This window comes from Curcuma longa, chromosome 16 (assembly GCF_044706935.1).
Source record: "Curcuma longa cultivar G26 ecotype Majalengka, Jawa Barat chromosome 16, ITB_CL_G26_1.1, whole genome shotgun sequence".
Taxonomy (NCBI): Eukaryota; Viridiplantae; Streptophyta; class Magnoliopsida; order Zingiberales; family Zingiberaceae; genus Curcuma; species Curcuma longa.
Window position 1 is genome coordinate 2,515,472 of NC_133876.1, and position 139,047 is coordinate 2,654,518.

Below are 139,047 nucleotides of genomic sequence, written 5' to 3' on the forward strand. Positions count from 1 at the left end.
AAGTACCCGCACAGTGAGGTTCACCTTGCTGTGCCCAGGGTACGGATATCCTCTCCCTTATATAAGGCGACCCCTGTGAAGGGGCCAGGTATGTTCTGGTCACTGGCTTACTACTTCTACTCTCATTTTGCTCTCCTGCTGTCGCTGACTTAAGCATCGGAGTGGTCTCGCCGGTCCCGCCGGCCAGCCATCTCACGGTGTCTGTGATTGCAGGTCTCCGGCGATCAGAAGCTAGTTTCAACCATTTTCCCGCACAGCGCATCTGAGGAAGTGACGTGTGCGCCCAGCGGAGTTCTTGACGGGAACATATTCTTTTGTGGGTTTTTGATCTTGTGCTATAGTAATAAATCGGTTATCTTGGTATGATATTTAGATAGTGATGCCGGTGCCATCACGGACGTTGGAAGTCATACGGAGGTCGAGAAAGTCTGGACCTGTTAGAATATTAATATAGATTATTAATATATATATGTTACCCGGTCTATGTTACCCGATCTATGTGACTCGGTCTAAGAAATATTGCCTATATATATGACTATAACCTGTATTATTTTGTTTAATACAGTTAATAAAGTTATTTTTCTGACATGGTATCAGAGCTGGGAAAACCCTAACGTTGCTTCCCTTCTCTTCCCTGTGCCGCCGCCACCATCCGACTCGCGCCACATGATTTTGCTCATGTGGCATGTTAATCGATTAAAACAACGAGGCATGTTAACCAAAACAAGAATTGGAAGAAAAAGATGTTGAAACTCCCGTCGCTTTCCTGTGACCGAGGCCTCCGTGGTGATGCTGTGCATGCAATTGTGGTTAGCTTGAGAAGTTTAATCAGAAGAGTCCACACCTCTCAATACTTCAAGTAATGCAGATGCAAAATATCCACTTCTCAGAGAAGGACGAAGGTGACAATGGTTGGCTAGGAAGGTATTTCATAACTCTGGCTCAAGGTGCTTTGATAATTTTGAGAACTCCGATGGCCGAATTTTGATCGCCGACTCCTGCTTCGATCGTCGACGCATCTGTATGGTCAGATTTTGATTTCGCTACTTTTATTTTCGGATCTGAATTACTTTCTTGGATTCTTTCTTTATGTCTCTCAATATGGATCGTGTTAATGCTCGATCGGATAAGCCTGCTAGATGTCATCATTGTCCGAATGCTGATCATGCTTACACTCATTGCCCCAACATTGAGTGTCGTTATTGCCACAAAAAGGGTCATGTCCGTCAGAACTGCCCAAAACTGGGTCGCACATCTTCTACAGCGGGCTCTTCCTCCTCCATGGCCGCAGTCACAAATGTTTTGCAGCCGCCTCAGTCCACTACTCCCACCCTTATGGATATCTATAAATTACTCACTCAGGTTTTATCTACCAATCCTTCATTAGCCACCACATCAGGTAACCAACAATGGTTCTTAGATTCTGCTTGTTGCAACCATATGACCTCTAACATTAATCTGCTACATTCTATAAAACCTCTCACCACTTTGCCTCCCATTCACACTGCAAATGGTGCCCCCATGCACATTACACACACTGGTCATGCCAATTCATCATCTCTCCAAGATGTCTACTACATTCCTCATTTAACATTAAACCTTGTTTCTATTGGTCAGTTGGTTGAGCAGGGACTTACTGTTATTTTCACGTCTTCTGGTGTACAGGTTCAGGATTCGCAGACGAGTCAGATTCTTGGGACGGGGCGCAAGACGGGTCGCCTGTTTGAGCTTTGTTCCCTTCAACCCTTTCCTTCTATCTCTGCTGTTGTTTCTCCTTCTTCCATCTATCAGTGGCATCTCAGACTTGGGCATGCTTCATCACATAACCTCCGATCTCTTGCTGCTAAAGGTTTTTTTGGTTCTATTAAATTTGAATCCTTTGATTGTGTGCATTGCAAGCTTGGCAAACAGCCAGCACTTTCTTTCTCAAATAATCATTCTATTGCTGATAAACCTTTTTCCCTAGTTCACTCAGATATTTGGGGGCCCTCTCCTGTTGGTACGTTTAAAGGTTATCGATATTTTGTAATCTTTGTTGATGATTATTCCCGATTTACTTGGATTTATTTTTTGAAAAATCGTTCTGAACTTGCCTCTACTTACTCCACTTTTGCAAAAATGATTCAAACACAATTCTCATGTCCTATTAAAACACTCCGCACTGACAATGTTTTAGAATATAATGATTCTACCTTTCTCAATTTTCTTTCTGCCCAGGGCACTGTTGTTCAGCACTCATGTCCTTACACTTCACAACAAAATGGTAGGGCTGAACGTAAACATAGACACATTCTAGATACTGTTCGTGCCATGCTCCTTTCTGCTTCTTGTCCTGATCGATTTTGGGGAGAAGCTGCCCTTACTGCTGTCTATACAATCAATCGGATGCCTTCTTCTGTACTTCAGGATGCCATTCCTTATGAAAAGCTCTTTGGTCAGCCACCAGATTACTCCATTCTTCGTCCATTTGGCTGTGTCAGTTTCGTCCACCTTCCCCTACATGAACGAAACAAATTGGAGCCTCAGAATTGTCTGTATTGTTTGTTGGGATATGGGATAGAACATAAGGGCTATCGTTGTTGGGATCCTGTGTCAAACCGAGTTCGTATTTCTCGTCATGTCACCTTTTGGGAACATAAGATGTTCTCTTCTGAGTCCAAGTTTACCATTCCTTTTCAGATTGATTCCCCTTTCTTTGTTTTGGATCCATCTCCTTCTTTTGCAGGTCCCGAGCTCACACAGATTCCTGTTGACACTCCTTTCTTTGGTTTGGATCCATCTCCTTCTTCTGCAGGTCCCGAGCTCACACAGATTCCTGTTGACACTGTCGATGCTTCCCCATCACCTCAAGCTGACTCATCTGCGTCTCCTGAACAAGTATCTCAAGTCCCTGCTGCCACTAGTCGACGTTCAACCCGTGTAAGTCGTCCTCCTTCTCATCTCCTTGATTACCATTGTTTCTCTGCCATTTTATCTAACCATGAGCCTAGGACTTTTCGTGAGGCAAACTGTGATCCATTGTGGCGTGAGGCTATGTCTGAGGAACTGCAGGCTCTTGAGAAGACTGGAACTTGGGATATCGTTGATCTACCACCTGGCAAGAAACCTATTAACTGCAAATGGATTTACAAGATCAAAACACATTCTGATGGATCTGTTGAGCGTTACAAAGCTCGTCTCGTGGCCAGAGGTTTCTTACAGGAGTACGACATTGACTATGAAGAAACATTTGCTCCTGTTGCTCGTTTGACTTTTCTACGTTGTCTTTTGGCTATTGCTGCTGCTCGTCGATGGTCTCTTCACCAGTTGGATGTGAAGAATACTTTTCTTCATGGAGACCTTTCTGAAGAGGTTTATATGAGTCCACCGCCTGGTTCAGACATTTCGGGGAAGGTATGTAAGCTACGTCGTGCTCTTTATGGTCTGAAACAAGCACCACGAGCTTGGTTCGCCAAGTTCAGCTCAGCACTTATTCAGTATGGGTTTACTGCCTCTCCTTATGACTCTGCTTTATTCATTCGTCGCTCCTCATCCGGGATTATTATTCTATTATTATATGTTGATGATATGGTGATCACTGGAGACGATGCTTCTGGAATATCTGATTTGCAGACCTATCTTCATCAGCATTTTGATATGAAGAATCTTGGTAAGCTGCGTTACTTTCTAGGTCTTGAGATTTCCGACACGGCAGATGGTATCTATTTGTCCCAGGCAAAGTATGCTTCTGACCTCATCTCCCGTGCTGGCCTGACTGACAGCAAGACTGCCTCGACTCTACTTGAGGCAGACTGTCGTCTCACTCCTCTCGATGGTGCCCCTCTTAAGGACCCCACGCTCTATCGCCAGTTAGTGGGCTCCCTGATATATCTGACAGTCACTCGTCCTGACATAGCTCATGCAGTTCATATCGTTAGTCAGTTCATGACTAATCCCTGTACAGCTCATCACTCTGCTGTATTACGTATTCTCCGCTATGTTAAGGGCACTCTCCTACATGGTCTTCACTTCTCTGCTGATTCATCATTGGTACTCACTGGTTACTCTGATGCTGATTGGGCAGGCGATCCCACTGACCGACGCTCCATCACTGGTTATTGTTTCTTCTTGGGTGATTCTCTTGTTTCTTGGCGAAGCAAGAAACAGACTGTCGTTTCTCGTTCCAGCGCTGAGTCAGAGTATCGTGCGCTTGCTGATTCTACTTCTGAGCTTCTTTGGATTCGACGACTTCTTTCTGATCTTAGCATTCCTCAACCGCCAGCCACCGATCTTCATTGTGATAGTCAGAGTGCCATTCATATTTCTCAAAATGATGTGTTTCATGAGCGCACTAAGCACATCGAGATCGATTGCCATTTTGTACGGCAGCATGTTAGTGCTGGCACTGTGCAGTTGCGGTCCGTGTCTACCGAACATCAAATTGCAGATGTCTTCACCAAGTCTCTCTTGCCGGGTCGCTTCTATGTGTTATTGAGCAAACTCAAGCTGATCTCTACTCTACCACCTTGAGTTTGAGGGGGGTGTTAGAATATTGATATAGATTATTAATATATATATGTTACCCGGTCTATGTTACCCAGTCTATGTGACTCGGTCTAAGAAATATTGCCTATATATATGGCTATAACCTGTAACCAACCGATCCTAACAATGGTTACATCCAAGAACAAAATTATTGATATTAGCCATCATTTGCCTTAAACAGTGGACAAAGTATATTCATTCAGTACAAGTAGAAAAGAGAATAAAATTGTTAGTCTTCCTGCAATCTCCTTGTTATGTGCATCTGCCTCCATGACCCATCCTTAACACTCATATTAGTTAGCTTATAATGATACCACGATCTAATTAGCTAAGTATTTGGTGAAGATCACACCACCTACCTAAAAACTTTTCATACTCCAAGTAAACTCAGAGACTAATCTAACATCCTGTACCTCCATTGCTAATTAGTTATCTATCAGACTCAAACTCTCGATCATATATTTGCATTGGAAGTCTCTTGTGGTGTAAATATGAATCCTACAATGATACAGAAGTTGCATACGTTTTATTCCCTTTGATCAAATGACGAGAAATAACCATACACTTTGTACATAAAGTATATAGTGAATATAGATTTTGATATAAATCTGTATTATAGAGATTCACACTCTTATTGATATAGTAGTGATACGGGTGATGTAGATGACGTGGTTCTTGTAGGACAAAGGTCAAGAGTCAGATGATGGTCAAGGTTCGGGTCGAGGTGTCAAGACGAGTCAACACGAACCCGTCTCTGTCAAATTGGGTTAACTGGCTCCCCAGACTCAGGCCATATCGGGGGAGTCGCGTGGGCTTAGTCTTGGCCCACCCCATTGGGCTCTGGGCCCCCAAGGCCATTTTAGTCTCGTCTCGGTCAGTTTTGTTTCGGCCGCCTCAGACGTCTCATCTCGGCCGCCTCGGACATCTCGTCTCGGCTGCCTCGGACGTCTCATCTCGGCCAACCTCATCTCGGCCGCCTCGGACGTCTCGTCTCGGCCGCCTCGGACATCTCAACTCGGCAAGCCTCGTCTTAGCTGCCTCAGACGTCTTGTCATGGTCAGTCCCATCTCGGACTCGTCTCAACCACCTCAGGCATCTCGGCTCAGTCATCTCAGAAGTCTCTTCTCGACCACTCCACCTCACGTCACCTCATCCAGGGTTCCCATCTCAGGCCTTTGGTGTACTGACACACTACGTGGTCAACCAGAGGAGAAGGTGATTATTCTCACAGGCAGTCATTCTTGTGAGAATGTACCAATGGAACTTATAGATTCGGTCCTCTCTGATACTCTTTCTTCTGCGCATAAGGCCAAAAGGAGTACCAGGTTGTTAGACTCGGTCCCGATCTTCTTCTAGGCATGAAGCCATAGGGAATGGAAAGTTGTCAAGCCTGGCCCCCCCCCCCCCCCCCCCCCCCCCCCCCCCCCCCCCCCCAGTATCCCTTTTTCTGCACATAAGGCCAAAAGAGATTGATTATCGGAGGAAATTTCCCCTTCTGTAGGCGGCTGTAGCGGTTATAGGGGCATCACCCTACCCTATGTGGAGGGACCCAGTACAGGTTATAAAAGGACCAAGCCATCACCATGTTCGAGGTTCGATCCCTGAAATTATGCTAATACTACTTTCTCTCTTGTTTTACACAACTTTCATCGAAACCCTAATTTGAGCGTCAGAGTGGCCTATTGAGACCTCCCGACACCAATCTAACATCTTCTTTGGAGTGTGTTTCAGGTTCGGATCAACACCCGCCTATTCACTCAACCCGAAGGTAGTCTACGTCGGACGGTTCATTGACCGATGGCTTAACCATTCGCGGTATCTAGCCGGTAAGTGCATGTAAAACCTTATTTTGTGATGTACCAATTAAGTTAGTAACATTGAACCATATTTGTCATTCCAATACCTCTTACACAAACCATTTTAATCTTTTTGACATGAGACATCGAAGACATTATTCTCGAGGCTTGTTCTAGTAGTACTTTCTACTGACTTTTCTTCAATTAGTATCAGAATGCTCTGTAAATCTTCATTCACCAATAAATTTGTCATCCTTAATTATCAAAAAAATCTGACTTAGCTTCCAATCGAATTTAAAATATAGAACCTTTCTCGGTGCTCTGAAGTTCCTATCATGCTTAGAACATTCTTGTGTTTCTGTTATGCTTACTTTTCACCAAATTGAAGTCCAAGGTGTACTACTTTCAATATAGTAACTTGTGATGTTATAGACTTGTTCTTAGTAGGTGACTTCTACGCTATCTGCTCAAATTAGATATCGCCTAGCTATAGGATAAACCCTAGTAGGCAAGATGCATGTCCTGCACTACCTCAAGTTGACTTACAATAACACTAGTGCAAGTAGATGCCAAATTCTACTCAAGTGCAATGCAATCTTCCCTAGCCACACTATATGACATTATGCACGACACAAAATGCACATTCACATAAAACTTCCCAAAGCCTCAGCGGCCGACAAGGCTAGTTTGATCGGCCGGCCGACCGAATTAATCGACAGTAGGGAGAGGGGAGAGGAGAGGAGGGGAAAGAGGGAGGGGAGTGGAAAAAATGGCTGGGATCGGGATCAGGAGTGGTAAAATGACTCGGATCGAGAATGGAAATGAGGATTGGGTAAGAGTATAAATTAAGATTTTGGCGATGAATATAAATTTATTGTTAATTTCGTCGCTAATTTGACAATAAATCATGGGTTCGTCGTCGACGAATCACGGGTTCGCCACCAAGGAATCACGAGTGCGATGAAATTGATGATGAAAATAATTTTAGCGATGAATTTGACAACAAAATTTATTTATTGTTAATTTGGCGATTAAAAATTTTTATCGCAAATATCATCGTCAATTGATGACAAATCAAATATCGTCGCTAAGTTTGTTGCAGATTTACAATCAATTATTTTTGTCGTTAAAAATCATTGTTAATCAATCAATTTTTTTATGATGATGATGAGAACTTTTTAAATCTATAATATTTATGGAATAAAAAATTATATTTACTATGTAAACAATTAATATGCTACACATGATTCAAAAAAAAATTATCACAATATATTTAATGTTGTAATTGCTTCTTGCATGCATCTCAGTGCCAATCTTGAGAATTAAGCCATCAATATATTTAATTTCATGCTTTTCAAACACCCTAAAATTAAAAGAAAATTTATACGTTGGAAAGAAGCTGGATTGGAAATGTGATCTTATAAATATCGAGAGAAAGATAGTTGAAGACCACATCTCATAACAATAATGGAGAAGCAATCATTAACTTTTGTTGGTGATGAAGAAGCAAAAGTTCGTAAGTCATCAAAATTTCATCCAAGCGTTTGGGGTGATTATTTTATCCGAAACTCTTTGCTCTCTCATGCAGAGGTATGATCTATAACCTTCTCACATTTACTCAATGTTCCTCACGAAGTTTTTAAAATTTAAAATCTAATTAGTAGATATTGTTGGATGTGTATCTAATAATTTTGATTATGCAGGAGTCCACTCAATGGATGATAAAGAGAGTGGAAGAATTAAAGGTGCAAGTAAAAAGCATGTTCAAGGACACTGGTGACATATTGCAACTTATGAATTTGATTGACTCAATTCAAATGCTTGGATTGGACTACCATTTCGAAAATGAAATAGATAAAGCACTAAGATTGATCTACGAAGTTGATGATAAAAGTTATGGGCTTTATGAAACTTCTCTAAGATTTCGATTGCTTAGGCAATATGGATATCATGTAGCTTCAGGTAATGCTAAAAATGGGTTACAATTATTATGCCATATATACATATCTTAGAAAGTTAATAGGCTTTTATTATTGTAATATATTTGATTTTGATACAAAATTCTAATATGCTTGCTAGAAAATTTTAAATATTTATTATAATGAGAGAATGATGAACAAAGAGGTGCCAATGCATTCATATTGGTAAAAGGTAAATTGTTGCCAACGTCTAGGTTTAAGATTTATTTTAATTAAGATGAAAACCGTACATATTATTAGAAAGAGAAAGAGGGTAAAATTAGTTAAATAGTTTGCTATAGTATACTAAAACTAATAATTTTTATGAACACTTACTATTGATTTCTTATGCACTCTTGTAGATATTTTTAACAAGTTCAAAGATGACAATGGAAACTTTATATCTTCCTTGAATGGAGATGCCAAGGGATTATTAAGCTTATATAATGCGTCTTATCTTGGAACACATGGAGAGACAATACTTGATGAAGCCAAGGATTTTACAAAGCCTCAACTTGTATCCTTATTGAGTGAACTTGAACAATCTTTAGCCGCACAGGTCTCTCTTTTCCTTGAGTTACCACTATGTCGAAGAATCAAAATTCTCTTGGTGAGAAAATATATACTTATTTATCAAGAAGATGCAATGCGAAACAATGTCATATTAGAACTTGCAAAGTTGAATTTCAATTTACTACAGTCTCTTTATCAAGAGGAGCTGAAGAAAATTTCAATGTAAGTAAATTTGAATACTTCTTACCACTATTTTTCTAATGTTTTTGAACACACACCAACATTATAATAATAACATTTGCTCAAATATCTATTTGTAAATATAGTCAGACATTTAGAAGGAATTTAAAAATGGGCATTTTGCAGTTAATTGAAATTTTTTAGCACTTCTTATTTACAAGAATTTTAATTTTCATACATTATGTTAATTGGCTACTTCTATTTTCCTAATTATAAGTTTCTTTTGGATTTTATTTGTATTTGTCATTTAAACTAATTGTTTTACTTCTTTATATATACTTTTTGGTTTTCTATTATGCCATATTTCAAGATGGTGGAATGATTTAGCGCTTGCTAAATCTCTAAGTTTTACTCGTGATCGAGTTGTGGAAGGTTATTATTGGATTCTTACTATATATTTTGAGCCTCACCATTCTCGAGCACGAGTGATTTGCTCCAAAGTGATTTCTCTTCTATCAATTACGGATGATATATATGATAACTATGGCACTTTGGAAGAGTGTACACAATTAACTGAGGCAATCAAAAGGTTAGTTTCTCACATATCAAAATTCTAATAGTTTCTTTTTCCCTTTTATAGTGTTGTTGTATGGTATGTACACCTGAAGGACTAAAATATTGTAAAATGAATCCTACTTAAAAGGGAAGAAATAGTGTAAAATGACAAGTTACCATATTGATTCTTTTGTGAATATCATGATCACGTGTTTGCTCGTATTTTCTTACATTTAGGTGGAATCCTCAAGCTATTGATTGTTTACCAGAATACCTGAAAGATTATTATCTCAAGCTATTAAAAACTTTCGAAGAATTTGAAGAAGAGTTGGAACTCAATGAAAAGTATCGTATGCTATATCTTCAAGATGAAGTATGTTGATAAGGAAGCAATAATGACTTATGTAATCTTTAAACTTATAGACTAAGTTTGGTTTCTCTTGATTTACATAGATGAAGGCTCTAGTGATATCTTATCTTGAAGAAGCTAAGTGGGGAGTCGAGCGACATGTGCCATCACTTGACGAACATTTGCATAATTCGTTAATCTCCTCTGGGTGTTCTATAGTCTCTTGTGCTTCTTATATAGGTATGGGAGAAGTGGCAACAAAAGAGGTATTTGGCTGGCATTCAAGTTTTCCCAAGGCCGTAGAAGCTTGTTGTGTAATTGGTAGACTCTTGAATGATATAAGATCACATGAGGTAAGCATTTTAGACACTTCCTTTGATAGAATAGTTTAGCAACAATGTTTGACAATTTCACTTAAAACTTTTATAGTTGGAGAAAGGGAGAGACCATACTGCCTCTACAGTGGAAAGTTATATGAAGGAGCATGACACAAATGAAAAAGTTGCATGCGAGAAACTGCGAGAGATAGTAGAGAAAGCATGGAAGGATCTAAACAAAGAGTCTCTTAATCCAACAAAAGTACCTCAACTTATAATTGAAAGAATAGTCAACTTTTCAAGATCAATGGAAGAAATATACAAGTATAATGATATGTACACCAATTCTGACACTAAGATGAAAGATAATATCTCTTTGGTGTTAGTCGAATCTTTTCCTATATAAGAGTGTGACTACTTCAATAAGTAATAATGAGAAGAGCATGTTGAGGACTATTAGAGGCAACCATTACAGTGCGAGATGCTCAATACTCAGTCAATGTTTGAATAAAATAAACTCATATTTGGATGTTTTATGAAAAAGTTATTGATATGTATTGGTATCTTATGTATGTGATTTGCTTAATAAAATTTGCACTTTTGGTTAGGAGATATTAACAAAATTTCCAATTGACCCTAGTCACTAGTTTTTTTTCTTAATCAATAAGATTTGTAGAATAGTTACAAGAACTATTAGTATGGACCAAACTATGTTGTGTTGTTCTTATCCTATTGATTACAAAATTGACCTATGCTATGTCTTTCTTATCCTATTGATTTCTTTACCTTGAACATTTTAGCATAAAGGCATTTGGGATAGAATGTTGTAACGGATCAATCCATAAGATATTTGTAGTTTTGATCACTTTAGAAATATCATTTAATCAATCATTGTAAAGTCTTTTAAGTTAGAAATACCAAGGAAATGATCACCCATGCCAACTAAGTGAGACTTTGGCACAAGCCATTCATTCGACAACTTAAACAATCACATTGTTGACCCATTATTATTTGGTATGAGTAGGTGAAACTAAAGGCTCAAGCTCATCTATCTATCATGTTTTGTTAACAAAGGCCCTTAATATGATTCTTATAGTGAAAATACAACAACAAAGCATCATGTGCAGATAAATAAGTATTTCCTTAGCTTCTAATACACTTTGTTTTATCTTAAGAAAATCATATATTACAAAGTGAATAAATCTTGTTTGGATTTAAAATGAGCTTGAATCCAAATTAAATTGGATAAGTTGGAGTTGAACCAAATTAAATGATTTAGATACGTAAGGGTTGAATCAAATTAGATGATTTGAGTTTGGTTCAATTATATATTGTATATCATGGTTCACATGGTTTAGGAGGTTTACGGCTAAATTAGATAGGTTTGTTTCAATTAATTCTCAGTTCACATAGTTTAGGGTTTTCAAGGTGTTTATATATTTAAGGAGTTTAGGGTTAGGGTTTATTCCAAGTTGTTTTTTGTATCATCTTCCCTCCTATCCTTTCTCGCAATTTTGCCTAATAGATGCTGCTACTCTCTTTTTGGTGGAAGAAATTACTACACTATTCAGAAGTCATCGTCATGTTGGTTGAAGAAACACTTGCCATCTTCATTTATCCTAAATTGACTCCTTTTACTTCTGGAAGATAATATGGCATATGAGTATCAAGAATTGAAAAAAATTATTTGGTTTACCTCTTCTAAAGACAAAGTTATAAATTGTTAAGGGAGCATGAAGGTGCTTTGAGGTGAGTGATGAGGATGTGGATTTCTTCAATTGCTTGATTCTATTTGACATTTTCCTTGTGCTTACTTTAAATTAACAAATCATAATTATGAGACTAACTGAATATGTTGTTTTAAAGGGGAAAATTGCGAAAGAAGATATTGCATAATAAAAAATGAGGTTAATGATACATCTCTTGGGATGATTTAATTTATTTTAGAAGTCACTCTATACACTCTTGCCTTTGTTATCTATCTTTTGAAGTGCTTGTCATTTTATGATGTTCTTATTTCTTTATACTTATGTATCATTGTTGCTAAAAAAACATACTAGGCTTCATAAGAAATGAAAATCTTAAGAAAGTTCTTATTCTACTTCATAAGAGATGTTATCGCCTGAACTCTTTGTTTTGCTTGATTTGTGGCAAGATGAAGTTCTCTAACAGATTTTCCAAGCTAGGCTTTGGTGGTTGTAAAATTTCTCACTCCTATAGGATCAAACTCGACACTAGAGGGGGAGGGGGTGAATAGTATTATAAATTTTATGAGCTTTAAAGGATGAAAAATAGCTCTAAACCATATAGATATAGTAATACAGTGAAAATGGATAAGCAATTAAAGCAAGTATATGACTAACTTGATAATAATATTTTCTAAGTTAAGCATATAAGATTTCTATAATGATAAATCCCAGTCAGTCTCATGGACTCAATCCCTGGGGGTGACCGGTCCGGTCCCACGGAAGTTTCCTACCGACCACCAGGGTAAATCGGGGCGCATACGTCGGCCAATCCAGATGCCTAGCATCCTTTGATTTCATTCCCAAGATTTCTATAATATAAATTGTAAGGATGCGCGACATAAATAAATTGATTTTTATTATAATTAACTTCTTTCTAAAAAGGTTCTAGAGGTAGAGAAACTTTAAAAGGAATATAAAAATAAAGCACACAAGAATACAATAATTGTAACGCCTGAAAATTCTTAAAAATAATTTTAGAAATATTCTATGATTTTTCTAGAATTTTAGAATATTTTTCTAGAATTTTTGGATTAGAAAAAGTAGAAAAAAATATATCATGGCTAGGGTTCGAACCCAAAACCTGTAACAGTTAAAAGCCTTAAATGGATTGTGCCAGTCATGAGCCCCAGTAAGAGTTTCCTATTATAAAATGGGAAACAATTGTAATTATATGAGTTAAACGTCAAGTTAGACATGAAAAGATAATTTAGTATAAAAGGGGAAATTAGAGAGAGAAAACCTATTTTCTCTTCTTTTTTTCTTTGGTCGGCGGAAACAAGAAGAAAACTGAAGTTTTCTTATTCCCTCTCCGAGTTTTTCCCCTTCCCTCTTCTTCCTTGTGGTGGCCGGCCAAGAGAAGGCTTCCGGAGAGATTCTTCTACGAGGACGCTCCTCTCCGCGAGAAGAACGTGTAGGCGTAGGAAGATCGCCGAGAAGATCTTCTTCTCCGAAACCTTAACGGAAGAATCGTAAGGAAATTTAGTGCAGGATGTGTAACGACCCACCCTCCTTACTACTCTTTAAGGGCGGCGCTACTTAATTACTAACTTTACTTACTAATGTTAGTTATGTTAATATGACAGTACTTAAAGTTTTCAAGGTGTGAATAAAATCCAAACATGCAACTAAGTAGTAGCTAAAGCATATCAGTACAAAAGCATGCTATGGATCATCATGAATTTCTTCTATAAAAGAACTAACATACATGGCAACTGTTATAAAAAGAATTCCCAGAAGGATTAAATTCCAGCATTACCGAGAGCATTTCAGCAATATTAGAATAAAGCAAATAATCTATCTACTATATCCTAGTAACAAGAAATAACATGTACAACCTCTAGATTCTTCTAACAATTCAAAGCAGAAGAAAGAATAAATTAACATCCATTTAAATTCTTAGCAAGGTCCTCGAAGCTTCCATTCTCAACATCACACACCCATCATCTCCTTGTCGCCTTCCTTCATATAAGCTTTCCTTTTCCTTTATCTGCAGTAGGAGGAAATGCAACTATAAGCCAATGCTTAGTAAGCGCTATCTAACTCACAAAACACATAAATGCATATATATATGAGAATAAAACCGCATGCTCAAAGAATATAGCAATTAAACTAAATCTTGCATTTCTAAAAGGAACAAACAGTTCTAACTTGCTAAACTCGGAAATAAAGAAGCTAAACTTGCTGAATTGAACTTTAATGATACTTGCTTCGTTAGTCCAAATACGTATAGTTTAATACTTCAAAATAATAATAATCTTCTCTTGGGCCCAGGCTTAGTACCAAAGCGCGCTCCCTAATAGAAACTGAGGTAGCTAGCCACCAGTCCTACGAGGGTAAAGACCTTGGTCTTACCAGGGCCAAGACCTCGGAATTGGTCACCTGGATTTATTTAACGACAACCTCGGAAGTCGGGTACTAGCCTCTTAAAATAAAATACTTATTATCTTTTTAATACTTCTAATATAAAATACCTCGGCATTTCTTCGAGCACTTGGCGTGCTGCGGATCCAAATTCTAGAACTTGGGATCCTACAAAGACCTTGGTCTTGCTTTGTTTACAGCTACTCATAACCCCCTAACAGGATTTAATAAGACACTAACAACCTTCTACTCATGTGAGTTTAAAACAATTTAAGCCTATCCAGCTGAAAATTGAAAGCTACAGATTCATGATTTGGAGCAACTGAACTAGAATTAGCTACAATGCATGCTACAAAAAAATCCGGAACAAATACGAAACTATACATACTCCTTGATATTGTTTTCATGCTTCTACTAACCCTTAAAACTTTTAAGCATATGATTTTTTTTGTGTTTACACTACAACATTATGCAAGCATAAATATATAAATAGGCTGTAGTTGATCATGCTCAAGGAGATAGCAGAGAAAACAAATATGCACTGTAAGAAAAAGATTCGGCCATGCCAAACTCACATGCTAAGTTACTGGCTTCTCATGCTAGATAAGGTAGCAAGGAAAATCAAACCAAAATGCTAACTAACAGGGGCTGGTCTTGCTTAGAGAAGAGAAACCTTACAACATGCTTCCGAAAATTCAGAGAAGGAAAACGAAATCGCGGAACTACTCCTACTGCAGGTGAGTAGCAACTTACCTTGCGTTCTTGGACTTACAGCCGACGGAGACGACCTCTATGGTTTCAGAAAGGTTGCTGCTTCGGCGATCCCTTAACGTCTGGGTGTTCCCCTCGACGAGGAGATCACAAAACTGTGCCGATCCCTCAGAAACAGCCCTCAGTCGGCAGTCGGAGGAGAGCCCTAACGGCGGCTTCGTTTTCGTCCGAACAGGAAAAAACGCAGGCGCGCGGCGAGGAGAGGAGTTAGGGTTTGGGGAAAAATACAATCGATTCTCTAACTTAACCTCTTTTATACCCGTAATTATTTTCGGTTCCTAAAATCGCTTAATCAATATTTCGTTCCCTATTTGTTCATGAAACATTTGTTGGATTCTTGGCTAGCAGAAACAAGTTAAGGCGCCCCTTGGTTAGGGGTCTTGGGTTCGAGCCTTGGCTCGGCCTCTTTTTGTAGCGATTTTGTTTCTTTTTGTAAAAATACCAAACGACCTCCAAAAATTACATAAAAATACTCTAAAAATTTCTAAAAATCTTTAGAATATTTCTATGGCATTTCTAAATATTTTTAAGCACTTTAAGGACTCGAAATAAGGAAATTTGGGATGTTACAATCCCCCATACCTTATAAAAAGTTCGTCCTCGAACTTAGAACAATTCTGGATATTTCTGTCTCATACTGTCCTCACGCTCCCAAGTAACTTCCTCGTGTTTCTGGTTCTGCCAGATGACCTTCACTAGTGGCACTTCTTTGTTTCTCAGTCTCTTAACTGCTCTGTCCACTATCTGTGTAGGTCTGCTCTCGTAGCTAAGATCTTCCTGAATCTGTACTGTCTGAGGTTGAATCACTTGGCTAGGGTCGTGGAGGCACTTCTTTAGCATGGAGACATGAAATACATTGTGTATTGCTGACATGTCTTGTGGTAAGTCCAGCTTGTAAGCTACCTTCCCAATCCTCTCTGTAATCAGATAGGGTCCTACGTAGCGAGGACTTAGCTCCCTTTTTGCCAAATCTCATCACTCCCTTCATAGGAGCGGAGCGACTTTGAGGAAGACTGAATCCCCTACTTGGAATTCAAGTGGCCTACGGCGTGTGTCAGCATAACTTTTTTGTCTACTCTGGGCAGTCTCAATTCTCTGTCTGATCTTCTGGATAGCCTGAGTGGTCTCATCTATCATCTCAGTCTGAATGCCCAGCTCTACTTCCATTTCTTTCTTTTCACCCGCTTCTTGCCAGCAGATGGGTGATCTGCACTTCCTGCCGTATAGCGCTTCGTAAGGTGCCATCTTGATAGTGGCTTGATAGCTATTGTTGTAGGCGAATTCAGCTAAGCACAGAAACTTGCACCAACTTCCCTTGAAATCTAATGCACAAGCCCTGAGCATATCTTCTAAAATCTGATTTACTCGTTCCGTCTGTCCATCAGTCTGAGGATGGAAGGCTGTGCTGAACTTGAGTTTGGTGCCTAATGCATTTTGAACACACTCCCAGAAATGAGAGGTGAAGCGCCCATCTCTATCCGAAACAATAGACTTCGGAACTCCATGAAGTCTGATTATTTCCTTAACATATAGCTGTGCCAACTGCTCTATAGAGTGGGACACCTTGATAGCTAGAAAATGGGCAGACTTGGTCAATCTGTCCACTATCACCCATATTGCATCATATCCATTGGTGGTTCTTGGAAGGCCTGTAATAAAGTCCATGGATATTTCCTCCCATTTCCACTCTGGTATTGGGAGGGGCTGTAGGACTCCTCCTGGTCTCTGGTGCTCTGCTTTGACTCTCTGGCACGTCAGGCAGGTACTGACATACTTAACAACGTCTCTTTTGAGTCCAGACCACCAGAATCTCTGTTTCACGTCCTGATACATCTTGGTGGAACCAGGATGCATGGAGTAAGGCGTATTATGGGCTTCTTCTAAAATCTTCTTTCTCAGTTCCTCATCATTGGGGACACAAAGGCGGTTCCCCTGATAAAGGATTCCACTGTCTGATACTCGAAACTCTGACTTGTCTTCTTTTTGTATCCCTTGCTTGATCTTCTGGATATCTGGATCTTCACTTTGCTTTCTCTGTATATCCTCAAGCAGGGTTGACTCTAAGGTCAATGCAGAGAGTTGTCCATAAATAATTTCAACTCCAAAATCAGACAATTCCTTCTGCAGTGGCAGTGCTAATGATGACAAAGACATCAGGGTTGCTGTAACGACCCGACCTCTCATGCTTACTTACAAGGCCGGATTCGTTACTTATATACATACATAAACTACAGCGGAAGGCTTACTAGGGTGGCAAGAACTGTCTAGAATAAAATTTTCCTTTGAAACCTAACTTAATCCGTGTTTTGGGGTTGGAAGCTGGCACGGCCGTGCTGTTCAGCACGGCCTGGCCGTGTCAGACTCTGGACGTACGGCACGCCCACGCCGAGAGACCACTTGGCACGGCCGTGCTGTTCAGCACGGCCTGGCCGTGTCGGTCTCTGGACGCCGAAGGCCTGCCTGGCACGGCCGTGCCTGTTGACACGGGCAGGCCGTGTCAGACGCTGGACGCCGACGGTGTCCAACCAATTCGCAGCAATATATGTCCCCCTGTTCTAACATACATCACAAATATACTACTACGTCTAAACATAAATCTTGGCATAGCATGAAGGTTCTATAAGGCATTATCATAGTCTAAAACATGTTCGAAATTCATAAATGGTTAACTACCAAGTCAAATTAGATCTGATCTAAACATGTTCAGGAATTCTAAACTTTTAACCACAAGTCAAATTAGATCGTAGTTCCAGTTCCTTTAGCCCACACACATCTTTGCTTTTGCATTGATCTTCCAGCCTCCACCAGTTCATCAATCTCTTTTTCCCTTACCTTTATCTGCAGTATAGGGAAAAATAGAATCTGTAAGCTAAAAGCTTAGTAAGAAACATTCTACCTCACTAAAACATGTACGATGCAAATGTTTTGAAAACATGCTTCTTGAAAACATATGTGAACAGGAATTACATGGCATAGCATCGCATAAAGCATGAAGCTGAAAACTGAACATAAGCATGTATCAAAAACCAAACATAACATGGATCATACTGAGTACAAATAACAATATAGCATGAACTGAGGTCTGAGCTAAATTATCTAAACTTAGCCATTCTTGTACCTATATTGTGTTCACCTAGCTAGTCTGTAAACCTGAAACCATATACATACTAGGTGAAATTATTTATATCATGATCTTGCTTTGGGCCCGGCACTGTACCGTGATATAAGCATGCTATGGGCGACTGCGGGAGCCCCTCCCGGGATGACTGAGGGAATCCAACCCTTACTAGGTTATCTGAACCTAGCTTACTAGGTTATCTGAACCTAGGGACCGACTGCGGGAGTCCAGCCCGGGATGACTGCGGGAATCCAACCCGTTGGATCAAAGATCCTGTACAGTGCCAAAAATGTATTTCTTTACTTGTTCGAATTTCTTGTTTTCGTAAGGGTTATCTGAACCCGTGCTAGGTTGTCTGAACCTAGAGGCTACTATGGGAGCCTACCCAATGGACCGTAGTCCCCTATAACTGAAGTAGGACTACGTAGCATGTTCTAAGGTGCTTAAAAGTGTCTAAGACATTTTATCGAACACGTGGCGTGCACTAAGGCACATCCCAATACATGGATTCATACATATCATGTTATCTAACAATCGAAAAACATAAAACGGAGCCCTATACTGCAGGTGAGGAGTTTCTTACTTGTTTCGCTAAATTCCCTTACGATTTAACCGTGGGGTTTTCCGGAAACGAAGGCCGTTGGACGATTTGCTTGCGTCGATGAGTTCCTCTCGCGGAGACGGGTGCTCTCGTACTGGAATCTTCGTCGGAGGTTGTCCCGTTGGCCCTTGGTGTTCCCTTGGTGTTCGGCGTGAAGAGGAGGGAGAGAGAGAGCCGGCGGTTGCAAGGAGGAAGAGGAGAAATTCGTGACTCAAAAATAATCCCTAATTCCCACTTAAGTTGTCTATTTATATCAAGGGGTAAATAGGTCCCAACTCGTCTATAAATATATTCGGATCTCTTCCCTTTCAGCAGCCGCTGCTGGCACAACTGGTTCCCTCTATTCTGCTTAAATCATAGGTCTCGGGTTCAATTCCCCGCAGACCACTTAAGCGACTTATTTCTTTTTGCTACTTCCGATACTCTAAAAATTCCATAAAAATATGCATAAATTCCAGAAAATTCATATCATATTTCTAGAATTAAATTGAGAATTTTCGGGCGTTACAAGAAAAATCGGATCTATGAAAATAATATTTTTATCTATTTTTAAAATTTAAATTTGAATTTTGAATTAAAAAATTATGAAAATTTGAAACAATATTTAAAAAATTTTGTAAAATTCTCAGTGGATGAACAACATAATTATGCATCGAGTAAAAATAGAAACACAATTTTTTATCACTAAAAAATTAATCAAACTAAATTTTCTAAGATAATAAGAAAATAATGTTAATTAAGTAAAAAAGGAAAAAAATATTAATCAGTGCATTCATATGTAATAACACAAAAAAAGATCAGTTTAAAACAGATTTGGGAACCCAAAATAAGTTCCTATCTACTGGATTGATTAAAAATCTTGGAGGAATATAATTTTTGGATACTTTTCTAAGTTGACCCTTGTGATTTTTAATATACCAGTTCAAATTATCAGGATAACTATTTTTCTTTTGATGTAAGCATGAAATATCAAGTTCTAATTTTTTAATTAAGTTTTTCAAGTTATCATTTTCATTCTTCAAAATATTAGAGTTATCAGAAGAAGATGCAAGGGTTAGTTCATTTTTTAATTGTGAATTTTCTTTTTCTAATTTATAGTTAGCCTTGAGCATTGCTTTTATTCCAGCGTATAACTGATCGTGAGGGAGAAAACATACCTCACTTACCGGGTCGATTTCGAAAAGAGAGGCTCCCCCTTCATCGGGACTTTCTTCTGATGTTGCTCCCCCTTCATCAGTACTCTCTTCTTGATGACTTGCCATTAACACAAGTCCGGCGTACTCCTGAGTTTCTGATTCGTCAGATGAGGTCTCATCCCAAGTGGCTTTCAATGCCTTCTTCTTTTTGGGCTGGTTCTTGAGTTTGGGGCACTGGTCTTTTACATGTCCCTCTTCGTTGCAGTTATAGCATCGGACAGTACGTTTCTTTGGAGATCGCCTTGCTTTTCTGCATTCTCGAAAACTTGTTAGCTTTAAAAAAACTTTTAAAGTTTCTTACCATTTGTGTTGTCTCTTCGTCGTCCGTCGAGGATTCTGATCCTTTTTCTGTTCTCCTTGTGTTTAGGGCAATATTGCCTATTTTTCTAGATCCTGCACACCGATACTCATGTAATTCAAAAATAGAAAACATTTCATCTAGCATACTTACCTCTAAATCCTTGGAAATATAATAGGCGTCGACGATTGTACTCCACTCCTGGGTTCTCGGGAAGGCATTGAGGGCGTATCGAATAGAATCGCGATTACTTACCGATTCGCCGAGTTGGGTGAGTCCGGAGATTAGCTCCTTAATTTTGGCGTGAAGTTCTGCCACCGTTTCTCCTTCCATCATTCGTAGATTTGTCAGCTGATTCCGTAGAAGGTCCTTCCTCGCTGACTTGGCTTCTGAGGTACCCTCATGAAGTTCTAAGAACTTCTCCCACAGTTCTTTCGCGGAGTGGTAGGTGCCGATTCGATTTACTTCTTGAGTAAGTAAAACCATTAGTAGATGGAACTCAGCCTTACTATTGGCGACGGACTCAGATTGCTCCTTTTTATTCCATAAACATTCTTCTTTTTCATCCCCGTTCGTATCTTTTGGAACTGCAAAACCATATTTAATAGATAATAATATATCAAAATCGGTACGAAAAAATACCTCCATTTTCTTTTTCCAGACGATGAAATCCCCTTCGAATTTGGGTGGATGTGTAGGGATCTATATGCGCAAAAAACCGATTAAACCGCATATAACGCAGCGGAAAACAGGATCCCTCCAGAAGATCCATGCAAAAAATATACTCGTTTGACGATTCTACCTACTAGAATCGAGTTTACCTTCGATGCGTGCCCTTCGCAATCCCGACAGCAACTCTTTGCCTTCAAGGTCGACGGATCTCAGCACGATCAGTGTGTTCGCGCCTCCACGGTATCCACACGAACACTGAGATGGAGAAGAACCAAACTGTGGTGCTAGCCACAATAGGAGGTTCGACCAAAGGTGGAAGAGAAGAAGAAGAGGGAGAGCAAGAGCATCCAACAACCCTTCATCAAGAGCCTCTCACCCCTTTTTATATCCCACCATGAGATATGAAGGTTTTGTCTTTTAGTGATCTAAGGAATTAATATTTTATTAATTTAGGTCTTTCTGGGTGAAGAAGTACTTCAAGCTCTGATGGTCTGTGAAGATTCTGCACTGAACTCCATACAAATAATGTCGCCAGAGCTTTAGTGCAAAGACCACAGCTGCCAGCTCAAGATCATGAGTGGGGTAGTTCTTCTCATAGTCTTTGAGTTGTCTGGAAGCATAAGCTATAACTTTCCCTTCTTGCATGAGTACAGCTCCAAGGCCCATCTTGGAAGCGTCACTGTAGATGTCAAAACTTTTGTCACTCTCTGGAACAGTCAGAACGGGAGCACTAGTCAGTCTTTTCTTCAGCTCTAGAAAACTGTGCTCGCACTTATCTGACCACTCAAACTTCTTATTCTTTTTGGTCAGGGCTGTAAGTGGAGAGGCTATCCTGGAAAAGTCCTCCACGAATTTTCTGTAATATCCTGCTAAACCAAGGAAACTTCTGATCTCACTGGCGTTCTTGGGTCTACGCCAGTTGCTGACTGCCTCTATCTTGGCAGGATCCACTTTGATGCCTTCCTTTGAGATGACGTGACCTAAGAATGCTACTTGGTCTAACCAGAACTCACACTTTGAGAATTTTGCATAGAGCTGTTTCTGCTGAAGAATCTGTAGCACTATCCTCAAGTGTGTAGCATGGTCCTCTGGAGTTCGTGAATATATCAGAATATCATCGATAAACACAATCACGAATTTATCTAGATATTCTCTGAAGACATGATTCATCAGCTCCATGAAGACTGCTGGGGCATTGGTCACTCCAAATGGCATCACTACAAATTCATAGTGACCATACCTCGTTCTGAACGCTGTTTTGGGTATGTCACTTTCTTTGACTTTCAGCTGATGATACCCAGAGCGCAAATCTATCTTCGAGAAAACTGCGGCCCCTCTTAGCTGATCAAAGAGATCATCTATTCTGGGAAGAGGGTACTTGTTCTTGATTGTCACTTTGTTCAGCGCTCTATAATCTATGCACATCCGCATAGATCCGTCTTTCTTCTTGACGAACAACACTGGAGCTCCCCATGGTGAATGACTAGGGCGGATGAGACCTTTGTCAAGTAGCTCCTGTAGTTGTTCTTGTAACTCTTTCAACTCTGCTGGAGACATCCGGTATGGAGCTTTTGAAATTGGACCGGTACCAGGAACCAATTCAATTTCAAACTCCACTTCTCTGTTGGGAGGTAGTCCAGGTAGCTCTTCTGGGAATACCTCTGGGTACTCACAGACTACTCGAACATCCTCCTGCTTGAGTCCTTCTTGTTCTTCTGTGTTCACAATATATGCAAGAAAACCAGCGCACCCTTTTTCTAACATCTGGTGAGCTGTTAGAGAAGAGAGAAGTTTCTGGGTCTTCCTCTTTGGCACTCCTGTGAACTTAAAGGACGGTTCTCCTTCTGGGCTGAAAATCACTTTTCTTCTGCGGCAGTCCACTGAAGCACTATACTTGCTGAGGAAATCCATGCCCAGAATGACATCGAAATCCTGCATCGCAAGGACTACTAAATCCACATATAGCTCGCGGTCTGAAATTCTAACTGGTACAGCCCGAAGCCACTGGTTGGACTCCATGACTTCCCCAGAGGGTAGGGTCGTCAAGAACTTGGAGTTCATGCTTTCTGTAGGCACCTGCAATTCCTTGGAAAAGGGTACTGATACAAAAGAATGGGTCGCCCCAGTATCAAATAGTGCAGTAGCTAAATGCTGAAAAATAACTACTTGACCTGTTACGACCGTGGAGGCACTAGCAGCATCCTCTTTAGTGAGGGAGAATACTCTGGCACTGGCTGGATCTGGTGGGGCTTCCAACCTTCCTTGACTAAGCTGGGGTCCTCCCAGAGCTGCAGGCATGTAGTGTAACTGAGGCTTGCCTCCATATGGCACTGGCTGCGGCTGAGGTGCTTTAAGCTTGTTAGGACATTCTTTAGCCATGTGTCCTTCCTGCCCACACGAATAACATCCAGTCTTACCCAAAAGACAGGCTCCTGGATGTGTTCTCCCACATTTCGGACAAGGAAGGAACTTGGTCTGCTTGTTTGCTGGTCCTCCCTTTGGTTACTTCCTGAGTTCCACTGCTTTCTCTTGTGACCCTTGTCCTTCCAGTTCTGCTTACTTGATTGGGGTTTCTGACCCCCTGCTGCCTTGTCTTCTGTCTTAACTGGCTTGAGCTGTGTCTGTTGTGCCTTGATACTGTTCAGATAGTGCTCAGCGATTAATGCACTACTGACCAGTTCTTCGCCAGTCTGTGGTCGGTGAGTTCCACTACTCACATTAAGTGCTATCTCTGGTCTCAGCATTCTGAGCATCAGTCTGACTCGCTCCTTCTCTGTACTTACTAGCTCTGGGCAGAGACGAGCTAGCCTGTTGAACCTTCTGACTGCTTCTTCCACCGACAGGTCACCTTGTCTGAACTCCATAAATTCCTCATAGTGTTTGTTGGTGATCCGTTGACGGAAGAATTCTTCATAAAACTCTGTCTCAAAGTCAGCCCAGCTCATCTGGTTGGCTGCTCTCTTGCTCTTTATCCTCTCCCACCACATACGAGCATCTCCAGTCAGGCAGAAAGAGGCACACTTGACCTTCTCGACTTCTGGCCAGTCAAGAAGCTCCATCGTGCTCTCTAGTGTCTTGAACCAAGCCTGGGCATCCCAGGGCTCAGTCGTGCCTGAGAAGCTTTCTGGCTTCAACTTCAGCCACTGTATGAGATATGCTTCTTGTCTTTTAGGTGCTGTGGCGACTTCCTGAGCAGCTGGTGGGACCTCAGTTACCACTGGAGCCTCCACATTTCTGGTTGGGGGAGTAGGAGGAACTGGCTGCTGATTGGCCATCAGATTGGCAATCACTTGTTGTTGCTCTGCTACTTGTCTCTGGAGCTGAGCAACAACTTCAAAAAGATTGGGCCCAGCTGCTCTGGGCTCTTCGTTCTCCTGAGCTTGGTTCTCAGCACGAGCGGTACGGGGACGTCCTCTTCTAGCCATCTATTATACAGAGAAAAAGACTTGGAATCGGCTCTATACTTTCTAAGCATACATATCTATATAAAAAGATACTCTATACTGCAATTAATAAGGAAAAGCATAAAAGAAAAACTTAAGTACTTTCTTACTTGAAGACGGCAAGGTTGATGCTGATGTGTGTGATGCTGGAGAATGGGACCTGCTCTGATACCACCTGTAACGACCCACCCTCCTTACTACTCTTTAAGGGCGGCGCTACTTAATTACTAACTTTACTTACTAATGTTAGTTATGTTAAGTATGGCAGTACTTAAAGTTTTCAAGGTGTGAATAAAATCCAAACATGCAACTAAGTAGTAGCTAAAGCATATCAGTACAAAAGCATGCTATGGATCATCATGAATTTCTTCTATAAAAGAACTAACATATATGACAACTGTTATAAAAAGAATTCCCAGAAGGATTAAATTCCAGCATTACCGAGAGCATTTCAGCAATATTAGAATAAAGCAAATAATCTATCTACTATATCCTAGTAACAAGAAATAACATGTACAACCTCTAGATTCTTCTAACAATTCAAAGCAGCAGAAAGAATAAATTAACATCCATTTAAATTCTTAGCAAGGTCCTCGAAGCTTCCATTCTCAACATCACACACCCATCATCTCCTTGTCGCCTTCCTTCATATAAGCTTTCCTTTTCCTTTATCTGCAGTAGGAGGAAATGCAACTATAAGCCAATGCTTAGTAAGCGCTATCTAACTCACAAAACACATAAATGCATATATATATGAGAATAAAACCGCATGCTCAAAGAATATAGCAATTAAACTAAATCTTGCATTTCTCAAAGGAACAAACAGTTCTAACTTGCTAAACTCGGAAATAAAGAAGCTAAACTTGCTGAATTGAACTTTAATGATACTTGCTTCGTTAGTCCAAATACGTATAGTTTAATACTTCAAAATAATAATAATCTTCTCTTGGGCCCAGGCTTAGTACCAAAGCGCGCTCCCTAATAGAAACTGAGGTAGCTAGCCACCAGTCCTACGAGGGTAAAGACCTTGGTCTTACCAGGGCCAAGACCTCGGAATTGGTCACCTGGATTTATTTAACGACAACCTCGGAAGTCGGGTACTAGCCTCTTAAAATAAAATACTTATTATCTTTTTAATACTTCTAATATAAAATACCTCGGCATTTCTTCGAGCACTTGGCGTGCTGCGGATCCAAATTCTAGAACTTGGGATCCTACAAAGACCTTGGTCTTGCTTTGTTTACAGCTACTCATTGTTGAAGATCGGAGATGGCTAGAGAGGGGGGGGGGGAGTGAATAGCCTCCTTTCGATGATCAATTTTCTCCTACAAAAATGTTAGTGCGCAGCGAAAAATAGCTAACAAAATGAAATCAAGGGAGACACAAGATATACGAGGTTCGGGGATAACTTGCCCCTACTCCTCGGCGTGTCCGTAAGGTGGACGATCCCTTGATCTTCGGTAGATCGAACCCCGGATGAATCCGGCTATATGAATCTCCTTCTCGGTGGAGTTACCTCTCCACAGCCAATCTCAAGAATAGATGTTAAATACAGAGATTATAGAAGGAAATGAGGCAAACAAGTAAAACTTACAACACAGCCTCAATAAGTGGAACAAAACCAAGCAAAGCTTCCCGAGAGCAAGGCACCACTCCTTGCACCACCTCAGGCAGAAAGCTTCAAGGAAGAGCACTGATCGTGAGCAAGCAGAGAACACCACTAGCACAAGCACAAGCACACACAACTGTTCGTTAGAGTTGTTCTCTCTTCTCCTTCCTCTCTTCCTTTTAGCCTCCTTCTTGTTCAACGTTCTCTGAGTCCACTACACTGAGCCATGCTGAGCTATCTGAGCTTACTAGCTCCACGCTCCTCTCAGCACACTCACTGACCAACCTGATCATCCTCCTGTGCAGCTCAGAATCCCGCTGTTGTCTTTTACCTGAAAACCAAAACTCGACAAACTGTGAACATAGAAAGCCATCCTTTGACTCTTCCTGTTCTTCATCCAAATTCAAACTCCATCTATAAAAATCAGAGAGATTAGCACAGTAATATCAGAAGCAATAGAAATCAAAGCAGAAACCTGAACACGATCAGAAATGCCTTAATCGATCAGACAATCGATTAAACGTCATAATTCTCTCCTCTATAAACCGTGTAATCGATCAAGTAGTCGATTACCCTAGCCCTTAATCAATCACCTGATCGATTAAGGTATGGTAATCAATCAGGTCAGTCGCTAACCCGGTTTCTCATTAAACTTGTAATCGATCACCTGATCTATTACAGTTCACCATAATCGATTGCCCAATCGATTATGGTGTGTTCTGTGGGTTTTGTGAATTCTCACAGAATGCTCTGTAATCGATCATCAGATCGATTAACCACTAACCCTTGGTCTTACAGAATGCTCTGTAATCGATCACCAGATCGATTAACTATCTTACCTTTGGTTAATCGATTAACTAATCGATTAAACCAGAGTGAAATCAACACTCATACAATCTGATCACTTGGTTAACTTGGGTCTCACCCGAGCCAACCGTATTGGATCATATATTCAGAGAGCAGACTCCCAAGCCTCCTCTGACACTGATTCGGTCCGAAGACAGGCTACCATGCCTTCTCCGACCATAGTCCGATACAGAGAACGAGCTACCGAGCCCTCTCTGACCTAATCTGAAGAACGAGCTATCGAGCCCTCTCCCACTTCATCCGGTCCAGAGAACGAGCTACCGAGCCCTCTTTGACCTAGTCCAGAGAACGAGCTACCAAGCCCTCTCCCACTTCATCCGGTCCAGAGAATGAGCTACCGAACCCTCTCTGACCTAGTCCGGAGAACGAGCTACCAAGCCCTCTCCCACTTCATACGGTCCAGAGAACGAGCTACCGAGCCCTCTCCGACTCCATCCGGTCCAGAGAACGAGCTACCGAGCCCTCTCTGACCTAATTCGGAGAACGAGCTACCGAGCCCTCTCCGATCTGTCCGTCATCAGTCAATCTGAATATATTGAACTTAATTCTTATCCAATTAAAATGAACTTAAATCTGTGTCAACATCAAAACAACAATCGGGACAAACTGCATCAACACTCATAACCCCCTAACAGGATTTAATAAGACACTAACAACCTTCTACTCATGTGAGTTTAAAACAATTTAAGCCTATCCAGCTGAAAATTGAAAGCTACAGATTCATGATTTGGAGCAACTGAACTAGAATTAGCTACAATGCATGCTACAAAAAAATCCGGAACAAATACGAAACTATACATACTCCTTGATATTGTTTTCATGCTTCTACTAACCCTTAAAACTTTTAAGCATATGATTTTTTTGTATTTACACTACAACATTATGCAAGCATAAATATATAAATAGGCTGTAGTTGATCATGCTCAAGGAGATAGCAGAGAAAACAAATATGCACTGTAAGAAAAAGATTCGGCCATGCCAAACTCACATGCTAAGTTACTGGCTTCTCATGCTAGATAAGGTAGCAAGGAAAATCAAACCAAAATGCTAACTAACAGGGGCTGGTCTTGCTTAGAGAAGAGAAACCTTACAACATGCTTCCGAAAATTCAGAGAAGGAAAACGAAATCGCGGAACTACTCCTACTGCAGGTGAGTAGCAACTTACCTTGCGTTCTTGGACTTACAGCCGACGGAGACGACCTCTATGGTTTCAGAAAGGTTGCTGCTTCGGCGATCCCTTAACGTCTGGGTGTTCCCCTCGACGAGGAGATCACAAAACTGTGTCGATCCCTCAGAAACAACCCTCAGTCGGCAGTCGGAGGAGAGCCCTAACGGCGGCTTCGTTTTCGTCCGAACAGGAAAAAACGCAGGCGCGCGGCGAGGAGAGGAGTTAGGGTTTGGGGAAAAATACAATCGATTCTCTAACTTAACCTCTTTTATACCCGTAATTATTTTCGGTTCCTAAAATCGCTTAATCAATATTTCGTTCCCTATTTGTTCATGAAACATTTGTTGGATTCTTGGCTAGCAGAAACAAGTTAAGGCGCCCCTTGGTTAGGGGTCTTGGGTTTGAGCCTTGGCTTGGCCTCTTCTTGTAGCGATTTTGTTTCTTTTTGTAAAAATACCAAACGACCTCCAAAAATTACATAAAAATACTCTAAAAATTTCTAAAAATCTTTAGAATATTTCTATGGCATTTCTAAATATTTTTAAGCACTTTAAGGACTCGAAATAAGGAAATTTGGGATGTTACATCTAGAATTATTTAATACCTGTGGTAAAGCTTAACTATAAGTTTATTGTGGTTTTGGTACGAAGTAGAATGAACTTGGCACGTTTCTAAAATCTGAAAATTTGAATTTCAGAAACCCCAGTCGACTGAAATAGATTTCAGTCGACTGGGAGCTCGACCAGTCGACTGGTCAGTCGACTCGACCAGTCGACTGGGAGTCGACCAGTCGACTGGTCAGTCAACTGGGAGCGAACAGAAGGCGTGCAGTCGAGTTCCAATCGACTGGTCAGTCGACTGACCTCGAACAGAAGCCCTGGGTCGAAGGTGCAGTTGAGTTCAGTCGACCAGTCAGTCGACTGGCCTCAAACAGAAGCCATGGAATGAGTGTGCCAGTCGACTGGGACCAATATAATCAGAATTTTTACTCCCTTCTCCATGCTCTTCGATTGTAATGATTGTTTGGGCCATTGTTTGCCATTATGTTTAGACTTTATGTTACTTTTTTGAGAGCATGTGTTTACTCAACTATCACATAGCAAGAAATTTTAAATTAATAGTAGATTTTAGCAAGTATAAATAATGGATCGCCTTAGGGGTAAGAAGGGTGGTCGTTATAATAATGTACGACAACAAGGTAATGACAGTGTTATGCTCGAGTTATCATATTTGGAAAGTGAAGCGCGATGTTGCAACATGTGACTGAAGTAGCACCCGAAGAGCACTCAATGTGAGCACGAGCACATTGAAAATGATTGAGAATGATATATACTTAAAAGCTCTGCCTCATGGCTCCTTTTATAGGTCTTCTTCGAATGTTGACATGGCATGTTGGTGTAGGGAGCACCATTCTGCCTCTAGGGTTTCAATGTTTGATAATATACCTAGGTCTAGTCAGTTTGACCAATGGTTGATTCAAATAGGACCTAATATTTGGATATGAGTAAAGTCTAGTCAGGTCAAAATTGACTAGAAGACTAGCAAGAAGTCCTACTTAGTTGGCCTGAACAAGAAGTCTTAGTCAGTTGGACCAGACAAGAGATCTTAGTCGGTTGGACCAAGCAAGAATTCCTAGTTGGAGGATAGGCAGGAGAAGTCCTAGTTGGAGGCTAGGCAGGAAGTCCTGATGAGTGAAGATGGGTAGAAAATCTTGGTGAGTGAAGCTGGGCAAAAAGTCTTGATCTGTGAGATCGGAGCAGGTGGGAAGTCTACTAATTGACTAGTCTTAACTGGAGGTTAGACAAGGGAAAGTCTAAGAAGGATAAAGATGATTGGATAATTGGCAGGTTGGAAGTCTACCGAGTGGCTAGTCTTAACTGAAAGTTAGGCAAGGGTAAGCCTAGTAGGTTATATCTATAGGATAAGGCTTAGATAAGCTTAGTAGGTCAGACAAATTATAGTTAGGCTTAGATTTCTTATTTGTGTATATGCTAAGCTTGCAGGAACTAGGAGCTGGAAGCAAAACTAAGGAAGCATAAGAGAAGTAAACAGAAGCAGCCGAACCAAGTCCGGAGTCAACTCAAGTCAAACTTGATTAAGTCGCTCTGGGCACCCGGATTATATTCCAAGCGTCCGAATGGTCCAGGCACTCCTCGATGGTCCAGGCGTCGAATCAAGAAGACTCGACCTAGATAAAGATCGATGCAACCGAATCGGATCGGTTCGGGGCGCTCAGAAAGGGATCCGTGAGTCCGAAAGGGTCTTCATAAGGCTTATACATCCAACAACAAGACATAACTCTAATACTCCATATCTTTTATCCTGCGGTGCTATTGAAAGCAAACGACGTCCTACTCGTGTGATTGAGGAAGCTCCAGGAAGGGTGCACTACGCTCAGGACTTGTAGATCGGCCAACTCGAGAGTTTATTTATCTTAAATCTTACTATAGTGTAATTTACCTTTATTATTATTTGACTGTAAGATGGATTTCTCTGCTTCCGAAAAAATTTTAGAAAGGAGACTATTAGTGGATGTGCGTCTATTTTACATAGGCATTTAACGTACTAATCCTGGGGGTTAAGAATCAAGTAAAATCCACGTGTCTTTGTTTTATTGTATAATTCTGCTGCTAGTCTTTTTGATAGAATTAATGAACGAATGAACGAGTGCTATTCACCCCCTTTTAGCACATGCATCGGTCCTACAATTGGTATCAGAGCAGACCTGCTCTAGATAGGACTGACCGGCACGGGAGCAAGAAGGCCAACATAGAGGGGAGTGAGGTAATATTGTTAAAGTTTGTTTTAAATTTTAGATAATTTGTTTTAAGTGCAGGGAGAGAGGGTACTACAAAAACCAGTGCCCTACTCGTAAGACTCCGACGGCACCACCGACGGCAAAGGAGCGATTGATGCTAAGAGCTTGGAACAACAAAGAGCACATCATGTACTTCAAGTGCCAAAAATGCAAACACTATAAAAATCGGTGCCCGAGAAGAAAATGAAAAATGAGTCAAAATCAAAATTAAGGGTTACAATTCTGATAAGTGCATTAATTTACGAAGATACTCTAGAGTTTTACATGATATATTTACTTTTATTGAAAATTTAAATAATTTTAAAATTTTAAATAAATTAGAAAATACAAAATTAATTAATTTGACTAATTCAAATTCAAATAATTTAAAAAATTTAAAATTATCTAATTTGATCAATTTATATAATTTTAAAAAAATTAAAATTACCTAATTTAATCAATTGAAATAATTTAAAAAATTTAAAATTACCGAAGTTGACCAATTCAAATAATAGAAAATTCAAAATTAATAAATTAAAAAAGTCAAATAAATTTAAAAGTTTAATTAATAAAAATGAATTAATTAATTAAAAAAAATAAACCTAAATCTTTTCAACAATGAAAATTCATCTAACTTGAATAAATCAATTAATAAATTTAAATTAAATAATAATTTAATTAATTCAAATTTAACTAATTCTAAATTTTAAAAATTAAATTATTAAAAATTTAATTATAATTAATTCTAATAAACTTATTCAAGATATAATTTAAATAAATAAATAAATAGATAAATTTTTTAACCTAGTCAACCAAGATAATGATAAATTGAAAAGTTTAAATTTAATTAATCTAATAATAATTAATAATTCAACTAATCAAGAAAAAATAAAAATTATCAAGATAAATCTAATAATTTAAATTTAATTAATAATTTAAATTTAAATAATCAAGATAATTTTAATAATGAGATAAATTCAAAATCTAATAAAATAAATTTTAAAATTAATAATTTAATCACTAAAAACTTAAAATTAAATTCTAAAATTTCATATAATAAATTTTAAGATTTTAAAAATACTAATTAAATTCAAACACTAAAAATTTAAATTTAAACAATAAAATAAATTATAATCGTATATCTTTTAATTATAAAATAATGAATAATTTTAAAAATTTAAAATGAAATTTGAAAATTTTGAAATTAAATCTAAAAAAATTTGAAATTAAACATCAAAATTTAAAAAAAAAAAGTAAATCTATAAATTTTAATAAGTCAAACTTAAATTTTAAAAATTTAAATTTAAATAATAAAATTAATTGTAGGATCGAAAACACGCTAGAGGGGGGGGGGTGAATAGCGTGTTTGCACGCTTTTCGATTTTTCGTAAAACTCTCGAGTGCGAAAACGGAAGCGATTAAAACAAGGAAGCGAAAGCAGAAATTAATGCAAGTAAAGTAAATGACACGTTTGTTTTTACTTGGTTCACAGCGCAACGCTGCTACTCCAAGGCCCACGGTCCTTGACCGTTTACGTTGGGCAATCCACTAAGACCACTTGCCCCTTTCCGGCAGCAAGTGTATCGAAAAAATCCGATTACAAAACTCGATTACAAATATAAATTAAATTACAAAACAAAGACTTTGTTACCAAACTTTCGCTCCCCGGAAGTCGAATTCGGCGTCTCGGTGTGTGAAGAAAGTAGCTTGGAGCAGGCACAGCACCGACGTCGAAGTTGGAAGCTTCAGGGAGTCGCGGGAACGGAGTTTGTGAAGTTTGGAATTGAATTTCTCGGCTGCTGCTCGCGGAGGGCTTATATAGTCGACCTGGGTCGACTCAGATTGCAATCTGGGTCGACTCCAGCCGATGTGGCAGATAAAACTTAATCCCTTCGTCGTTTATCTTCTCTGAGTCGACTCTGATCTCGTTCTGGGTCGACTCCAGTTGCGGTGGCGGCAGCGGCGATAAGATTTTGACTCTGAGTCGACTCAAAAGCTCACCTGAGTCGACTCCAGGCTGATCTGGCAGAAAACTCGACGCGCTGACTTCCGGATTCGAGCTGATTCGGCTGGAGTCGACTCCAGAACCCATCTGGGTCGACTCCAGACCCGAAAAATCAGATTTTTCGTCCGGAGTTGGCTTTCGTCGGGCTTTTCCTTCCTGCACAACAAGTTAGCTCAAATATAACATGTAAAGTATTGAGTCGGTTCACCGAACCAACTCCGAGTCTTAACTTCGGATCTCCGGTGAGATCCTGGGTTAGACCGGCGCCTACTGTTCCTCGTAGGAACGCGTCCTCACCCACTCCCTCGGGAGAATTTACCTGATGCCAACCGAGTCCTCCTGACCCGTTGGACTTGTGCTCGGCTCTGTCGTTGCCCCCCAGGACTTGTAATGCAACTGATCCTCCTGATCAGTCCATTCTTCTGCTGCAACTTGGTCCTCCTGACCAAGTCCAGCCTTCTGCAACTTGGTCCTCCTGACCAAGTCCAGACTTCTGCCTGGTGCACTTTGACTCTGCCAAGACTTCATGCCTAGCAGCACTAGGACTTAACCTGTTTTCTGCAAGCTCAATTCAACCTGGTTAGCCAAACCACATACTTAACTTGATCCTAGTTCCATAATCAAAACTCAGGTTTGATCTGCTAGTGCTTCCTGCACTAACAATCTCCCCCTTTTTGATTATGGCAACTTAAGGTTTCAAGTTAAGTTATAAATCACAATTTTTAAAGCAAGATAATCACAATGCTGCAAAATAACACTAAGTATTAAACATGTATGAAAGTGCATGTGTGTTACTCCCCCTGAATCCTTCACTCCCCCTTTTTCAAGTAACTTATGCTTTCTCTTTTTTCAGAACAAACTTTTATCCAAAGATTTTAACTTGAAAATTTTGAAAAAATTTAACTTTAAAAAAAATTTTTAACTTTGAAAATTTTAACTTGGAAAATTCATTAACTTGAACCTCAATTCTCTCCCCCTTTGACATAATCAAAAAATATTGGGTTCTATTGGGTTGAGTCCAAGCTTAATAATAAATATAGTTAGACAAAAAAAATATTCCTTTGGGGCGAGTGTCCAACTTAGGTTTTAGCTATCTACTAGAAAGTAGTAGCTTGACCCAGTTAGCCAAGTATAAGTGTTTAATCCCAACTTAAAAGATTGTCTTTTTATTTTGGGACACTTAACTTGATCAATTGAAATTAGAGTCTAAGCTTTTTGGTTTGATGCACTGACTTAAAGCATCTGTTTTGCTTAGACTAGATTCCTATACATCTCACACCGTTCTAAGTTTAGCAATCACAAACAAGGTATCTAGTGTGCTTTGTGAGATGTCCACCTAGATCTATAGGTACATGCTTTCTAGGGGGTTTGCTTCTAGTCTAAGGCAAAATCTCCATTTACTTATTTTTGAAAATAAAACTTGTAAAAAAAATAATTTTTAAAATATACTTAAGTAATTTTGAAAACATTTTGAAATATACTAATAATAGATTTGAAAAGCATGAATTTTTGAAAACAAATTTCTTTTTCCTACTCTACTAAACATAAACCTAGTTTTCTTCTAAGTCATAAGATAGCTACAGGTTTAAATAAAACATCAAGCCATAAAGTAAAACTGCAGATCTAAACTACATATCTACATCACATCAGTCACAAGTCAAGCTAAGTCAAATCCAACACAAGTCAAGTCAAACCATAAGTCACAAGTATCATAAACAAGTCTGGTAATAAAATGTCTAATGCTGCGGTGGAGATGGTGGATGAGGAGGCTGCATCGCTCTCAGAAGCTGAAGAATCTCAGCTATGTCAGCTCCCTGTGAGTCAATCCTGGTAGACAGGGAATGTACTGACTCCTCCAACCTATCTAGTCTCTGATCTGTGGTCATCGGTGGAGGTGGAGCTGGTGCATCAGGAAGCTCTAGTAGCTCCTCTATCTCTGCCCCTATATCAACCTCTGCAGGGTCTGGCTGGGGCTGATCCTCAATCTGCTGATGTGGATGCTGAGGCTGCCTCCAGGATAACCTCCCCTCATCACTAATATCTATATGGGCCAAGGTAATCTGTCTACTGCCAATACTGTCATAATCTCCAGGGGGAATGATCTCTCCTACTGTGGTATCTACCCCAAGAGATGCAAAAATACCGGTCAAAATGTGACAGAAAGGCATATGCACCCTCCTACTGGTGACTACTGATGAGGCATAGATGATGGTATGGAAAATCAGAAGTCCTAGGTCTATGTCTAATCTATGAGTGAAGGCATAGAGTAGGAAAGAGTGAAAGGGCCTCATAGTAGTAAGATTTCTGGTGTTAATGGGGAGGATGCAGTTCACTATGACCCTATAAAGTACGTATTCCTGGACTCTGAGGTCAGTGGAGGGGAAGTTCATCAAACCTGGGGCTCTATCCTGCTGAAAGAAGTAGGTATGCATAACATCTAGAGTAATATCCTCGTGAGGCTCATCAAAAGGCATGCAAGAGTGGGGATAGACTATGAACTGAGAAGCTGATGGGCGAAATCCTATAAATGTATTAATCATGGCTGGGGTAATGGTGATGGTCCTACGTCCTACCCTAGAGATAATGGTGAAGTCATTCTGGAGATCAAGGTTGTTGAAAAATTCTGAACACAAGGTTGTGTTCATGGGGGTAGTGCAAAAGACTAGGCGATCCAGATGGTAATGAGTGATAGCCTGTACTATAATGGGCAGGACCTAGCAAAAAATCCCCTATCTAATGAGCGGCTGGGAAGTGGAAGGTAGGTGGTCTCCTCGAACCTAAGCCTATGTCCCTCAGTGGGGAACCTAGGGTCTATGGAGGGGGTGTTATCGAAGGCAGCCTCTCGTGCTCTCTTCGATCGTCTAAATAGAAATATTATACGTAAATAACAACTAAAAAATACTAGAAAATACAATAAAAATGTAAAAGATTAAGTTAGGAATGTTACTTGGGACCCATGTTGTGAAGTGAGGCTTTCCTACGAGTGAAATCGCGAAAAAACGGAGGAAAAAGGAGATTTTTGGAGGTTTTCGGCGGCGTGCAGAATCGGCTTCTGCCGATTCTGTTTTATACCGGGATCTGAGTCGACTCCAGGGTCTGAGTCGACTCCGGTGGCGGTGTGAGTCGACTCAGAAAGCGGTGTGAGTCGACTCCAGCAGGCGAAACGACATTTTCCGCGGGAAAATTCCCGCCGTCTCGCTGACTGGTCCTGAGTCGACTCAGATGGTGATCTGAGTCGACTCAGATCGGCTTTTCCGCCGATCCGAGAAAGGATTTTCGATGATTTAATTTTAATTTTGATTAAGGTTAATTAAATTTTAGATTAACGTTAATTAATTTTAAAAAAATTAATTTAAAAATTTATTTAAATTTAAGTTTTGAAAAGTTAATTTTTTAAAAATTTTTAAAAAAGTTAATTAAATTTTAAAAATTTTTAATTAATTTTGAAAATTTGTTTTAAATTTTGAAGTTAATTAATTAATTTGAAAAATTTGTTTAATTAAATTTTGAAGTTAATTAATTTTGAAAAATTTGTTTAATTAAATTTTGAAGTTAATTAATTTTGAAAAATTTGTTTAATTAAATTTTGAAGTTAATTAATTTTGAAAATTTGTTTAATTAAATTTTGAAGTTAATTAATTTTTGAATTTGTTTAATTAAATTTTGAAGTTAATTAATTTTGTTTAATTAAATTTTGAAGTTAATTAATTTTGAAAAATTTTAATTTTGAAAATTTGTTTAATTAAATTTTGAAGTTAATTAATTTTGAAAATTTGTTTAATTAAATTTTGAAGTTAATTAATTTTGAAAATTTGTTTAATTAAATTTTGAAGTTAATTAATTTTGAAAAATTTGTTTAATTAAATTTTGAAGTTAATTAATTTTGAAAATTTTAATTTTAATTAAATTTTGAAAAAATTTAATTTAATTAATTTTGAAAATTTGTTTAATTGAAGTTAAAACGGAAAATTTCCCCGAGGCTCAAGTTAATTTTGAAAATTTAATTAATTAAGTTAAATTAAGGACGGCTCCCCGAGGCTCAATCCTTATTAAAGTTAAATTGATTGCAAAGGACGGCTCCCCGAGGCTCAATCCTTGCAATAATTGAATTATGTTGAGTTTTATGATTTGATTAATTTTGAAAACTTGTTTGTTGGGTTATTTTGGTTTATTACCTATTCATCTCACCCAGTCTAAGTGGTCAATCAGTTAACCTATGGGTTGAATGTGAGATGATTTCAATTTTATCTTTGTTTATTGTGAAAGGTATCTATACTTGATCAATTTTGAGTTAGATTCAGGTTTAGCCTTCAACCAATTAAGTACACATTTCAAAAATTGATTCCCAGGTTGTGGCGAGGCAAGGGGCCTTCTTGGTTATCGGAGCAACGACCACTTCCTAGACAGAATCAATTCAAGAAATTATGGACTTAATCGATTTATTGAAAAACCTTGGTCTAACTAGTCTAGGATGTGGCGAGGTAGCTTCGGTCAGTTCAGTTCGACTCCGTGAACCAAGTCAGGTACTCCTTACCCTTCTTGACCACTTTGTCTAGCCTCCCTGACGTACTATCATCTCGCCCCACCCTGGTACTATGTTGGCAAGAATTGATCAAGTAGTTGGTCCTTAAACTAGCCTAATTTCTAATGCAGGAAAATAAATCTAAGTTATGCAAGAAATCAAACAAGTTGTTTTGGTTCCCCCGGGATCGTGTCCCTTGATTGGTCGAACCAAGTGGACCTGATCCTTAGGAACCAAGAATTGGTTCGGTCCGACTGGGTTAACCAGCCGGGACTTCGGAACCCACGCTTGGACTCGTGTTCGATTTCTACGTGTGAGTGCGATGAATGATCTTTGTTTAGCCGCGTATCCGATGCCCGATCGGTTGTATCCAGCCTTCTGCGATCCAAGCATCATATCCAGATACTTGGACCCGGAGGTGAATTTTTCCAGCGATCGTCTGAGTTCACCGACTTGAACTTTCAGTTGAGCATTTTCTTCCTCGAGTTGAACTCGAGTCGAATCCTCAACCGAATCGTTCGGAGTCGGTGACTCAGGGTTGACTTTCTCTTTGAGGAGTACTAACTCCTCTTGGAGCGATTCAACCACGGCCTCGGACTTGGCTAATTTTTTACTTAGACTAATTATAATTGAAAATAATCTATTCCGACTTACATTGGGTTTCGAACCTTCGGAAACGGATACGGATCCGTGGCTTTCGTCGTCCGAGTCGTAGTCGCTTTCGTTCGGGTTGTCTTGAGCCGGAAGCGCGAGGAAACTCTTCGTTGGTTCTTCGTCCGACTCCTCGGATGATGATTCGTCCCACGTTGCTTTGAGTACCTTTCCGTTTCTTCTTTTGGTCCTTCCGCGGGCAGTCGGCGATGAAGTGCCCCTTTCGACCGCAGCCGTAGCACTTCGAATCTTGTTTTCCGGTGGCTGGCTGCTTCGACGTGTTTACGACTTTCTTGATCTCCGATCGGCGAACTCCCGCGTTTGTTCCGGAACATTTTCCGAACTAGATTTACTAGTTCGGTGGTAACGTCCTCGTTCCCGTCGGTGTCTGATGATTCTGAGTCTTCCGGTACTTTTCGTCTTTTTGCTTCGGAACCTGCAATTAAAGCGATACCTTTCTCCTGCACTTCCGTATTAGACTGTTCATGAAGTTCAAATTCAGAAAATAATTCATCTAATTTAATTTTATTTAGATCCCTGGAAACTTTATAGGCATCTACCATTGATGCCCATAAGGTATTCCGGGGAAATGCCTTAAGTGCGTACCTTATAATGTCACGGTTGTCGACTTGTTCTCCTATCGAGTGTAGGCCGTTGAGGATGTCCTTTATTCTTGCGTGTAGGCCGCTTGCCGATTCTCCTTCTAGCATTTTTATGTTATATAATTTATTAATTAATAAATCGCGCTTGCTTACCTTGGTGTCGGAGGTGCCTTCGTGAAGTTCGATCAATTTGTTCCAAAGCTCCTTGGCACTGCTGATTGGTCCGACTCGGTTCAGTTCCTCCTTGGTAAGTCCACATTGGAGCGTCTGGGTGGCTTTTGCGTCTGCCTCAATCTTCTTCATAGTAGCGTTGTCCCAGAGCTCGCAAGAGAGTGGTTTTCCATCATTACCAGTTGGGATTGTGAATCCCGTCTGGATGATGATCCACATCTCTACTTGGGTTTTCAGGTGACATTCCATCCTGGTTTTCCAGTATGGAAAATCGTCACCCGAAAACAGAGGTGGTCGTGCGGTGCTTGAGCCTTCTTGTTGGGCCATTGATTTTTGCACACAAAAAAATAGAAAAAGAGAAATTCCAAGACTTGGTCTTGGATTAGTAGTGCGGGAGAAAAGAAAAAAAAAAATAAATAAACGAAAAACTTCGAAAAAAACGTCTTGAATCAGTGGTTGCACTGTTTTCAAGAGCCCCCGCTCTGATACCAATTGTAGGATCGAAAACACGCTAGAGGGGGGGTGAATAGCGTGTTTGCACGCTTTTCGATTTTTCGAAAAACTCGAGTGCGGAAACGGAAGCGATTAAAACAAGTGCGAAATACAGAAATTAAGTGCAAGTAAAGTAAATGACACGTTTGTTTTTACTTGGTTCACAGCGCAACGCTGCTACTCCAAGGCCCACGGTCCTTGACCGTTTACGTTGGGCAATCCACTAATTCACTTGCCCCTTTCCGGCAGCAAGTGTATCGAAAAAATCCGATTACAAAACTCGATTACAAAATGAATATGAATTGAATTACAAGGTTACCAAACTTTGTTACCAAATTTTTCGCTCCCCGGAAGTCGAATTCGGCGTCTCGGTGTGAAGAAAGATTGCTTGGAGCAGGCACAGCACCGACGTCGAAGTTGGAGCGCTTGGGAGTCGCGGGAACGGAGTTTTGAAGCGTTGGAAGTGAATTCTCGGCTGCTGCTCGCGGAGGTCCTTATATAGTCGACCTGGGTCGACTCAGATTGCAATCTGGGTCGACTCCAGCCGATGTGGCAGATAAAACTTAATCCCTTCGTCGTTTATCTTCTCTGAGTCGACTCTGATCTCGTTCTGGGTCGACTCCAGTCGCGGTGGCGGCAGCGGCGATAAGATTTTGACTCTGGGTCGACTCAAAAGCTCACCTGAGTCGACTCCAGGCTGATCTGGCAGAAAACTCGACGCGCTGACTTCCGGATTCGAGCTGATTCGGCTGGAGTCGACTCCAGAACCCATCTGGGTCGACTCCAGACCCGAAAAATCAGTTTTTCGTCCGGAGTTAAGCTTTCGTCGGGCTTTTCCTTCCTGCACAACAAGTTAGCTCAAATATAACATGTAAAGGATCAAGTCGGTTCACCGAACCAACTCCGAGTCTTAACTTCGGATCTCCGGTGAGATCCTGGGTTAGACCGGCGCCTACTGTTCCTCGTAGGAACGCGTCCTCACCCACTCCCTCGGGAGAATTTACCTGATGCCAACCGAGTCCTCCTGACCCGTTGGACTTGTGCTCGGCTCTGTCGTTGCCCCCCAGGACTTGGAATGCAACTGATCCTCCTGATCAGTCCATTCTTCTACTGCAACTTGGTCCTCCTGACCAAGTCCAGCCTTCTGCAACTTGGTCCTCCTGACCAAGTCCAGACTTCTGCCTGGTGCACTTTGACTCTGCCAAGACTTCATGCCTAGCAGCACTAGGACTTAACCTGTTTTCTGCAAGCTCAATTCAACCTGGTTAGCCAAACCACATACTTAACTTGATCCTAGTTCCATAATCAAAACTCAGGTTTGATCTGCTAGTGCTTCCTGCACTAACACCTTGCTTAGTCTGCTTAGCTAAGTGAAACTAATTGAAACTACCTCGCCACATCCTAGACTAGTTAGACTAAGGTTTTTTAAGAAGTAAGTTAAGGACATAATTTCTTAAAAAGACTTTGTCTAAGGAAATGGTTGTTGTTCCAATAATCAAGAAGACCCCTGTCTCACCACGACCTGTAAGCTGATTTTTAAAATGTGGACTTAACTAATTAACAGTTAAACCTGAATCTAACACAATGTCAATCATTCATTAGAATTTAACTTAAATTAATAAAGATAAAATTGATAAAACTTCTCACAAAACTCATAAGGCAACTCTTGTATGTCATGTACGAAGACATTTAGAAGGGGTAAAAGATAGGAGACTATTAAATTACTAAGTTTTGAAAATACTTTCAAAAACTATAAAACTAATTTTCTAAATTTTTTTTTGAAAATTTGATATTTACTTAAATTTCATGCTTGTTGGGTGTAATAATGCTCAAAACTCTATACATTTGAAAATTGGTTGACCAATACTTAGATACAAAACCTCTTGGTCAACACTGTGTCTAGAACCCTAAGACACATAGGCAGAAATTTCTTGTAGTTAACAAGGATATCCTAAGGGAGTGTCTAGTTAAGGGGGAGGTACTTCTTGAAAGATCTTACTTTTAAAAGACCTCTTAAAATTCAATTTCAAAAATTCTTTTAAAACATTACTTAAAATCTTTTTTTGTTAATCTTTGTGAAAACTCATGAGTTATGTTTTATAAATTGTTCATTTGACTTGGAATAACTCCTAAGACACATAGGGAGATTGTCTTATGGTCAACAAGGAGCGCTAAGGAAGTGTTAGATTAAGGGGAGGTCTCAAATCAAAAGAGCAAACTTATTTCAAAAATTATCTTTTATAAATCCTTAAAACTTTTTGAAAAATATATGGAATCTATTTTAAAATCTTGTTCAAAATTATTTTAAAATTATTCTTTTGATTTGGGTCAAACCCTAAAACTTATGGGGGGATTGCTTTATCATTAACAAAGAGCCCTAAGAACATTTCAGGTTAAGGGGGATTTCCTGATTGAAAGAATTTATATATAGTTTTTCAAAACGCATCTATTTTATATATGAAAAATACTTTTAAAACTCTTTTGAAAATCCTTTGAAACACTCATTTGAAAATCCTTTAAAATTTTTGAAAAACTATGTTGAAAATTATTTTAAAATCTACTATGGTCTTTTAAGAGATGTCTAGACTAAGTTGTGACCATAGAAAATACCTTAAATGATTGATATAATACTTTTTTATTTATGAAAAAGAGAAGAAGAAAACTTAAGTTAAATAATTTAGAATTCTCCCAGATTGATAAAACTGTAACATCATTTAACTTAAGAAATTGTCAAACCAAAAAAGGAAGAGATTGTTGATGGAGGGAGCACCAGTCTGCCTCCAGAGTATCGATGTTTGATAATATACATATATCTGGTCAGTTTGACCAAGGGTTGATCCAAACAAGATCTAATATGTGGATGTAAGTGAAGTCTAGTCAGGTTAAAGTTGACCATAAAACTAGCGAGAAGTCCTAGTCAGTTGCATCGGGAAAGAAGTTCTAGTCAATTAGACCGGGCAAGAAGTCCTAGTTGGAAGTTAGGAAGAAGAAGTTCTAGTTGGAGGCTAGGCAAGGAGAAGTCCTAGTTGGAGACTAGGCAGGAAGTCATGTTGAGTGAAGTTGGGCAGGAAGTCCTATTGAGTGAAGTTGGGCAGGAAGTCCTGATATGTGAGATCGGGCAGGTGGGAAGTTTGCTAAGTGACTAATCCTAAATGAAGGTTAGGCAAGGGAAAGTCCAAGTAAGTCAAGAATAATCAAATGTTTGGCAGGTGGTGTCATGTCCCGGGAGACGGCCGCCTGAAAAATTTTGACAGCATCTCCCCTATAATAATTCAACTATCCTGAATACATTTTAATATAAAGGCCCACACGACCGTAGAACAATATAATACATGAATTTTAACTACTAAACTATATAAAATGTGGCCCACACGGCCATAAACTAGTAATTTAAACACATGCATAACCACATAACAACACGTATAAATCGAAAAGCATCTCAACAAAACAACGATAAACTCTACAAGTCTATGAAACCAAAAACTACACAAGCGGAAGTATAATCACAACAAAATCCATATAAACGGATACAAATCCAAACCACAGTTACTAACAAAACCCATAACTAAAGTCATCACAAACAAGATCACCGATACGAGAATATAAACCTGAATCCACATGAAGTACCACAACCAAAACACAAAACCAACACATCCACACGAAGTAAACTAAAGATTCTCCTGCTGTGAGATGACATAACTGACAGATCTCCTCCGCATCAGCTGTAATCTCCTATCTACTACCTGGGGAGACAGAAAAATCCTAGGGTCTAGGTGGTGAGTACAAAATACTCAATGGATAATCAGAATAGATAGTGCATGGTCAAAAGTATACATTTTAGAGCAAAGGGTATACAAAGGAACATCAACAATCAACCAGTGATCAGTACTAACAGTGAATTACCAATAAAGTAATATTAGTAATAATCCTGCTGGTATATAATGGATCTCATAAATGCAGTAATCTGTATGAATGACAATGTCACAGATGTATCAACCAAGAATCAATCAAGTATACATCTCACATCCAAATGCAATATATATATGGTCTAGTACATATATATCAAGCACACACAATGCAAGCATATGCATGATGCAACTGCCTACACTCGCTCCAAGTACTCACATATATATGATACTGAGGGTATCCGACATCCAACTGCCATAAATCCATCCCTACAATAAAGTAGTCTGGCGGCCAAACAGTAGGTAGCCATGTATAGCTACGTACATCCTATGGTCAATGCTTGTCCTCCAATACTCGTCCCTGAGTATCACTCCTCATACTCTCCGAGTACCACCCCTCTGTGGTGACGAGGTCAACCCATTGACTCGGCTGCGTACAGGCCATACAACCACCATCACCTCGATGGAAATAGGAAATTCCTAACCACCTATTCTATAACATGCCACTACAGGCCAACTATCAATGATGATTGCCCCACAACATTGAGAGTTATAATCGTCACCATGCATGATGTGATGATCAAGCAACAATAACCAACATCTACTATGCTAAATCAACATACATAGATAATAGAATCTTTACTGATCACAAGTATCATAGCCAGAGATTATCAACAGCAATTCACATAGATAACAAGAGTCATACAAGCAATAGTATAGAGGTTCATAAGATCAATCGAATTTAGGACAAGCATGGAATAAACAAGAGTATAACTAAGGTATCCAATCAACAATAAATAGGAGTACGATTAAGGTATCTAACCAACAACAACATAAAGATAACATGCACTAGGAAAGAACTTAATCTGTATTGACCAAATACAGGAATTACCCACCTGATGTACCGCACGTCGAATAAAGAACCCCCAGAAAATATATCCTCGTATATAATAGGATCACAATCACGGTCCTGCAAATTTATAAAATGCAACACCACTAAATACAATATTATATTTAAATTTTATAATAAAGTAAATCTTAGCCAAATTTAAGGTTAATTTAACCCCATCCAAATTAACCCAACCCGAATCACCATTAACACAACTCAATTGAATCCATTCTCAAATGGGTTTCCAACAGAAGCCCAACAAGAATCAATCCAACAAAACAAAACCCTAATCCTCAAAGAATCAGTCCAACAGAGCATCACCCTAAACATAATCCTAACAGACCAATCCCAATTCCAATCTATCCAAGCCACCATAAGCAAACCCAATCGAGTCCCACAACAAATCAATAATCTGATCAATCCAAGCCATGAACAGAACTTCACAGAAATCCAATCTATTCAATATCGCCAATTGTACCTCACACCTACAGAACAAGTCCAACAGAAAGAACTCAAACCCACAAGAATCCCCTACTAGACAGTTCAACAAATGCTAAAAAGATTCATCAACAGATCAATCCAAGAAACCCAACCGAAATTGGCAAATCTGAACAGCAGCATGAACAAAACAGGGCCTATCAAAATTTCTTAACCAAAGTCAAGAAGAGAGATCTCACCTCAGATTTGAAGCCTTAGGAACCCTAGCTCAGCCCTGACGCTGCTCGATCAAGACCACCAGTTCCCTTTTCCCTCGGTTGTAGTCCAAGAAATCTCACCGATCTGTGAGTTTAATCCCGAATTAGAAATCTAAACAAAATCCTCACGAAAAAATTACACGAACTCAAGAATCCAATTAGGAATCAAACTCACCAAGCAGTCCTCCCTCATATCCAATCTCCTCCCTCAATCGTGTCGCGCCGATCGTCGCACCCTACTCAATTCCTCAGCTACCCCGACGAGGGACAAGTTCGACGGTCGAACTCCTGATCGCCAGTGATTTCCTTGGCGTCGGCACCGGCTACGGACGAGAGCACACTCATGCGGTCGGGGAGACGAAGAGAAGCATAGGAGATCGCGAGCAAATAGGGGAAAAATTCATGGCCACTGTTTAAATTGGATTCCCTTAATGGGTTAACGGGTTTAAATCATAACCCGAATCTTTTAACCTTAATAGCTAAGTTAAATAGGCTGAATTGGGCTTTATTGGGCTGAACTTAATGGGTTATTAATTGGGCTAGTGGGTTGGTTTAATTGGCTACTAATTGGGCTTCATTAATCCCCCTTAATCCTTAACAATTAGGATTAATTTATTTTCAAATAACCCCTTATAATTTCTCATATCTTACAAGTGGAAAGTCTACCGAATGATTAGTCCTAACTGGAAGGTAGGCAAGGGTAAGTCTATTAGATTAGACCTATAGGGTAAGACTTAGGTAAACCTAGTAGGTTAGATAGACTATAGTTAGGCTTAAGTTGCTTATTTGTATATATGCTAAGTTTGCAAGAACCAAGAGCTGGAAGTAAGACTGAGAAAACATAAGACAAGCAAACAAAAGCAACGGAACCAAGTCCGGAATCAACTCAGGTCAAACCTAGTTGACCTTGCTCTAGGAGCCCGGATTATACTCTAGGCACCAGACAGTCCAGTGCCCCATGACAATCCAATCACCCAGATCAGGAAGACTCGGCCTGGATAAAGACCGATAGAATTGGGTCGAATCAGATCGGTTTGAGTGCCCAAAAAGGGATCTAGGCACCAGGAAGAGTCATTATAAGGCCTATATGTCTAGCATGAAGACATAACTCTAATACTCCAAATCCTTCATCCTACGGTGCTGCTAAACGCAAACGACATCCTACTTGTGCGACCAGGGAAGCTCCAGGAAGAGTGTGCTGCACTGAGTACTTCCATATCAGCAGACTCTAGAGTTTGTTTATGTTAAGTCTTACTATTTTATAATTTATTTTTATTATTATTTGGTTGTAAGACGAGTTTCTCCGTCTCTGAAAAAATTTAGGAAAAAAGATCATTAGTGGACGGGTGCCTCCCATAAATAAGTCTTAGATGTACTAACCCTCGGGGGTTATGAACCAAGTAAAATTTACGTGTCTTTATTTTGTTTACTAATTTCACTGCTAGTCTTTTGATAGAATTAACAAATGAATGAGCACTATTCACTCCCCTTCTAGCGCACACACCAGTCCTAAAGACACCTCCTAGTCGACTAGACCATCCCCGATCGCCTGAAAGTCTGCTGATATAGCTGCAATATTTATTCAATAATAAATGTTATCTTCGATCTTGGTTAACTGGGACCCCCCCAGGTCGCCTAGAGCTAGGTCAACTTCCTTGTTTAACATGACTATCACCTATGAGACCTCGACTTTAATGGTTGAAGGTTATTTCTAGCTAGTCGACCAGGCTCCGTCTTAGCCTCCTACAACCGTTGAACTTTACTTCCCTGCACTTGATATGTGTAATTAGTATGATATTGATTTTAGCTTTACTTAAGTATACCTTGACTAGATGTTTAGTTTTTAGCTAACCCATCTAGTGTGATTTGCCAAGCCACAACTCCAAGCTGCCTTCACTTAGACTTGTCTGCTATTGTCACGTCTTGGGAGACTGCTGTACAAAAAATTTTGACAGCATCTCCCCCTGTAACAATGACAATTTCCTTGAATACACTTTACATAAAGGCCCACATGGCCTATCCATAATACTATACATGAATTTATAAACTACTAAACAATAAGAAATGTGACCCACATAGCCACTCACACATGCATAACAATATAAATCTAAACTTTACACAACAACCAATGATAAACTCGATAATCTACGAAAACAGAATTTATGCAAGCGGAAACATAGCCATACCAAAATCCAAAGTAATGAATACAACTCCACAATCACAGATAAAAACAACCATAGAGAAGTATACCACAGTCACTACAATCTAGAATACCGATACGAAATCATAAACTCGAAACTCTAGATACAGGAAGTAAAACAAACCACGCATAAATCCCATATCCTCACGAAGACAAAATAGAAAATGTCCTGCTGTGAGATGGCATGACTGGCAGGATCTCCTTGGCATCAGTATAATCTCCTACCTAATACTTGGGAAGACAGACCAGGGTCTGAACGGTGAGTACAACATACTCAGTGGATAAGCAGAATAAACAGTGCATGGTGAAGAGTATATAATTAAGAGCAAGGGTACACAAATAAATAGCAGAAATCAACCAGTGATCAGTAATAATTCAACTGATAGCGTATAATCTAAAATAGATCTCATAAATGCATCAATTCATATGAATGACAATGTCTAAATGTAGTATACATATGGTCCAATACATATATATCAAGCATACAATGCAAGCATATGCATGATGTAGCTGCTTACAATCGCTTCAGTACTCATGTGTGTATATGAGACTCAGGGTGTCCGACATCCAAATGGTCATACATCCAGTCCTACAATAAAGTAGCATGGTGACCTAACATTAAGTAGCTATCTATAGCTACGTACATCCTATGGTCAATGTTTGTCTTCTAATACTCGTCCCTGAGTATCACTCCCATACTCTCCGAGTACCACCCCTCACCGGTGTCAAGGTCAGCACATCGACTCGGTTGCGTACAGGTCATATAGCCACCATCACCATGATTGAAATAGGGGAATCATAACCACCTAATCTGAAAATGCCACTACAGACCAACTATCCATGATGATAGACTCACAACATTGCGACTTACAATCGTCATCATGCACCATGATATGATGATCAAACAATGATGATCAACATCTACTATGCTAAACAATATGCATAGATAATAGATCTCTATTGATCACATGTATCAACCAAGGATAAGAACAGTAAATCACATAGACAAGTAGAGGTTCATACAATAGCATGGATAATCATAAGATCAACTGAATTAAGGACAAGCACAGTATAAACAAGAGTATAATAAAGGTATCTAATCAACAAGGAACAGGAATGTGATCAATGTACTAATCAACAATAATAGAAAGGGAATATGCACTAGAAATAAAATAGCTCTGTATTGACCAAATACAGAAATTACCCACCTAATGTAACGCACATCTAAAATAAGAACTCCCAGAAACTATAATCTTCCGTATATACTCGAATCCACAACCAATCAAGGCCCTGCAAAAAGAATAAACAACATTTACTAATAATCTCATAAGCCTTAGCCCATTCAAAATCTAACACTTAACCCAAATCCAATTAGATTCATATTTCAATTCACTCATGTTAATTAAACACGAGTTTCATTAACTCTAATCGGATCTAAACCAACCTAACCCAATTAACCTAACTAACCTATCCACAACCTAACCTAATTAACCTAACTAAGCTATCCACAACCTAACCACAACCTAATCAAGAAATCCAACATCAACAGATTACTTCTAACAATCACAAACAGGACAATCCAACGGTAAACAACCTACTAAATCCCATAAAATCCAACCGATTCCATGGCAAAATAAGACCAGATCTAAAACTAATCAGGACTCAACAGCTAGAACAGAACAGGACCAATCCTCAACATCCTAAAATAATCAAAACAACTAGCTCCATAAATTCCCAAATCAACAGATCGATTCCTATCAATCCAAGCCACCACAATCAAACAACATTCTAACAAAAACCCTAAATCCTAACAGGTCAAAAATCCCAACAGAAAACTAATAGATCCAACCAAAAATTCTAATCAGAATTAGAAGTCTCACCTCTGATCGGTTGGAAGGCATCCTTGGCACGATCATCCTCGGCATATCTTGATTCAATCTTCCATTGCAAAGGTGGTCGCCCTATGCTAGGTAGCTGTGGAAAGCTCCAAGGTCCGGTTCTTGAAGGCGATCAAGAGCGACCTGGTCTTCGATCCTCCTTCGGATATCCCTGCTACGCCCGATCTAGACGAAGGTGGCAATAAGGCAGATCCCAGCGCCGAATCCTTAGATCGCCAACCCGTTAAGATCCTCCGCCGGAACGCATACCTCCGGTCACTCTAGGCTCTGGGGAACCATTGGAAGGAGATCGCGTGGGCACCGGAGAGACAGATTTTGATTTAGCATCCTTGGAGAAGAAAGAAACGGAGGAGACGCTTCGAGTTCAGCTTTGGCTCGCGACGAGGTCTAGGGAAGGCGATGCTCTGATCGGGGAAGGGAAGAAACGAAGAAATCACTAGTGTAGAGGGGACAAATCACGAATTCAGTGAAGAGCAAATAGGAATCGCGACACTGTTGAAAAATGGATTCCTTATCAGGTTTGGATTTGAAACTAGATCCAATAACTTTAATGGGCTGGTTTTAATTGGGCTTCAATTGGGTTGTATTTGAGCTCCATTATTAACCTGAAATTTAAACCCATTGGATTTGCTTAATGAGTTTAATCATTAAACCCAAATGAAACTCAATCAAAAAATACGTAACCCTTAATGATCAATTATTAGACCTCATAATTAACCCCCTTACTCTTTGTTAACTAATTAGGATTATTTATATTTTGTTGGGATCGGCCACCGTACGTTGCGCGTGTTTATGCGTTTCAAAAAATATACATAACGGAAGAAAAATAAAAATAATCTAAATTATTACAACACTCGCAACCACACATGCAAGATACAACACAGTCTGTAGAATAACTGAGACATTAAAATTTTTTAAAATAATAAATTTATTCTACGTATACCTGATGTATGACGCTCAGCGAAAATGGTATAAACTACAACTTCATTGAAGTCTAACTTAATTTAATACTCAACTATGTTTTATTCTGTCGAAGTGGGACTAATACGTTGATAAGATATTTATTTATTTTTATTATCCTTAATTTTTTTAAATATATTTATCATTTCTATCTCGATAATGGTTGGACGTTAAAATATAGTATATAATTTTTACCATAAATAAACAATAATAAACATCCAGGTGATTTAATAAAACAAATACTATATAAGGGTTCTGCATCAAATCGAGGACGGAGTATGTTGCAAAAAGAGGCGGCGGCGGGAGGGCCAAAGGTTTGGATCGACGAGATGGATTCGGCAAGTGAAGCTTGCAGTAAAAATTCGAACTTCCTATACCTGAAGGCTGCCTTCATCGCCATGGAGCCCGTGGATTGCTTGATCTCCTTAGCCAGGTCCGTTCCCTCTTTTCTTCTCCTCCTCTATTGCTCATCTATTACGTCGATTCTCAACCAATTTTGCTTGCATGATTTCGCAAAAGAAAAAAAAGGGGATTTTTTGACGTTTGTCAGCTTTCTGTTTGATTGCTTTCCGGGTAATCTAATGTGTAATACAATCGGTGAGAGCACACAATTAGCAATCAGCTATTTGATTAATGCTTATTTACCTGTTGGCTTTGCTTCTTACGGTCCTTTCGTTTTTTCCCCCTTCTTTTCTTTCCTGGTTTCTTCCTGCTGCACAGCAGCGACTCAAGTCTCTGGGAGGCCTTAAGCGATTTTTTTTTTAAATAATTGTTATTATTTTTTAAAATTTTCTCTTATCCTTTTTTATTCGAACTTAGACCGATAATGGTGAGTTTAAAATTTTTTTAAAATAAATTAAAATATTAATTTTAAAAATAAATTGTTTATATAAAATTAAATTTTCTAGCTTTTTGAGAAGCAAAATTATTAATTAAAATTTCATATTCAAGTTTTAATAATAATTTTTTTTTTCAATTGATAACATTGCTAAATTATTTAATTTTTTTTAAGACATAGTTGAATGTAAATAAGACTTTATTAATTTTAATTTTAAAAAACTTCTTTCTGCTGAAGCTACATTAACAGGTATGGTCAGTAATATTTTATAAGTTATCCATGCATTAAGAAAAGAATTTAATTTTTTTATAAGATTTAATACTTCAAGTGCTGTTTTTAATTTTGGATTTATTATTTCTTTTAAAACTTTTAATTTTAAAAATAAATCTAAACCATCAATATCTTATGACATATCATGTGTTAAAAAGTTTTCAAAATTCAAATATTTTTCTTTTAAAAAATCATTATCAAGAAATTTTAACTTCTCTACCTCATTAAAATATTAAAATTATCTTCGTATATTTTAAATTGTTCAAATCTACTTTGAAGTGAAGAAATAGCATGACCAATAATATAATTAAAGTAATTGATTTTAAAAGATTCTTTTGGTGATAGTTTTATTTCATTAGTTATATTCTCATCAAATCGTTTATTTTTTTCTAATTACATGTTTTTCACGAAATTTTGGTTCTATATTCATTTCATTTGCAATTTCTTTAGCAGAAATCATAGCAGATATGAATCCATTTTCTCTATACTCATTCAAAAAAGAAATAAGACCTTTTAATTGATCTAATGCAATAGCAATGTTCATATTTTTATATTGTAAAAAATTTACTAACAGTATTAACTGTGAATAATATATCATACCAAATAATCATACCTAATAAAAATTTAAAATTTTTAATCTCATATGTTGGTAAAGAAATTGCTTCACCTGTTGTTTTAGGATCATCACTAGTCTCTGCAAGTTTGTATAAAACTTCTCTTATTTATGGAGCTTGATATTTTATAGCTTTAACACTTTCAAGACGACTTTCCCAACGTGTTTGTGATAATGGTTTTAGAGTTAATTTAGAAACATGATCTTGTAAGATTTTTCATCTTTTGGTAGAAGAGAAAAATAATGAGTAAATACGTTGTATAACACCAAAAAATGTTATAGCACTAGGACAAGAATTAGTCATATCACATAGTACTAAATTAAGCCTATGACAACCAAATAATGTATAAAAAGCTCTAGAATTTATATCTAGTAGTCTTTTTTATACATCTTGTTGTTTACCCTTCATATTAGATCTATTATCATATCCTTGTCCTCTTATGTCATTTACATCAAATTCAATTTTTCTTAATATAGTGATAAGCGTATCAAAAAGTCTTTTTCCTGATGTATCATCTACTTTTAAAAATTCTATAAAATATTTTTTTATTTTGATTGAACTTGTTGAAATATCTACATATCTTTATATAAGAGACATTTGTTCTTGATCACTTATATCTGGAGTACAATCAAGTATAACAGAAAAATATTTTGCTTCATTTATTTTTTAATTATAATATTTTTTATTTCTATTCCTAATATATTTATTAACTCGTTTTGTATATTATGACCAAGATAATGATTATAAATTTCACCATTTTGAATACGTTTGAGGTGTTCTTGCATTACAGGATCAAATTCTGCAATAATTTCAATTAAACCTAAAAAATTTCCATTGTTATCTTAATAAATCTTATCATTTGCACTATGAAATGCTAAATTATTTTTTGCAAGTTTTTTAATTATAGTAATAATTCTTAGTAATACATTTTCCAATATTCTTTTTCTTTGTTTATCTTTTTTTTATAAATTTTGATCGATGGTTTTATTTTTAAGTAATCTCATTTCAATATCAAACCAAGTATTCATATTTATAATATGTTCACTGCTTGTTTCATGACTTTTAAGCTTGGCATAAAGATTTTTTCAATCTCGACATCCTTCATTTGCTAATTGAATTGTAATTATTTTTTCACTAAATAATTTACAACAAAAGCAAAATACTTTATCTAATTCTTTTGAATATATTAGCTATCTTCTGTTATGTTTTTCTCCATTTGGTAATTTTCGGATATAATGAATTGTAGAAAAATGTCTGCAATTTTCATCATTTGGTGATCTTCTATCATTTGGTGTCTATAAATATTTCCCAAATGTTGAAAATTATAGACATTTTTCTACAATTTATTATATCCAAAAATTACCAAATGGAGAAAAACATGACAGAAGATGGTTAATATATTCAAAAGAATTAGATAAAGTATTTTGCTTTTACGTAAATTATTTAGTCAAAAAATAATTACAATTCAATTAGCAAATGAAGGATAGTTAATAATGGAAAAATCTTAGTGCCAAGCTTAAAAGTCATGAAACAAGCACTTAACATATTATAAATATGAATACTTGGTTTGATATTGAAATGAGATTACTTAAAAATAAAATCATCGATCAAAATTTATAAGAAAAGATAAACAAAGAAAAAGAACATTGGAAAAATGTATTAATAAGAATTATTACTGTAATTAAAAATCTTGCAAAAAATAATTTAGCATTTCGTGGTGCAAATGAGAAGATTTATCAAGATAACAATGGAAATTTTTTAGGTTTAATTGAAATGTTTGTAGAATTTGATCCTGTAATGGAAGAACACCTCAAACGTATTCAAAATGGTGAAATTTATAATCATTATCTTGGTCATAATATACAAAACGAGTTAATAAATATATTAGGAATAGAAATAAAAAATATTATAATTAAAAAATAAATGAAGCAAAATATTTTTCTGTTATACTTGATTGTATTCCAGATATAAGTCATCAAGAACAAATGTTTCTTATATAAAGATATGTAGATATTTCAACAAGTTCAATCAAAATAAAAGAATATTTTATAGAATTTTTAAAAGTAGATGATATATCAGGAAAAAGACTTTTTGATACGCTTATCACTATATTAAAAAAAATTGAATTTGATGTAAATGACATAAGAGGACAAGGATATGATAATAGATCTAATATGAAGGGTAAACAACAAGGTGTATAAAAAAGACTGCTAGATATAAATTCTAGAGCTTTTTATACATTATTTGGTTGTCATAGGCTTAATTTAGTACTATGTGATATGACTAATTCTTGTCCTAGTGCTATAACATTTTTTGGTGTTATACAACGTATTTACTCATTATTTTTCTCTTCTACCAAAAGATGAAAAATCTTACAAGATCATGTTTCTAAATTAACTCTAAAACCATTATCACAAACACGTTGGGAAAGTCGTCTTGAAAGTGTTAAAGCTATAAAATATCAAGCTCCATAAATAAGAGAAGCTTTATGCAAACTTGCAGAGACTAGTGATGATCCTAAAACAAAAAGTGAAGCAATTTCTTTACCAACATATGAGATTGAAAATTTTAAATTTTTATTAGGTATGGTTATTTGGTATGATATATTATTCACAGTTAATACTGTTAGTAAATTTTTTACAATATAAAGATATGAACATTGCTATTGCATTATATCAATTAAAAGGTCTTATTTCTTTTTTGAATGAGTATAGAGAAAATGGATTCATATCTGCTATGATTTCTGCTAAAGAAATTGCAAATAAAATGAATATAAAATCAAAATTTTGTGAAAAATGTGTAATTAGAAAAAATAAATGATTTGATGAGAATACAACTAATGAAGTAAAACTATCACCAGAAAAATCTTTTAAAATCAATTACTTTAATTATATTATTGATCATGCTATTTCTTCACTTCAAAGTAGATTTGAACAATTTAAAATATACGAAGATAATTTTAATTTTTTTAATGAGGTAGAGAAGTTAAAATTTCTTGATAATGATTTTTTAAAAGAAAAATATTTGAATTTTGAAAACTTTTTAATACATGAGATGTCATAAGATATTGATGGTTTAGATTTATTTTTAGAATTGAAAGTTTTAAAAGAAATAATAAATCCAGAATTAAAAACAGCACTTGAAGTATTAAATCTTATAAAAATATTAAATTCTTTTCCTAATACATGGATAACTTATAGAATATTACTGACCATACCTGTTAGTATAGCTTCAGCGGAAAGAAATTTTTCAAAATTAAAATTAATAAAATCTTATTTACGTTCAACTATGTCTCAAGAAAGATTAAATAATTTAGCAATGTTATCAATTGAAAAAAAATTATTATTAAAACTTGAATATGAAAATTAAATTAATAATTTTGCAATCTCAAAAAGGAATAAAATTTAATTTTATATAAAAAATTTATTTTTAAATATTAATTTATTTTAAAATTTTTTTAAACCCACCATTGTCGGTCTCAAGTCCGAATAAAAAAGGGTGAGAGAAAATTTTTAAAAATAATAACAATCATTTTAAAAAAAATTTCGCTTAGGGCCTCTAGGAGGCTTGAGCCGCCCCTGTACCTTGCTAAACTGAAAGGCATGCTAGAGAGAGAGGAGAGGGATTGAGGTGAGGAGTTAGGGAAGGGCATAGCGATAGAAACTTGTTCGGCAACTATTATGGCTCAATTTACTTTTATAGAGTAGAGCATGCGTAGATAGGAGTTGGATAGTGCAGTTTACTTCTGTGGATAGACAAAAGATGACGCTCTTACGATAGTGATCTTACTCCTTTTGGCTTGCTTCAACACTACATACCTATCCATGTACTTGATTCCACCTTGAACTAGCCCGTGTTCAGAACAGGTTGTCTATCCTACTTGACCATGGAGATAGATCTCTTAGACCAATTCACCTACTAATGATGACAGATGCTTTCTTTTGCTCGTTTAGTATCCTTAGGTTACAAATATAAGTGATTCGGTCCGAGATCAAGTATGAGGGAACCTCCAAAGATGAGGTTGGTGTTGGGTCGGAGGTCTTCAAGGTGAGTCTCACTTGGCTGGAAAGACACAAGCTTGGGGAATCTCTGCAATAGTCAAAGGGGATTAGAAGGGAGGCCAAGGCGGACCTTGGCGCAATCACTCTGACGCTCAAGTCAGACCTCAATGATTAGAGAATCAAGAAGGAAAAAGATAGGGGAGAAGTAAAGAAGTGGCTGGGTTTGTATGCAAACTCCTGCGTCCGCAGGAGTGGACCTCTTTTTATACTCCGTCCTTGGTGAAATGGGCGACACCCATGATCCTCAGTTCTTCATGTTCAGGTTGAGGGGTTGCCACGTTATCACACGTTCTCCTCACTTCGTTACCCATGTTGTCCCACGTCTCCCTCGTTTTTTTGTTAATCGTGTCGCTCCATGTTTACCATGTTCCCGACTAGCCTCATCCTCCCTATTTAGGTGCCCAATGGTAGGGGTCTCGGCGTCGGGCATTAGGCATTGAGTAGCAGGGAACTCAGAATCGGGAGTCGAATGTTGAGTGATAGTGGTCCCGGAATCGATAGTCTGGCGTTGAGTGGTATGATCGTGTCGAATCTGTGTCAAATGCAAATCTAACCCGGCTTGAAGGGTCTCAACTCAGGTCCTATCTTGATCGGGCTTGGCTCTATATGACTTTTGACTTTTCTGTACTATGTGGGGGCAAACTATCTCCACCACATCACAAGTTTCCTCGTCAAGTCTAGTCAAAAGAGGTAGGAGTCCAACTGACTGAACTGTTATGTCGAGTCAGTTTTATTAACGAGAGGACAGTAGAATCCATGTGGCTAATGACTATCTGTTGGGTTGTCGTTTGATGCATTGGGAAAGGAGAAAGTACCTAGCCATGCTTTGCCATTAATGTTGGTGTGTTTATCCTGCGTCTGTTATCGAAGCCATTATGAAGATTGCCCCGATGCGACACCTAATTTGTCAGAATGGCATAATAGTACGCATCACTGGGTGCCACGTCCCATCGTTGATGTTAGCTTGTTATGACTGTGTACTTTACCGAAGCCATATAAGGAGTTGGCTGACTTGATTGCTAAGATCGTGCGGATCTTGACTCTAGATCTAAGGGTGATGCCGAATGGTCTGTGTAACTAGGGCGTTACATCTTTGTTAGTGTTAGCCCTAGAGCCAATTATGAGATGATTGACAAGGAAACTTTTGTATCATATTTCATTAATAAAAGTCAAGGTTTATGATTATTATATTTACTTCAAATCTGTATCAGATGAAGAAGTATAATAATATCCTAGGGTAGTAGGTTCTAGTCTACAACGTATCAATTAGTTGAATTGATAGTAGGAGGTTGTAGATATATATATAGAACACTACTCTTAACTATTCTTAGTCAAGCTTTAATATACAAGGGCAATATTAATGTGTTGAGACTAGCATGTAGCTCAACTGATGATTTAATCTTACAAGTCATGTATATAAGATATCAAGTTGATATATGAGTATATATTAGAGAATATGTATTAAATTGACTCATCATGAGAATGTTTCACGGATCATTATATGAGTGTCATAAACATTTTTATAGTGACTTAGTATAAATAGTCTTTAGACCTGAAGTTACTACAGTGTTTTATATAAGGACTTGTGTACTTTAGTATCGACAAACGTCACTTGTAACAAGGTGAACTATAAAGTCGATCACTGGGTATGTAATAAATTATGTGAAGGGATGTGAGTGATGTAGATGAGATCTATCCCTTTCATATGATGAAAGTGATATCTGTAGACCTCTTGATTAAGTAGGACTACTAAAATACATGATTATGCTTAAATAAGTTAATATGAGATATTGAGTTCATTTGATTAAGTGAGTCTACTTAGAGATCAAGAAACATAAAGATTGATAAGGGTATGATACGGTTTATGTTTCATGGATCAATCCAGATATTGAGGATAGAAGGACCAAGTTAATATAAGAAAATAGACACAGAAAGGTTAAGTCGGATTTCGACATTCTCATCACTTGGGTAGCAATGATGCATTGCTAGATGCTATTCATTGCTTATGTATGTAAAATGTGTTTTAGATACACAAAGAACATGTTGATTTGAAGATGAGTATTTTTTAGTTTGACTAAAATATAATGGACCCTAAGATTATAGGGTTAAGTCTAATCCGAGTTAGACTCAAATGAATCCAACTATTGGATTATTGGATTGAGTCTAATCTAAATTAGACTCATTGGATTAGACTTAATCATTAACTAGGATTAATGCCCATTAATAGAGATTAATGAAGTATTGATGAAAAGCAAAGCAAAAGGTAAAAACATTTTGAATTAATTGGATGATAAAAAAATCTTTTGTATTCATTGGATGACTTTTTGTATTTATTGGATGACTCTTTCTATTCATTGGTATTCATTGGATGACCCTTTGTATTAATTGGATTACCTTTTGTATTTATTGGATGAGTACAAAATGCCAATTTTATGCATTTGGTAGATGATCACGTTTAGTCTCCTCTTCTTTTACTCTTGGCAAAACTATCCACGTTGCTAGCACAACGAAGGTGGTTCTTCTTCGAAGGCTAAGTTCGTGCGACGAACGAAGGACGTGTTCGTGTGGATACCGAAGAGGCGCCATCATTTTGATTGTGCTGAGATCTACCGAATTAAGTTGCTGCCGAGATTGTTTCATTCACGCAACAAAGGTGACAATTTGATCAAACATGTATACTATATTCGTATGGATCTTTAGAGGGATCGGTTTTGTTATGCTGTATTTATTTATTATTTTTCGTAAAAGATCCCTACAACCTTACCATTAATGCCAGCTCGTTTAGACGGCTATAGTTGTCGAAGTTGTCGAGCGATCAAGTCGATGTGACAGCTGAGATCACTTAGATCCTGATGCTGAATCTGATGGCGATGCTGAGTAGCCCGCTTTTTTGCGTTCCTCATCTGATGGCTCGGGTTGTGGGAGCGAGGCTATATTAGGGCACCCAGAGGAGAGCGCCGACTCATCGACGTTTATCTCCTTTGGCCTTGTCCTCTCGCTCTTCTTTCCGTCTTCCCCGACTTCTGGCGATCTAAACCTATAAGTCCATCTCCTTTATCGGTTATATACGATTATCCATGATTTTTGAGTAGCCATCCTATGGTCGCCTTCTTCTCTTTGGTGTGAGTCCAACCCATCAACCTATACTAGAGATGATAGGGAGGTACTTAGGCAGTACTTCAAGATACCCGAATACCACCGGATTAGAGTGCCAAAATCTAACCAACGACCTCATTTGCCACTGGTTGGCTTAACCATCTTCTTTTACAGCCAGTTGATGGGTGGTTTGAGGTTTCCGATCCCAATTTACTTTTGCGAGGTTTCCGAATACTTCCATATTTCTCTGCAACAATTAGTGTGAATTCTTTTCGACTCCTTTGTGACACATTCATTATCTTCTGACTATACCAGATCCCTCTCCATCCCCACATTTTTCATTATTTCTTCTATCTAAAGAAAGGAGAGGTCGGAGTCTTTTACTTCACCACTAGGGCTTCGTGTCAGTTCTTAGAGAAGTATCCGACTTCTCATAAGGATTTGGAAGTTCCATTTCTTTTATATAAGCCCATCCTCTCCTACTTTTGGCCGATTGGCTAGCAGATGGAGCTGCCACCTCCTCCTTCTTTAGGTCAGTACAAGTTAGAGTTGGATTACTTGGAGGCAGCACACATCCTGATCGACCTCCACTTCAATGTCAACCTTCTACTCGAGGAGAGCTTGCTCTTCTACTTCAGGTTGACTTTTAATAGAGCCAAGCTCAAGCTTCACTTAGGTAAGGATATTAGTAGTCTGCTATTTTTGTGACGACTAACTGAAAACTTCTTTTGTTGTGCAACCAAGACTATGTTTAAGGCATCGTGCAACAAACTTTTGAAGTGGTCCAAGGCCTGTCTTGAGCCCCTTGTAATCACTCCTGAGGGTTCACAAGATGCCGAGCCGACTGATTTGGCTAATCAGGCGGCCACCTCGGTTGATATGTTGCCACCTCACCCATCGACGGTGCCCGAGTCCATCTCCTCAGGCGAATTGGGGGAGTCGCTTCGATCCCGAAAACAAAGTCCGCCACAAGAGCAACTTGTCGAGCAGAGTCCACTGTGGTAGACAAGTCCCGTCATTGAGAATCCATCACAAGGAGGGCTTCCTGAGTCCCAACTCGGTGCGATAATTCCAACACAAGGAGGGCCGATTGAGTCCCAATTTGGCACAGCGATTCCACCACAAGTAGGGCCATCCGAGCTCTGAGCTTGGTCCGATTGAGGCATCGTCGTCGACTCTACTAGAGTTGAGTGGGAGCTTGTCTTCCCTTCTAGACCTTACTAGCGGTCACAATGTGTTGCATTCGTTAAGATTGCCTCCCACTCTGAGTACCTATTTGACCCATATTCGGGTCATGAAGGGGGAAATTGCAAAGCGTATGTCTCTGACGGCTTTGGGTGATTCGATGAGCATGACCATGACAAAGGTACGTGTGTTTAAGGTTGTTTTTCAAGGGCAAGGGCTAACCTTGTCTACCTTTGCAGCTCTGGGCTGAGCGCTTGGAGCTAACACCTTGTCTGCCGTATTTGACTGGGTCTTATTGAGTTGTGCGGGAATGAGTGGTTGAGTTTGAAGCATGGGCGGCTGAGTTCAAAGCATGACCGACTCATAAGACCCAAGAGCTAAAAGCAACTCAAGTGGAGGTTGTGCACTACAAGGTGGAGGCAGTTGCTCACCGCGGAGGCAGGTTGCCTATAAGGCAGAGGCGGCTGCCAAGAACAACTCATCCGCCTCGGTCGTGAAATAGAAGAATTGGAACATCGCCGAGTGTAAGTTGAGTAGCAAGTGGTCGAAGAAATTAGCTGAAGGGAACTGTTGACTGTCCAAGTGGATACACTTCTAGGTCAAGTCGGAGAATTACAAGGTCGGTGAGGAAGGTTGGTGGGAGTAGACGAAGGCATCCTTCCTCAAATCGCTTGAGTTCTACCACTTGCTCGGTAGTCGGGTGATGTTCATGCTGATACACAACTTCGAAGGGGTGATGAAGCAGGTTCAGGATGCTTGTCATCTACCTGCTGGGACTTTGCTAGATTTTTTGAACTCGCAGAAGGTGCTTCTAGTTTTTGATGTAGTAGAACATTCGCAGTAGCACTTTTGTAATGAAACTTTTGATGACTTGGTGTTGTATGTTGAACGATTGAGTATCTCTCTGTTTGAGACAGAGTTGTATCGAAGGATGCTTGAGCCCGGGATCGAGTGAGCTAAAGTCGATGGATGCCTTGGTCTGAGACGTCTGTCCGAGACAGGAAATTAGTTGATGGACACCTTAATCCGAGACAAAGGGAATTAGAGTCGATGCCGATGGATGCTTATCCGAGACAAGGAGTTAGAGTTGATGGACGCCTGCCCGAGATAGGGAGTTGGAGTCGATGTCGTGGATGTTTGTCTCCTGTCAGGGAATTAGAGTTGATGAACTTTTGTTTGAGATAGGGAGTTAGAGTCGATGGACGTCTGTCTGAGATAGGGAGTTAGAGTTGATGGATGTTTGTCCGAGACAAGGAGTTAGAGTCGATGGACGCCTGTTCGAGACAGAGAGTTAGAGTCGATGGACGCTTATTCGAGACAAGGAGTTAGAGTTGATGCTGATGGATGCTTGTTCGAGATAGGATGTTAGAGTCGATGAATGCCTTGGTCCGAGACCAAGGGAGTTAGTTTTTGTGGAGACAAGAATTGAAAGAGTTGCATTTTTACTAGCAAAAGTAGTAAGTACAGAGACAGAAAAGACTAAAGCAATATAAAGGTACCCAGGAGTTTTAGATATGGTAAGACCGAAGGTGAACAACATTCCAAAGCCATCTGAGTTCTATCCCTTCCGGGTCCTGTAGATAATAAGCTTCTGAGCTTAAATTGTGAGTAACTTGATAAGGTTCGTCCCACTAAGGTTCTAGCTTCCTGACATCTCCTACTAACTTTACTTTCTTCTAGATAAAGTCATCAACTTGGAAGGAGTGAAGGATGACCTTCTTGTTATAGGTCTGACACATGCGTTGTCGATAAGCCATGAGCCGAGTGACCTTCTTCTCCCTTGTTTTGCTCTCTAAGTCTATCTTGAATAGTTGTCTGTTGGAGTTGTCTTGATTATAATTACTGACTCGAGCTGGCTCCAAGCCAATCTTGACAGACACTACTGCTTCACTACCATAGACCAGATGAAAGGGAGTTATTCCAGTGCTTTCTCGAGGAGTCTTTTGGTAGGACCATAGGATAGTTGATAATTCTTCAACCCAATTGCTGCTTACATGATCAAACTTGACCTTGAGTCCTCGGATGAGTTCTCGATTGACCATTTCAACTTGCCCATTGCTCTGGGGGTATGCAATCGAAGTGAAGGCTTGTTGAATACTGAAGCCTTGGCACCATTCTTTGAGTTTGCACCCTGAAATTGTCGATCGTTATCAAAAACGAGTCTGCGGGGAATGCCTTATCGACAGATGATGTTGCACCAGAGGAACTTGAGTATTGCGTCTTCTGTGATCCGAGCCAAGGGTTCAGCTTCCACCCATTTGGAAAAGTAGTCAACCACCACCAGCAGGAACTTTCTCTAATTGGGGCCAATAGGAAAATGATTGACTATGCCCATCCACTATTGATTGAAGGAGTAGGAGGTGGTGAAGACTTTCAAGAGTTCGATGGAATGCTGAGTAAGGCATTGATGTTTTTGATCGTTGACATAGGTACTGACAAGCTGAGTAACATCGGTTTGTAAGGTCAGTCAGAAATAATCGACTAGCAAGATCTTCCAAGCCAAGGTTCGATTTCCCACGTGATACCCGCAACAACCTTGGTGGATCTTCCGCATGACATAGTCAGCATCCTTGAGACTAAGACATTTGAGGAGAGGATGCGAGAAGGCATGCTTGTACAAGTTGCCCTCAATCAAAGTAAACTGGGTTGTGCATCTCTTGAGGAGTTAGGTTTGCTCGTGGTTGTCTGGTAGAACTCCCTGTTGTTAAAAGGAAATAAGAGGGGTATGCCAGGCAGTCGGGTTACCTTGATCGAGTGCTTGGTCGAGCTGAACAATTAGTTGGACTCGAGTGATCGGATTATCCAGAGTCCAAGCTGAGAGCGCACTGACTATTTTTGCGAGTTTGTCCGCCTTTCTTAGCTCAGGAGATATTTTGAAGCACGATCTCCTAGAATTCGGCCTTCAACTTTTCAAAGGCATTCGTGTACCAGACGAAGTCGATCATTCTTGATCTCGAAAGTCCCTTCTAATTGCCGAGTCCCTTCATGCAGTCGTGGCACCTTATGCGATGTAAGGCCTTGGTTGTTATTTTTTTCTTCTTCCTTTGTCTTTGTCTTTTTAGTTTTTTTTTTTCCTTTTTATTTTTCTTCCTTTCCCTAGAGATTTTTTTTCTCTTTCCTTTTCCTTTACCATTTTTTTCACTTTGAATTTCTTTCCTTTTCCATTCTATTTTTTGAAGTAAACAAGGGGTAAGTAATTGAGTGTGACCGTGACTTTTGATGTTTAAGCAAAGAATTTAAGCTACACATTGCATTTGTGCTCTGATATATGTGTCTAAGTATGCAGGAACTTAAGTATATACATATAGAGTAGTCGATGACTCAAGATACGAAGAGTTTGAAGAGTACATAAGTGGAGCGAGAATGATGACATGAGAAAAGAACTAGTGGAAGAAGGTGAAAAGTAGCTGTTGTGAGCTAAGGGTTGAGCGAACCTGTATTTCAACGAGGGTAGAATTCAATCTAGGTGGACTCAGTTCTTAGATGGGTTTGAGTTAAATTAATAGTTGACTAGAAGAGTTAACTAGAAAATTAATGTACATGTGATTTGGTCGACTAAACATGTTTTTGTCGACCAATTCAAGTAGGAGCCACGACAAAATCAGTTAAAGTTACTCGACCAATTTGGGACATTTGGTCGACCAATAGGTTAGTCAACCAATTGGTGCAAGGTGGTTGACCACAATAGTAGAATTAGTCAATAGATTAGATTTGCAGGATTTGGTTAGACTAGTTGATCAGATGGTCCAACTTGATCGACTAAACAAACACATGGAGAAACAGGAGAAGCACACTCGAAGATAAAGCTTAGCCAGAGTTGGTCGAACCAACTTCACAATGTGGAAAACCAAAAAGCAGCATTGAGTCTTTGCAGGAAGAGGTTGTTGGGATAAAGTTTTTGCTACATTTGGTTGACGGTCAACTAGATTGTGTCATGTTAATATTTTGATGTTAGCAAAGCACTTCGTGGAGGAGGTTATTTAAAGGTGTTGGAGGCTCGAACATAAGACTTCTCACCATTAATCAATCAACAATCTTTCGACATTTAAAGAGTCATTTTGTTTTTAGGTTAATTATTTCTACTTTTTTTTGTAAACCTCTTGTACTGCTACATTTCTGTAAGAGGTTTTTCCACCTCTAATATATTACCGAAGGAGAGAAAAATAATGAGTTCCGAATGTAATCTATCTTCAAGATCATAGGCTGGGGACTAGGAACTTGGGGGTTGCCGAATCATGATATATTACCATGTTCTTTTGGTATCTGCTTGCATTTTGATTTATGCTTCTGCTACTAATTCATTTTATGTGTTCTTGTTGAAATCACAGCAAGAGAATAATTATCTTTTATTTGCAGGCACAGTATGCATCTCCTCCCCTCTAGCAATCCAACTCACATAGGACCAATACTAATTGTGCTATAGTGAACTATTTATGATAATATAAAAGGGACAAAAAGAATTATGAACTTATGCATAAATTATGAATTAGGCAAAAGTTTCTTGAAGTCCATTAAACGCATTTGAGAGCTCCCACATGACTGAATACATCTTTAAGATTGTTGATGAATGCATAAAGGAGATTGTGGACAAAAGTAAGATACAATTAGGAACATATAACTACATTAAATTTAGCTTTTGGGAGGCTAATGAAATAGGGGCGCACACATTCGTGTGAAATTCACTCTCTTGACTTTATTCTTGAGAATTGGTAAGGAAGATACTCTTAAAAAGGCAAGAGCTGTCACTAATTTTATGTACAACCATTGTAAGATTTTGAGCATAATGTGCCACTTCACTCAGAAGAAGGGATGTTATATGACCTGGAATCAAAAGATTTGCAACTTCTCTTTCATTGCAGTGTCTTATGGATACAAACTGAAGTTAAGGATGATATCGATATTTTCATCGGATGAATGAGTTCAATGCAAATGACGTAGAAGTGTTAAAACAAGAGAGCAAATGCCATTATGATGATGACATAATTTCCTTCCAGGGTAAATTTCACAATTGTTTTTTTGCCTTTAGTGAAGTTGTTAAGGTTTGTTGATGGAGATAAAAAAAACCATGGAATTTGCGGCATAAAGGATGATAAAAAAGCCTAACTTCTTTTTAAAAATGTTGTCTTCTTTGTGAATCCTATTTGACAAATATGTGGAGTAACTAGATCGTGCTCTTCATGTGGTTGCTTATTACCTTAATCCTTTTTGTTACTATAGATAGTGCTATTATGGATGATATACTCACATGTATATAGTTTGATAGTGCTAGTATGGATATAGTGCTATTATGGATGATATAATCACATGTTGAGTCTAATAGTGCTATTATAGTACAAAGACTTTCTTTCTATTGATCCTACCATCCAAAATAATGGTTATGGAATTGAAGGCATATACACGCACATTTGAACTCTTTGGTGAAGACAATTAGCTGCGATACAAGAGTCAAAGAGCATTGATTTTAGATCACCTAATACTTGTTAACTTTGTTAGTCATTTTGAATAAATTACATAATTTACTAATTGTGCTTATTAATTTAAATTGATAGCACATTGGTGGCCATTGTTTGAATGGGGCCCTCCCCACTTGTAAAGAATGACAATCAAGATTCTTAACCTAACATATAGCTCTGTTGGATGTGAGAGGAATTAGAGTGCATTACCTGTTGAATTTTAGAATCATACAGTTAAGTGTATGTGTATATCAATAAATGGGTTATTGGATTTCTTGAAACTTAATTCAACACAGGGAAGGGAGAAAAAACTTATCCCTTTACTTTACTTCCTTTCCCTTCTACATGCCTTTTATGTTTACCAAAGAAATGGAATTTTAGTCTTGTCCTTTCTATCTGCTTCCTTTTTCCCCTCCTTTTTCCTCCTTAGGTATTATGGAAAGTTTTTAATTCTTATTGGGTGTTCTTTTCTATTGGTAGACAAGCTGGTGGGGGCTCTATAACAAGGGTTCAAACTTTCATTTTGGAGGAGTGTATAAATGATAATGTAAGTGTCTTTGTAGATTCTGTTCTTTTCATTTTCTACTCATTGTTCAAGTGCAAGATCTGTGCAAGATCCGTATGTTACATATATACATTGTAGTTGTATAATATCACAAATATCATCATTGATTTAAAATGAATAAATTGCACTAATTAGCCCTGGAAGCTCAATATCTTTCTCAACACCATTGTGCTTCACACCATTTGAGTATGCGAATAACTTAAAATGACATATTGTACAAAAATGTCCACCTCAACAAAACCTAGCTAGGGTCAACCTGAACTTGATATTAGTGAAATCGAACACTCTAATCCATTAATATGAATCAACACTCTAATCCAAACACCACTAGATGAAGCTTCCACTACTCTATTTTTAATCTTCTTGTTTGTATTTGTTCATATGGTTGTATTTATTTAGTTTATTATCCTATCATGATTTAAAATCTCGTGCGGTACTGAGTTGCACGGGCGACATATTTTGTTGTGCTTGCCAACTAGCACGATGGCGATGCCAGCATGCCTTGAGCTAGGCTCGCGGCCACAGCCCCACAGACGCCTTGGGCGAGATCACGGTGGTCGTGCGAGACTGCGATTTTATTTTAATTGATTTTATTTTTATTTTTTAATGATTAATTCTTTTCCCTCCTAATTCTTTCTCCTTCTTCCCCATATTTGAATTTCTTTTGTATTTGTTTTAGCCTTAAATATATGAAAAAATTCCTTTTTAAAATTTTAAATTCATTTCTTAAATTTCCTCCTTAAACTGATTAAAATAAATTAAATTTAATTTAATTTAAACCTATTTATCCTAATCATTATATCTATACTTTAGTTAATCCTAAATTAATTTTTACTCCATCCTAATTTTTAAAATATTAATTTAACATAATAATAAATATTTATAATAATTAAATATTATAATAATATTTTTTAATTAATATATTTATATTTAAAAATACGAAACTGTATCAGCACAACACGATATGATACGATACTAAAACCGTATTATTTCAATCATAAATCGACACTCTGATACGATTCAAAATTTTAAATCATGATCCTATCTTTTCCTTTTTTGAATCAATCCAGAAGACTTTGTTTTTCTTTGTTTGTGACTAACCATTTATTAGATGTGAAAACACTATGACACAAAATGAATGCCTTTAATTTTGATTGAGAAATCCCATCTGCTAATGAAAAATGACTAACTTTACCATCTTGGATTAGAAAATACCAAACATGATCATGGTTTGTGTTTGTGTAGGGAGCACCAGTATACTTTTAGACTTTCAATATTTGACAATATACTTAAGTCTGGTTAGTTTGACTAACGATTGATCTAAACAAGATTTAATATTTGGATGTGAGTGAAGTTTAGTTAGGTCAGTTTGACAAGAAGACTAGCGAGAAGTTCTAGTTAGTTGAACCGGACAAAATGTCCTAGTCAGTTAGATCGGGCAAGGAGAAGTCCTAATTGAGGCTAGGCAGGAAAAGTCCTAGTTGAGGCTAGGCAGGAGAAGTCCTAATTGGAGGTTAGACAAGGAAGACCTGGTGAGTGAAGCTGGGCAGGAAGTCCTGGTGAGTGAAGTTGTGCAAAGAAGTCTTAACTGGAGGTTATGTAAGGAAAAGTCCAAACAGGTCAAGGGTAACCGGATGTTTGGCAGGTGAAAAGTTTACCTATGGAAGTGACTAGTTCAAATTGGAGGTTAGGCAAGGGAAAATCTAAACAGGTCAAGGGTGACCATATATTTGGTAGGTGGGAAGTCTACCTATGAAAGTGATTAGTCCTAACTGGAAGTTAGACATGGGTAAGCCTAGTAGGTTAGACCTACAAGGTAAGGCTTAGGTAAGCCCAGTAGGTCAGACAGACTATAGGTAGGCTTAGGTTGCTTGTGTGTTTGTATGCTTATCTTGTAAGAATCAGGAGCTGTAAGCAAGACTGAAGAAGCATAAAAGGAGCAAACAAAAACAGCCGAATCAAGTTCAGGGTCAACTCAGATCAACTAGATTGGGGCGCTCGGCTGTTACTCCAGGCGCCCTTGGATGGTCTAGGCGTTGGGATCAAGAAGAATCGGCTCCGATAATAATCGAAGAGATTGGATCAGATTGGTTCGGGGCGCCCGGAAGAGTCTTTATAAGGCCATCAACGTGCACCATCAAGGATACAATTGCTTCTATAAATTTTGCATCCTATGGTGTTGTTCAACGCTAATGAAGCCAAGCTTGTGCGATCAGGGAAGCTCCAGGAAGGGTGCGTTGCGTTCAGGATTTCCGGATCGACCTACACGAGTATTCGATTAATTTTCTTTTAAGTCTTACTATTGTATTTAATTTTATATTTGATTGGACTGTAAGATGGGTTTCTCCGCCTTTGGAAAAGTTCTGGAAAGGAGATCATTAATGGACAGATGTCTTCCCGTGCATAGGCTTTGAACGTATTAACCCTGGGGAGTTAGGAACCAAGTAAAAAATCTGTGTCTCTGTATTATTTTTTTAATACCGCCGTAAGTTCTCTGTGTTAGTAAAAAGAACGAACGAACAACAATTGCGCTATTCACCCCCCTCTAGCGCTTACCTCGATCCTATAGTTTGAATGTTTTTTTGAAAGTGGTAAAATTTTTTATGTCTATCTTGTTGAAGTATGGAATCATGAAATACATGGTTGGAAGAGATTCATACTTCTTTTTAAAGAGAACTTGAAGAAACACAAAGGTCTTTTTCAAACTTACTGATGTGCTATCTAAATTAAAGAATTAGATCAGGTAATGTCTATGCCTATAGGAATTCAGACCTCCTAGATTTCATTATTTATATTCATTTAATAATATCTGCTTGAATCTAGATCTAGGAAAAGGAGGTCTCAAATCAATGACTTAAGTGTCTTGTCAAATCCAATTTGCTATTAGTCAGTTACAAGATAATTTAAGAGAGATGATGATGGGTTAATTTGATCTAAAGCTTAGAATGTTACTCGGGTTTCACATACTGTAAATGCTTTGGAAAGAGAGATAGAGATAGGGCATTCCAATAAGTTTAAATAGATACCAATTTGCTCTTTATGGTCAATGGGAGCATTGATTCTTGTAAGACCCTATAATTTTTTAAGATCCAAATTAAATAATGCTTATAAAATATCTAGTACTAGAATTGATTTCTTTTCATGTCCATAAATATACCTTGGCTAACTAACACAACTTGAGTTGGAACAAACACATGATTAACATATGGATTTTTCAAAGTTAGGTGTTACCCCTTCTCTTTCCTAGTGTTGGTTCTTTTATTGATTCTTCACCTCTTTTTCTTTTCTTTTTATGCTCTTTTCATCTGCTCCATGTGATGGGCATACAAAGTCAAAGGATAAGTCATGAGAAGCAATCTTTCACTATTGGTCTCTTTCAGATGGAATCGACAAGATAGGTTGAGATAGGCTTGTCTTGGTTGGTGCCACCTAACCACGGAAGAAAATGGCATTCATCCGCAATGACATAATATCAACATCAATATCAGTTAACGATAAACAATGTCTTATTCATGCTAATCAATAAGGATAGACAATTGAAACTATATTTATGTCAATTGAAATAAAAATGCATGCTATATAAGCAAATATAAGGGTGAAAAATGTCCAAAACATACTTAATTTGTCATTGTATTGGTTATTAAGAAAATAAAGTAAAACCAACTTGTTGATTATGAGAACATGTTATAGTTTGTTAAAATAAGATAACTTATCTTACTATAATGAGTGTTTTAACCAAGGTTTAAAATTTTGAGGCGTGCTGAAATTTCAATTTAACAATACGGTTTTAGAATTGTATTATGTCGTGCTAATATGATATTTGGTACTTTTTAAAATATAAAATACATTAATTAAAAATATATTTATTAATATTTGATTGTTATAGATGCTTTTCCTAATAATTCCTCTCCATTGTCATCCTTAAAATATTTTTTTCCTTAGTCTCTGTTACGAAGGGAAAGAAATCTTTCCTAACAATCTTTAGTCTCTATTTACTTTGTAGACGTATGAAGGTGGGAAAGAAATGGATGAAAGAGAGGGAAAGAAATTACTGGAGGAAAAGGAATTAGCTATCAAAAAAATGAAGAAAAAGATGAAAATAAGAGGAAAAGAAGAAAGGAAAGAGAAAAAGAAATTCGACGGCTTTCTAGGTCATTGTGAGGCCACTTAGGTGAGGCCACCGCAAAGTTGTTACTGCCTTGCGACTCCTCTCGGTGCTGGTGTTGAATGATTTCGATGTCGATTACCAGGCGGAACGGTAAATTTGGCCTGATCAACATAATTTGGTATCATGATCCTTGGCTTCAACTAGTGGTAGATAATTAATTTTCTCATAAAAAATATTGAAGATTCACATGTATAATTCATTATTCTTAAATTTGACTAAGTATATTAGTGTCACATATACATGATAGAGTCTCCAAAGATTATGGTGTGGTTTAGATAAGAAAGAAATGTGTAATAATTACAATGTAAAAGATATGTGTGATAATGGTATTGCTTGTGCTGGAGCTGTTATGCGTGTGACAAATGAGTTGACTGAAGGCGATAAATTCTTCTATTTATTTATGCCAACACTATGATATTATTTATTTCCTTTCGGTTTATTCCAAGTAAACAAGATGATTGTTAGAGTAGAAATTAGATTATATACTTATTTATTTCTTTTTCTTTAATTTAAACTATTTCATTTCTAAAGGGGAGACTTGATGTAATGGTAAAGTTGCTGCCGTGTGACTTAGAGGTCACGGGTTTGAGTCTCAGAAACAACACCTTGTAAAACAGGATAAGACTGCGTACAATTGATCCTTCCCCGGGATTCTACATTGGCTGGAGCTTCGTCCACTAGACTATCCTTTTTAAACTATTTCATTTTCCTCTAATTCCTCCCCTTCCAGTAAACACAATAAAGTTTTTTTTTTTCTGATAAATAGAACTAGACATATTATATATAATTTCAGTAATAAGAAAAGAATAGAGAAAAATAGCAAAGATGGATATACAATTCTTGTAAGTGAAAGTTTTGAATTTCTTGGATGTATTATTCAACAAGGAAATTGACAAGTTGTTTCTATAGTTTTGTGTGATCATCATGTGCCCTTAACTAAGAAAATTTTCATATGAGATGATCTTATTTTATATTGATCGGAGTAATGGGCAATTAAGAAGCAACATGTGTGAAAGGTTGATATAGTAGGGATGAAAATGCTAAAATGGATGCATGGAGTTTAGAAAGGATAAAATAAACAAACAAACAAAAACTAATATCTGAGAGAAAGGTTTAAAATATCATATTTTGTTTTAAAGTTTCGATTTGTGGCTAGCATGGTATTTATTATGTTGTGTCAATTCACTATTCGTCGGTAGACTTAAAGTGTTTTGAGATCAACTCAAATAAGTTTTAATCTTGTAATTTCTTCCTTCAACTTGTTTACTTCCAAATATAAGCCTCTAGCAAGTATATAGTCAATTGAAATAAAATATAGTAGCATAAAGTTTCAAAACACAACAAATATCTTGACTAATGATTGTACTTTCCTAATATCAAAATGAGTGTTGTGCATTGGATTAAAGTATTGGTTATTGTAGGTTGTAGAATTCTATTGAGGTTACTTGCATAATTTTCCAAGGCCTATATCTAATAATGCTCCTAGGATGGTTGTTGGTATTAATTTTCACATATCCATAAATATGTCTTTGTTAACCATTGAGAATTTGACTTGCACTAATATAATTGAAATGGGAAGAAGTATAAGAATAAGATATATAGAGACATCTAGATTCTTCGATATTGGCATCACTCTTCTTTGTTATTGTTGGTGCTTTAGTTTGGGCACCTTCTTCTCCTCCCCTCTCCCTTTAGTATTTTATCAGGAGATATAAACGAAGAATTAGTGAGATTTATTTATTTTGTATTTTGGTAGGTATTGGTTGTTGGTGCTCCCCCCTCTTCCCCCTTTTTAGTGTTTTATTTCCTACCTATGTCGGTAAAAATCGCATACTAAGAGAATCTTCCTCTTTCAGCTGGTTTGAAACAATATCATCAGATGAGATCAACCCTTTTGCAGTTTATATCTTCTAAATCGTGTCGACACCAGTGACAGTGAATTTACTCATGTTGACATAATAATAGTGAGCCATTGAAATGATAATATTTCAACCATCCTGACCCTTAATGATCAACATTTGAAACCATGTTTAACAGCAATTATGTTCTTCTAATATAATAAAATGGGAGAAAATGTGTTAAAATGCTATATACAGGTTCAAAAGCTCCTAATAGATTAAGTCAAAAAGTTGAATCACTTATAGAGACAGCTCTAAGGGATAGAAACATTACTCAATATAATAAACAAATTACTTGATGTGAATATTACTAATGATACAGTCAAAGAGGTCAATGGAGGGATAACCAAAAATAATTGAGGCAAAAATAACTAATGATGATATGATCATATCTTTTCTTTTATCTGTTGTACCTATAATTCAAACTTGTTAAATGATGTTCCTGAAATCAATTACTATACCAATTTCCTTGGCATACTGGTTTTTTATGCTGCATTTTGTTGGAGATAGAAAGTCTTAAATTCCTTGAGAAATGAAGGGAAACTTGCATTTAGTTGGATAACAGTATTTTGTCTACTCAGCTTTCATTTAGTTCTAACCCATGTAAGCAAATTCTATGATAGCAAAAATTTTGGTAATTATCATTCGTCTACTATTTGAAGTTTCATAACTGTAGTTATGCAGGCAATAAAAGGCACAAAGTTGAATGACAAATATATTAAGAACGTTCTCCAAAAACTCATTGTTGCTGTGGAATCAACTTCTGAAGTTGTGGAGGAGGGATTGTATGAAAAATTTGCTTATTATTTGGCAATCAATTTGGTAACTAGTGCCTCTTCTTTAAATTCTATTCCAAGATTAATTTGCCAAGCTAATAGTTTGTTTTAAATGTTATTAGTTTCTTTTCAATTTGCCACTTCTGACATTATATCATGCAACAACAATAATTTATTTATTTATTAGTCTAATTAGATATTTTTGTCATGTGATTAGCATTCTTGCTTAGTAGGTCATTGTCTTTATGAGATTCCTATATAATAAATCAAGTGATTTTATTTTGTTAATGATATGATTATTAATTAAAGTATTCCTTTCTATGACATGATATGAACATGACACATTTTTTTGTTCACTTTATAAGAAAAACACTAACAATTAACCCATGCTAAACTAGAGACTTGATTGACAAGAATTATTATTTTAATGACTTTAGGAATCTTTCTTTCTTAATTAATATTGGTATTGCAATAAAGAAGCAATGGTTGTATCAAGGTTTGAAATTTCATTCTACTCTGGATGAAGATATATTGAGAGTTGGATAAACCATATAAGACGAGGAGAAGGGGGAATAACCTAGAAGGTTCTCCCAAGAAGGAAAATGCTGGTGATTTCATGGAGGGATTGCTCACCTCATGATCGATTCAATATTGAAGAAGGAAACACTATGATACTTTAAATGGTAGGCTTGCATTGTGTTTGGTTTTGACGCTAGAGAAGGAAAATGCATGGCATTTCCAAGGGAAGACTTGCCTTATGTTTGATTCAATATCAAAGAAGGAAAACACAGGTTGGCTTCAATCGTACCATTGTATCGGGTCGCTCCACATGCCGATAGGTCGATGGAATGGGATGTTTTGTTTGTGTTGACCGACATGGAATGAGATTTTATCCAAAGGTCATATATGCCATCATTTAGAATCTTAAGCATGCCACTTGAGAGGGTGAAATCTTTTGTTCCGCTCACTAATAGACATGTGAGATCCTCAATACAGGCAATGGGCAATTGCAACTTCCTTCTTTGCTGTCTCTTGAGAGGCTTGACACACCTCTTTGTTATTTTGCTTCCTTCATGGCTTCCTCCTCTATACCAAAACCTATTTTTCTTCTTGTGTTGAAATTGAAACCTAGCTTCCTCCAGTGCTAGCTCATTTGTGGTGATTCTTATTCTAGTTCCATGTCATGTGAAGTTTCTACACTCTAGGTATGTTTTCTCGTCTCCTATTTCTCTTCCTCTTCCTCTTCCTTTGACGAAAACCCGGCTTGGCTTGAGATTTTAATCCTTGATATATATAAAATAAAATTCATCTAAGTTTAAAAAAATGGTTAGAGGTTAGTTGTGAAGTGATTTGTTGAATGAAAAATATCAAAAGAAATTTTTATTCCTCTCAATCCACCACCCTTTACATAAGAGGTCTATTTATATACAAATTAGGAATCTTTTTAAGGAAAGAATCCAACTAAGGAAACTATAATAGACAAATTGACAACTACTTAATTAAGAATATATTATAACTAATATAACCAGATAATATATTAACTAATATAACCAGATAATACTCCCTCTCAAGTTGGAGCATAAATATTAATAGTTGCTCTCCAGACTTCACGTATCTTGTAGTGATCAAGCCTTGTTGAATTTTTTCACGAACAAAATGACAATCAATTTCAATGTGCTTAGTTCGCTCATGAAAGATGGGATTTGATGCAATGTGTATAGCGGCTTGATTATCACACTATATTTTTGTTGGTACTGAAATTTTAAGTCCTACTTCAGTCAACAGCTGATATATCCACATTATTTCACATAAAGACTGTACTATAGCCCTATATTCTAATTCTGCACTGGATCGTGACACAATATTTTGCTTTTTACTTTTTCATGAAATTAAATTTCCTCCAATAAAAATACAATAACTTGAAGTTGATCTTCTATCCATTTTAGAATCTGCCCAATCTGCATTTGAAAAGCCTTCAATATGAGTGTGCCCATGATTTTTATATACGATACCCCGTCCGAGTGCTCCCTTCAAATAACACAAAATATACTCTAACACTACCCAATGATTAACTGTTGGAGATGTCATAAACTAACTAACAACACTAACCGAATATGCAATATTGGACGAGTCACAATAAGATAATTCAGCTTCCCAACCAACCTTCGATATCTATCAGGATATTCAAATAGTTCTCCATCTTCTGTGAGGTGCATGTTTCGAGTTATTGGAGTACTACAAGATTTTGCCCCTAATTTGCCCGTCTCATTCAATAGGTCGAGAATATATTTTCTCTGAGATAGAAATATATCTTTTTTGCTTCTTATAACTTCATCGCCTAAGAAATACTTTAGCACCCCTAAGTCTTTTATATGAAACTGAGTAAGAATGAAAGATTTAAGAGATGAAATTTTCGTAGTATCACTTCCAGTTATAACAATATTATCCGCATACACAACCAACAGAATGATACCAACTTTTGACCACATGTAGAATACAGAATGATCATATGTGCTTTTTACCATACCAAAATTTTCAACAACTTGACTAAACTTTCCAAACCTAGCACGAGGGCTCTGTTTCAAACCATACAAAGATTTTCTAAGACGACACACTCGCCCTATCTCCCCCTGAGTAACAAAACCAGGAGGTTGCTCTATGAACACCTCCTCCTGAAGATCACCATGAAGGAAAACATTCTTGATATCAAGTTGATGTAAAGGCCAATGATGAGTAGCAGTCAGTGAAATAAATAATCGAACTGATGTCAACTTTGCAACAGGAGAAAAAACATCAGAATAATCTACATCATATGTCTGAGCATAGCCCTTAGCAACAAGACAGGCTTTAACTGTGAATACCCATTTGCAACCAATAGCTCTTAGCAACAAGACTGGCTTTAACTGTGAATACCCATTTGCAACCAATAGCCCATTTGCCTAAAGGCAGATCAACCAAGTCCCAAGTGTCATTTTCATCTAAAGCTTTCTTTTCCTCTATTATTGCCTCTTTCCAACCAGGATGAGATATGGTCTTACAGATAGTTTTAGGAATAAAAATAGAATCAAGTGAAGCAATAAAAGAGCAAGAAGAAGATGTCAAGCCGTTATAGGAAACAAAAGAAGAAATAGGATAAGTGCACAGACGTTTACCTTTATGTAACGCAATAGGAAGATCATCACTCTGAGGTAGATCTGATGACGAATTAGTAGGTGCAGGATATAAATCAAGAGGTTGACACCTGGAGTATACTTGAATAATAGGAGGCTTATCAGGAGCTGGTTCCGAAACAGGTGCGGATGGTGTGATAGAATATACCAATAAATCATCTTCCTTTTGAAAAGTCGGGTTAAGTGAGGATGGGAAATAAGGTGTCTTCCATGAAAGTGACATCAATCGAGATAAAATATTTATTAATACTAGGGCAATAATACCTATAACCTTTTTGAAGATGAGAATAACCAAGGAAGATACACTTCAAAGACTTGGGATCTAATTTAGTGACATATGGACGAACATCCCGAACAAAACAAGTGCTACCAAATATCCTAGGATTAACAGGAAACAACTTATTTGGAAACAGAACTTTGTAAGAGATCTCACCATGAAGAACGGATGATGACATGCGGTTAATAAGAAAACATGCTGTAGAAATTGCATTTGCCCAAAAAGATTTGGAAACATTTATTTGAAATAAAAGGGCCCTTGCAGTCTCAAGAAGATGCCTGCTCTTACGCTCAACCACACCATTTTGGGATGGAGTATCAACACAAGAGGTTTCATGAAGCATACCATTCTGACTCATGTAAAAGTGAAAGACTTAATGTATATTCCCTAGCATTATCACTTCGTAAAGTACGGATGGACGTATTGAATTGAGTTTTAATTTCGGCACAAAATGCACAAAATAGAGAAAATAACTCAGAACAATTTTTCATTAAATATAACCATATTATACGAGAATAATCATCCACAAAAATGACAAAATACCTAAAACCAGGTTTAGACAAAATAGGACAAGGACCTCAAATATCAGAGTGAACTAACTCAAAAGGACTAAAAACACGTTTATTTATTCTTGGACTCGAACTAAGATGGTGATGCTTTGTAAACTGACATGACTCACAATTTAAAGAAGACACCCTACTATTTTGTAGACAAATTTCTTAAGCAAAGGAAGAGATGGATGACCTAACCTACAACGAGCCTCGAAAGGAGAAGGTACACTCGAGCAAGGGATCTTAGGACAGATGGGTCAAGAATGTAGAGGTCTCTAGACTTATGCCTTTTATCAATAATCTTCTTCGTCAAAAGATTCTGAAATAAATAATGATTGGGAAAAAAAATAAGATGCAACAGTTAAGATTACGAATTAATTGACTAACAGAGAGTAAATTAAAAGATAAATTAGGTAAATGTAAGACAGAGGATAAAAAAAGCAAAGGAGTAGAATTGATAGTGCCAGACCCACGAACATAAGGAGATCCATTAGCTAAAGTAACAATCGGAGTGTTAAATTGGAGTGAAAAAGTAGAAAAGAGACTAGAATTATCTGTCATATGATCCGTGAATCCAAAATCAATGACCCATTTAGAGAATGAGGAAGCAAGACATGTGTTGTGGTTACCTGAATCAACAATAGCAGTGACAGAGGAAGATGCAGATTTGAGTGATTCCTGATATTGAGAGAACTTGACAAATTCTTCTGTAGAGATAAGAACTGATTTCTCAAGGATATCATTAGTGGATGCAATATGAGCCAAGTGTTTTTGTTGATTTTTATACTGAAGCTTTCTGCACTTGAATTTTGTATGACCCGACTTACGATAATAGTTGATTTTCTGACCATTAGAATTTGACATTCGAGTTTCAATGTCTTGTGAGCCTCCTCATTTGTTTCCACTATAAATAGTTGATTTTTTAGGCACATAATTAGTAGTATTACAACTCACCAAAGCATCACTAAGTGGAATAGGAGTAGTATTTTTTGTACGGAGAATGCGACTGAATACATCTTGTAAGGAGGAGACCTCAGAACCAGAGAGAATTTGTGATTTGGTAGATTCAAAGTCAGGAGATAAGCCAGCAAGGAAGCTCATGAACACCATTTGCTTTCTTTGCCGTTGTTGAACCTTCACATCAGGGCTAAAGGGTAGTAACATATTAAGCTCCTCATATGTCTTCTTGAATGCCATAAAATAATTAGTCAGTAGTTGATCTTGCTTTTCCACACGGTAAAAAGCTTTGCAAACCTCATACATATGAGAGATATTCCCTTTTCTAAAATATAAAAATTCTAGATAATCTATCAATTCTTTAACAAATTCATAGTGATTAATCAAACTAATTACCTCACTATCAATACAATTTCAACTCTGAAGAAATAAGCGAGCATCCTCTCTCAGCCATGTCTGTCTCGAATCATCTTGAGGAGGGTCATTAGTAAAATGCCCATCTATGTCAATACTTTGTAGGTAAAGGCGAACAGTTTTACTCTAATCCAAATAGTTTGAACCATTTAATTTATAATCTGTGATTTTAGACATCACAGGCACAACTTCCGTCATAATAGAAGGTTTATTTTCAACCATACTTTTATCCTAAAGAAAATCAAATAAAGGAAGAATCTGAAGAACAGACAAATCCACATGCGAAAGAAATACCAAACTAATATAGCGCCGAGATTAATACCAGATTCGTCAAAGATCGGGAGGTTGGACAGCAGACCCGATCGATTCTCCACTGAACACCACTGTCGACTCCACCGATCGGGAGGTTGGACGCAATTCCTGTGTCGAGAGGACACAACGCGGGAAAGAGGAGTCATAGAGGAAGCGAGATGGGAGATCACCAAGCCACCAGAGAGGAGCTCATGCTAGGGTTCGGCGGAGTCTGTACTCGCGTTTTTGATCCGCGTTCGAGTCGCTTCGCCGATACAGGAAACAAGAGGGAAAGCGGAAGGAAAAGAAGAATCCGTAGCCTGCGGCGTTCGTGTGGCAATGGCAGTCGTGCAAACGAATTGGACAGCGACGACGGTGAACTGTGTTGATAACACCGATGAACGATCTTTGGCCTCCCAAATCGCGTGCGTCATTCGCCGAAGGAGAGGGTAAATCCTAAGCCGAGCGCCGCCCCTTCTTCTTTCCATGTGAAGCCGTCGGATTTCTCTTTTGGTCTATTGCCGGCTGCCGGAAGGGATAAACGCAACCTCCAGCTCCAGCAAAGCCTCGATCCGATCTCGAATTGCGTCAAAGCCAAAGGACACGATTCATTCACACGAACAAAGCATCGGAAGGAGAACAACAACCAAGCCAACAACAACCAAGCCTTATCCCAAAGTGGGGTCGGCTAAAAGCATCGGAAGGAGAAGAAAGGGAAAAAAACCTAATGCTCTGATACCATGTTGAATGAAAAATACTAAAAGAAATCTTATTCCTCTCAATCCACCACCTTTTACATAAGAGGTCTATTTATAAACAAACTAGAAATCTTTCTAAGGAAAGAATCCAACTAAGGAAACTATAATTAGACAAATTGACAACTACCTAATTAAAAATATATTATAACTAATATAACCAGATAATATATTAACTAATATAACCAGATAATATAGATAGATGTCTTTTATTTAAAATCCTAACTTTAGGTCTTCTAACCCTATACCATTCTTTACATAGGCATGCCAATCTTGTCTTAATGGGCTATGAATTTTATTTTTTGTGAATTTGAAGCTATTGCCACTTTTTTTCTAGCTACAAGTCATATTTACCATTCCAATTTTGTTCTTATTTGATAGACATTTCTCTTTTCTTAGTATGTATTAGGAAGTATCTTCCTAGATTTTTCTTTAGGTAGAAAGGATTTCTTATAAAGCTTGCATGGATTATAGTTGACTTATCAATTGTATAATTTCTTATATCACTTGATTGTTACGCTTCATTCTACTACTAAAGAAAGCTAAGTTTGTTTCAATAATTTCCATGTTGACACTTGGATCTGCAGTCGTATATTGGTGTCTAAGTAGCATAGTTCATAAGAAAGAAAGGTCTTGCATTTATAAATTGTACAAAGAAGCCTTTTCTTTGCCAAGATGTTCAAACCATGAAAGATGTTTTGCACACCTCAACAAGTGAGATGAATTGACTTCTTATCATCTTGTTAAATCTTTACTAACCTAATTGATGCAAGGAAACAATAAAATGAGGACTTTTGGTTGGCAAATTTTTGATGTCAAGTGATTCTATTGGAAGTGTTTGTAGCCAACTATTCGTTGATGATACTGTCCTCAATTTGGCTTGATCAAAGCTTCTTCATATTGCACACAATAATGCTAAGTGAGAACGGTTGAAACATATCATTTTGATAAATTACTGAAACTCGATATTGATAATTTCTCCTTCTTTTGCTTCATCTTCTTCCTCTTTCAACCTTCGATTTTGCCACTGACACCATGCATCAAAATTTCGATGCAATATCGAAACAGTATCATTTCAATTAAAGATGGAAACTTTGACACAGTTTGAAATTTTGAATCTTGCTCCTCCAACTCCTGTGGCAACCCATTAGTCTATATCATTTTTCAAAAGCAATTGCATAAGCCTTTCATGTAGCTATGCCAATTTATACATTGAGAGACCGAATTGCATCTACTCGTGGTAACATATGGATTATATTGGCTAAATCAATTCTTATCTTGTTGAGAATTTGATGAAACTAGATTTAGCCATATAGTCCCACCTTAATGATTTCTTAGGTGAACTTGTCAACTGTTCTTTTATATTGATTTCTATATCATAGATGGACCTTAGGTTCACATTCAAAATATTTAATATGGAGATATGGATTGTTGATGATAATTAATCTCAATTTGGTAAAGTAAAGATGTGATTTTTTATTAATTGCTTGGGTTGATGGGTTGATTAACTTGATGTTTTATGTAAGAGATGCAAATTTATGGAATTTGTGACACAAGATGGCATGGATTATTGTTAATATAATTTTTATAGTTCAAAATATAAACCATATGATAAGGCAGGAAAAAGTCAATAACAAAACTTGATTCTCCTCTTATATCTCTGATCCCATCATATGGTTAGAGTTATTATCAAGTTGAATTCACCTCGGTTCATTTAAACCACCTCTAATACACCCTAAACTCATTTTCCTAATTGAAAACCTAAATTAATTAATTGGACCCAACTAAGTGTAAGTTAGGTCTAACTCATTCAACCTATCTTGAACTAAAATGGTCCCTAATTTAATTAAATCCAACTACATTACAAAGTTAAATTTAATTTAAGCTATAGCGATATTTGGTTCTAAATGAGATCAAATCGAGCTAATCTCCATATATTAAAGATTAAAAATTAAATTGTGAATAACAGATAGAATTTGTCTACATTCAAACAGGAGAATTAATCTTCCAAAAAGATCTCTTGTTTATGAAAATTATTGGAGGTTAGTAATTCAACCATCTATTGGGAATCTGAACCTATCAAGTGCTGCTGAAATTCAAGCTATCAAATGCTTCTTCTAATGAGGAATCAGATCAGGTTAACATGGTGATTATTGAGCCTAACTCTGCTTAATTGAACCTAAATCAGTCCTAAACCACATTCAGGTAAAGATTAGATCATATCTATAATTTAATTAATCAATTAAATATTACAAATAAGTTTAGTTTAAAACTTAGTTATAACATGATCATATAAGAAATTGATTCCTGCTCAAAAGGGAGAGAATAGTATTCCCACTTGCATCTCAACTTGTTTTTCTAGATTATAAGATTGCACCTTTTATGATAATAATTATTTTCTTCTCACTTCAAGTTGCATAATTTGAGGCGATTGATGTAATAGAGACCAGAGTTAAGTTAGTATGTAGCAGGTGATACATTTCAAATTTGCAATTTTAACTTTGTTTCCCTCTATATAAAAAGAAAGGAGTTGTACAAAATTGTACAAATTATAGAGACATTAAGCAAATGAATGGTACCATAAAACTTTAGAAAAGAGTGATAGAAATGGACTAAGAAAGAAGACTACAGTGACCAAAAATTAATTTGGATTCATACTTAGGTCGACAATAGAAGTTATACTTATTTTCAAACAACTAATTGAACATACACATATATTCATCGATCTAGAAAAAATTTATGATAGAGTTTCGAGGAAATTATGTGAAGAATTTTAGAAAAAAGGTGTTAGCGTAGTGTATATTGAAATAATTAAGGATATTTATGAGGATGCAATGATATAAGTGAAGACTTCAAGAGGATTAACTAAAGTGTTTAGGGATACATCAAGGTTCAACTCTAAATTATCATTTTTTTTACATTAATCATGGATGAACTCATTGAACACATCCTAGTCACATTACCATGATGCATGTTGTTTGTAGATGAAATTGTTTTAGTAGATGAGACGTGAAGGAAAAAATGATAAACTCAAATCTTGGTGGGAAAGACTAGAAGTGAAAGATTTTAGACTTAGTAGAGTAAAGACAAAATAAATGGAATTTAAATTTAGCAATATTAGATGTAGTAAGATAATTGTTAAGATAGGAGATAACGAGTTATTGTACTAAGGGTTTTAAATAATTAGGATTATTTTTGCAAAAGGATGGAGGGGTTGAGAGATGTCTTACATAGAATACAACTAGGATGGTTGAAACGGTTAGCAACGATAAAATAATATAAATTTATTTAAATATAGATGATAATATAGTAGGGAATAGAGCTTAATAGCATATGAGGATCTATATAGCCTATCCCACCTAGTGGGATAAGACTTAGTTGTTATTCTCTTTAGAGAGTTACAACTAATTATCAATTTCTGTAATTATTTTCACACAAGCGAAGGATTGTGCTATTGTTGATTACTTTTCTTTGAGATTTATGAATATCAACATAATCAAATTGTAGTTTCTCTAAAATTATGTATAAGTTCACTAATTCTTTGCATATTTTAGGAGGATCAGTTGTTAAAGGAGAACAATAGAATCTACAAGCAACTTACATTTCTTTTATCTCCAGGTAAGAAATAATTCATTTTTAGTCATTACATCTTCAACCTACTTAGTCATATGGGCATTTGTCAATTATTTACAGGCAATTCAACTGCAGTGGATTTAGTAGTTTCTCTACAATGTTCTCTAAACATGCTTGAAGGAGACACAGGGTATCTAATACTTTTTTTCTGTCACTTAAAAAATAATTGTAAAAAGAGAAAAAGAATATTACCATCATAAAATTTATGATGTTTTTGTAAGACTGATATGGCAAGATGTTGCTAATGGTGTTTCTAATGGTTTTGCAACTTGTTTAATGCAGTTTTGTAAGACGATTAACTAGTATCCAACTCTTATGCAAGAAAGAGAGGTTTTATTTAGAACTTATAAATTTAGAATAATAGTCATACCATAATCCATGTTTATTGAGAATTCCTGGCAGCAATCACATGGCATAAGACAATGAAATCTGCAATTTAATTTCTCACTCTTTTGCTTTGTCAAATTAATAGGTATAGCAGCTTTTCACTGTGCAAAACAAACAATTCCTTCAGTTCAATAAGATTTTAAATTGGTTACCATCTTGAATAATATTCACCTTTGGCATTGCCAACTTTACTGCACACAAGTGGTACATATTATTCATAAATCTATAATATTATTTTTTGCTGTTTGCCACAGAGCCATTACAAAGCAGTTGGGACTAACACTTCTCGTTATCCTTGTATAAATTTTTTGTTTCTACTTGAGTTATGTGACCTAATTGCAGCTTGCTAAATTGGTGGCATGCTATTATGGATCATGAATATGTAAGGCATATTAAGAATGTTCAATGATGATCCCTATTCTTCTAAATACATACGTACCTTTTCCCCTTCTGTAAAATTCGTTTCTGGTCACCTTTAATGTTTGTAGGCTTTGTGATGAGAATATTGGTTCAATGCATGGATGTTACAGTGACAAGACATCCTTACACTGTCCTGTAGCTTTTCTCTGCATCTTTTTTTCTGCCTTAGTTATGGCCTGCAAAATTCCTTAATTTGGGATAGTTGGTATAAGCAGTGTACCTATTGTGCAAGTACAGTCCACTCAACTCGTCTTCTTGCTCCACATTCAAATCCTAATTCCTAACCATGCAAACTTTGTGAATGATGAGTGTTAAAAATGTCATCCATGTCTTATGAATCATTCACATGGGGAAAGAGGTTATGAGCTGCAGGGACACGATCCAGAGATGTACTTGGTTTATGTATGACTTTTTCATGTTTAGATCATCCAAATTGATAATCTGTCTGAGATCCTCAAGAGTTTATCATCTGATTCTTCTTTTCTTTAGTAATTACACTCTTTACTTATTCGAATAATCCATTGCCTATCTTTGATAATCATTCTTGAAGCTTTGTCTTGACAGTTGTGCTCTTTGGCCTTCAAGTCTATTCTTATCAGAGTTTATACTTTCTTTCCAAGAAATTTTCTCAAACCGATTTTGCTTTGAGGTAATATTTGTTGATATGTTTTTGTCCTTACATAAAGTCCCTGATTAATTATGTTGTGGTATTTTCAAGCTGTAGATTGGCTCTGGTGTTGGTTTGGTTGGGATTACTCTTCTGCATGCTGGAGCTTCGAAGGTATACTTTTACGATTTTCCATCTTGGTTCAATTTGTATATGTTTCTTGAGAATTACTTTTTGTTTGTGTTGATTCTATTGTGAAGTTGTGTTTTTTGGGGGGTAGGACACAATCTGTTGAACATATCTTAGATGAATTTTCAAGTGTTTATGTAACTTTCCATTTTAAAATTATTAGAGTATATTTGTTGGTGCATTCTTGATTTCTGTACAAGTGTAGTTTTAAGTATCATGGATATATTATCTTTTTGTTTACACGTTTACACTTGTCTCTTGTCCTCTTCGATCAAGCTCAAGCAATTATGTGTATAGAAATGCAATTAATTTGTTTTATTATTACAATTCGAGTAATTGAATGAGTTATCTTTAACAATTTATAATCTGTTGAAGGTAAAGGAAACTAACTCTTAAATATTTGTAACTCGTAGAAGCTGGAAGCGAACTATTCATAAGAAATTGATAATTCATGTAACACTTTCTATCGTATCTTAATAAATTCCATTGAAAGTTGAAACATAATAAAGGCTTTTAGATTATGGTTTCAGGAACTCATTGCTTGCTACTATGTGGTCATTTTTAAGGTATTAAAGCACAGTTCTAGGCAAGCAACAAATAGTCAACCCACTATCTAATGCCTAAGCAGTAAACAACTGCCCATTACCTAGTGCCTAAGTAGTAAGCGCAAGCCTAGGCGCCAATGACCTTTGTGATGGACATTAAAATAATATAAAAATAAGAGAGAGAAATATATTAAGAATAACTAATATTAATATATGTAAAAATATAATTACAATTATAAATAAACAACTCATCATTCATAATTAAACACTGAAAACATTTCATATTTTACATTCCAACCAAGAAAATAGCCTTGGAATAAAAAAAGAAAAAAAAAAAATCAAAGTGTGTTGATGTGTTGAGATTAAGTGATAAAATTTTTAACAATAGATGCAAAAAAGAGAAGGGGAAACCACACCTAGAGAAGAGAAGAAAAGGTTGGTTGGAAAATGGCTGAAAATAGGTGTAGGTCATTGAAGTCAAGTGAAAAAGAGGTGGCAATAAAGTGGGAGGTTTGTGCATACGATGGGTATTAGACGAGTTAATGGGAAGAAGTAGCTACTTTCTAAAATTAGATGAATCAACAACTTATAAAGTAACATTTTTCCCTTAGAGACATCTGAACTACCTAGGCCTCCTAATCGGCTTGTTGGGGCCACTTGTTAAAAGAGTTGTCTAACTTGGATCACCTAGCAACTAGATGAAGCGGTTATTTGCCGAAATCAGATAGATAGTTGCCTTTTAAAACAATGACCATTCAAGTAGATTTTACTCCTAGGGTGTGTGCTATCTCCATGCTGCATTTACTTGGTCTAACAAAATACATTTATGTAGTTGCAACATATTCTAGTATGTTTGATTGGTAACTTATTGAATCATGGTTCCAGTTGAATTTAGCAATGAAAATTGTGATTCTTCAAGATTAAATGAGTCAAACATAATAAGGTGAACTAATATCAAGTCATGCTATTTGGACTAAAGTTATGCAACTGAGTTAGGCATGCCATACCAGATAAATTGAGCAAAAATTATCTTATTAGGCCCAAAACAGTTCAACTGAACCAAATATGCAAATTGTTCTTAGCTACTACCTTAAAGAGATAGTTTTGCACGGTGAAGATGACAATTTCAATACCACCGTTGTCGTGGTTAAAGAAGCACTTATCATTTCCATCTACAGTAGCAATGTAATGCAAAATCAACTCCTTTTGCTTCCAAGGGTAAGGCATAGTGTTAAGGTAAGCTTCTTTATCATGTCTTGATGTGATATTGTAAAGTCATAGTCAATGATGTTTGATTTACATCTTGGAGATTTGAGTGGTGATTACGTATAAGAATATGTTGTGTTGTCATGCGAGCGTCACTTGAAAATGTTCTTTAAATAAGGTGGGTTTTCCTATTTGATTTTATTTGACATTTTCCTTGTGCATGATTTAAATTGATAAATTATAATCAAACATATTGCTTTTATAGGGGAAACTTTAAAAAGAAATATTGCATAATGAAATTGGGGTTAAAGATAAGTCTGTTGGGATGATTAAAAGAATGAAAATTTATTTTAATAGTTTATTGTACTTGTCGTCCGTTATATTTGCTTCTTTCTATATAGTTGACTATTTGCTCCCTGCATATATGGATGATACACATGGGATGGTTTGTTTTCTTTTAAAACCACTCTACATTCTTGCCTTTGATACTTATCTTTTAAATTGTTAATTCTTTTATGATCTTCTTACTTCTTTACACTTGTGTACTATTCTTAGTAAGATAACACATACTAGACTTGATAGGAAATAGAAGCTTAGGATAGTGCTTTAAAGGAAAATGAACCACCTTAAGACTAAAAAATTGAGATACAAATAAATTTCAATTGAAGTAGTACGACATTGAATGAATTATAGAGTTTCAGCTCCATCCTTTGACAGAGATGTGTAATTACTTGTAGTTTAGAGTTTTGGCTCCACCCTCTAAGAGATGTGTGACTACTTGTAGTATAAAGCTTTAGCTCTGCCCTTTAAAAGAGCTACGTGACTACTTGTGTAGTTTAGAGATTTGGCTTCGCTCTTTGAAAAAACTACTTGACTACATATAGTGTAGAACTTTTGCTTTTGCTTTTGAAAAAGCTATGTGACCACATGTAATATACAAATTCAGCTAACCCTCTAAAAGAGTTGCATGACTACTTATAGTAGAGTTTCAACTCCATCCTCTAAAAGACTTACATGACCATTATGCTAAATTAACAAAACAATGAATACTTTATATATATTAAAGCCTTAGCTCCACACTCAAAAAGGGCCCTGAAGCCTTTTCATGTGCTTGTAAATTTTGACTATTTTACATGAGATGTCTTTATTATTAGGTGGGTTGTATGTTGTTCACCCCTTTCTTTTGTGAAGTGCATCTTTGGGCGGATTGCAGATTGTTTACTCCTTGTATATGCAATATATCCTTACTAAGTGGATTGCGGGTTGTTCATCTCATGTATATACAATATATTTTTTATCGGGTAGATTGCAAGGTACCCATATTATATATTCATACATATTTATATGATGTACTTCGTATTAGGCGGATTGTAGATCATTCATCTAATGTATATATGATACATCTTTACTAGGTGTATTGTGGGTTGTTCATCCTATATATTTATATATGTTTATGATGCACTTGTGGCTCATTTGTACCTACGATTCATCTTTTCCTAGGTAGATTGCAGGTTGTTTGCTCCTTTACAATATCTATCTATCTATGTATATATATATATATATATAGGTTTTTTCGCTAAGAAATTAAAAGGGAATACTTGTAAGAGTATAAAAGAGGAAACATGTAAAAAATGAAAGAATGTAAAAGAATTTAAGAGGAATTTGTGATAAGAAATTAATGATGTTAAATGCAGAAAATGATGACCTTAACTATTTATTATTGATTGGATTATGTTATGAAATATACTATCGCACATCATGCACTTCTTTCTTATAGTCACTTTGCATTTTTATACTCATGTTTTAGAGTCTATGACCTCCTATTTATTTTCTAAGCTTTGTGCATAGTATTGGAGGAGTTTTTTTCAGAGATATGCATTTAGTTAGTTTAGTTAGCTTTTTGTCTATATTTTTGCTCTGATATTATTGCAGTTTACATGCGGTGAGTGAAGCTAGTGTCATGGTAGGCATAGCTCGTGTAGGGCATGATAACTAGTGTGTGCAAGCTAGGAGCAAAAAATATCACCAATATATTGGGATCAAGATTGAGCTCGATAATGCCATGTGTTGGAATCAAATATTTTTGTGCAGAGTTATGTTGCTCAAAACCATCATAATCTTCCATTTGAACTCACACTGATATTGAGACTTGTTGGCATGGGTTTAAATTACCTTTTCCCTCTTGATCACATGGGTATTCCTGCGATCTTGTGTGCTCACAACCTGTATGGGATGAGATAGAAGCAATCAAGTTTGATTGACTTTCCTTATGTTAATCATGAGCAAAGGAAATTGATGGCTATAAAACAAGGGATTAAGAGATCAACACTAGAGTGGTAGTGATTGTCAATCAACAAGTAGAGGGATATTAGCAGCAATGGCAAGTGGTAACAAGCAACAATCGAAGATGTCGTGACTCAAAGCAATAGTGTGCGGCTAAATTAGGTAGGAGATATTGGGGGTGGGTGGGTGCTATAGTCAGAAGCATAGTTTAAAATCTTGAGTCGTGTCAAGATTTTGGTCTTAGACTGGAACGATACAGTTTTGGTATTGTATTATACCGATATAGTTTCGATATTTTTTAAATATAAAATATATTAACTAAAAATAAAAAAATTAATCTAAATATTTAAAAATAAAAAATAAAAAAATAAAATAATGTTTTAAAATAAATATATATATTATATTAATAGGATAAGTTTATTAGGCTTTAATTAAACCTATTTAAATTATCCCAATCATAGCTAGGAGTTGATTAAAATTATTAACTAAGTTATTTAATTAAACATAAGTTAAAAACCTTACCTTGTTTCGCGTCTCCATGACCGCGGGCACATGCGATGTCTTCGAATGCGTTATTGGTCCTACATGACATCTCCGGACGCATCGCTGGTCCTTGCGACGCCTTCGGACCCGTCATCGGTCCCGCAAGACACCTCTGGACGTGTTGTAGTGTGCCAGCACCGTTTGTGCAGGTGTTGGTTCGTGGGCGGAACAAGATGTTTCGTCTGTATCAAATGAAACGATTTGAAATTTTAATCTATGGTTAGAAGAGGGAGTGCCACTCATTGGTGGAATAATGATTGAGAAATCAAGGTTTAAAAATTCAAATTGTCTTGGAGTTTTGGATTATGACAGGAATGATATGATTTTGATACTATGTTGTATTGTGCTGATAAAATTTTGATACTTTTTAAAATATAAAATATATTAATTAAAAAATATATTTTTATTAATATTGATTGTTATATATATTTTTTCTAATAATTTGTCTCCACCTTCATCTTTATAGAGGTATTTTTTTTCTTTTGTCTCTATTACCCTTGTAGATGGATGGAGGGAAAGAAATAGATGAAAGAGACAAGAAATTACTAAAGAAAAAGGTCAGGTAAGGTCATGGTGAGGTCGTGGCGATCTCATAGAGGAATTTGCGAGGTCGCTGTTAGTTAGTGTCGATTGATAGGCGGAACAGTAAATTTCATCCGTGCCAATCGAAATTCCAGCCATGCCAATTGGCATTGTTTGGGATCATGATCCTTGTGAGAAATTACTGTGAGAATAGTGGAATCATGACAAATAGAAGGGGAGTAGATTTTTTATACATAATGAATTAATTAAACTTATATATATCACATTGATGAGCATTATTAAAGTTGATGCAATGATGAAATTATAAACTTCAAGAGGGGTGAGAGAGCTATTGAAGCAAGGACATCAAATATTTTCTAGACATTGTGTAACACATTGCATTGATTTGACGATGACAAATATAAATAAACTTGATAGAGTGAAGAAAGTAGTGAAAAGACAATTGTTAATAGAGTTCTTTTATGATTATTTTTTAGTTTAAAGATTAATGAGAAAATTTATTGACTAGGAGATTTTACGATGAAAAGTAACTAGATTTGCAACTCACTTCTTCTCATTAAAAGTGTCCAAAAAAATTTAGATTATGGACTGAGAAGCCTCTCAATGTTCTAACACTACTGAAAGTAGGGAAGCATAAAAAATTATTATGTTTGCTTATGAAAGTAGAGCCTTTGTTGTTTAACGCAAAGTTGACATGGATAAGAAATTGCAAATGGACAACATCCACTACTTATTTCAAGAATTAAAAAAGAAACATCAAGAAGTGTTTACAGTCTCCGACTAAGTATCAACATTATAATGATATGGTCATTGTAAGATTGGATAATCAAATGGGAAAACATGTTTGTTTACCATGTACGTATTTTTAATAAGAAGAAAATTTAATATCAATTATTGATCTCTTAATGCCCTTATATATTCTTAATCATTGAAATCCTATGCGATAATAGTTTATAAAATCTTTGATACATCAATTTTATTTCCTACAGGATAAATGTCATAAAGTGCATGTTGAAAGACAGTACTCCTAGTCATACTAAGGTACATGAGACTCAAACCGCTCTAGAGGAGAGTGAATTGTGAATTTGGACTAATCTAAGTATATAATATTTGAATACATGAATGATTTATGTGAATTGAAGGCTAGGTGTAATTGTCAAGTATCTCATGCATTATTTGAAATAATAACATAACAATCTCCATACCTTCCAACCACCATTGTGCCTGCACTATAGACTAAACTCTTGTACTAACTATCTAATCTTTGATAACTCTATATAACTACCTGCATTGAAAACATTATTCAGTGGCTATTTGGTGCTGTGTTGGCTTCAAGTGGGCTTCAAATACTCTTCTCCTATTGAACCTTTCTGCTATCCTCTATTGTTAATATGCTCCCAGAGTACCTAATTAGTGCACAGTAGGAATACATGGTATAACAGTATAAGGAAAATATGTTGCTATAACAGATTCAGAAACAACAGAAATAACACTAACACCTATATAAACCAGAGCACCTACATCCACTGCCGCCACCTTTGCATCAACAACTTGCTGCCTATTTTTACTGCACTCTTCATTGGCTTCATCATCTAGCACCATACACATAGTGTTTACTACAATATTACTACCTTCTTCACCATCTCCTCTACCAAGGTCAACTCTTTGCGTTCCAAGTTTCAAACTCATCTAAAAAGCTTATCATGACCAACACCAAGCTACTCTCCTAGGATTTTCATACAAAGGTTGATGGGCACAGGGGATTAATTGGAATGTTGCTGGTAGGTACTTCTCATGTTAAATTGATGTGGAAATCAGGTAAGATGATGGCTAGACATTTGACAGCTTGCTGAAGTAGGTTGTCTATCAAGCATTGTGACTAGAGAAACGATCATAGTTAAATTCTCATGAGGCAACCATTGACTTCAAGGGGGGTATCTAAACCTCTAAAATGCCTGGATGACACTATTGTTGTGATGATTAACTATAGTGCCATTGCAAGAACCATGCTCTATGGTTGTTTTGTAGAGAAGAGATAATCGATTCATGGATTGTCATATGCAAATGCAATTCGACTAGAACTTGCCCCCTTAGGGCATCTTGGAGGTGGTGATGCAGGTTGACCCTCATAGTACGGGGAAGAGGGGAGAGGATGGACTGTCACAAGAAATAGGGAAAAGAATGGGGGAAGGCAACAAGTAATTCTAATGCTATCGTGGAGAATTTTGGTGACTTGGAGGGTCACATGAAAGAAAACAAATAAGACGACGCAGTGTCTTGAAAGTGAAGAAAAATAGGGTCTCTCAGAAAGACTAATTGTGATCTAATGGGATGCTAGGCGGTCGTGGGTTATTCTTTGTTGGTTCCTAGCAGGGGACCTAAGAGATGCAATTATTTATTATAATTTTTAAAGATTTAGTAGTCCAATGTTAAAATATTTCTAGTCAAGTATGAATTTTTAATAATGTGAAAAGTTCTATACTACAAATGTTTTTCTATAATATCTTCATTCAATTTGATAGAGACCTGTAATTTAGAAATTGCATTAAAACTTTGAAATTATGGATGGTTCTAATATTTTAAATTTCTTTTCAGTTCACACTATATGGGAGACATCATTTTGAGCTAGTCGCAAGACCCGGACAAATAGGCATAATGACACAATGTCTAAGCCAAGTTTAAAATATCGATCAGTTTCGAAGTTTCGGTTTATGATCGAAACGATATGGTTACGGTATCATATCGTGTTGTACCGATATGATTTTGATATTTTTTAAATATAAAATATATTAATTAAAATTAAAAATTTTAATCTAAATATTAAAAAAATTAAAAATACAAATATAAAATAAAATATTTAAAAAAAAAAAGATAAAAAATGCAGGATTGTGGGACCGCTGTGACCCCACGAAGGTTGTTAGGGGTCGTGACGACCTCTGTGAGGGCCGACGCAATCCCGTGGAAGTCTCCATAACATTGCGATCCCGCGGCGGTCTGTTGTGCCGATGCCGAACTATGAGTGGAGCGGCAAATTCCGTCTGTTTCGTCTAACATGGAATGAAATTTTAAATCATGGTCTAAGCTATTTCCCATTGTTGGCATTCTGCAAGGCGGTGAAACATCAAAGCCTATCAAAAAAGAAACTTTTTCATGTGGCAATAAGTAGAAACAATGGACAAGGACAAGTTGATTACTCAAGAAATCAGGAACAGATGCCTTCTTGTTGCCACAGTGCAGATGTCTTCCTGTTGTTTCTCTTCCACTTCCTCTTTTTATTCCTCTTCATCCTCCATTTCCTTTGTAGGACTCAACAGTAACAATTGATGCAGACTTGTATTGTGTGTTGGCACAGATCAGCACTGATATGGAACCATTCCGAGCAAGAACTAAAATCAATTCCAATACATTTATTTAAAACCTTGGTTGCAAAAGATTCTTCCATTCCATCATCTGTCTCTTTAACATGACATAAATAAATGTAGTTAGGTCTGATATCCATTTGACTGAGAGCTCTCAAGAAGTATGTTGCAATCAGTTGGATGTAATGTATGCTTCTAAAACTATGGAGGACGCATACTCTTCTGGAATGCCTCTTTCTGTTTTGTGGTGAAGTAATAGATTTGCACACTAAGCGTAGGGCATGTTTGCTATTATCAGTTGTAATTTTTCTTCTAGAAAAATAGTTGAGTGCATAAATTTGCATGTCCCATCTCAAATTGATGGAATTCAATGGATGGCTCATGATGGTTAGCATGTTTGACTCATTATGTGCTTGTTTTAGACGTGACATTGTCTTTAAGCAGCTTGTTGAAGTTGTCATTGATATGCTGCCTGATCTTAACCAAATCTATGCAGGTAATTCTTACTGATGGTGATTTGTCAACTTTAGCAAATATGAGATGTAATCTAAAGATGAATAACCTAATGGAAGCATCATCAGTGAGGTCAAGTGGAAAGCCTATGGTGAGTCACTGCTTCAGTCTTTTCACTAAAGTATGACTGTTAGAATTATTGCATGATTGTCACCTTGTATGGTGTGACTTTGTTGACTCATACCATCTTCAGAGTTGTCTTTTTTCCCAATGTGCTAAACCTAAACGTTAATTAGATCATATGCACGTAGCTCTCAGTAAGATGTTTTCAGTTCTTGCATTAGGTGGCATTATCATTCTCATGAAATAGCTTATTTTTCTGCAGATTTTAGTTTGGATCAAGGCAAAGTAGCATTATCATGTGAAAATGGGGCTATTAGAGTATAACTTAAAGGTCTTCTAAGATAGTTGCATTACAAATTTCCCACTAACAGTCTATCAGTTGATTATCAGTTACACTATGTGGCTTCTAATCCATCAAAATGTCACCTCAGAGCTACCAATTAATCTGGACTGATCTAGAAGAACTCAATGAGTTGTATGATTATCTAGCTGACTTCAAATGGTGGGGACACTGCTTGATGATCTGAAATTCCTATCGTTTGACTGTTATAAATGCAAATAAAACAATATCTGAGTATGCCATATTTCATCCATTTAAGCAAGCCTAGGTTTCATGCTGTTATAATTGCACCTGATTCATTGGAGAACTGAGTTAAAACCCCATCGAGTTGGAATTTGCTAGTTCCTAAGTAGTTGAGGTCTTGGGGACCACCCTTGTAGGGGATACATAGCTTAGGATGCAAAGATATTACTTCTAAATGTCGCACCCTGAGTAAGCTCTTCTCGGCAGTGCATAATTCCAATGGCATGCAAATTCTTTTGGATTCCAAACAATTTCATTGGCACACCCCTTGTTTCGGCAAGCCATGGAGATGCTAAACAACACTTAAAACTATCCTCATACATCATCAAGCAGAGATGATTGTCACAAAAATTCTGACAATAATAACACAATATGAATCTAAATAGATCTTATAATTAAAATTGTAACAATCATTAGTAACATCTCTCTCATAAATACAATGAAATAGTAAATACCTAGATAGTAATGCATGGCAAACTAAAAGAAAACCTAAAATGATGTGCAAAACTCCAACCTATTAGTAGTGATGTTCAAGCAACAGTGTAGCAGTGTGCCTAACAATTCATCGTAAGATGATCTGAAATGAGTACAAGATACTGATAACCAATGATTGGAGAGCTTCCAAAAAATAAGTAGTAACATGAATAAATAAAGGGAATCCAATGCACCATCTTTCAAGTCTAACCATCTTTGCACAAAGACTCATGTTCCACACTAAATTGGGTGGATCACCCAAATCAAATTTCTTGGATATGTAAATAGTATAGGGATCAAGATGTAAATTTTGCCAAGGACTTATTTGTAACATTATTTAATGAATTATACAAGAAAAAGGGAGAATGGTAATACACTGAAATACTTCTCCCATTAGGTATTAGAGCAAGGTTCCCTTTATCTCATATAAACTCATTATTTCACACATAACTCGTCGCCTATGTCACTCACGTTTCTTCCCTGAAATCCTTCATGCATCACTTTTTAATCTTTCTCTATCTTTTATGATAACATCGACACCCTCCTTGTCCACTTTCCTTCCGTGCAACACTATTCTTGTCAACCGACACCTCAACCATGACTTCCCTTTCCTACCCAACAATGCACTATGTGATGATGCACGATAAGCAAGCCACCAATGCCAAAGCTAGCATTGTCATTTACATTAACGTGCACTGTGATGTCGTCCTTTACTCTCTCATCTTTCACTCTCAACAATGGCTACCCTTTTGACCTTATGTGAATGCCTTTCTTCTCTTGAGCATCGTATCCATGGAGCCCAATCTAATCGAACTTCCTCAGATAGACATCTGACATTGCCCTTAGAAACATCTAATCCTACGGATGCCAAAAATGATATATTGATATGACAATATGGCATATCCAGAGTGCCTTGTCTTGAAATAGAAAAGTGAATGACGGAATTGAAGATCTGCAAAGCGATATCTAGATTAACTCTTTGGTGCAATGCATACGTCATAAAGAAGTGTGGCGACCGAATCTTGGTCTTCCAACGAGTGATAAGGGGTAGAATGACACCCATAACAACTTTGTACAAAACGTTAGGGGGTGCACTATGACGGACTGAACTAAAACTAGTGATAGTAGAGGGTCTATGACCATGATAGAAATATGAATACATAGTATCCATAGTCACATTAGTAAAGGGCTCAAGTTGGGGCTCAGTAAAGTAAGGAAAACAAATGACTGTGTTTATCGAGGGATCACAACCCAGGTGCTCACTAATCACGGCAGGAGTTAATATGATGTCAAAATAGATAAAACATAAAATCAAAAATAGATTTGTAAATATATTTTTGAATTTTTAAAGTCCATATTTTAGCTCTATTACATGTAAAAGTGAGTATTTGCTAAAAATCGGACCGAAACAACTTAGAGAAAAACTGGGAAATAATTTCAACATCCTTTTTCTTTCCCCCTGGTTTTCCACCCAAGGAAACTGAAGGCAAGTGCAGCTGGGAAAAATCTTCCATTACTTTATTTCCTTTCTGTTTTTGTTCCTCACAGGAATACACTCCCCTTGGTATTTTTTTGTTATAGTTGTTATGCGGTCAGTCGGGTATTTTTTAAGTCAGTGACTCATTCTATTTTTGCTAGCATGTAAATCTTTGAAGTATGATGAATTTTATATGGCTCTTCTGACTGACTCAATTATGATACAGGTCGAATGCAGACATTTGCCATGGGAGTCTGTATCTAAGAGTGAGCTCCTAAGTTATCAGCCAGAAATAGTGTAAGTGGCATTATGCATTTCCTATTATTCCCAGAATTACTAGAAACCCATGCCTGTAATTAGTCCAGAATATCCCATCGAACGTCTCTTCATGGCTGATCTTACCTCTGATATTGCTCCATCAAGGAAGCAGAGCTGTGATACTTATGACTAATTAATGGTTTTCTTCCAAATATATTTTACTTCATGCCCAACTAAACACAAATTTGATATATCCTACATCAGTTGTAACAAGTACACATTGATGATGATGAAATCTTACAGTGCTTTATCTTATTTTTGTCATCTGCAGATTGGGTGCAGATATAATCTACGATCCACTTTGCATTCCGCATCTCATTCGAGTTCTTTCTACTCTTCTGAATTCTGCTGCATCTGAACCTAAAGCAAATAAAGTTGGCTGCTGCAGTTTGTCTCAGGAAACTGAAGATGCACAACATGGACTCAGAACCAGTGGAGCAGCTCCTATTGCATATATAGCTACCGTCATCCGGAATCAAGAAACATTTGATTGTTTCCTCCGAGTGGCTACTGAAAGTTCCCTTTCTGTTGTTGACATTACTGAGATGGTGAAACCACTGAATCTCCTTCCTTACATGCAATCATATGACAGGTCAAGTGTGCATCTCTTGAGGGTGTCACCATTTTGCATGTAAAATTGTGTTGTTACTTTGTGTTTAGGCAAGGATCGAACTTAGTTTTGTATTTAGGCAAGGACTGAGTTTGTTTAGAGTTACTATTTATACCCAACAAGCTTCATAACTGGATTTTCAGGAATCCACTCAATTTTGTGAGACTTTACCGTGCATAATAAATTCATTAATTGGTGGTGCACACGTTGATATATATATATATATATATATATATATATATATATATTTTTTTTTTTTTTATTTTTTTATTTTTTTTTTTTTTGCTACCCTGCGGTCTTTATCCCGCGCTCCTCGTGTGCTTCCACCTGATCCATCGTCGTTGTTGGCACTGTCGCTCCGCCGTCCGACCACCTCCGGCCGTCGCATCACGCCCAATGGACACGCAGCTCACCGGCGCATATCCCGGCACTGGATTTCGGCCAGATAGAGAATCCGGCGAAGGGTAGTATTATTAGTTATAAATATTAGTTATTTTTTATAGACTTTTTTTAGAATAGGCCCCAACCTCTAACTATAAATAGGGTCTTATATCTTGTAATTGAGATATGATTTCTAGTTATTTTTGATAACATGGTATCAGAGCCCTAATTAATTAGGTTTCGGCGCCGCTCCACCTCGTGATCAAAACGCGAGATTCAGAGCTTCGTGCATCGCGGAAGACACCATCCTTTGCATCGCGATTTGGGTTCTCGGCTTCCCGATCGCAATTTGGCCCCGGTTCTTCTTCCTTCTTCGCCCGCCACGACGCTATCTCCTCCACCGTTGGGTCTTGACCTAAAAGTCTAATCGCGATTTCACGATTTTGTTCCTTCGCCGCCGCGCGCGCTTGTCTCCGCAGGATCTTCTGCATCTGTTCGCGTCTTCTCCCACGGCGACCAGTTGCTGGAAGCCGCGACCTTGCACGCTCCCGCCAGGCAGAAGGCTGCATCCTCGCGACATTTGCTCCCGCGCCGCGCCGACGCCTTCTTTCTCTTCTTGGCGGACGCATTGAACTAGGAGGAGTTTCTGGAGGGAGGAGACGCGGTTTCGACCCTCTTCCATCGCCCTCATCTCCCGACGCAACACCTTTGCCTTCTCTGTCGTCAGCCTCAACCTCCGTTCTGAGGCTTCCGGGTCCCGGGTTCTTCGTCCAAGACAAGCACTGCTTAGCGTCACCAGAGGAGCCGGAGAGGATTTCACCTCTTCTCCACCTACCCGCGCCCACATCCACGTCGACCAGCGTCCAAAATGGGACTACAATCACGTCTTCCTCCGGTCGATTGCCTATATTTCGTCTTCAAAATTGGATTTTTCGGAAACTCCAGTGAATCACATCCTTCGTGAGTTTGTTCCTTCCCTGTGCTTCAAGTAGTTTTTTCCTTTGGAATTCAGAATTCTTTTTCGTGGTCTCACAGCAACAATCTGATGACTGAAAATAAACCTTCTATCATAATGGATATGATGCCTGTGGTATCTAAAATTACAGATTATAAGTTAAATGGTGCAAACTATTTGGATTGGAGTAAAACTGTCCGTCTTTATCTACGAAGTATTGACAAAGATGGGCATTTGACCGATGACCCGCCACAAGATAATTCAAAACAGACATGGCTCAGAGAAGATGCTCGCTTATTCCTTCAAATTCGGAATTGTATTGATAATGAGGTAATTGGTTTAATTAATCACTGTGAATTCGTTAAAGAATTGATGGATTATCTAGATTTTCTGTACTCTGGAAAAGGAAATCTCACCCGTATATATGAAGTTTGCAAAGCTTTTTACCGTGTGGAAAAACAAGATCAACCTCTGATTAATTATTTTATGGCTTTCAAAAAGACATATGAGGAGCTCAATATGTTACTACCCTTTAGTCCTGATGTGAAGGTTCAACAACGCCAACGGGAGCAGATGGCTATCATGAGTTTCCTTGCTGGCTTATCACCTGATTTCGAATCTGCTAAATCACAAATTCTATCTAGTTCTGAGGTCTCCTCGCTACAAGTAGTGTTTAGCCGCATTCTCCGTACAGAAAATACCACACCTGTTCCACATAGTAGTGCTTTGATAAGTCGTAATAATAATTATGTATCAAGAAGATCAACTATTCACAATAGAAACAAAGGAGGAGACTCACAAGCTTCTGAAACTCAGACATCAAATTCTAGTGGTATTATATGTAACTATTGTCGCAAGCCGGGTCATACAAAGTTTGAGTGCAAAAAGCTTCAGTACAAAAATCAGCAAAAACATCAGGCTCATATTGCATCCACTCATGATACCTCTGATAAATCAGTGCTTGTCTCTGCAGAAGAATTTGCCAAGTTCTCTCAATATCATGAATCACTTAAGTCTTCATCTTCCTCTATCACTGCTATTGCTGATTCAGGTAACCACAATACATGCCTTGTTTCTTCATCCTCTAAGTGGGTCATTGATTCTGGTGCCACGGATCATATGACAGGTAATTCTAATCTCTTTTCTACTTTCACACACAAATCCAACACTCCTATTGTTACCTTAGCTGATGGGTCTTCATCTTGCGTTCGTGGGTCTGGCACTGTCAATCCCACTCCTTTGCTTTCCTTATCCTCTGTCTTACACTTACACAATTTATCCTTTAATTTGCTCTCTGTTAGTCAGTTAACTCGCAATCTTAACTGTTGCATCTCATTCTTTCCCGATCATTGTTTATTTCAGGATCTTTTGACGAAGAAGACTATTGGTAAAGGATATGAAAATGGAGGTCTCTACATTCTTGATACATCTGTTCCAAGATCTATTGCTTGCTCGAGTGTCGCTTCTCTTTTTGAGGCTCATTGTAGGTTAGGACATCCATCTCTTCCATTACTCAAGAAACTTTGTCCACAATATAGTAGTGTGTCTTCATTAAATTGTGAGTCATGTCAGTTTGCAAAACATCACCGTCTGAGTTCAAGTCCAAGGATAAATAAACGTGCTATTAGTCCTTTTGAGTTAGTTCATTCTGATATTTGGGGTCCTTGTCCTATTTTGTCTGAACCTGGATTTAGGTATTTTGTCACTTTTGTGGATGATTATTCTCGTGTAACTTGGTTATATTTAATGAAAAATCGTTCTGAGTTATTTTCTCTATTTTGTGCTTTTTGTACGGAAATTAAAACTCAGTTCAATATGACCATCCATACCTTACGAAGTGATAATGCCAAGGAATATACGTCCAGTCTATTTCAATCTTATATGAGTCAGAATGATATACTACATGAAACCTCTTGTGTTGATACTCCATCCCAGAATGGTGTGGCTGAACGTAAGAATAGACATCTTCTTGAAACAGCGCGAGCTCTTTTATTTCAAATGAATGTTCCCAAATCTTTTTGGGCAGACGCGGTTTCTACTGCATGTTTTCTCATTAACCGTATGCCATCTTCTGTTCTTCATGGTGAGATTCCTTACAAAATTCTGTTTCCTAACAAATCATTGTTTCCTGTCAATCCTAGGATATTTGGTAGCACTTGTTTTGTTTGGGATGTTCGTCCACATGTCACTAAATTAGATCTCAAATCTTTGAAATGTATTTTTCTTGGTTATTCTCGTCTTCAAAAAGGCTATAGGTGTTATTGTCCTAGTATTAAGAAATATCTTGTTTCAATTGATGTTACTTTCATGGAGGACACTCCTTATTTTTCATCCTCACATATCTCAACTTCCAAAAAGGAAGATGATGATTTATTGGTATATTCTGTTATATCCTCCACACCTATCTCAAAATCAGCTCTTGTCAAACCTCCTATTGTTGAAGTATACTCCAGGCGTCAACCTCTTGACTCATATCCTGCACCTACTACTTCGTCATCAGATCCAACTCCGAATGATGATTTTCCTATTGCATTACGAAAAGGTAAACGCCAGTGTACTTATCCTATCTCTTCGTTTGTTTCTCATAAAGGCTTGTCATCTTCTTCCTGCTCTTTTATTGCTTCACTTGACTCTATTTCTGTTCCTAAAACTGTCCGTGAGGCCTTATCTCATCACGGTTGGAGAAATGCAATGATAGAGGAAATGAAGGTCTTAAATGACAATGATACTTGGGACTTGGTTGATCTACCTCCATGAAAACAAGCTATTGGATGCAAATGGATATTCAATGTTAAAGTCAATCCAGATGGGTCAATTGTCAGATTAAAAGCTCGTCTTGTTGCTAAGGGTTATGCTCAAACATATGGTGTGGATTATTCTGATACATTTTCTCCTGTTGCAAAGTTGACATCTGTTCGATTATTTATTTCTCTTGCTGCTACTCATCATTGGCCTTTATATCAACTTGATATCAAGAATGCTTTTCTTCATGGTGATCTTCAAGAGGAGGTGTATATGGAGCAACCTCTCGGTTTCGTTGCTCAGGGGGAGATAGGGCGAGTTTGTCGTCTTCGAAAAACTTTGTATGGTTTGAAACAAAGTCCTCGTGCTTGGTTTGGAAAATTTAGTTAAGTTGTTGAAAAGTTTGGTATGAAGAAAAGCAAGTCTGATCATTCTGTGTTCTACAAGCAGTCAGGAGCTGGTGTTATTCTATTAGTTGTGTATGTGGATGATATTGTGATTACTGGTAGTGATACTACGGGAATTTCATCTCTCAAATCTTTCATTCTCACTCAGTTTCATACAAAAGATTTAGGGGTGCTAAAATATTTCTTAGGCGTTGAAGTTATGAGGAGTAAAAATGGTATATTTTTATCTCAGAGAAAATATGTTCTCGACTTATTAACTGAGACGGGAAAGTTAGGGGCTAAACCTTGTAGTGCTCCAATAACTCAGAACGTGGATCTTACAGCAGATGGAGAACTATTTGAACATCCAGAGAGATATCGAAGGTTGGTTGGGAAGTTGAATTATCTTACTTTGACTCGTCCAGATATTGCATATTCAGTTAGTATTGTTAGTCAATATATGTCATCTCCAACGGTTCATCATTGGGCAGCATTAGAGCAAATTTTGTGTTACTTGAAGGGCGCACCCAGACGAGGTATTGTATATAAAGATCATGGGCATACTCATATCGAATGCTTTTCAGATGTAGATTGGGCAGGTTCTAAAATGGATAGGAGGTCTACTTCAGGGTATTGCATCTTCGTTGGAGGAAATTTAGTATCATGGAAAAGTAAGAAGCAAAAGGTTGTATCACGATCCAGTGCAGAATCAGAATATAGAGCTGTGGCACAGTTTGTGTGTGAAATAATGTGGATATATCAACTGTTGACTGAAGTGGGACTCAAAAGTTCAATACCAGCAAAACTATGGTGTGATAATCAAGCTGCTATTCACATTGCATTGAATCATGTGTTCCATGAGCAGACGAAGCACATTGAAATTGATTGTCATTTTGTTCGTGAGAAAATTCAACAAGGCTTGATCACTACAAGATATGTAAAAACTGGAGAACAATTAGGGGATATCTTCACAAAAGCTTTAAATGGGATCCGAATTGATTATCTTTGTAACAAGTTGGACATGATTAATATATATGCTCCAACTTGAGGGGGAGTATTAGTTATAAATATTAGTTATTTTTTATAGACTTTTTTCTAGAATAGGCCCCAACCTCTAACTATAAATAGGGTCTTATATCTTGTAATTGAGATATGATTTCTAGTTATTTTTTATAACAAGTATGATTATGTGCAAAAGATGGGAAATTTACTCAATTTAGTATGATTATCTGTAGATCCACTCTGTGTAAACTAACTCTGTGATGAATAATCAATTAATAATCAAATTGTTTAAATTGAGATCGAATAAATTAGAAAAAAATTTTAGATCTAATCGAATCGATCGAATTTTCATATAAAAATTAAATAAATTGATAAAATATCAATTAAATCGATTGAAAATTGAAATAATTAAATTTTCTATTAAATTGAGATTAGGAAATTAGTATTTTAAATTCTCAATTACGATTCAAGCATAATCAAATTTAATTTAATTGATTTAATCAAATGTCAAAATTGAATCTCGAAATAATCAATATTTTAAGAAAAATTAAAAATTTTAATTAATTGAATCGAATTTTTAATTTCAAACAGTACAATTGATAACTGACCTTTTGTTCATCTCTATTGTGATACTAAATTAATATAGCATAAAGTTAATAAATTGATAAAATATAGAGATAATTATTTTATATAAAGAAAAAAACCTTATTAGATATTAAAAATTAAAAATATTTTAATAGTTAAAACTTAAAAAATGTAATATTAAGATGACAATATTTGTACAAACTTGACTAACCACGTCATAAAAATATCACTAGTTGAGTAATCAAATCACTTTATCAACTCATACTAAATTAAATGACGTAAATCAAATAATTACTAAATTAAAAGAACACTTAAAATTCAATTATAGTCGAAATCACTTGAAATCCAAATTTCATCCTTTTTTATTAATTCCTTTGTTGGATCATTTTCCATTGCTAAAGAGAATATTTGTATCTTCAATTAAGTTGCTCTTTCCAATGGGTATCTTCAATCACTTTGCGGCTAATTACCACTCCTAATGTTGCGCACACACAAGAAATTAAACACTGTTCAAAACTCTCATGAATCTGATAGAATAAAACTTTATTCTGAAGCAACATGCTTTCATACACAAAATTAACCTTCAGTTTGACCTTCGGCTACACGACTGGTAAAAGAAAACCTAAAACTGTTATAGGGTATAGACTCACTCGGGGACTTATGTTCATCCTTGCGACGGGTGCTTATGCAAACCTCAACAATGTAACCGCTACCAATGCCATGGCCCTAAAGAGAATCTCATTCATGCTTCTTTTAACCATGCCAGCTATTTCTTCCTCCTTGAGACTCATCTTGCCCGAATTTTTGCTAAGATAAACAAACGTATCTCTCAGTCCATTGATTGCCCACGAAAGCCAGAAGAGGCCGAGTCCAAATCCAGCACTGAAAACCTTGGTGGCACACAGAACTACCCTCCCACATGCCACTTTGCATGCGACTGCGAAAATCATGGCTAGGCCAGTACCAGCAATTGTGGCAGAAATCTTTGTGAGTAATTGGCTTATCTCAGGGCCTGATTTCTTTAGTGAAAGTATGGATGTGCTGTCACTTTCATTTAGGAGAACAGAAAGAAGTCTTTCAAGGGCATGAAAAGAGTTCCTCTGATAAAGGTCTCGTTCTGTCGATTTCTTCTTTTTCTTACTCATCGCTTTCCGCTTAGGGACTTCAGGGCTATATCAGAAAAAGGTCGACATAAATTGTTAACAATAATGTAAAAGAATCTCAACATAAACTTGAATTCATATAGAGAGAGGTGTACCCTTTCAGAGGGGCAACGGTTGCTGAGGTAACATGTTTCAGGGCTTGGGAACATCCTCGACCCCTCCTGCACATATGCAATCGCCCATTAGAGATAGTCAATTCCATACAACTTTCACATTCACGCTAGAGGAGGTTTATCCTGATTTGAAGTTTCTATTTTTTGGATACATGAGCAGTAGCAACTTCTCTCATGATATAACTGTCATTAGCAATAGCAACTGCCATGCAGCTTTGATATGAGAAATAGCAAACGTTGCCATGATATAATTATACAAAATGGGAAAACAATGGTCATCCTACTTGAAACGTACTGCCTCTTTAGCAATAACAATAAGCACAAAAGGACATGTAAACTCTAAAATATGAATACAAAAACAAAAGACTTTGCAGTGCCAAGAAGCATTACTCTTGAAGGAGAGTTGATGTGAGTATTGCATGGATGAAGATTTTATATGAGACAGAAGATTTGGAATGTATTTAAAACTTCATTAATACTCAATTTAAACAAAACATGACAGTTTAACGAGCATAGGTTAGCATTTATTAAATTATCCAACTAGCACAAACTTGACAAGTTTCTATGTGAGAGAATATTGCACTTTCGTGTTTTCCACACAAACATTTTTGTTCATTTCTTAGCTACTTGCAAAATCTCGATTTGTTCTTGCAACATTTTGTCAATGTAACAATCTATGGCAAGGTTAGCAGAAGTGGTTCATACCTTATAAACATGCATTGAGCTAAACCGTATCACAATCATTTGTTTTCTCACAAAACAATGGTGAGTGGTGACCATTCGATGCAAGTTTCCTGATGTGAAAATAAGTTTATGAATTGTCTATGAGCTATTGTGTGACAATAATTCCACCTAGTTTCTGAGGTTTGAATTTCACTCTCTAAAAGGGCTTAGGTAGGACAGGCAATAGGATGTTTAACCAATAAATAAATAAGCTTACACCAGTAAGGAAAAGTTTAGGGTTAATTGCTATTCTAGCAAGAAGTTTATATTCTAGCCAAGTTCTACAAACAACTAATCTACTCCAAACTTTTTAGTTAGGTAACAAATGATGAAACCATGTGCCAACTTTCCTATTAAATTAGATGGACAATGAGTAGGATTTGGGTAGGATTGTACTTAGGTTTCAGTATATTGAATCCAATAAACTCTGTAGGTATGATAATTAGATGACAATCGAGCACATGCAGGCTGGCAAAGAAGATTAGAACTTGAGTCACTTTACTATGTGGCATAATTGGCTATATGCTGCAAAATTGAAAAAAAAAAATTATACTTGAATTAGTTATTTTTTATGATTCAAACGAGGTCCATAAAAGAAACCTAAGATCAAGCTATATTTTACAATTCACATAAAAACATAAAGTTATATGGAAAATATTCTCCGTGTATAAATAGCTTGACATTTAGCTATCAATTATCAATTGGGCTCTTCCTAGAAATTTAAACCTTTTGGTATAAGGAGTCACCAAATCAAATTCATCATAATATTGAAAGGAGGTCTTGTATCTGGATCCACATATTGTTCTTGGATCAATTCAATCCAACTTGCCTGCCAACATGTAGGGAGAGCACTTGACAGTAAGAATATAAATATGTAGATTGTACCAACTTAAGCTTCTATTGAGAGATCAGCTGATTGTAACAGTCATTTAAAACAATATGTAAGGCTATTGATGATATCTAAACTCAGAAAAGGTTATCACATATGAACACAGCATCTGAATGTTAAACATATCAGAGGAAGTGAGAATACAGCTCCATGTAACATTCATGCAATATAAACAGTCATTCCGACCAAATATGTTGGAAATAGTTGAAAAACAATAACAAATGGTGTACATACCTTGTGAAATATGGAACCAGCAATGACTTTTTACAGCCAATTGGTGATATTTTTGGCAGATCAAACTCCGCAACAATTGATAGAAGATCTTCTATTTTAGCTACATTGTCAGGGAGCAGAAGCTGCCCATCTGGATGTTCTGTGAAGTATATATCAGGCAAGTTACTAACAAAGTCCAACTGAAGCTCTGGTGCATAAATTTGTTTCGGTATATGCAAAGGATGGTGAGGATCAGTCATCTCAGCATCCATAAGTACATGGTGAGGATGTAACATGCCAATAGCCGCATCATGAAGACCCATAACTTCTGAAATTGAAGACACATCCAGGTCTTTGGCCTTCAGCAAACTTCGATCTAGAGCTTAGAAATTCCATGATCTTTTCATTTCTTATGCACTTCTCTGCAATTCCAAAGCTGAACAGCACTGACCTAACATGTGAATCTGTTGTGGAATAGAGAAATCAAGTTGTTAACTTTAGAATTTTTCCAAGGGGGGAAATCATAATCTTAACTAGAGAATAAGAAAAAAGATGTTGACAATTTCAATTTGCCCAATTCTTTTATGCCAATAAAAAACCTTTTACTAGTATTCTGTCAAACCAATGGTAGAATTTGTAAAAGCTATTCTGTTATACTATTTGAGTAGCACAGCAGTGATACATGAGCATACATGCCAGCGCAAATACATGAGAACTAATAAAGACATCGAAAAGGAGGTTTTAGAGTATAACTGGTTGGATTTGCGTACACACTACTTTTGTACTGGAATTCAACATATAAACTATCTGTGCTGAATTTCACAATGCTTTAACCTGTGCCGAAGCCTACGGCATGAAAAATTACAGGTAACCTTATCAGTTTGTCTTTCCTTCTTGAGAAATTATTTCATTGACTAGAGAAATGATACCATTAAATAGACTTGTAGGAAATTAAGGCATATATTCCCCATAATAAGCATATGAGAAATTAACAAATAGTAATTCTTTACATTTATTGAATAAACTGAACCCACATCTAAACAACGGGCAAATATGGTATGACTTTAATTGCTAAACTTTAAATAAACTGCAGACCTTGGACATCCATAAGCACATTTTTTTCAATGAAAGGAGATATCCTTGAAGATTGATTGTTCTCCAATAACATATACATTGGGAGAAGCAGTTTCTTGAACTGGTGTGCATTGAACTGAACAGAACCAGATTTCGGTGCATCTTGTTTTATACCATGAAATGGTAAGGCAGAATGAAATTCCTGTAGTATCAAAAATAAAAGTGAACATGTTGTGTGTGTGTGTATGTATATATGTATTCAGGAAATCATAAGAAAAATGATGAGAATATGACAAAAATAGTAACCTTTTTTTTCATCAGGCATAAATCCAAATATATAATAAGGGATTGGCATTAAGCTTAAAGTTTCCAGACTAAAAAGAACTATTGTAAATGGTAATATGGCATGTCAGATTAACCATGACCATATTGATTTGGTAGTTTAATGGCAAGTGAAAAGATTATTTATTTTCTTTACCAATGAAAAATATGTTTCTTGAAGGAATATAGTATAAAAGTATCCATTATGTCTCATGATTCCCTTAAAAATGTAAACACATGATTGTCAAACCACACTCATAGAGTGCACCAAAAGTCCAACACATCAGTAGAAGCACGTTTATAAATTTGTAAGAAAGAAGGGATAGTAGAATAAACATGCATACAATTGTAGCATATTCATTGAATAATGAGGATCAGATGTACTGACGAAACAATGCAGGAATTCACTTCCTCCCACATTAAATAATGAATATGATGCCTAGATAAATTCACTTCTCTTGCTAATAAGCTTCTGTTGATTAGAAAGAATGTAACCTTGTTCCTCTTCTGTTATAGCTATAAAAACAAAAAAGAATGCAAGGGGTCAGCAGTCATCCCCTAATGGGTACTGCTTCTCCACGAGTGGATGGCCAAGGCGACACGACTCCCTCCCTCTCATGTGATCACAACCACTGGCAATCACCCCCATCCTTCAATCGCAACAATCCCCACTAACAACCCTTTTCTCTAATTTCCACTATAAAAGAAATCCATTTCCGCCTCTATAACCCATCAAGAACCATTTTTCTCCTCCTCTAAGAGCACTAAATACCCCATCCCTCTCCCCTAAGATTCCATTCGGTCGTGGTGAATCATGGTTAGTTGTCCCCTGCATGAGAGTGAGATGTGACATGATTGGTGAGATGAGCCACCACTATCACTTCACTTGTGCAAGCATAACCAGCCAAGAGAGGGCAATGTCAAACAATTTGTGCATGCAACCATGACCGCTTCCTCTCCTCCCAAGCGTTTGTGAGGGATACCATAGAATCAAGACAATGACCCTACTAGAGGAGGTGAATAGATGACACCCTCAAATTCATTCATTTCCTCACACAAACACAAACAATACAAGATTAGTAGCAAGGTGTTTGTGGATGAATGAATAATGTCAAGTTTATATGCAGCGGAAATGAAAAAATTAAAAACATGTAGATAATCCCCTTCACAGCAGAAAACAAGGTCCACCCCAACAAAGATTAAGCCTCCATCTAACCAATAAGATTTTTTTAACTTAAAAAAACTTGACCCTGTTCAGGGATTTCACTCATAAACGACCAAACCTGTCTCCCTGATAATACAATGAAAGCTTGAGAGAGAAAATTACTAAGAGCTTGAGATATGAAAGCATGCAATCTTTATTCAAGCTCTTGAATAAATAAAAATCTTCAATTGATAGATTATGGCTGCCTCCAATCAACTAGATTGTCCAGAATTTGATTGTTGGATGACAATGGGTACAAGGTTAGTTGATTGCTAATCTAGAGTAGTCGATTGCCAAACCTCTAGTTAATTGGAAAATTCTTATAAATTGATTGTTACACTCAAACAAAAATATTATATTTAACCAAAACCTTAATCCAATCGCCTGTCAACCCTCAACCCTGTCAACCCTGACTAGTCAATTTTAACAATCTAGGCAAATCTCCTTTCACTTACACCATAGTAAGCATGTCAAGTCCAAGACTTGAGCTGGTCAACTATTCAATTTGATATCACCCTAACATCGTGAGGCATCAACAAATAACCTTTAACTAACCTACCCACTAGCTACGAAATCACGACATTATTACAATATCATTCATGCCTCTCACATTGTCACTAGTGCCTCTCATGCCTAAGGTCTTTAGCTCCACTAAGCTCTTCACAAGCTCCAAATGCAACAACTAAATCTAAGCATCTTGCTCTTATGTCCACCAAGCTCCTCTTGAGCTTTAAGCATAGCAACTCAATCCAATCCTTCAACTCTCAAGTACACCGAGTTCCATCTCAATAACTTGATCTCATTGAGTTCACGAGCTCTCTAAGCTCAAGTCCACCGAGTTCCTCGAGCTCCATATGCAATCTCTAAGTTGAATCAACATGATTATTTACACACTTGATATACATATTAAATCCAAGAATACCTAACCTAAACCTTATTGCCAACGCATCAAAACAATATAGACAAACCCAACCACAAGGCAAGAATTTTTTCCCCAAGAGATGTCACTTCTTAAGGGGCACTTGAAGCTTAACATTGACGCGAGAAGAACATCTTTAGGTCATTACCAAATAGGTCTCTTACATAATGCATGTTGAGCAACAAACCAAGGAACATGTAAGTGAAAGCAGTCGAGCACCAATTTGGTTTCAACAAACAACATTCTCTTCAAGTAGGATCCATATCTCTATTGTACGAGTCCTCTTCCATCATACAATATGCATGAGTAAAGCACGACAATGGATCTTAGTTAGAACCTTACAAGGGACGGAGCCAAAAATTTCATATTGGGGGAAGGGGCGAATGGTGTGTTTACGTTGAGGGAGGGAGGGGGGGGGGGGGGGGGGGGGGGTGTCGTGTCGTTGCCCCCATTCACCCTTCATTTTATTCTTTTTACTCTTATCTAAGTGGATTGTTTCATTGACCTTAAATTAAACATTAATTTATTAATGCTACTATTAAGTATAAGCACATACCACATGCTTAGTTTACTCAAACTCATCATCAAACTAATGACACAACTTTGTTGTTACTGCTTTTTGATACTATCGATCAATCATGCATCTTACACTCTACACTTAATTGTTATTGATCTATCATTAGCTTATAAATTTAGTCATGAGTATTTGCTTTTACTAGCATGTCATACTCAATCTACACACTCAATCTGTGTAAGTTGTCCATTATAGATAGTTGTACGCATCATGAGCATACACCAAATACATCTCCTTCTACGAGGACAAAACCCAAAAGGTCACAAGTTCAATCTTGTTATATTAAAACCTGACATACAAATTCTTCATGTTGTTATAGATTAAACCACTATACCTCGTATATTTACTTTGTTGTGCTATATCATTTTGCATGTTTTGTTATTATTCACCTTCCTGCTATTGCACAAAACATCCTATTGTATTCCTATGGGTTATTTCTCCTAGCATCTATCATTATTTCCTTGGATCTAGATTTACTAGAGGCGACTATCGGAGGTGCCAAACATCATTAGATTAATCTGAGACATGCTCTACGACTAGACTTTTCTAGAGTTCGTGGTTAGATGATGTTATTGTTTTTTTATTTGTTCCTTTAGTTATCTACGAGTTTCTTTTAATAAAATTATGTCAGCTTTATTTCTCTTTAAACATGTTTGGCATTCTTGCTTCTATATGCTTAAATATTAGTATTCAGTTTCTAATAGTATCTTGTGAAGGTATTCCATAGTGCCCTATCACATGTATTGACATTCAACACAAATGATATTGATTGAATTATTGTAAAGACAAGAGGATTCATGAGCTAACACATCGGAGTCAAGAACGCACTAGGTCGTGACTTCTTCAAAATATGGTGGGGACTCAAGACTCCACGATGCTAGCAAACAAGCAACTTGGGAAATTAAACATCAAAACTACCATAAAACACTTTACTTTGAGTAAAGGGAGATGGACAAGATCTTTTACATATCACTTTAGTACCAACGGTTGTGCGACATCCTAAAGTCTTGTACTTTAGAACTTTAGATGGCTAATTTTGCCTTGTAAGGACTCAAGATGGAATTCTAGACTTGCATCTCTAACTAATATAAGGGGTTTGAGGAACTTCAAAGTGCAAGACCAATAGTTGAGTGGTAAAGCAATGAAATTTAGATGGATGACAATTTTTAACTTTTGCATAAAAATAGACCTTTTTCTTCTCTATTGGATATTATACTTTTAACTAAAACCTAAGTTTGTGAGTTGCTCCATGAACAATCTGACTTCCACAATCTCTATAAATAATTAAATCTCAAAAATAAAAAAAAGTAAGGATGAAGTACAAATGTTGAACTTGCCTTCTCATCTATACTATAAGAAACAAAGCTCTCCGCAAGCAGGGTCCTAAATAAGAGCTACTATGTCATATCATCAATGTAGAAGTGAGATATAAAATGAATACAATTTTGAGAAATAATGTTGTGTGAAAGATGACTTGTATTATAAGTGAGAAAAAGAATATTGTTATGTATGACTACTTTCTTGTATATGCTCCTTGAAATTTAATATAATCTAAAAAACAATTATGCTAACACAGAATCATGGTTACCAAAATCAAAATTACAAAAAAGCCTAAATATCAACACCGCATATGATACAAATACGAGTCCAACCAGAATCATTAGAAAAAGTAAGACACTAAAAAAAATATAATTGGATAAGAAGATGATAGATGATGTGTAATTATATATGTGTGTGTGTGTGTGTGTGTTAGGAAATAGCACAGTAACACAATATAAATGGTAAATAGTAGAATTAATTAACTAGATTATTCATATTATTATATTATCACTTTTCTTAATTTTTTTTTATTATTATTAGGTTAATACTATCATATTATTATTATTACTTTGTAAAAACATTCTACAAATATCAAATAATTTTTGTTTCATTAAAGTAAATTTTAATTAATTAGATTATTTATATCATGATTGATTCTATATTTTTATTCTTTTAGGTTAATACCATCATATTATTATTGTTATTATTTAATAAAATATTAATAAAGAAATATCAAATCATATTAAACTAAAATTATATCCTTTAGATTATCAATAGATAATAAATCATATTTTATTAATGCACAATAATTAAAATTCTAATTCTATTGTATGTATTAGTATTATTCTTCAACACCTTTCAATATAACACATTATGCAAAATGGTTTTGAAATGCCTAGAGACAATAGGAAATTTTGGATGGAAATTGATGGACGAAGAAACAAAAAGATGAATAAACGGCTAATGAAAAAGTCATCACTTATTGAATGTGTTCCTCATGCTCGAGGTTAACTGAATTGGAGCATATTGAATGTGCTCCCCATGCACTAGTAGAATTACGTGAAAAGACAGTAAGGCAAAGTTGGCAAAACGAGACCTTTTGAGAGCCCAAATTAATAGTTTCAAGATGCAAAAAGGGGAGACGACAACAATTCTTCATGCAAGATTAAAGGAGCTTGCCCATGGATTGACAAGCATCAAGGAAATCATGTCAATCCGAGATATGTTTCGAAGTGCTATAACTGCCTCTCGATAGCACCTTAATTGGTATCCATGGTATATTCCTTTTTATAAGTCTAGGAACCTTAAGTTAAGTGCATTAGAATATTTATTTTCTACTATAGAATTGATGAGGCATGAATTGCAAGAATAGAAGAAAAAGAAGCTCCTAGAACAAAAGGAGTACCTCTTGTAGCAAACAAGAAGGAAAATGGGAAAAGAAGTATCCTACCTCACTAGAGTTATCATTCGAATTTTCTTCCTCCATGGATAATAATGAGACGGGGTCTAGATGGTAAGACAAGTAGGTAAGGCTTTTAGAAAATTAAGTCTTGGCGGAGTGATGTAAAAAAAAATGCTAAGAGCAAGAGAAGAGTGGCATGCTTCAATTGCCAAGACGAAGCACATATTAGAGACCAATACCCAAAGTTGAAAGGAAAGGAAAAAAGAGAAAACCAAAGGCTAAGAAGAAGACAAAAAGGAACTTGAAGGCCACATGAAATGACTCTTCTTCATCAAAGGAAGGAGTAGCCAAGCAAAGGCCTTGTGTTACCTTCATGGTAATTGATGGAGTCATCTCAACTTCGTCTAAGGAAGAAGGAGAAGGGAGCTTGAGTGAAGGCAGAGCTCAATCATATGCATTGAATGATATGGTAAAAAAAGAATCTCTCTCTTGATGATTTACTAGATGCAATTTCAGGTTTAAATAAGTCTTTAGGTAAAACAAAAAGGAAAAGATGCATCTTAAGAAATTAGTAGGAATTCTAGAAGAAAAATTAGAAAATGCATCCCCTGGTGATAAGATTGCATAACTTAGAGGAAGAAAACAAGGGGCTAAGGGAAAATAATAGATACCCTAAGGATTGCCCTAGAGAAATTCACAATTGGCTCTAAATTATTGAGCATGATCATAGGGAGCCAAAAAGTGAATTTGAGAAAAAATGGGTTGGGATACAAGGAGTCCAAGAATGAGAAGGAATATCATTGTCTAATTATTAGGGGACAATTAAAGACAAAAAGGGTACATAAGAAATGGATTTCAGAGTATTTAGTAAATCCGTTTGGGTCTAACCTATTTTGGGTGCCCAAATCCAACATTACTCCTTAGATTATCTTAAGGTAGTCAACTACAATGAGTCAATCAATATCTATTATACATGGTTAATGGATAGAATTGCAAGTTCACATACATTGCAAGTTCAGAGTATTTGCATCTCACACAAATCATAGAAAGAACTTGATATTTGTATTAAAGAACTTAGGTATCAAGTGAGATGACAAGGTGATACAATTGGTTCACAATGTTTGAGGGACCTTGATGAACCATAAGAGTATCAATATAGTAACCATTGGCCAACTATGGGGAAGGTAAATATATTGATAGTGTACATTTGGCTGTAGGATCATGGTTGAAATTTTTATTTTGAAAATACAATTTAATATTTTGAAAACTTAGAGTTACTATTTTCAAAAGTAAGAATTCAAAACAAAGGCTTTGAAGTTGATACACAATTGAGACTTTTCGAAATATTTTGAGTTTGTGTCAATTTTGAAAATTAAGATGAATTTTCTTGAAAAATGATTTTTCAATGATAAATCGACTTTGAAACAAACGTGGTTGCAAAATTTCAAATTTCTTCAAAGTGTGTGTAATTTTTCATGCATTTATAAATTTGGCACAAAGTTGTAGTTATAGCGCAATCGTCCATCTCACGTGACCAATTGGTTGGCTCTATGATTAGACAATTGAAGCCTGATCATAGTCGACTATATCGGGGCAAAAATTTTCAAGATTGTAACTTTCATCTTGTTTTTGGTCAATTAAACTTAAGGATTCTTTAGATCCATGATGAGGTTTAGGAATACAAGTTTATCATAATTTTCATGATTTTAAATGAATTTCATGTCTCTAGATTGTAGTGTAATTTTTTTATATGTCAAAAAGGGACAAGGGAAGAGATTCAAGTTAAAAACTTAGTTTCTCCTCTTATTAACAAATTTATGAATTTGAATTTGTAATTCATGGCTCTAGGGGGAGCTTAGGTGTAGAAGGAGCCTAATTAAGATCTCAAATTTAATTTATCATTTGCCTAATTTACACATTGTCAAACATGCAATCAGGCCCTACAAGATTGGCTCGACAATAAGTTTTAATGTTTTAGCAAAAAGTTTAAGTTAGGTGGCATATGTATTTGATATATGTATTGGCTCATGTAGGATTTCGTGGATATACACATGAACACAACTTGGCATGGGTAAGGTCAGTGGTTACCAAATGGCTCAAGATCTTAAGAGATCAAAAAAGGATGGAATGAGACATCCAAGGGAAATTAGGAGCAGGATTCAAAATCTCGAGTTATATCGATGTTTCGGTCGTTGATCGGAATGATATTGTTTCAATATCGTACTGATGTTTCGATATATGGTGCAAGTGAAAAATTAAAGATGCAAAGAGGAAAAAGATGAAGAAAAAAATAAGACAACTATATGTCCATTGTTTGTTTTTCATCACATTATCTTATATAAAGACAAACTATAAAAAATAACAACATTATTTCAACTTTAGCATGTCAATCAATGTCGAATATTAACATGAAATGCAGTGTTGTAAATGACGGTAGATGGTGGCAAACAAGGTTTAAAATCTCGACCCGTGCTGAGGTTTCGGTCCCTGACCGAAACGATACGATTTCGGTATCATATCGTGTCGTGCCGACATAGTTTCGATACTTATTTATTTATAGATATATAATAATTATTAGATAAATATGTTTATTATGTATAATTTAAATTAAGTAGGAGATCTAGTCCAATAACGTAGGAAGATACATATAGTTATCCCACTTAGTGGGATTGTATATGCAATGGTCAATCTTTCTTCTAGTCAACTAGAGCATCAAAGTCGACTTGATGTAGATTTTGAGTGAACAAAATATTTTGATTCTAAATGAAGTCGATTGTTACAGTTGACTGTTGACTAGGTAGTTGCTTGATTAAAGAATCGTTGATTTTCTAGTTGATTTGTGATATATTTTTAATTTTTTAAATATTAAAATTTTTAGAATTATTTACAAATTTTTTTTTTTTTTATTTACAAAATTTTAAAATTATTTGTAAATTTTTAGAATTATTTCAAATATTTTAAATATTTTTTAGAAATTTTAATTATAAAAATAATTTAAAGTTTGATTTTAAATAAATTCTTATTACAAAATTAAAAATTTTAATTAGAATATTTTTATTTTTTATATTTTAATAAAAATATTTAAAAAAATAAAATTTTATAATATAGTTATATTAGTTGATTAACCGTTTACATAATTTTAATTTATATAGTAATTAATTAAAAATTATATATATAATTTAAATAATTTTTATAAAAAACTTATAATTTGTAAAATTTTATTTTATTTATTTTATATAATAATTTTAATCAAAATTATTATATTAAATTAATGGAATAATTTTATTAGGCTTTAATAAAGCTTATTTAAATTATCTCAACTATATTAGGAGTTGATTAAGATTATTAATTTAATTAAACCAAAGTTCATTGCCCCTATTCCTTGCCAACGCGACACTGCGCCAGTGTGACACCATGCAACGCCTTGGCGTTGCCGAGCAAGCCCACTCAGGAGGCACCCCGCGGGCTCAATGATGCCTTCGGAGGCGTCCCCGGGCCTAGCGACGCCTCCAGAGGTTTCCCACAAGCCTGATGACGCCTTCGGAGGACGTCAAACTCGCGATGCCTCCAGTGCAAACTCGCGATGCCTCCAAACGCGTTGCATGGCAGTTGAAACCCCTCCGGACAAGTTGTAAGGGCCTGACGACGCCTCCATGGGGCCTCGGGCACACCGATACATGAGGTGTGACTATGCTAGTTTCAGTCTGCAAGCAGAACGAGATATTTCGTCCGTATCAAATGAAACGGTTTGAGATTTCATTCCTTAGCGATGGGGCAGTCAATAACCACCGCCTCGGCCGCCTAGGCGGTTGATTATTTTAATTATTTTTTATATATAATATTATAAATAATTATCATTCTTTATGTAATATATATAATTAAATGATGTTTATGCAGAAGTAAACTTCATACAATACAATTTATATAAGGTACAAATAAATATATAAATACAACTACCAAGATAATTAATAAAAATTCATCACTATATTAATACTAAAAAAGTAATATCGGTACTTTTACCAAAAGCCTAAGTTTAAAATTTAAAGTTTCAATCCAACATGACAACAAGCCAATAAAGACTAGACTAAACATAACTAATCTTTTAAATCATCTACACTTGCACCATCAACTACATCCATAATTCTCTCATCATTGAACTCCAAATCAACATCTTCTTCGTTCTCCTCCTCTGATGTATCTAAATTCTCATCAAGTTCTCTAATAGAGATGTTCCTTGCACTCGTTGGTTGTAGGACTTCATCTGCTCCCGAGGCCTCCACTACCATTCTCCCGAACCCGACTTGACCTCATCTTCATCACCGCCATCAACAAGCCAACCTAGAGCGTCACTATAAAAGCAAATCTCCACCCATTTCTTGTGGGTGACTTAGTGGGCTGGTGAAGTTATTTGTATTTTGGAAGGGAGAGAAAGTGTATTAATATATCTAGGTTTTTAAAATCTTGTTGACTTTGATTGCCCCACCTATTGACTTGACCGTCTCACCCATTGCCTCGCTCACCTTGCGCACCGCCTCAGCTGTCTCACTAGCCTCGCCTCATCTTTGACCACCTAAAGCGCCGCCTAAGGCAAAGGCGGTGTGGTAATGCCCACTTCCCTCCTAGGCAACTGCCTCGACTGTCATTTAGACACTAATGAAATGATACTCGTTGACATGATTGGCACATCGACACAGGAGACATTATCTCAATATCGAGTAGTATCAGGTGTCGAATATATTGAGTTTCAGTAATTTATCAGAATGAAACATTTAGCCCGTTAAGCCCTATACAGTACAAGATTTCAAACCATGATTAGAATGAGAAACATCAAAGTGTAGCTATGCTAGTGGGTGCGACTACAAAGGGAGAGCATGAAGGATAACCTACGAAGCAACCCAAAAGCCTAGATGCATCTGATGGACGAGAAGCCTAACGAGAGATGGCCCCATAGTGAAGGAGCTATATAGTAAATTTTTATAAGTTGAATTGAGAGATTATACTTGGGAGAGAGGTTGTAGTCGACGATTCAATCGACGACTGAAGAGTGACTTCAATCAATTGGTGGTCGAGTCAACCAAGTAGTTAACTCAGTATTAGCTAGCAATCATAACATTTCTATTCAAAATTGAATTTGAAGTCACACCTAAATTTGGAGTTAGTCAACTATTGAAATGGTTTAGTAATTTGATAGTAGGTAAGTTGACTAGCTAATCAACTCAAGTTGATCGACCAACAAACAAAATATTTTTGTTTGTAGCTAAGTCAACTAGGGACTCGACTGACTAGGGATTAATTGACTCGATTGATGGTAAAATTTAATTCACTAAAGCTATAGAGAAAAGCCTATATAGCTATAGTCAAATGACTTAACTACTATTGTGTATTAGTCGATTGATGATGAAATCTAATCGACTGCTCAACATCAACATAGTAGAACGATCAACACCAACTAAAGGTGATAAGGACTTATGAAAAATGAGCAATGGGTGCGTTTTAGAGCTGATATTCATAGTAATTGTGCTCATTGTAACACTTCTCCCTCATTCTGAGCCAAATTGTATGATCTTGTAAAAACTTATAAGATATTTCTCCACCTCCAAAAGAAGTCCAAGAAGGAGAAAAGCTAGTGGGGCTTTTGGGAGTGATTCATTGAAGGATCATGGATGTGCTGAATCACACACATTAGTGTATCAACGTTTGCTTTCTTCTTTGTATTAATTTGTACAAATTGTATATATTGATGTCTAAGTCTTAATAGCAAGAAGAATCACCATTCACCCACCCTTCTAGCATACCAGTCATCCATCATTTCAGTCCCAACAGTTGGGTTATATTTAACAAAAGCAATGATGTTTATTCATATTTGAGATAGTTCACAAAACTCTTTTGAAGGATTAGTTTGGCCTACAGATTTATAGAAACCACTAGGATTCTCACCCAGAAAGAAATCTAGAGGCAAGTAGAAGGAAAGGCCTCTCCTTACCGGAGCAACAACTCATAGGCAGTTGATCTCATACGTCAAGGTTATCTGCAGAAATCAACCTACAAGACCGATGATTGTGGGTATTTCCGGCCTTCACGATGGCAAAATTTCAATTCAAAACCACCTAACATCCAATTGTTTCTTCAGGCCGACCTAAGAACTTTTTTCAAACACTCTCAACAAGGCCTTAACCATACAAAAAGAGGCAGAAGAAAAAAGAATCAACTCGATCATGAAAAACTGGATGTTCGGACCGGAATCTGTGTACCTTAGAAGGAGCCTTGTAGAATCCCTGATGGTCCTGTTGAAGGGTGATCGGCAGGAGACCAGTAGAAGCGAGGAGGGAGAACTCCGCCATTCTTTGGATCGGAGGCAGCAGCACCACAACCAACAAGAATATCGACGAGGTTTGCGAGATAGGTTTGATGAGCTCAAGCAATTTGAGGCTGATGGGGATTTCCGCGGATCCCCAACCTCAAAAAACAAAAAGCAGATCGAAGAGATAAAAAAAAAAGAAAAGAAAAGGGAGTTAGAGGAAGAGGCGAGGGTTAATTGGATTCGAAAACTTGGACGACGATAAATCGACTCCGTCTTTCTATTGGATGCCACCAGGAATTATCTTTGTTTTTCTCTCCGTTTTTATATATTTTTTATGATTCACTCTCTTTTTTATAACGTATTTTATTGTGGTTTGGTTTGAGCACGACGGCGTGGCTCCGTAATCTATTTGTGGCCAAGATATTGTTGTTATTCATTTAAGAAAAAATATTTTAAAACATTAAAAATATATAAAGAAATTCTTAAAATCATATTTATTGAGCAAAAAGCGTAAAAGCCCTTGATTATAGTAAATTATCAAATCGCTCCATCATCACGCTCTTCGCGCCTTGTATTTTTTACAAGTTTCTCCCTCTTTTAGTTTGCCTTTAATACTGGATTCTTCGGCCGAATCTAAAGAACAATGATATGTAATATAAAAAAGTTCAATATAAAATCAACATGACACACTGCAGAGGAGAGCAGGATGTAAAACCCCATTGCATGCATCGTGTCATGTTAATTTTTTGATTTACCTTCTCATAAATGATTTCTCGAATCGATCGTATGGGATGGATCAGTTGCTTGACAGCCACTTCTCATCCAGAAGAGAGGAGAGCAGGTCGTGGACCTCAAAATATACATAAATTATATTTCAAATTTACACGAAAAAAATATCTTCAAAATCAATCAAATAAAATTATTAAATGTCTAAATTATTAAAAACAAAAGTAGGACTAAAATCTGGTCGATCGGTGTCGGGGATTGCGTGAAGCCAAATTCTCTACCTTTATTAATCTCCATAGGATTTTTATATTTTTGTGTTTAGTTAACTAGAATAGTCGTGAGCCTGCTCGGAAGTTATTTTTTTGCTAAACAAGATTTGTGGCAATAGAATTTGAATCCAGTAGAATGATTAGAATGGATCGAAGTTGTTCCTGTTGAGATCTGCCCCTGGAAGCTTCGACCACCTCCTCCTACACCAAGACTGTAGAGGGGAAGATGAAGAGGCAAGCTTGAAGGCAGCACCTGCGCACAAGAAGGAAGTGAGAGGGAAGGCCAGGAGGATCCTGGCGCGACCACTCCGATGCTTAAGTCAGTGGGGGGAAAGAAGGAGGTGAAAACTGAGAGAAAAGAAATAGGAAATGTGTGATCGCATACCTCTCTTCAGTGACCCACTAACCTTTTATATGGCTGGGTATTGGGGAGTCACATCGAGGATATGACTAACGTCCCATCGCCGTTATGAATGTGTCAGAGAACAGGGCAAGGCCCATACTAATGTCCCATCATTAGTCAGCATTTAAGGGGATCCGCTACGCTACTTATCGAAGATTCACTATGATGACATATAGGGACGTCAGGGGAACATTCATAACCTAACGATAGGGGAGTGGTCTTTTCAGAAATTTAGGGTGTATTAATGACTTAGGATGCATGCCCGAGCCGAGCAGGACCAACCGAGTAATGAAGAAGGTCTGCGGACCTTATGGGATCGAGCCACCTGACAGGCACCGATAAGAGCACTATCCGAGCCGAGTGGATGGGCCATGCTGCGACACTTATGTCTCGATAAGACACCAGTTCTGGGGACCCTTACTGTTAACGGAGTAGGAGGGTTCGGCTCGACCCTTAGAGAGGGTTCGGCTCGGCCCTTAGAGAGGGTTCGGCTCGGTCCTTGGGGAGGGTTCAGCTCGGTCCTTGGAGAGAGTTTGGCTCGATCCTTGGAGAGAGCTCGGCTCGGCCATTGGGTCCATAGGACTTGGTTTGGTCCCTTGGTCTGACGTCGAAATATCGCACTTGACCCCTTTCCACCTGGTTCGTTTAACCAGATCGGACATATACATCCATAACAGAAGCCGTGTACAATAATGTAAAGGTCATGAGATTAACGAGGTACGTTAACTAATCGAAGATTAACATAGCCATTAAGAGAAAAGTTGAAAGGATTATGTAGATAAATTGATTAATAGAGGTCAGACTCGACTGTTGAATATTTAAGTTGATTGATAAAAATGAGAATCGATAAAAGATAATTATTAAACAAAAAGATCAATAATTATCCAACTGAGTCCACTAATAATATTTTGAATTGACTAATGAAGATTGAATTGATTAAATATATCTTAAATTAATTGGAGAAGAAAAAGTCATCGCGGGCTGATAAGATTTCAAAATCAACATTACAATTGATTGACATACAAATGTGAGTAAACTGAGGTGATTTCAAACCACATCAATTAACAACTCTCCATTAGCATTCTATTCTTAATTCTTATTATTCAAAAGTTCTCTTGATGATCTTGAAGATGTTTTTTAATTTGTTTATTGTTCATAAATGTTATCTCTTTGTGTTTCAATTTTCTATCATTTGTAAAAGACAAAAAGATTTTTATATAAGATTTCTGCGCCTCTAGATGAAAAAATTATTTTGTATAGAGAATTTTTTAGGGATGACCCTATAGCATCTCAAGCACGCTAGAAAAGGTGAATATCATGTTTAATTTTAAGATGATAGTAATTAAAAATAAATAGAGTAATTAATTACAATGGAAAATAGACTAAGTAAATTGTAGCGGAATAATACTGCACAAATAAGATAAGACATTTAAGGTTGTTTAGCTTGCCTCTAGGGTTCCTATGTTTATAGTGTATGATTTGTCATCAGGTGGATCACTCTCGAATTCTCTCTAAAAATTTTTCTTTTCAAAATTCTTCTGGAGATGAAGAAACCTCTTACAAGACAAGTAGATTAATAGCTTAAATAATGAACCAATAAAGATTAAGCAACAATAAAAGAATAATAGATAAGGAACAATGTTTCCAATAGAACTTGACAAGCACTTGCAAACAGCGTAACAACAGAATGACCTTGAACTTGTAATTGAATTTCTATGTTTGAAACACTAATCTTGACCTTCCTTTTAATTGAATTTCTATGTTTTATAGCGTCAAACATGAATTTCTATGTTTGACAGTTATTGACTACTGACATGGCATATTGTCGATCGCTGGAACCTCTTTTGGTCACTTAGACCCAATTGACCTGGCTACTAATCTAATCCACTTAAAGGTCGGATATGGTTGGCGCAACAACTTTTAAATGCCTGGACTTTTTCGAGCGCCAGGAGCAAGATCAACTCTTTCCTTTGATCACCTCCATCTAATTGTTGGATCTGAACTTCGGGTCACCAAACATAAGCAAGCAATAGAATTGCTCCTGCTGAACAATTGGCTTAATCTTGTTGAGTAGTCAACTAATGCTATAAATGTTGGTGTTTGAAGTCCCTAAGTGATCCAGAGTGACCACGAATATTAATGATTGGGAAAAGAGTTTCAAGTTATGTCTTTCTTTTGTATTTGATTTGTGTCTAAGTTTGAATTGACTTAGGTATATACATATAGAGTATCCGATAGTTCAAGGTCCATGAAGGAACGAAGAAGGGTGGTATGTGACATCCAAGTGATTGCAAGACAAGGAGTAGAGGAGGTGGATGCATGTGTTTAGGAAGTAGCATATGCAAGTGGAGTAAGAAGGATGACATAGGAAGAGAGTCAAAGAATTCGGTGCATTCAAAAAATGAGAAACTTAGTGAAAGAATGTTGGAGGTGCACTATATAAGTAGAGTATAAATATGGCACAGGGAGGGAACCAAAAGGTTGATGCATCTAAGGTGTGAGAAGCTTGATGGAAGAAGGTCTTATGGTGTAAGGCAACTACTAAGCTGTGAGTGAACTTGTACCTAGCCATGAGAAAAACTTAACTTAAGTGGACTTGACTATTAGATGAGTCGGAGTCAAATTACTAGTTAATTGATGTAGTTGATTGAGGTGGTCGATTGAGCAACCGACTAAGAAATTACTGTGTGTTGGTTTTGATGGTGAAATAGATTGAACGCCTATAAGGAGTCAATTGATGGCTCAATCAATTAATGTAGTCAACTAAGAAATATTATGTTTCATGTTTTTGTTGAGTTAGTCGATTGATTGTTTGGGATCAATCAACTAATGCAAGTGTTATCCAAGGAATCACAAGAATCAGTTGCAAGTCAAGGGATTCGATTAAGGCTAGTTGATTGATGATTGATGACCAGTTGATTGATGAATCCGGGATGAAGTAGTTATCATAAGAATCAATTGTGAGCTATGAGAAATGATCCTATTAGTCGACTACTAGTGATGTATCTGTCAATTGATGGATGTCATGTTGGTGCAAGGAGCACTAGGTCTGACCCTAGAGTTTTGATGTTTGACAATACACCTAGGTCTGGTCTGTTTGACCAAGGGTTGATCCAAATAGGACCTAATATTTGGATGTGAGTGAAGTCTAGTCAGGTCAGTTTGACCAGAAGACTAGCGAGAAGTCCTAGTCAATTAGACTAGGCAAGGAGAAGTCCTAGTTAGAGGCTAGGCAGGGAAAGTCCTAGTTGAGGCTATTGGGAGGAAAGTCCTAGTTGGAGGCTAGGCAAGATAAGTCCTAGGGAGGCTAAGGAAGTCCTGATTTGAGGATTGGGCAAGGAAGTCCTAGTTGGAGGCTAGGTAGTCCTAGTTGGAGGCTAGGAGAAGTCTTGATCTAGAGGATTAGGCAGGAAAAGTCCTAACTGGAGGTTAGGCAAGGGAAAGTCCAAACTGGATGTTTGGCAGGTGAAGAAGTCTACCGTATGGAAGTGACTAGTCCTAACTAGAGGTTAGGCAAGGGAAAGTCCAAACTGGATGTTTGGCAGGTGAGAAGTCTACCTAGGGAAGTGACTAGTCCTAACTGGAGGTTAGGCAAGGGAAAGTCCAAACTGGATGTTTGGCAGGTGGAAAGTCTACCTATGGAAGTGACTAGTCCTAACGGAGAGTTAGGCACGGGTAAGCCAGTAGGTTAGACCTACAGGGTAAGACTTAGGTAAGCCTAGTAGGTCAGACAGACTACAGGTAGGCTTAGGTTGCTTGCGTGTTTGTATGCTTATCTTGCAGGAACCAGGAGCTGGAAGCAAGATGAAGGAAGTATAAGAGGAACACACAGAAGCAGCCGAACCAAGCCCAGGGTCAACTCAGGTCAAACCCGAGTTGACTGGATCTGGGCACCCAAATGTTATTCCAGGCACCCCTATGTGTTCCAAGCGTCCCTATGTGTTCAAGAAGAATTAGCCTGGATAGAAGAATTAGCCCAGATAAGACCAAAGAGATTGGATCGGATCAGATCTCGGATAAGAATCCAGACGCCGGAAGGGGCTATATAAGGGGCCTTAACGTGAAGCACCAAGACACAATCTCTCTACGCCATATTCTTCATCCTACGGTGCTGCTGAACGCGAACAGGGCCAGGCTCGTGCAATCGGAGAAGTTCCAGGAGGAGTGCGCTAGCGCTTAGGACTTCCGGATCGGCTACTACACGTGTTTGGTTTATTCTTTTCTTAAGTCTTACATTGTATTTACATTTATATATTTTTGGACTGTAAGATGAGTTTCTCCACCTTCGAATGAAGGTTCAGAAAGAAGACCACTAGTGGATGGGTATCTCCCGTACATAGGCTTTGGATGTACTAACCCTGGGGGGTTAGGAACCAAGTAAAATCTGCGAGTCCCTGTGCTTATTTATTTAATCCGCTGCAAGTGTCTTTGATAGAAAAAAGATGAACAAACGACGAACACGCTATTCACCCCCCTCTAGCGCACCCCACCAATCCTACAATTAGTATCAGAGCAGGTCTGCTCTTGATCGAACTAACCGCCATGGGAGCAAGAAGGCAAAGATGGAGGGGGAGAAAGGTATAATTTTAAAAGTTCATTTTAAATTTCATATTATTTATTTTAAGTACAGGGAAAGAGGACACTACAAAAATTAGTGCCCTAATTATAAGAATCGGACGACACCACCGGTAGCAAAGGAGCAACCGATGCTAAGAGCCCGAAGGAGACAAAGAGCACATCAAGTGCTTTAAGTGCCAGAAACGTGGACATTACAAGAATCGATGCCTGGAGAGGAAGACGACGGAAAAGAAACCAGAATTAGGGGTTGCGATTTTGATAAGTTTGATTATTTATGAAAATACCCTAAAAAATTTACATGCTAGATTTAATTTTATCTGAAAATCTAGATAATTTTATTAAAACTTTAGATAATTAGAAAATGTTAAATTGACTAATTCAACATAATAAATTTGAAAATCCAAAAATAATTAATTTGATTAATTCAATTTTAATAAATTTAAAAATATAAAATTAATTAATTTGACTAATTTAGGAAATTCAAATCTAGAAAATTTAAATTTTTAACTTTAGATAATTTCAAATTTAGATAATTTAAAAATTTTCACATTAGATTATTTAAATTTAAATAATTTTATCCATTTAAATTTAAATAATTTAAATAATTTAATTAATACAAACTTGAATAATTCAAATTTATCTTAAAAACTCAAAATTAAATCTTAAAAATTTTACAATATATTTAAACTTTAAATAATAACCATTCAAATTTAAATATTAATAATTTAAAATTTAAAATTAACTATAATCGCATACCCTTTGATTATAAAAAAATAATAATTTTAAGAATTTAAATCTAAAAATTTAAAATTAAATCCTAAAATTCTAGAAAATAATTTTATGAATTTTAACAAGTCAAATCTAAATCTTAAAAACTCAAATTTGAATAATAAAATTAATTATCATCAAGTTCCATTTAATTATGAAAATAACTTAATTTAATTAAAAAAATTTTAAAATTTAAAATTTAAATTCAAATTTTAAAATTCACAATTCAAAATTTAAAATTTAAAATTCAAAATTAAAATTCACCTTAAAAATTAAAAATTCAAACATAAGCAAATTAATAATTCAACAATTAATTAATAATTTAAAAAAAAATGAAGCAAATAATCTATAAATAAATTAAAAACAAACTAAAAATAAACAAATAAATTCAAACATAACTTAATTTAAAAAAATTTAAGCCATTAACTTAATTATAAAATATTTATAATTATAAAATTAACTTAAAATATTACCAAATGAAATAAAAATTTAATAAAATTTAAAGTGTCTCAAAGAGCTAGGTTGACACATTCGCGGGTCCATACAAAATATATTAAATCGAGAACTTGATACATTATTAGAAATTAAAAAAAATTACTTGAATTGTTTAACTCATGCATAACTGCCATGTAGATACATATGTTTTAATTTTTTTTGTACAAACATGTCATGTCATCATGTTCACTTATGGCTTAAGCTATAAGAGTTAGTTAACGACACATGATTGTTTGATACTTGCCAACATAGTACCAGGATAGAGCGAGATGATAATACGTTAGGGAAGCTTGGTCTAAGTAGTCAAGTAGGATAAAGAGTACCTTGCTTAGTCTGCTTAGCTAAGTGGAACTAACTGAAGCTACCTCACCACATCCTAGATTAGTTAGACCAAGGTTTCTCAAGAAATTGATCTAGGTTATAATTTCTTAAAAATACTTTATCTAAGGAAGTGGTTGTTGTTTTGATAACCAAGAAATCTTCTACCTCGCCACGACCTAAAAACTAATTTTGAAATGTGAACTTAATTGACTAACAGTTAAACCTAAATCTAACACAAGGTCAAACACTCAATAGAACTTAACTTAAAATTAATAAAGATAAATTGACAAATCATCTCACAAAATTCATAAGGTAACCATTGTATGTCATGTATTGAGGCACTTAGAATGGGTGAGATGATAAAGACAATTAAAATACAAAGCTTTGAAAAATTCTTTCAAAAATTATTTAACTATTGTCTAAAAATTATATTTGAAATATTTGATATTTACTTAAAATTCATGCTTGAGGTGTGTATCTATAATATAGTTTTCAAAATATTATATTTTTAAAAATGGATTAACCAACACTTCGACACAAACCTCTAGGTCAATACTATATCTAAGAACCCTAAGACACATAGGCAAAAAAATCCTTGTGGGTAATAAGGATATCCTAAGAAGAGTGTCCAATTGAGGGAGAGGTTATTCTTTAAAGACCTAATTTTCAAAAGTTTTTAAAACTTATTTAAAAACTTATATTGAAAATATTTTTTGAAAACTCAATGTGTTAGAAAATATTTTAAAAATTGAGCTTTTGACTGGAAATAACCCTAAGACACATAAGGAGATTGTCTTGTGGTCAACAAGGAATCCTAAGGGAGTGCTAGATTTAGGAGGAGTCAAAACTTAAAAGTTTAATTAAAAATCATATTTTCAAATAAAATCATAAGTTATTTGCTCTATTAACTTAGATTAACCTCTAAGACACTTAGGGAGTTTGCCTTGTGGTTAACAAGGAGCCCTAAGGAAGTGTCAGATTTAGAGAAGGTCTGAATCAATCAAGCAAAACTATTTTAAAAATTATTATTTATAAATATTTTTTAAAAAAATTCAAAATCATAGTTCAGAACTATTTCAAGAATTATTTTAAATATTATTTATTATCCTTTTGATTTAGATCAAATCCTAAGACACATAGGAGTTTGCTTTGTAGTTAATAAAAAGCCCTAACAATGTGTCAGGTTAAGGGGGAGATTCTGATGTAAAAAGATAATAACTAATTTTTTAAAAACTATCTATTTTGAAAATACCTTAAATATTATTTCAAAATATATTTTGAAAACACTTTTAAACAATTATTTTGAAATATTTTAAAAAATCCTTTCAAAAATTATTCTGAAAAAAACTTTGAAAAATTAATTTAAAAATTATTTACAAACTTATTTTGAAAATAATTTCAAAATTTATGTCTGAAATACTGTTTCAAAAAAATTATTTTAGAATTTATTTTGAAAACTCTATTGCAAAATTATGTTCTCTTTCAAAAACTTGATTTGAAAATCTTTTTGAAAAGATTTTTGAAACTTATTACAAAATTAGTTGTGAAAATTACTATGGTTTATCAAGAACTGTCAAAACTAAGTTGTGACCATCTGATGTGTGAAAAGGGGGAGAAGAGCTTAACTTAAAAATCTAGAATTCTCCCAGATTGTTAAATCCTGACCTAAATTAGTTTAAGAAATTGTCAAACATCAAAATGGGGGAAATTGTTAGTGCAAGGAGCACTAGGTCTGACCCTAGAGTTTCAATGTTTGACAATACACCTAGATCTGGTTTGTTTGACTAAAGGTTGATCCAAACAAGACCTAATATTTAGATATGAGTGAAGTCTAGCCAGGTCAGTTTGACCAGAAGACTAGAGAGAAGTTCTAGTCGGTTAAACCAGGCAAGAGAGAAGTCCTAGTTGGAGGTTAGGTAAAGGAAGTCCTGATCTGGAGGATTGGGCAGGGAAGTCCTAGTTGGAGGCTAGGAGAAGTCCTGATCTGGAGGATTGGATAAAAAAATCCTACTTGGAGGCTAGGAGAAGTCCTGATCTAGAGGACTAGGCAAGAAAAGTTCTAACTGGAGGTTAAGCAGGGTTTTGGACAGGCCAGCGATCAGCATATCTAGTTCATCTGTAGCAGAGTGGATTTTGGATAGTAGTCAGAGTTTTCTCATGATACAGATGGGGTACTCCGATTCCGAGGACGACTCTGTGTTCAAGAGCAGCATCAAGTGAAGGAGGAGTTATTACAAGCGACGCATCACTCTAGGTTTGCGATACATCCGGGTGGCACTCGTATGTAGCAGGATCTGAAGCGTTCCTATTGGTGGAGCGGCATGAAGAGGAATGTTACAAATTTTATTGCGAGGTGTTTAGTCTGTCAGCAAGTGAAGGCTAAACACCAGAGACCAGCAGGATTACTTCAGGAGATCCCAATTCCTGAGTGGAAGTGGGATCACATTACGATGGATTTTGTTACTGGACTGTCGAGGACCCGGAAGGGTCATGATGCGATTTGGATAATCGTTGATTAGTTAACCAAATCTGTGCATTTTTTCCTGATGTGTCTGACTGATTCACTGGATCGTTTGGTGGATCTATACTATAGGGAGATTGTTAGATTACACGGAGTTCCTTCTAGCATTATTTCAGATAGAGATCCGTGTTTTACATCGCGATTTTGACAAAGTCTACAGCAGACATTAGGTACAGAATTTTATTTCAGCACAACATTTCATCCACAGACAAATGGTCAGTTAGAGTGCACCATTCAGACTCTTGAGGACTTGCCATGAGCTTGTGTTCTGGATTTCGACGGCAGTTGGGAGGATCATCTACATCTAGTGGAATTCTTGTACAATAATAGTTATCATTCTACTATTCAAATGGCTCCATTTGAGGCATTATATGGTAGACCTTGTCGATCTTTGGTTTTGTGGGAGGAGATCGGTGAGCGACAGATGTTGGGTCCGCAGAGTATTCAGCATGATACTGAGCTTGTGCGAGTTATCAGACGTCGTATGTTAGAGGCTCAGGATCGTCAGAAGAGTTATGCGAATCGGAGACGTCAGCCACTAGAGTTCTCAGTTGGAAATCATGTATTTCTACGTGTTTTACCCACGAAGAGGGTGAAAAGATTTGGATTGAGAGGGAAGTTGGCTCCGCGATATATTGAACCGTTTGAGATTTTGGAGCGGATTGGCGAGGTTGCATATATTACAGTATTTTCTGTATCGTAGTATGAATATAATAAATTTGGGGATCAAATTTTTGTTAGTGGGGGAGAATGTAAAATACCGAAAGATTAAGGGTTAAAAAGCTAAATGGCTAAAGGGTTATTGGTTTAGGGTTAATGGGTGTGGGCTTATTGGATCATGACCCGTTAGGAGAAGAGATAAGAACCGGTTGGGAAGCTACAGTAGCATCCCAAATCGCGTCAAATCCTGATCGCGATCTCCCTCTCTCTGTTTCCTCCGATCGCACGAAGACGCCGCCTCTTCTTTCTGTTGACGCCGACGCCGACGGAAGGAGCTGCCGACGCCGGTGCTGGATTTGAAGAGGATCGCCGGTGACCTAGGATCGGATTTGAGGCTTTGATTCTCGCCGGAAGAGCTTGGTTCGTTGGTGTGGTGGCGGTGCTTTCGGCGGGAGCAAAGCAGAAGAGGAGAATTGTCGATGAGTGTCGTTTGAGATGGATTTCGGTTTGGGGTTTGATTCCTGACTTAGATTTAGGGTTTCTTGAGATGGATTTCAGAGTTTGATGTTGAATCAGGTGATTTCCCTGTTTGATCGCGAGGTGGAGGCGGATCGGGCGACGGCAAACCGGAAGGGAAGAAGTCGTATAGGTAAGAGATTGAGTTAGGTTTTCGGATTATGCTTGATTTGAGCTTGGATCTTTAGTTTTAGGTTTTCAGATCTTGAATCGGAGGGGGCTGATTTGGTTGAGATTTCCCAGTGGAGTTTCTTGTTTCGGCCAAGAACGAAGAAGGGATCTGGAGCTCGATTTGGAATCGATTAGAGGTAGGCTTCTATTGAGTTGAAGTTATGTGGATCTCGTTGATTCTTCTTTAATCTGGATTTTGCTTGTTCTTCTTCCACAGCTCGTTGAAGTGAGCTAATCCGGCTCAGGGTTGGTTGGTGGTGGCAGCAAAGGGAGGTTGAACCTAAGCTTGGGTTAGGGCAAGATTCAGAATCGATTTAGAGGTGAGTTTCCCTTGTTAATCTAGTTGGATTATTAGTGATTAACAATGGTGTTTATATATTGAGCTGGATAGGTTGGTTAGGGATCTCGATACTGTTGATTGGTTGATCTGTTGTGATTGATTTCAGATCTGGGTTTCGTTGAATTGTATTGCGATTGTTGAATGTGGATGGATGATAGGCTGTTCATTGGTTTAGCATGAGCACTGTTAGATTAGATCTTGAAGGAATTGTTATGTTGAAACTAAGTTGAGTGGGGTTGTGAGTTGAGGTTTTACCACGGTTGGGTTATGTTAACCGATTTGTTGGGTTAGGATTTATTATGTTGTAATCTAATAGGATAATGTGTTTAGTGTGATAGTAAATGTTGTATTGACATTTTTGTAGGACCTTGACTTGATTGGTCCTATTACACGGAGGTTATTTTCTGGGGGTTCTAGTTGTCTATGATCATCTGATCAGGTGGGTACCCTGTACTTGGTCAATACAGGAATTCCTTTTCTGTGCATGTATTGTTGCTTTTCTATCTATCCTGTTGATATCCATGATAGTTGAGATAGTATCTAGTTGATACTCTTGATGATCACTGCTTGATACCTGTTGTTGACCTTATGATGATCCTTGATATCATGTTGATAATCTTGTTAGTTGTCTGATACATGTCTTGATTATGACCTCTGTTTTGACTTATGTCTATTCTTGTTGACTCATGTTGACTCTGTTGAACATGCTAATTAACCTTAGCTATTACATGTTGGGATGATCATCATACATCCATAATAGTTGTAGTTGTTTGTTGTTGATCTTACCCCGTGTTGTGGTGCCACATAGGTAAGAGGTTGCACTACAGTTGGGTGCGACCAGGACTGGCTACATGCCCTCCTGCCACACTGCCCCTCCCCACTTATCTATAGTGGTCAGTTGTTGGAGCTGGCAGTATGTCCTGTTTGGCCCTCCATTTCACTGAGCTCTGGGAGAGTGACTGGGGACGACGAGTGCGGACAGTGACGGATATTTTGATTGTGTTGGTTGATGCATATTACATGCATTTGTTGGTAGGATTATTACATAGCTTACTTTATTCATATGCTTGTGGATTGTTGCACTTGCTTGCTATGACTGTTGCACTTGTATGACATTACATACATGCTTACATGTACCTGATACCTATATCTGTTGCACAGTTGATCCTTTCTGTTTCGTCTCAGTTGATATACCATGTTGATTAGTTGATACTTATTACCCTGTTGATACTTGCTACCATGTATATGATATCTTGTTTCTTCTATACATGTTTACTCAGACTTGTATATCCTTGTTGTTCCTTCTGATTATCTTACATGCACTATTTCCTGTACCCACTGAGCATCTAATGCTCACTACCCAGACCCTGGGGTTACTTTATTTTCTCCCCAGGTAGCAGATAGTTTACTTGGAGCTTGGAGATCCGGCCGACTGCATCCATCTCACTTCAGGGGTCTATGTAGTGGTTGGTATGGTTTGAGACTTGTAGTATGGACATGGACTATATTGTGTTGGTTTGTATTCGTGGTATTCGTAGTTCGGATTTACGATGTTTTTCCGTTTCATCGATTTTGCTTATTGTGGACATTGTGCATGTGATGTTAGTGGTTACGGCCGTGTAGGCCTTATTTTGCATGGATATGTGTATGTGTGATGTGTTAATGACGTGTAGTCCTTATTCCAGCCGCCTGTGGCTGTGTATGCATGTCTGTATTAGGGGAATTGTCATAGTTACAGGGGAGATGCTGCCGAAATTTTTCAGACGGCCTTCCCGGGGCGTGACAATTTAATACAAGCAGCCTCGAGGGGGAACCCTAGAAGCATCTGAATACGCCTCAACGACGACCATCTACATGAAATTCTTCCATCCAAAACACTATCATCAGGCCGAGGAGCTACACCAGATTCTACACATTCATTACTACTCTATCGGTAACTTAATTTTCACTTTTGTACTTAAAATTTTTAGGTCGGTATACGTGTTATTAATCCTAATCGATTTGTAAAAGTGATTAACTCCCTTTCGTAAGAGGGAAGTTATTTAGTGGATTGTCCGTTGGAAACGATCACTGATCGTGGGCCTTAGAGTAGCAGCCTGTGACTATGAACCAAGTAAAATCAACTGCATACATTCTTATTATTTTCCGCTGCAAGTTCTTATTTACGCAAAGGTTTTTTGTAAAAGAGTGAAAATGCAAAGAAGTGATATTCACCCCTCTAGCACTCCTAATCGATCCTACATGTAATGCAGGAAAGTAAGCGCAAAGGAAATTCAGATTAAAGGAATTCGGGTGCCCCTATTGGATCCGAGTGGCTAGATAGTTCGAGCGCCCATATAAAATCCAGGCGCCCAGATCATCTGGGCACACCTATCAAATCCAGGCACTCAGAAAGTGTTTCTTCGGGCCAGCGAGGTGGATGAGGTGGCAAGTCTCAATTGACTGAGAGACCTCAACTTTCAGGCGCCTAGAATGGTCTAGGCGCTCGGAGAAGGATAACACGAAGCGTAGCCATGTTTGACCTAGCAATCGCCACATCAACCTCTAGGCACCCGAAAGGGATCCAAGTGCTTGGAGATGGCTAAGTCAGCAATTATAGAGGATCAGATAGACCACGATGAGGGCGCTTGAAAGGGGATCCAGGTGTCCGGATTGCTCCATAAAAGTACCTCCAAACAGAACCCTTTGCATAATGTTCATGATGATTCTACAACTGTTGTTCAAATGCTCTACGCTCTTGAGACACTGTTGTGATGCCAAAATACTACACCAACATCGTGCTCAAGTTCTCAAATATAGTCGGTAATTAGTAGCATCGTTTCTTATCGTCTTTGTGTATCTATTTTCTAGGAATGATAAACATGTTACCATTCCTCATTTTTGTAAAAGACAAGATTCTTTCTCATTATGATAAAGAGTCTATTAGTGAATTGCTCATCGGAAGTAGACAAGGACTGCGAGCCTTGGAATAGCAATCAGAGGCTGTGAACTAAGTAAAAAATAAATGTATCACTTATATTGCGCTCTAGTTTTTGTTTTCCATTATGTACTCAAAAGGTTTTTAAAATAAGTTTTCCAAAATGAGTGAAAAAGTGAAGCGTGTTATTCATCCCCCCTTTAGCACTCTAAATGATCCTACATAGGCTCCATCTCGATCTCAGATTTCATCTCAGTCTCGAACTCCATCTTAGTCTCAGAATCCATCTTAGCTCAGACTCATGCCCTGATTTCATTCACGTCTAAGTCCACCCCATACCATAAGTATGGGACCCTGCTCCCTACGGGTTTGCAGATAGTGGTTACGAATATTCCTGAACACATGACAACCTAAGAATAAAGGAGCAATTACAAAGTTGTCAGACTTGGTCTCCTGAATACTCTCATATCAACACGTGGCGCCAAAGAGAGATGAAAGAAATCAATGATTATTGGATCTGGTCTCCTCATACGCTCCCATGATGATGTCGTCCTGGTCGACGTGAAGATGCTCTTCTGGCAGTTATATAAATCCTAAAAAAGACACGTGAAAAGGGGTTGGAATATCACACATTTTCTATCTCCCTTCAAAAACTATTCCTAACTTAAATATTTCAGTGGCTTGTCGGGACTCCCCGATGCCAAGATAACCCTCCGTCGAAGTGTGTTTCAGATCCCCTGCGCTGTCTTCTTGGACTACTTCTACATAATGCAAACGTTGGATTGTTTATTGACTAGTGGTTTGACCATCCGCAGTGCTTAGCCGAAACACACTCACTTTGGGAACATCCTCATTTAAGAACATCTCTAAAAAATTCATGCAGGACTCTAACCGTGTACTCACTTTGAAAACATTTCTATTGGAAATATTTTTTAAAAAAAAAAGCACACAACCCTAATCAGACCCCTTGTAAGTACTTCCGATCAAGAATTCCTTACTCTCCTTCTCATGCAAAAATAGTCCCAAACGGGTGTATATTCATCAGGCCCTGCCTGAACAAACTCTCTCCACCAAACGCTCACACAGAGGTGCTTAGCCGGGCAGAAGTATTCTCGTTGAGCCACTTTCTTCGACCTCAACCTCTGACCACTCCTGACAACCACCACCGCCATACCCTACGATCCATAATCAACCTAGATGGAGTGGTTTGTACTAAAGGAGATGCCCAACTGATAGTCAGACCGCATCAGGTGTATGACTTCGTCATTCCCCCCTTGATCGCCAACTCTTCATTGTCGATTCAAACGGCTCCCAATTTGCATGGCAGACAATGAGGACTCTCCTCCCCCACAGTATAAAAGAATAAGTGAAGGCAAGTGGAGAGTTGATTTTTCTCTCACGCACAAAGGTCTTTCTTCTCTCTCACTCGAACTTTCATATTCTTTTGTTTTTTCCTCGTGCACCCACGAGCTTCACTTTCAGCTCAGCATTGATTTAACTATCAAAGGGATCACGTCGACCACACCAATGCCCACTGTCAAATATTAATACACAGGATCTTAAATTTGATCGAGAGACCATCTCGGAATAAATATCATAATCACTTTAATTAGCTTTTCAAAAAGAAATTGATAACGATAACTCGTAGGGCCAATCACTATAGGCTACAATTATGAATGCGGAGAAACAGCATATGAGTCAAAGGACAAGGATGGGACAGCTTTAAAAGCATGTATCTATCGGATTGAGGTATGCCAACAAAAGTTGAATCATCATGGAAATGGAATGAGGACATAGTTAAATAATTCAAATAGACTACGACTCCGAATTATTCGACTGCAAGTCTTGGTGGTGCACTGATGACCAACCAAATAATACATCTTATTCTCATACAACAGTGAATAAAGATATGAGGACCACCCTAAAAGCATCGCCTATAGTAGAGTGCTCAACAGGACCTTCGACAGCAAACACAGCCTTTTTCTATTAAGATCTCACCTACGAGGAACAACAATACAAATCCTAAATGGTAAGAAAAAACAGAGCCTTCTTCCAATCAGATCTCTCCTACGAGATATCTGAAGAGGTTGTTCGATTATCATGGTTTACTCATTTTAAATCACTGTAGAATCGACATTGAAAAGTATCCAAAGTGAATATCTTCATCTTTTATAGCAATAAGTTATATCAAAGGAGGAGATAGGCTTCTGCTAGCACTGCCATTGACAGGCAACACAGAACAGTTTTGTTAAACAATTATCAAGAAGATGAATAATGTTGGAATTTAAACTTACAGATCCTCGACGCTCTTCTCTGTAGGATTACATTTAGAAAGCAGGACAAAGAGATCAAACTTCTTTACGGATTTAATTTTTTTTCTTTTTCTTTTTAAATTGTAGTCAGTGATAAAATATAGAGATGCCAGAAACAAGATGGCATATGCCAATGCACAGAACAATAATCCAAGAAACCATGAGGTTATTTGTTGTACCAAGGAAGCTACATCCAGAATCCTGATTGCAACCATTCCTCTAATCCCAATGAGACCCACTTGAGTAATTCTTTTATTCACTTTATAATATTTTATTTTATTTTATTTATGCAAATATATGTATTGTATTTGTAGGTGACAGATATCTAAATTTTACTTATAATATGATGGTTGAAGATGATCTACAATAAGTTAATTGATTTTTTATTTTATGAGACTCTATTAGTTTTAAAAGTAAATGTTTTGAGTACATTTTGGTTCAATTTTATCAAGTTCAACATCTTTGGACTTTAAAAATTGCTCGACTTATCAAGTAAAATCATATCTAGTGCTGATTGTGAGAGAATCAACTGACTGTGTACATAATATGCAATCTGGTAAATGTTCTAAACAATGCTTATGAGATTACATGAGAGATGCACTAATGATAACTGTCTTTGAACAATCCCATGTCTTACCTGAAGGTGATATGTTCAAGACTTACAATTGGTGTTGCAACTAGGGACAAAACATATTTTACAAGTACTTGAAAATTCAAAGACTACACAGTTCAGATAATGAAAAGTACAGATACTATGGATATACAAGTAATTAGTCTAAGTATTTTTACATCAACCAAATGATCAAGAATTCTATAGATCCCAAAAAATAAAATATAGAATTCAAAACGCACAAAGACTACTTCACAGGATCAATATCATGGCTGCTATCACAAGCTAATTGAGATACGATGAGTTTCTTATAAGTCTATAGTATTTCATTCAGTGAAAACTACCTCCAATTCAAGAAGAACTTGAAAACACTAGGAGAAAAGTTATGGTATACATGAACAAGTAAAACAAGAAATGAATTAGATGTTGTTGTACATAGTTCGCTAAAAACTGAAGTAGTAGGAGTAATTAGAAAGGAAATAAGATTATAACTCTCAAAATAATAGTGGCAAAAGAAACTATTAATGTAATTAGTATATATACAATTCAAGTAAGATTAGATGAAGTTATTAAATCTAGATTTTGAGGCGACTTAGATGAGGTATTATAAAATATCTTAGCAAATGAAATTATTTTAATAGGAGAAAATCTAAATGAGCATGTATAAGTGAAAAATGAAGAATATGATAGACTACATGAGGGCTATGGATTTGGAATAAGAAATGAAGAATGTAAAACTAAAGTTGTAAATAAATCAAATATTTGTGAACAAACTTGATGTTCGACTTGGTAAGAGCTTGTTTATGTTCATTCAATATACACAAGATCAATTAAATGAACAAGATTGAATAATTCGTTAAACTAAACAAACAAGCTTGAATATATATGTGTAAAGTTCATTAATGTTCATGAATAGTATTCATGAATAACGTAACAATATTTATAAATAATCACTACTAGAAAAATGTTAATAGACAACGCGGAAAACGCGTTGTCTTTGTGGGTTAAAAAGCGTTGTTAAGAGGCCCTGTTGTAAAAGGGGTCCCTCAACGACAACGCTTTTTAAGCGTTGTCTTTGTTAACATCGACAACACCTTCGCAACGCAGAAAAAGCGTTGTAAATATTACAACGTTTTTTGCGACGCTTTAAAAACGTTGTTTTTAATAGGTATGACAACACATTTTGCAACGGTTAAAAAGCGTTGTAATTGTTTTACAAATTGCTTGGGTTTTTGCAACGTTTTTAAAAGCGTTGTCTTTTGATTTTTTTTAGCAGTAAATAAGAATTAATATATTTTGTAAATACAAAACTATTGGCTACAAAATTTACTCAATCAGAGGTACAAAACATACAACTTATATTCACACAAAAACCATTCTTACAGCAGGTTCATAACATACAGCAGGTCGATAACATACAACTTATACAAGTTCATAACACAAATTCAATTTACAACTTCCAACATAGAAGCTCCATAATTAACAGCAGCAGATCCATAACAAAGGTTTCAACGCAACAGAATATCCTCCAACAGCAGCAGAAATAGAACAGGTGCATCACAACATTAGCAGCACCAAGTAACAGCAAGTGCATCACCAAGTATGGGCACAACATTAGCATCACCAAGTAACAGCAGCAGAAATAGAACAGGTCCATCTGCCAAATACCAGTCTGCCAAAAGATAATACTAATTTATCCAAAATATGGGCACAACAGCAGCAGATTTATACACAATGAATTATGGAGATCAGCATTCCATACCTACTCATCAACAGCAGCAGCAGAATTAATCACAAACAGCAGAATTATACACAATGAAACAACAGCAGCAGAATCATCACAAACAAATATATTTATTATAAATAAATGGAATTATGGAGATCAGCATTCCATACCTACCTCATAAATAATCTTCATAGTGCATTCGATGACTTAGAGAATCCAGCACATAAACAATATCCGTGTAGGGTTCAATGACAGTGAGAATCCAATGACAACTGCACATAAACAAATAATTAGCTCATCAATTAAATAAGTTATCAACAGGGAGAAATTGCAAGTGATGTATTATCAACAGTGAGAAGGACATAGAAAGGTGGAAAGTCCACTCAGGAGGGGAGCTTTTCACCATCCTCTACGCTGTAAATTTACCATTCATCCATTTCATGATCACTTGTAAAAAGAAAAGAAAGAAAAACATGGCTTCAGCTACGACCCCAATTGTCACAGAAGAGCTTCTGCGACAATG

The 139,047-nt window shown here is 36.8% G+C and overlaps 2 protein-coding genes, 3 long non-coding RNA genes and 1 pseudogene across 7 annotated transcripts; 2 read left to right on the top strand and 4 right to left on the bottom strand.

The window, feature by feature from the left end:
* The first annotated feature begins 7,787 nt into the window (after positions 1 to 7,787).
* On the top strand, positions 7,788 to 10,598 carry LOC141847455 (beta-eudesmol synthase). The gene is made up of 7 exons (XM_074735501.1): positions 7,788 to 7,910; positions 8,024 to 8,282; positions 8,641 to 9,013; positions 9,342 to 9,560; positions 9,764 to 9,899; positions 9,980 to 10,228; positions 10,305 to 10,598. The coding sequence occupies exons 1-7, from the start codon at positions 7,788 to 7,790 to the stop codon at positions 10,596 to 10,598; spliced, it is 1,653 nt and encodes a 550-aa protein (XP_074591602.1).
* Positions 10,599 to 17,705: 7,107 nt separating this feature from the next.
* Positions 17,706 to 18,951, bottom strand: LOC141848126 (uncharacterized). Its single transcript, XR_012603469.1, has 2 exons — positions 18,774 to 18,951; positions 17,706 to 17,910 (listed from the first exon to the last, which is right to left on the bottom strand). It is a non-coding gene; the product is annotated as an uncharacterized LOC141848126 (long non-coding RNA).
* A 5,878-nt stretch (positions 18,952 to 24,829) lies between these two features.
* On the bottom strand, positions 24,830 to 45,122 carry LOC141847456 (uncharacterized). Its single transcript, XR_012603417.1, has 4 exons — positions 44,950 to 45,122; positions 44,757 to 44,859; positions 44,087 to 44,160; positions 24,830 to 25,072 (listed from the first exon to the last, which is right to left on the bottom strand). It is a non-coding gene; the product is annotated as an uncharacterized LOC141847456 (long non-coding RNA).
* A 2,018-nt stretch (positions 45,123 to 47,140) lies between these two features.
* Positions 47,141 to 49,311, bottom strand: LOC141846901 (uncharacterized). The gene is made up of 3 exons (XR_012603382.1): positions 48,855 to 49,311; positions 48,183 to 48,264; positions 47,141 to 47,226 (listed from the first exon to the last, which is right to left on the bottom strand). It is a non-coding gene; the product is annotated as an uncharacterized LOC141846901 (long non-coding RNA).
* An 824-nt stretch (positions 49,312 to 50,135) lies between these two features.
* LOC141847876 (uncharacterized) lies at positions 50,136 to 97,115 on the top strand. Of its 3 annotated transcripts, none has more exons than XM_074735969.1 (10): positions 50,136 to 50,265; positions 65,830 to 65,896; positions 72,665 to 72,802; positions 82,726 to 82,789; positions 82,865 to 82,934; positions 84,176 to 84,260; positions 84,336 to 84,392; positions 93,383 to 93,490; positions 96,223 to 96,293; positions 96,586 to 97,115. In XM_074735969.1, exons 1-10 carry the CDS (start codon positions 50,162 to 50,164, stop codon positions 96,947 to 96,949), a joined length of 1,128 nt encoding a protein of 375 aa, XP_074592070.1. In that variant the 5' UTR covers positions 50,136 to 50,161; the 3' UTR covers positions 96,950 to 97,115. The 3 variants fall into 3 exon arrangements, with proteins under 3 accessions (XP_074592070.1, XP_074592071.1, XP_074592072.1); XM_074735970.1 differs by having other exon boundaries at positions 50,205 to 50,265; positions 72,657 to 72,802; XM_074735971.1 differs by lacking the exon at positions 65,830 to 65,896 and having other exon boundaries at positions 50,240 to 50,265; positions 72,657 to 72,802.
* Positions 97,116 to 103,474: 6,359 nt separating this feature from the next.
* LOC141848031 (uncharacterized) lies at positions 103,475 to 119,471 on the bottom strand (annotated as a pseudogene).
* Positions 119,472 to 139,047: the final 19,576 nt, after the last annotated feature.

Excerpts from the sequence above, each read along its gene's own strand:
- LOC141847455 (XM_074735501.1), top strand. The coding sequence starts at position 7,788 with ATGGAGAAGCAATCATTAACTTTTGTTGGTGATGAAGAAGCAAAAGTT. Across the intron at positions 8,283-8,640 it reads TGGATATCATGTAGCTTCAG|ATATTTTTAACAAGTTCAAA; the intron begins GTAATGCTAAAA and ends GCACTCTTGTAG. Across the intron at positions 9,561-9,763 it reads TTAACTGAGGCAATCAAAAG|GTGGAATCCTCAAGCTATTG; the intron begins GTTAGTTTCTCA and ends TCTTACATTTAG.
- LOC141847876 (XM_074735969.1), top strand. The coding sequence starts at position 50,162 with ATGGATTCGGCAAGTGAAGCTTGCAGTAAAAATTCGAACTTCCTATAC. Across the intron at positions 72,803-82,725 it reads ATTATTTGGCAATCAATTTG|GAGGATCAGTTGTTAAAGGA; the intron begins GTAACTAGTGCC and ends TGCATATTTTAG. Across the intron at positions 93,491-96,222 it reads GGTCAAGTGGAAAGCCTATG|GTCGAATGCAGACATTTGCC; the intron begins GTGAGTCACTGC and ends ATTATGATACAG.